This window comes from Apis cerana, linkage group LG8, assembly GCF_029169275.1.
Source record: "Apis cerana isolate GH-2021 linkage group LG8, AcerK_1.0, whole genome shotgun sequence".
Taxonomy (NCBI): domain Eukaryota; kingdom Metazoa; phylum Arthropoda; class Insecta; order Hymenoptera; family Apidae; genus Apis; species Apis cerana.
This window is the reverse complement of record NC_083859.1, coordinates 11,388,243-11,532,421: the sequence shown is the minus strand read 5'-3', so window position 1 is coordinate 11,532,421 and position 144,179 is coordinate 11,388,243. Positions and strand designations below refer to the sequence as shown.

Below are 144,179 nucleotides of genomic sequence, written 5' to 3'. Positions count from 1 at the left end.
GCTATATCAATTGATACGCGTTATCTCTTTCAAACATTATTCTTTGAAAATTTATTTGTCAACGATTCAATTCTCAAGTGCACGCGCAATGCTGCCTCTATCTATATCTTGTTTGAATTTCTTCGAGTGTACACGGAATTCCGTGTAATTGGAATAATATTAATTTCAATAACATAAGTAATGTAAATATCCTATTCTATCCATTTAATTAATTATTATTCATCCATTTTTATTCGTAAAATTGATAATTTGATCAAGCCAAGTCGGAACGCCAAGTTTACCAAATACCGGTCGATATTATGTAATTTCGCTTCTCACGTGCCGCGTGTATCTCTATAATCCACGAAAGATCGATGGCATTTTCACCCGATGTCCGGGATTTTTATTAAAATCAAGCGTTCCGTAACCCGCCATTCCTCCGCGTTAAATTTTTAATGGGTCGTGGAATGATAGATGCCCCTCCTCGACACCGTCCTACTGCCGTCCAAATATCCATAATTTTATTTATTAATACGATATCTCACGGAGCATCTTCTTGTCCTCTTATTCCCGATTTCCATTGCGAACGTTTTTCAGTCTTTCTGTCTCGAGCAAACGTGTTCCTTTTCCATTTCAACGATTCAACAGTTTCACGAAATAGTTTTTTACATCCTACGACATAAATAGTTAATATGAAAGGAAAATATAATAAATCGGTGAGAGAGAGAGAGAGAGAGAGAGAGAGAGAGAGAGAGAGAGAGAGAGAGAGAGATTCGATCAAGTTTCTCGATTAATCAAATCCGTTTAACTGCACGCTGTTGCGCGCAACACTTCCAACACGCCGTGGGCCCCGCATCCATTAGCAGGCGGTGAAAGAAATGCATATTCATGAAAATAATAAATAACAGGTGAGAGAGATTTATACGTTGAATTAGGGGCCGTGCCATGGTTGGACTTCAAGGACTCGCATAGAATTAAGTAGAGTGTAGTACAGCGCCGCGTAAATGATTAAACCGATTACACCTGGAATGCAGAGAATTTCGGTGGATCGGGGAACAGGTTTAATTAGACCGTCAATGAATGAGCTTACTGATTGGAAAACGGTCGTATCGCGCGATTTGTACGTTCGCCAGAGAATGATGTACTTCAGCTCAAGGAGTGGCTCCTATCGATTCGGTTAAACTTGTAAAGTTCGTTCTAATTGATGTTAATTCGTTTCCTGATTATCGACTCGATCGTATTATCGATGAACGGAATCGTATTGTGGCGCCCCTGTCTTTGCGCTATATAATTTTAAGGCTACTTCAATTCCACAGTTGCGCATACCATGGATTTATCTTACGAGAGAGAGGTTAAGTTTCGTTCGATTCTTTATTTCGATGTTCTCGAAGTCTCATCTCATTCTCGATTCTCTCTGTAATAAAGCAAAAGTATTTTTATTTAGTAAGAGACTTTAGGATAGATTTGGATTAGTTTAGAAGAAAGTTAAAAAAAAATAATAATAATATCGTTAAAAGGAACAGTTGAAGTAATAATAATGTAGTTTTGTGTTGTAGTAAATACCGCTTATTAAACGATGCATCATCGTTTAATAAATTTCGAATAAATGGGGACAATACTGCTACTTCACCGTTCGTGTTACCTGTCATCCTGTTGTTTCGCGTAATTTTCAGACAGTTTATGCACATTATATTTCACTGGGTCATACAAGCTACGTGTTTTATTGTTAATTGTTCTCGTTATCTTTTGTCTCTAATCTGCGTTATCTTTTCAATTAAATCGTACGAATTTCGAATTTAATTAAATAATTTTATTTTACAATAAAGACGTTTCCATTTCATTCCCTCGCTTTATGATTTTCGATAATATTAATAGGTTCGTTCTTGAAAACAGTGAGCACGTGCATTTGTTTATCAAATTGTGAAACGGCGAAGAATATTTTGAAGAATAAAAACGCGGACCGGCCAACAGCCAGATAATGATATTGTTTGCTTTAAATCGTTCTCGAATATACGTATAACATCGGTGACTAATAACGAAACATTTCCGAATAATGATCTCGTTTGATCAAAAGGGATCCCTTTTACGTGCAAGATTAATTATAAGTTTAAAATAAAAATCTTTCGTAATCTCTGCATAATTGATCTTTTTTTCTTCCGTTCCATTGTCCGAATCCATCTTTTATCCATATTTAAAAACGAATAGCTTTTTATACAAATCTTAATCCTTCGTCGTTAAATTTATTCAAAACGGATATTATAAAAGGATTATTCGAGAGGATAGGAAATGTCCACGCAGCGCTATGATTCGCGGATGAACGCAACGAAGTATTGGGGTATTCTTTCGAACGAATATGCGCGACGTTAAACGCGACGAAACACTGGCGATGATAACTGAAGGGGATAGAAGGGTGAGGCTGAAAACCGGCCAATAATTATTACACGACTCTACGAAGCGGTTATTGTCCCAAATTGGGGGTCGCTTTGCGGATAATGGGTGTGCTCGAGAGGTCATGTGAGCCTGACGTTCCAGCATGTCAACAGCAACTATGCATCATCGGATGTCTGGCGCACGTAAACGCCTGCTCCCTTCCTACCTTGTTTCTCTATCCATCCTTTTCTCTCCGATTCTCTCTCGCCAATGGTTATGCTTTGCCTCGCGTCATCTATTTCTCTTTCCAGCTTCCCATCGCATAATTCGATCATCATAAATCGAATCCTCGATTCGTTCGATCCCTACGATAAAATTCTCGAAAATCGTTCGAGAGTGAAAGTTACTCTTGGAGTAAAATGGTGGTCTCGATGCATTTCCAATATTTGCGAGGAAATCACGTTTGGAATGCAAAAGTTTCGAATCTACGATAAAATAAATAAAAAAGTTTGGAAGAAGTTTCGTACCTAGATTTTTGAAACGAACAATTTCTGGTGAAGAATGGAAGAACTTGAATTTGAACGAAACACGTCATTTGCCAGAGGTACAATGTCAATGTAATCTGTTCATTCGTTCCATATTGAACTCGTTCGTATCCTTACGGAAGTGGCGACATAGACTTAGAGAGGGTCGGGTATGTGTGTAACGTTCCAACACATGTAGAGAGGGCGCGCGGCAAGTGCAGGATCGAGCTAGCTGCATATCTCCAGCCTAGGAATTGGAGTGGATGGCGAACGTGGGTACAATAGTTCGCATTGTATTGGATCTCTCCGAGTGATAGGCACCCTCCCCGCCCTCTATCCGTTCCTGTCTGTCTCTCTTTCTCCCGATTCCCTGCTGCCTCCTTCCTACGCTTCGTTGCCTACCGTCGTATCTCATTTTACGAAGGCCTCGAGCGCGCGTTATTATGCGCGTTATGCCGCTGCCTCACCATTCTATATCGCCATTGCGGCCAACTGCATCGCATCTGCCCGTTTTCTGCTCTTCCGCTTCTATCGCAACGCCATCTCACCTACCGACCAATCGATCTTTCCACCTTTCGATTACCTATTCCCTATATACCAAACTTCAACCAATTATACTCATTGTATATTTTCTTCTACCATCGAAACGGTCGACAAATTTGAAATGATCGCGTTTCGAGGATTACTTACTTCACGGCGATGGAGACGCGTTGTTTCTATACTTCGGTCTAGATAAAATGGAAAAAAATTAGCGAATAAACAAAGAGATACGAAATTAATAGAGTATAAGTCATTACTTTGATTATAATAAAATAAATCTTTATAATTGAAAAAAAAGAGGAGAAGAATAGATTTGTTATCTATCAGGATTAAGTGTGCTAAAAATAGGTTAGAATCTCGTCTCGAGTGAGAAGTTTTGAATCGAGAATAGAATTTTGAACGAGATAGATTCTAATTCTACGTAAGTATTTTGAATAAACAGCAATTTCACGTTTAATCGAACCTTGATCAAGAATATCCGAATATTCTATGAGAACTTTAATCAAAAGTTGTTTTGTTCTTTTTACAATGCAGCGAGATCACCCGCGGGCGATAAGTTCCAACCTTTCTTCCGTGGATGGTAGATCGATGAATGGTAGACACATATATCGCACATGATTCATGATTTATGATTCAATTTCTTCTTTTTACAATAAGACTATCATAAAGTACGATAATGAAACGATATAGATATTTAATTTTTACTTTGCCTCTTCGAATATGTATTCGTTGGATCCAAGAAGATATTTTTTTTTTTTAGTAAATTTCTTCTAATTAGATTCTACATTTTTTTTTTATAAATACTCAATAAATTTTATTATTGTATCGTCAAAATTCAAACGTGTTTTGCACACCAACGAGTTCTTACTCTTTTAAAGATATAGAAACTGACGATTGTCACCGAGACCTTTCTTGCATCCAATAGTACAATTTAGTAAATTTTAGCAAATTTCAGGAATCGAAAATTCAATTCGAAAAATTTATACGTGTACCTTATTCGAACATTTTTTTTTGTCTGCTTTTACTTGCTTTTTAGCCTGAAACTTCTTTAACAATGGTGGCGGTATGTTGGATCTCTAGGCGAAAAAAAAAACGTTTCAGAATGTGAGAACTTTTATCACGGTTCTTTGATCGTATATTAAATCTAATATTTCATTAATTACTTTTTAATCTAACTAAAGAAGAGTTAGCGGAGAGAAGACGGAGGAAAGTTTGTCAATATTTTCTTAATTCTGTCACGAAACTTTACATCAAAGATGTTTATCGTTTGTTGCATAATAAATTCATCCAACTATGTATTTGGCTAAAAATTTCCTCCAACGATGCAACAATTCGAAGGAACAACAACAAATTATTTTCCGTCGAGGAAAAAAAAATGAAAATTCCTATATTTTTCACAATTCTAATAAAATTCGTTTTACCTACGCACAATAGTAATAGAGTATTTTCTATTTACAGTCCCACATGGATCATCGCTTGGGAATTAGAAAGGCTGACATAACGGGACGAAGTAAAATTCTATCGGCGGAAAGTATCGTGAAAAATGAAATTATCCGGAAACCATGCTGGCTGGCAAGTGGAAAGGGAGTTAAGCGGCCTTCGTCCGGCAAATAATTGATGCACGTCAATTAGATTTGTCAGGGTGATCGTCACAATGAAATTAACAGGAACGCCAGGCATAGACGTACACCGCACGTACACCACGTTACATATATATATATATATATATATCCAACAGTAGCGGAGCAGTAGACTTGTTTCACCTACAAGGTGTATTGCAAATCGGCTGACATTGGATTCGATACGATTATCAGGCAAGTTGTTGAACCGCTTTAAATCCAATCAGATACTTATTCCCATGATTTCTGCGACGAAATTAATTTCAGTTTTGTTTCACAGGGACGGGTTTCACGTCGTCTTTCGCATTATTCGTTACGTTTTAAGAAATTTTTCTCGACTCGTTACGGAAGGATATCGCGAATGATAATTTTTTAATGGATGAAGCAAATGTTTGGAAATTTCAATATCGTCTTTAGTCGATAAGCGAAGACTTATGGGACACACTGTGTAGACGATACACCACGTAGTCGTGTAGCAGTCTCATGGCAGAGTAGGTGGTGTGAAATTTAAATTTTTCCAATACCGGATACCGCTAATTCCGTTGATCCAGTAAAACTGCTAGAAATTCCTATCGCGCTTTCTCGTTAACGAAGATAACGCGATCGTTCTGACTATTCCGCTAAAAGAACGGCCAATTATCGGCCTACTTATCGACGATATCCTTTCCTCCTTTTTACACCCTAATCTCCTTCCTTCGCCCACAGAGGACAAAATTTCAAGATTTTGTTCTCTGTGTCGTGCAAAGAGAAGAAGAGAATCGAAAGTTTCTCGTTTGAATCGATATTATGCGCTCACGAATTCTTCCACTATTTTATTCGATCGCTGAACGAATACCTCGCTTATCCGAAAAAGCACCAGCCCTTGGGAATCCAGCTCAAATTCTCTCGACAATTCTTTTTATTAGAAAAGGAGTTTTATTCGACGTGATCATGCGTACAGAATATATAATACAATTCACAATTTGGATAACACGATATTAATCAACTGCCTGCGGAGAACTTTGCCGGATGGAGTCTTGGGTAAAGTTTCGACGAATTTAACACCGCCTCTCAGCCATTTCTGCGGCGATAAATTTCCTAAAAGCAAAATTGTCGTTCTCGTTAATAGCGAATTTCACACTTTGCTTGAACCATTCAAGCCGTGGACGCAACACTCACTTTTCACGAAATCCACAATTTCTTCAGCCGTCACGTTCTGGCCCGGTTGCCTCACCACCACGGCCATCGGCAACTCTCCGCTCACCTCGTCGGGTTTACCCAACACAGCCACGTCCTTGACACTCGAATGCGTTAGCAACAATGCCTCGATCTCGCTTGGCGCCACTTGGAAACCTTTGTACTTGATGATTTCCTTTATTCGCCCCGTGACGTACAATCCTCCATCCTCGGTGAAATATCCCAGATCGCCCGTGTGGAGCCAATTCCGCTCGTCGATCGTTTCCGCGGTGCTTTTCGGATTCTTGTAGTATCCCAACATTATCTGATCCCCAGCGAAGCAAATTTCCCCCACTTTCCCCGCCCCAAGCGTCTCCCCCGTCTCCATGCTCACCACCTTGCACTTGAAACCGGGCAACGGGGGGCCGATCGAGGCGTCTTTGCACGATCTCTCGCTCAGATTCGATACCACTGTCAATTCCGTCATGCCGTAACCGTTCCGTATATTTTTCACTTTCGTGCGCCGTTTCAGTTCGTTCGCGATCTGAAAACGAACGTTGATTGAGAGATTTGAGAGATTCGATACAATCGATTGGTTGAATCGATTTTGCATCGAGATATATCGAGATATTTGAAAGGTAAGAAACTTACGTCGAGTGGAAGCGGCAACGCTCCGCACAATATTTCTTTCACGCTACTGAAGTCGAAATTTGACAACATTGGATGTTTCAGGATAGCTACCAGGATAGGTGGGACGAGTGGCAAATGTGTGATCTTGTACTTTTGAATGGAGTTCAGTAACTTGTCCGTATTGTAATCTCGCATTAAACACATGATCGTATCGAAGCATATGCAATTGCACATCATCCCGAAAGCGTAGCCGTGAAACAGTGGCAAGAAAATTATCATTCGATCTCCTTGTTGAAGGTTCAAGAAGTTCGGCTTGCTTTAATGAGAGGAAACGAATAAATTGTAATAAGATGAGATAGATTTAAGTAAAAAAGGGAAGTATATTTACTTTTACTTTGGCAACGAATAAAATACGTATAATGTACAGTTATACATATATTATATATGTTGTAATATTTTTTTAGGGGATATTGAAAACGTGGCAATGCAATTTACCTTATACTCTGAATGAAGGTTAATAAATTTCGATGAGAGATCATCACTCCTTTTGGAAAACCCGTTGTGCCGCTAGAACAAAGGATGACTGCCATTCTCTTGCTGTCCACTTGCACCGGTGTGAACATACGAGGACACACGAGGATATTTCCATATTTTTCCAAAAACACGTTCAACGTTACCACATTTCCATCGAGAGCTTCGTCGTCCAATTCTATTAATTTTATATCCCAGCTTAAAGTAGACGCGACTTTTACCAAAAGCTTTTCGGTGCGTCGAGATACGAATATCACTCGTGGCTGATAAATTTCCAACATGTGGCTGAATTCTCCTACGTTGAAAATTTTCCGTTAAACTCGAATATTTTCCATCATTTTACAAAGCGTAATTTCGAAAATTATTTAAACTTATTTATCGTACAATTAGATATATTAATAGATTGTGGATGGTTTTGCGCAAAATACAATTTTTCTAAACGAGATTAAAGAAATGGAGAGTATTATATTCTTCATAGATTTTTGTACGTTCAAATTTGTCTTTAATAAATACGCAAACATCCGCAGTCTAATTATTAACTCTTTGCAAACGAGTTTAACTTTCAATTCGGGTTATAAATTCAAGATCAAAGTATTTTTAAAATAATGGATAAAAATACGTATCGCTTCAAATTGTATTACTGGAAACTGAAATGTCGTATAAATTAAAAACCTGATTTGATTGATCGTAACTTTTGTCTGCGAAGGGTTAATATTTGAAATACATCCAATCCAAAAAGAATGATTGGATGGAAAATTATCGAACTAAAACGATCGACTTTACTTTCAGTGTATGCTGGATTTAAAGGTGCGAACGTAATTCCGTTGAAAAATGTGCCACACATCGCTATCATCAGATTTGGATGATTTTCGCTTGTAAGACAAACTCTGTCTTCCATGTTAATTCCATAATTTCGCAAAGCAATGCTTAATCTTATACTCTTGTCGAGAATCTCTTTACGCGTGAAACGTGTATCAGTCTCGATATCTATCTAAAATGTCAAGATTAAATATTACGCAAGTCAAATACATTTCATATATATATATATTTCCATAATGTACTACTTGTCCTTCGATTGAATCGCGATTTAATATCTCGTAATGATTCAATCTGCTATCTCAAAAAAACTTACTTGTACGATGTCATTGGGATTGTTATGTAAATTGTTGAACAAATATTGCCCTAGAGAAATATTTGGAATTTCTGGCATTGGCTCGCCATAAAGTATATTATTTTTTATATTCATTTTTGTTTCAGATTATATCTGCAACAATAAAATTCATCCTGGAGATTAATAAATTTCTTACTTTCTGGAGATACGGTAAATATAAATTAGAGAAAGAAGAAGCAATTTTATCTAAAGTGTTAACGTCTTCATAATTGATCTTGTCTTCTTTTAGCTGATTTTGCACGTGGAGTGCTGATTAAGATTTTTCTAACACTAGCATGAAGGAGTCCTCCAAATTGAAAAAATAAAACAGAATTGAAGAATGAAATCCGCAGGAATAAATTTATAAGTTTCTAAGTGAAGTATTGTGATTAGATTCCAATTATTTTAACCGTATGGAATATTTTTTCTAATCTAAATGTTTTCAGATATTTCTACGAGACTATTTTCAACTATGTTATTTGTGTGTTCGCTTGGGTGTTTTTCTTCAAACCTGCAAAAGATCAAGAATAGGGCCCGAGGGAATGGAGTTACCCCTTGAGAGATAATCAACCTTGAATCACTTCTCTCCAATGCTCTCCCGGGTGCTGTGTGTTCTGGAGAGGAAATGACCATCGGTGAATGATGGGTTAGGCCCCTGAATCACCGAGGATAATCATATCAGGACCCACGACCTTTAGACAATGACCTTATAATGACATATTGCCGATCTATAAATTATATCTATAAATTAGAGAACCTTCCAACTTTCTAACTGTTTAAAGACAAATTTCCAAGAGCCCTGTCTGCCTGTCAGCCAGACCACAAAGCCATCCATCGTTGGGCTTAACATTATGGAAACTTGATTTGAATCAAAACGGTAGAAAAATTGGAACCTTTCCTGGAGATTTCTGGAGATTTGTTATTTAAATTTCGATGGAAACTTAAACAGTAGATGGACATTGATACAGTTTTTGTTCTCCTTCAACAAAGGAGGACAAACTTTCTATCAGATTTGAAAGAAAGGATCTTTTACTTCAAATTGGAGTTCATTGAATCATCCTTCGTGTCGATTATAAATAAGTTGACATTTTTGTTTGATACATAATCTGAAAAATCTTTTTTAGATTGCAAACTTACAAATCGACTTACAAATTTATACTCTCTTCTGCTATTATATACGAATAACATACGAATTTACAATTTACAATTTATTGTAAATTATTTTTAAATTCGTTCCAACTTATTCCTCGAATATTACGAATTAATGGTGATTTTTTTTTTCAGGTTCGATAGGAAGACTTCGAGAGAAAGACTTTGGTAATACATCTATCACTTTCATACAAGTTCGATTATCGATCTGAAAGATTACCACGATCGTTTTCATTGGCGAAGACAGAGAACTTTAGGAGGACGGTTGATTGGTTCAGTGGTGGTATTAGCTTGAACTTCCACGACTGATCGTGCGATAGGACCCAATGTGTATTCAACCGTAGGAAGATACGTGGATTTTGAATTCGAGGGATGGCATTCGCTGAAATAGATCGTTCGAGGCGGGATCTCGATAGTTTCACCTGTTAAACGTAATTCGTTCCTCGTCCTTCGATAAGATTCAATAAGATTCCGATCCTCTTCGATTCGTCCATTTAATTTCACTATTATAAGAACACTTGTACTTTAACTTTTAATCTTTGCACGATTCGTTGCACGATTTTACGCGTAATTTATCTTTCGCTCTGATGAAAAGAATATTTATATCGATCAGACGAGTCAATTATCGCGAATAGAAAAAAAAACGAGAAATTTTTCCTTTCGAAAGTTACTCTTTTTTTGTTTTAATTAAGAAGAATAAAAGTACGGGTGCTTATAATATTAAATTATCGTGGGACGGATGAAAAATCGGATAAATCGGAGGAAAAGCTCGATATCAGGACGGAAACGTCTCATTGACAAATTGTTTTCCTTCGGTATCGACTGGTTTCGGTGGCCTGCAGGGAGCAGAAGAGCGGAAGACGGAAAAATATTTTTGTTTGCACATAGTAGAAATGAAACGATACGATTTTATTTTGACACAAACCGGAGAACCAATTCTCTCCGCTATCAATAATAATCTTTTTCGATCGCAAACATTCGACTGCATGACAGGGAGAGGGATGGAAATGCGCGGAGAAGACGATCGAATCGAATTAATTTCTTTCCTTTTTTGTTCTTTTATTATTTTTTTTCTTTTGAAACGTGAATTATAAACGCGTTATTTCACGCTTGTTAAACGCGTTAATATTTTTTTGCTGCCTATACTCGGATATCGTCCCTCGCATTTCTCTCTCTCTCTCTCCGAGAAATCCCATTGGAAATCCTTCAAATATTCGAGGATGGTAAAATGGTGAAACGCGAAGTAGGAATCCGTTCTTGGAAGTCGGAATGCCGAGAAATCGCTGTTCAGGCTCAGTCGACGTAGATGTGAAATTGGATCGAAGATCTGCGCTCGATGTATAGGAAACGCGGTTCCACCGAACGTTCGTACCCATATGACCGTGTAAATTGTTCACGAAAACTTCTTATCGTCCGATTCGATAAAGATAAACACCCGACTCTCTACACTATATACATTTAAATATGAAAGGGCAAGCTTCGAATTAGTTCTTAAGAGAGATTACGCATTCGCTGTATCGAGTGTTTTACAATCTCTTTCTTCGAATATCGTAACAAATTTTAACTTTTATCCAAAGAAATCGATCGATTTCACTTTTCATCTTCGCATCGAATTGGACGATCGAACGACGTCTCACGACGTCTCGAGTATCGCGGTGGGCAGAGGGAGAGGTGGGAAACTGGGGTGACTAGGAGTCGGAGAGGTTAGTTTGATCGGGTGGCAGGGGAAGATGGGTATGAGAGCGCGTGCCACTCTGATTGTAGCGACCATACTGGGACGCATACCTACGATTCTTGGTTTCGTGCGGCGTGCCTAGACACCCCGAGAATACTTATCGCTCGGACCGAGCCGAGCTAACCGCTATCATTTAAAAGAGAGTTTACGATTCGACCGACTTTCCGTGCTATTTAATTCTCGATTAAAAGTGTCTCGAATTTCATTTCTTCTTCAAATATATTCACTAGTCTTTCGAATTTGTCGATTGATTTACGAGGATATTTGGTTCTTTTTTCTTTTTTCCGGTAGGAGAGTGAAAATAAAGCGAACATTTTTAAAAAGTAATTTTTACGACCTTTTGAAACAAAAAGAAAAATTTATAAAAGAAAATGTTGATCGTGTTATTAAGAAAGGGATATTTAATCTCGCGGTATTTAAAATTTAGACGAATCGAGAGGATCGTGAGGCGTGTTACCATCTGAAAAAATGTATCGATCGAGCAAAGAGTTCGTTTATTACGCTTGTTTCTTTTTTCTTTTTTTTTTTTTATTTTTTCGACGAGATTCACGGCGAGTGTAAAATGGAATATACGAAATATATGAATATATATTTCGTCTCTGGTATAATTTGGTACGCGAGTAAAAGGCTCGGTTCAAATAACATTAACCTCTCCGACTCTCGGTGCGTGGAGATGCGGGCACAAAGAAATATTTTACACGCGTACATTACAGCGGGGGGGAAAAAAATTGAATTTCACTTTTAAAAAATTCACCTCGAGACTTCTATTCGATCCTAGGTTTTAAAAATCTCAGCCAGGCCGCGGCGCGCATTCATTTACGCGACAAAGAGCTTTTACAACACGTTTCGAGGCGAGTTTAAAGGTTGGAAAAGATCCGGTTCGAAAAAGCTTTCTTCCCTTCTTTATCTAAATCGCTTTTAATCGACTGTTTAGCCCACTGCGCTTGTATTTTTCACTTCGATCAAAGGGAATATACGGCAAACTTTCGTCTCGAAAAAAATATTTACGAACGGTGTCGAATACGCGCGTGAAAAATCTCGCAGAGCCTTGAACCATCCAATCTAAAATTCGTGTAGACTCGCTTGCACGCGCCACCATTTCGAGTATTAATCCCTTTATATTCTTCCATACGATTAAATACTGAGAATTTTCAAGAGGGGGAAATTATGATTCGTAATTGTATCTTGTATATGGATTCGTTCTCCACTCGACGAGGGTCAAATTAAGAGTCTCGAATATTTCGAATCCGCTTCGAATTTTCGAATCGATCGATCGCTACTCGATTCGAGCCGTGGAAAATAAAAAGAGTGAGAAAAACGTTGATCCGTTGAAAAAAATATTTAAAAATTTCGAACAAAGTAATAAATAAATTATCTATTAAAATACTTATGAACAACATTTATTCAGCTATCATACTCGATCCGTTTCTCGTATAATTTCAACCAATTTAGTGCATCGCAAAATTATTTTCGATTATTATTATGTTCTGAACGATAAATTATTAAAGTAACATTTATTATTCGCAACTTGGACTGTTAATATTTTCCTGCTCGTCACAGGCGCGGAACCGTGAGATTTCTCCTCGAGAGGGGGAGGAGGATGAAAAATCAGCGGCGACATTGAGACGCGTGGAGGAGCAATCGGCCCCGATTGTTCCATCTTCCGCTCTCCGTATTAACGTAAGGCCGCGACTTAACGGAATTAACGAGACGAGGTGTCTGGGTGGGGGAAGGGTTGGAAACGCAGCGTCGGGATTTTGATAACATGTGACTTTATCTGGAATTGCCGAGCGCGCAGGTAGCCTGTTTACTTAAGATAATAGCGAAGCGGAGTGGCGGAGAGGAGGCGGGAGTCGGCGGTGGGAGGAACGAGGAAAGAACGCGTCGACGAGTGGAATAGTAGACGGCGGAGGGAGAGAGGGGGTAAGAAGGGAAGGTTGTGCTTTGCCGCACAAGCGGAAGCGGCTAAGGACGGTGTAAAAGCGGAAGAAGAGGGAAAATGGAGGAAGAAGAGGGAGGGAAGGTGAGATTCTCCGGGCTACAAGAACTTCATTTTCCAACCCATTACGCCCCGCCACCCTTTACCCTCTTCGATTAATTTATATCGAAATTTTAAACGACATTCATCGTCCCCAACCCGAACGATAAATAACGCTACTAGATTTTTCTACTACTTTCGTCTTTTCTTCGCTTGCTTCTTCCCCCTCCCTCTCTCTCTCTCTCTCTTTCTCTCCGTGTCCCGTGTATTGGAGAAAAAAGCTCTGGAACGAAGGATCTGGCTATAGAATATATTTTGAAATAATAGAAAGGAAGCAAATTATAATAAATAAATAACGATAGAAATATGTTACGATGTAAGATAGGTTAAAATTAATTCATAAATGTCAGTTGGCTAGATTCCTCACTAGGTGGCGTGCGTTCGATCGTATCTGTGTATATCATGGGCGATCATAAACATTTATTTTAATATGATTTTGCAAAATTTTGCGAATCGAATGTGACAATAAAAAAAAAAGCAGAAAGTTTCTATTTTTCATATTTGTTCATTACATCGTGAGAATTTCTAATACGAAGTAGTTACTTATATTCAAGTTTATAAAAAAAAAAAATTTTAATTTATACAACGGTTTAAATTAAAATCGATATTTCGTGACGTTATATCCGTTAAATGCTTCTTAAAAAATTTATAGAATATTTTCTCAATTATTGAAACGTGATCGATCGAAATTATCGATTAGTTCTCTATCTATCTACACAAATATTTCGTTTAATTTGTAAATGTTCAAAAAGAGGATTTAAAAATTTTAATGTATTTGTTATGCATTACATTGAAACAATTATTTTTTATACATTTTTGAAATTTAATTAATATACATTAATTATTACAGCGGCACAACAACGATCCCTTTTATAATAATTGCCACGATATTCCACGGAATAGATCCTTTTACATTCTCTTTTACGCGAGGAAAGAAAGTTTCGTTTCTTTCTTCGCGCAAATTTTCACGATCCACTATATTTCGATAAAGGTCATTGAAAAGTTACACGCGATATCATGCTTTTGATATTTCTCACGCTATTTTTATTATAGATAAAATAATAAAAAAAAAATATTTTTCTCGTAACTTTATCGATAATTTCAGTGAGTTTAAAACGATCGGTCGAAATTTGTCTCTGTCGAAATCCGTGATAACTTCGATAGCTCCGTGTGTAAATAAAGAAAATATATAAAACTTGTTTCAAATGTTGGAATCGATCCTCTTTTAAAAATAATCGTACTTTGTCGTAATAATTTTAGATTTTTCAATTAATCATCGTATAATCTACAACGTGATATTGCATATCGCGTCGAATGTAAACTTCGGATTTTAGCCGAGATCTTGTTGTATTACCAACGATGGATAACGATATATTATTTTCGATTCTTATTCATTTTTTCGCAAGTATACGCACTATTTCTTAAAAAGTTAGTATCACGACAATAACAAGTCTTAATTTGAAAGTTTTTCTTTTTTCTTTCTTTTTTTCTCGACCGAGGTCGCTACTAGTCCTTTTATCTTTCGAAAATTCTTCGCAATCGCGAAACTTCCCGAGTCACTCAAAAAGAATTAAATATATCGTATAGTTCTTTCTTATCTACTTGCAATTATTATTTAAAATCGAGAATTCTCAAATTGAAATTCTTCTGCATGAAAGATTCTTCTTCCAGCAGTATAAATAACGAGGAATGTTAAGCCGAATACTTCGATAAAAGTAAAACTATTGTCGCTATTATTCTTATTCATTTTTTCGTACCACGTATACGCATTATTTACAATTATCAGTTAATATCGTGACAATAACAAGTTTAATTTTTATTTAAAAAAAATTATATAATGTTTATGCTCGTCTACATCGAACAGAAAAAAACTCGTACGTTTGTCGAATACGTTACGGATAAAAATAAATATGATTAGAAGATAAATACAAGTGCAATGGTAAATATTGAAGAAATTTTGAAATTTTGAAACAAGATAATGATGTTGAATGTAAAGCACATAAAGAAAAATATATTTATTTATAGTTCAACAATAATAAGCGTTTAATTTTTGAAAAAAAATTATATTAAAAAAATTAATTAAAAAAAAAATTATATAATGGCTATGCTCATCTACGTCGAACAGAAAAAAACTTGTACATTTATCGAATATGTTACGGATAAATATAAATATGATTAGAAGATAAATACAAGTGCAATGGTAAATATTGAAGAAATTTTGAAATTTTGAAACAAGATAATGATGCTGAACGTTAAGCACATAATATTTATATATATTTGTTTATAGTTTATAATATCACAACAATAATAAGCGTTTAATTTTTATTAAAAAAAAAATTATATAATGGCTATGCTCATCTATATCGAACGGAAAAAAACTCGAATGCGTTACGGGTAGAAATAAATATGATCAGAAGATAAATAGAAATACAATAGTAGATATTGAAAAAATTTAAAAATTTTTAAACAAGATAATAATGCTGAACGTAAAACATATAAAGAAAAATACACTTGTTTATAGTCATAAATCTTCGCTTAATATCTTAAGTCGATAAAAAAACAATCGGAAAAAAAAAACAAGAAAAATATTGAAATATATTAAAAAAATATACATTTAACGCGGTATTAAATATTAATAGAAATATTATATATAAGTTTGTATATAAGTTTAAAAAACTTAAAATTATTTTCATCAAGACATATTCGATTTTGTAATTATATCTAACGATAAATATAAATTTGCTTGAATATAATAATAATAATTAACGTACATACCAGCTATTAGGCGATTGATTATTATAAATTTTCCACAATTTAACACAGTCCAAATTTCTTCGATTTTGCGTTTCTTCTTTTTTTTTTTTTAATATTTTTTTAAATTTAGCACAGTCTTAAAATTGACGAATTCAAAGAAACTAAAAGCGTTCGATCCTCTTTCCTTGAATGTACTAAAAGAACTGAATAACCAATACTTTGTTATGTGATATATCGCGAAATTTATTGACAATAATTTTTTTTCTTTTTATTTGCAAACCTAAATATAGATATGAAATTTTAATGATAGAATGTAAAATTTAAAACATTTGCATTTACAACAAATTAGTTAAAAAATATATAATTATATTCACAAGGTCACGAATATTGCGATTCCGAAATAAACAAAGCGTACTTTTCCGTTAAATTTAAAAGTATTGTATTTACATATTTAACTTATAAATTGTAAATTTCTCGTTAATTGAAACAATTCTCGATTTACTTTTATCCTCTTTGTAATGTACTTACATTTATAAATTGCAGATGAACGTTAAAGAAATTTCTTTTTTTTTCGTTAATTCGATCTTAGTCTTCGAATCTTCGAATCGAAATCAAAATATCAAGTGCGTAATAAACGTGCATTTCTCTTTTAAAGATCACCGTTACACCATATATTTTCGTGTGTATATGATAATAAACTAGCGAGTAAAATCTTCTTTTCCTCCTCTTTTTCTTTCTCTTCCTCCTCTTCCTCCTCTTCCTCCTCTTCCTCCTCTTCCCCCTCTTCCTCTTCTCCCTTTCCCCCTCCCACTACCGCGCAAATAAGCGTGTATTACTGTTCACGTGTATTAACAACCGACGGTAGGCGAAATAAAATTTCACGGTGGTATACTCGCGTCCCAATTCCTCGAACGCAAATAGCCATTTATGAGGAAGTTTTCAGGAGTCCTGCAGCATTCTGGCTGTCGTCGTCGTCGTTTGGCGGTAAATGCCAGGGCTGTATGTACATTCGGTGCCCGGAGGGCCTGCTTTGTTACAACCCGCAAACCTCTGATACCATGGCATACTTCATCCTGGACCGCGGAGTATTTCAAATACTCTTGGCACGAGGTAGTTGCACACCGGTCCGGGTGTGCAGCAAGATCGCATTCCCAGTTCCGGTCGAGCTTACCTTCCTGACAGCCGACGACGACGACGACGACGACGACGACGAGTTTGAAAACGTTCGAGGCGCTCAACGTGACGACGACAACGACGCAGCTCCCCCTTCCTTCCCCGCAGTTTTGCTTCCAAGGATACCCATCACTTTTCCTTTTTTTTTTTTTTTTTCCTTTTTTTTTTTTTTTTTTTTTTTTTAATAGGCGATCCACTACACGTCCGTCAAACGAGATACCGAACCAAGCAAAGGTATTTCTAATTTATCGCACGAAGATAAACCTTTGCTTCGCTCCTCCTGAAATATCGATCGATACGTATCGAAAACCGATCGTGCGAGGCTCGTTGCATTCCTTTGTATCGATTTTTTCAAGCATTTAATCAAAATTTATATATATATATATAGTGTTACGTTTTATTTTCGCGTGATTTTTTTTTTTTGGAAAATACTCGATTAACGCTCATTCAAAGTTTGTTTAATCGAATTTATCATGCGTGGAGAATATCTTTGTATTCGATTAGCAACATTAAAATTAATTTGCGAGGACTATAACCGATAACCTCGAAGCTGCAAAGTTTTTGGCCTCGACTCTGTTTCGCTTCCAGTCTATTTAACCAGCTTCTCATTGCTTATCTTACGATTATCGTTCTTTATATACCTGATACGAATCGAATAGATCCTGCGAATTTAAATGGCATATTTTAACACGTTAAAAATCGGAAATATTTCGCAACTAATAATTCGATAATTTGTTACTAAATAATGAAAGATAAAAGTCGAGCAATTTTTTAAAAAGCATGATTTTTGAAAAAATAATGCAATTACTTTGAAAAAAAAGAAAGAAAAATTATCGCATGAAATTAGAATTTTTTCAAACATATTATAATATAATCAGTTTCTTTTCTCGTTTTTTTTTTCTGATGCAATATTTATCTACTAAGATATTAAAAAATATTTATTTTTTTAATTCTTTATGTAAATTTTATTAATGAGTATGCAAATATGCATATGTGCATACTCGTTATTATTCAATAACAAATAAAAAATGTTATCTTTATATAAAACCTTATATAAGATTATTTTGATGTGATTTTCATTAGTCATCTTAATCTTTAAAAGATACGCTATCTCGTAAATTTCATTTAACAAAGGTCAAAGAGATTATCGTACGTGTTCAATAAGATAACTATGTTTATTAAAATGATCAAATTAATTCAAAGATATTACATTTTTTTTTTCTTCTTCAAACCAACTTGATCGTGATAATTAACAAATTAATTCGTATTATACCGGTGATTAAACGGTTAACCGTGTTTTAATTATTCGATCGATTTAATCGCATTTCAATAACTAAACGGACCGAAGGTAGGATTATTTAATTCATTATGGAAACACGTCGCGTTGCGATAGTAAAACCGGATAAATTACATTTCGGTGTCTCTCCGAAGCGCGGTTACATCGTTCGAACAAATCTTCGTCGAGAAACCGACTCCCCTCCCTTCTTCCCTAACGTGTACCACCGCTAGTTTCATCTTAAACTACGTCACCATTTTACCGAGTAACTGTTATTACAACGGATTCGTTAACATCTACGGGGCACGTAACGGAAGAAGCTCCTCTTCTAGATCTAGGGATACCATATTACACGGAGCTTCCACGCCCCCACTGCGATGCTTAAATATCTCGTTTCTCGCGTTCAGTGTTTTCACCTTAACGGCGATCAAGATATCGAGTCACTATTCAGTCGGATCCGCGAGAAAAGAAGGCCGAAAAGAAGCATCGAAAGTGAAGTGCGAGATAAAACGATAAAGAGATTCGAACAGAACGTTGGAACATCGATTATTTATATCAATTCTCAAGCGAGAAGGTTTATCCGAGAATTTAACCGCAACAAGAAGAGATACTGACTATTGAACGATCAATTAGCTATCAAGTTTGATCCGGCACTCTCGAAACTCATTCCGAACTCTCATTTACAAGAACTTAGATAATTCGTCTCTTCAAAGATAATGCTATAAGGCATACTCGAAGCCACCGTTATTTACACGATACTTTTAAAGCAGCAAGGTAAAATATTTTTCGTTTTTATTATTAAAAAACGGTTGCTTAGCAGAGCGAAGAACGATACTTACGAGGTATTATCGAATGTAAAATTTGGATTCACTCGACTCGAATTATTTTTATACACCAAAATTGATTCCTAACCTCTACCGAATAGACAAACGTAAAAATGGCGTTAAGCTTTCGATTGGTGCGCGAAAAATATGCGTAGTGGAACGCTCGTGGTGTGTATACACACGTACGTATATTATCCGAACGGAGAAGCGATTCTTTCGGCTGGGAGAGGGGGTCGCAGTTGTACTGTAAATCTTGAAGTTGGTCGTCGGCGCTAATTCGAAGTTTGGCGCAGTTGGTGCAGAGCTGTGCTCTATGGCTTCGCCAACCTACACACAGCGCGCGCCTTTCTGCACACAGAGGCGAAGGTGGGGAGAGAATCGCGCGTACCCATGGAAGACTGGTGGATCTGAGGGGAGAGGTGGGTGTGTTTGAACGGAGAGTTGGAGATCGTACGCGTTTCCCTTCGGCTGCGAATAATTGGGCAGAATGATGGCGAAGAAGGGGAAGCAGTTAAACTCCCCGGTTATGTCGAGTTTCTAAACCCGCGATCACAAAGCAGCTTCTTCCGAAATTTATCGATTCTTATCTCGTTTCTTACCAGATATATCCAAATTTACACGCTGCTATCTTGCGTATATTCGTGCTCGAGTATCAATTTACGAATTACATTTTTTATTAATCTTTATTAATCTCAAATTATTTTCTTCCGAAAATAATCGTAAAATGAAAAATACGATGGTTGATGTTAATGATAAGTTCGGCGAAGAAGGAAGAGAAGAATGAATGTAATTTAATAATCTCCATTTCTAAACGTTATCTCGCGCTCCGTTACGAGAAGATTTACCACACTATTAACTGAAAAGACCGATCACCATTTTCCCTCGCATCGGCTATTTTTACCGGAATTCGTATATATATATATGTACATATATATCTGATGGCACAAGTTGAACATATGCGGCTCGATATATTCGTTTAGGCAATATGATTCTGTCGATAACGCGCTCCTCCTGTAATTCCAATTTCCAACCTTCCCACGTGGATATATAATTATATAAGAATAACGTAGTAACGAGTGGATATCGAGAAATATTTAATTGGACAGGACAATTTATCAAAAACTTCGTCTCTTTCATTTACAGCCAACAAACGAAGATATAGGAAGATGGAAAAGTAGAAGGCGTCGTAAATAAAGCAAAGATAAGCGAGGAAAAGGAAAAATCGGTGCAAGTGGATTTCGATTAACTACACGGATCGACCTTGAGCTAATCGAACGTACAACGATACATCGTTGCGAGTTGTCCGAGCCAGGGATCCAGGGGAGAGAAATGTGATGCGTGGAAGAAAGCGAGAAGGAAAATGAGGAGGGAAAGAGAAAAAAAAAAAAGAAAAAACTTTCTTGCAAGACACTCTGTAGATGGCCGGGGTTAACAGCGGGACGGGAAAGGAGGGATAATTGAATACAACTTGATCGAGCCGCGCGTTTCCACCCCATTAAATCGGGCTTAAGTTCGTAAAAGAGGGAGAGCGAGAGAGAGAGAGAAGTTAGGAGGCGGAATGGAGCGCGAGAGAAGTAAGGAAGGAAGGAAGGAAGGAAGGAAGGAAGGAAGAAAGGAGGAGAGAAAAGGGGGAAAGGCGAGAGAATGTTTACTGCTACCCCAGCTGGGGGCCAATCGGTATAGAGACCCTTATATACCCTCCCACCCAACTTCGCTCTTAACCCCTTCTCCAGTCTTCCAGAAGGTTGTACAGTCGTACAATGGAAACGCGTCGGCAATAGCTAAGCCGATGTCGTTATACAGCCGGATTATTCCTCGGCCCGGTAAAGCTCCGTTATGGCGATAATCAAATTAACTCGCTTCGAATTTTAAACGCACTGCCTATCCCCTCTCCGCGCGCTCACTGCCAATTTGGCGCAGCTGGCCTCACCGTCGGATTACTCGGTCACCCACTTACCGATACCGCCCTTTGTCTTTCAACCTCGATCGCACCGCCACCATAAATTCGGCCCCTGTCAAAATATATTTAAGGGGAGAAAAAGATTTATTCTCGGTGTTTTTCGAAAAATTGAGGTTGAGAACCACTGTTCCGGATTATCTCTCGAGTTTCCAAGTTTGTTTTAAATATGAAACGGAACGATTATTTAAATTCGCCTAACTAAATTTATTTTGGGTAAGAAGAATTCTCGTTTTTCGAAAAATTGAATATACGGCAGGTTGAGAACCATTGTTCTAAATCATCTTCCAAGTTTCTTGGTTCGTTTAAGTACGAAAGGAAGAACGGTTGAAAATGGTTGAATTCAATTTTCTTAACCTCGATACTTTTTCGTTATTTTTAAATCGTAAAATTCATTTCGCGATTTTTTTCGTCGCGGAATAATCGGTACTCGAATCTTCGAGCCAAGTCCGATGCGAAGTATAAGATAGGTTGAGAACCATCGCTTTAGATTATCTTCCAACAGTTTCTCAGTTTGTTTAAGTACGAAACGAAGAGCTTGGTGGTTAGAAATGCAAGTTCATACCACCGTTGATCTTGATCGAGTCTAAGCCACGCCAGGTTCTTGGTTATTTAACGGAATTTCCGCCCGATAAAAATATCAAATTTCTCGGGAATCGTTTTCGCAATTTCGGTCATCGAAATTAAATGGCATATTAGATATAAACGTATCATACTCGTTACTCTTACAGGCACATAGATGAACCAAAATGAAACACGAAATACCCAGTAATTGGTTGTAACTGCTAATTCAATTAGACTTCATCCAAACCGTGTATTAGTCGGCACGACCGTGTTTAATTTCAACTTCGCGCAGTTGACTTTCTAAATTAATAACAAGGATTACTTAACGAACTGCATACCGTACTTATATTGTTTGAAGTTACGTAATATATCGTAGTTTATGATACTTGCGGCCAGCGGTTTACCACTTTTGCGGTTTTACCTTCGTACAAATTGTAATTCGATTTACGATGCGATACCGTATGTCAATGAAATATTTGACCAATTACTAAGACGAAATACACGAAATGCGCGTAACAATTTATTCGTCCGATTACTGTTTTATTCAAATTCCTCGAGTTCGAAAGTGAAACTGCTTTTTACTAGATGTAACGACTTCTTCGCGCGACATTTCCTTTCGATCGCCTGATTTGATTATTTGTATTATTTTCCGTCGCGTATTTGAAATTTATTTTTCAAACGTGATTTTCGCACGATTTTAATCAATAATAATTATTCTATTACAAATTATTCGCGTATCTCTTTTAAAAGATAAATCCGATTTCACTTTACTCCATACCAGATATTTGCAATTTAATTCTCAAATATTCGTTCATAAGTTGATCGATCCCCTTCAACCGAATTATATTCGCGAACAAGTTGTTGGCCTCGTGTCGTTCGGCACGGTATAATGCGCACGAAAGTGCGAGCAACGGCTCGCGTTTGGAGCCATTGTTCCCAACAACTAAAATTCCCTAGCATGCATAGCATTACAAAATGATCGGATAGCCGGTGAAAAAGTAATTGGGTCGCGATGAGTGTCCGCATCTCGAGATAGTCGTCATATTCGAAAGAGATTCCTCCCCGTAATCCGGCTGGAATCGAGTGTAATGACTTTTCTTCGACGAGAAAAGGGTGGATGGAGGACGCCGCGTGCAAAATCGATGCATTCGCTAGACACGATCCTTCCGCCAAATGCATCGCGAAAACGTATTTGCCAAAGAGATTCCAACCACTCGCGACGATCACGCCCACTGCTCGATCAGATCGCATCAATTCTGACTCGTTATCTTTTCTCCTATTTATTTTTTCTGTGATTTCGAATTATATTTTTCAAAGTAAAGAAAACTGTGCTCATATCTCTTGGATCGAGTCGCTGCTCGAGGCAAGTGATTTTAAGGTTAAGTGGATACGCGTGCGTACGTACTTCGAAAGAAATTGCACAATGATACGAATTTCTATGATTCTCGGAATGCTTTCGAGAGTGATTGTGAACACGAATGGTTTAAGGATAAGGAAATTATATTTTTCAAAATAAAAAAAACTATCGCCGTATCTTTTGAATCAAGTTGCTGCTCAAAGTGGATAATTTTAAGGTTATGTGGATACGCGTATGTATACATTTTGCACGGTGATATGAACTCGTTCTATTTCTATTAGACACGATTCGTGGAGTGTTTTCGAAAGTGATTGTGGACACGAGTGGTTTAAGGATACGAAAAATATTCCGTCAAAAAGGATTCGATCCTTTTTCGCGCCATCTTTCCTTTCTATTCGTTTCAAGATCAGGATACAGCTTATTCGAACGGGGCACAGTTTAGATAATCCCTAATTGAAATACGCTCGATACCATAAGCTGCATATTAACGTAACAGCGTAACGATATTGTTAGATTACGTAATACATTATTGATACGTAACCATAATAACGCATATTCCAGTTCTCTCTAATGAGAGCCACGTCGATTTGCGTAAAAATAACATTCATCTAATTCTCTTAACGTATCCCGTGTATTTTATACGTTAATTATATTTTATACGTTTCTTTTTCCCGTATCTATTTAACCGATGGAATTTTTACATTTTCGAACATGAAATTTAGCATGTTCATCCACGCGTAGATGTGCATCCACGCGTGATTTAATCGAAACGATGATCCATTTTGATCGATCCGTCCGTATCTCTTAAATAGCCGCGTTCCATCTGCAGCTAACATTACCAAACGCGTAACATCCGGTACAACTGAAATATAGAACGTTAATGCGGTTATTAGATAAGCATGTACGAATTCAAGTATCGATTTAATCATTATTCGCCCGGTATTTGGAGGGAAAGAAAAAATTTAAGCGTGATATAAAGAAGAAAAATTTTTTTTTTTCTAGATGGAGTAAACAATACATTGAAATTCTGAACGTTTCATAGCGACAAAATCGAGCATTCTACGTATAAAATTGGTGACTCTTTTTCCAGAAATCGGTGAGAAACGCATGCGAGAGAATCTACGATTTCACGGAGATTCTATTTCGCAAGGTAGCAGCGATCCGTATCACCAAACAAGTTCTTTCAATTCCGACGATCCGCTCTTGTCTCCTCTCCCTCTCTCTCTCTCATCGTCGTCTACTATGCTTTCTTCGATTTATCCTCGAATAAGGCGTTTGTCCTCTGACTTTGCATTCATTTCACAAATCACAAATTTGGAAATCTTTCAAGGTATATATATATATATACACTCGCAGATAGTTTTGCCAAACTCTTCTTTTCCACTCTCGAATCTCGACTCTACAGTTGAACAATTTTAAAAGAATCTTTATTTCTTTATCGCTCGATCACTCGAATTATCGTGGATAAATAGAAAAACATTAACCAAAAAATGCTCTTGCACTAACTGATGCGAGTTATCCGGACATTGCTTTCGTTGATCTCCACTCCAGCCAACCGAGATGGAAGCTATATCCAGAAGGAAATCGAGCTAAGGATTCGAGTGTGTATATATATATATATATATATATATATATATATGTATATATAAGCTCGAAGGAGTGGATTAGAAGAGGTTTGGAAGCTTTGGCGGATCGGTCGGACTCGTGTTTAAGTAGCCCAGGTTGCGGGATAGTCCGACTTCTTGGTCGAGATTAGCTTAGTTACAGATAACTAAGTCGAGATTTGGAGCGAGGCGAGGATACAGATGGGAAGAAAGTAAGCGGAGAGATGAAGAAAACGGCGGGGATACAAAGGAGAAGGCAGATGGGGCGATAGAAAGGAGAGGAGGTTTACTACCTCTAACACGGAGAATTAAACGGAGATGTACGAATAAGCGAAACACGCAAATCGTCGGTGAGAAGTTTGATCGTATCTTCGAGGCCTCGACATCACCGTCCGGATATTTCTGAAGCGGATAGAAGGATATTGCGATTCTCGTGGGGTGGAAACAGCCGCTGGCTGAGCAATCCTTTGCGCGGACCAATGTCTCGCGATATTACCCCCTCCATGAGAGAAAGAGAGAGAGAGAGAGAAGAGATCTCTATTCTCCCTTCCAAAGTTAATTGTCTTGCCAATGTAGGATTAGCTGTCCGAAGAGCACGACTTACCGGCCCACCGACCGTTCTCTTCCAATCCTCTCTTTTTCGTTATCTTCCTTACCAATCGTCATTTTCGACTGTCTCTTTCTCTCTCGCTCCCTCTTTGTTTATTCTTTCTCGCGATCGTTTACAGAGTTCACCTTGAAGCATCATTTTTTGCCATGTCTCTCTGTTTCTGTTTGTTTTCTTTCCGTTTTATTTATTCTTTCTCGCTTACAGAGTTCGTTATTTTTCGACGTCTCTCCCTTATTCTTCGTTTATTCCTTTTTCTCTGTTTCATTTACCTCGTCGATGCTTTTCTCGCGATCGTTCATTCTCTTGACTAATGTTAAAATTGTTATTTTGTTTTATCTTTTATCTTTGTTATTTTATTTAATTTCGTTGATGCTTTTCTTGTTTTTATTTTTTCCACAGTCATTTTTCACCTTTCGATAACTTTGTTTCCTTTTTTTTTTATTTCCTTTTCTCTATTTTATTTATTTTCTCGTGATCGCTTCGAATCGTCATATTCGTCTTTCTCTCTTCCTTCCTTTTTTCGTGTTATTTTCTTACCTTGTGGTTCTCTTTCCCTCTCCTACCTACGCACAATTTCGATTTCGCTCTTTGTGGACCAAGTAGATTCGGTTACGATACCACGACGACCACCACGTCGGGATCACAGTTTCGCTACTATGTTGCCTGTGATGAATGGTATACCGAGCTCCTTGAGCAGACTCTACACGTACCGACTACGAACAATGGGACACAACTATATCAATGACAATCGGGTTACAAATTTCACCGAATATCGTAAACTGGTAAATTTCTAATTAGAGGGTAATTTTGGCCGATCGTTTATATACGTACACGTTCTAATAAGGAATTAGAATTAATTTCACTATTTCCCTCCCTTCCTTATTTATTGGATACGTATATTCTTGCGAACGAGTCGGAAAAGTCGTGCGAACCAACAACTTTCGACAACTTTTTCGATCGAAAGTTGGAAAGGAACGAAACATCCGCGTCTCAAATAACTATCCTTTGGAAGAGCCCGAGAACAAGAAGGAAAGACGATTGAGGAATGTTGAATATCGAAACGAAACGGTGCAATTCGATAAATCCTCTTACCATCCGAGCGCATAACTTTCTCTCTTTAAATGTTAATAAATGCGATTCGAAGCTCGTAAAACGAATAATCAAAATTATCTAGTCGAATGGTATTTCGCATTTACATTACGAGTAAAATTTCCGAATTCGAATCGATTTGGAAAATAATACGTTCGATCTTGAAATTTCTGGCTTTATGAGCCACATCAACGCACTCCAGATTAATCTTTCCGCGGTTGGGAGAGAGGGGCAATTAATCACATCGAAACAAGCTGCGTCTAATCAATCGGAAATAACCGATCGACTGGAGAGAATCATAAAAACTATGTATTGGTCATCTCGGGGAACGATATCGGGGGAGGAGGGGGGGAATAAGGATCGGGTTATCCCTGTTGCAATCTCGAGCACGTTGTTTCGCGAACCGATTCTAGTTAAAGCCAGATTGAAGGGAAGGGGGGGAAGGGTAAGAGAGGGAGTATAGTAGGCCGTGTAGTGACGTTGAAAGATGGTGGTGCTCCTTCTCTCTGCCCGCTACTTCTACCGTGATATAGCACCATCCAAATGCGCTGATAGATCCAATTTACACAACGCCTTTAACACACCGCGAATTTTCTCGCCAAGGGTTTCGAATATTTAATTTTCAACTTTTCGATCAAAATTCTGAACGTTTTCTTCCGTCTGAAAAATTGAACGAGAACTTAAAAAAAAGAATCATTTTTTCCAAAATTCATTTATTAACCATCTTTTTACCGCAGTACTTCGCACGTTTATAGCGATAAACGAATTCGAAGTGAATGGCGCATGCGCGCTGCAATCGACTACCGCTTATAAGATCCTAGCGATTAATCCGCGTGGAGCAATTAGCAGCGTAGAGGATCGGGCCATAGGCCTCGATTTCAGTCTCTGGAGAGCTGGAACCGAACACCTCGTCGAGATGGACGTGGCTGCGGCTCTCGTGTGAGCCCAGCTGACCCTCCACGATTAATGGTAAACTTAATTATTGCTTCTTCTCCTCTCGCGCCAGCCTCGACAACGTTGTTGCGCTTTCCTTTCGCGTTGCGCGTATGGACAAATACCGATCGAGGGAGTATTATCGATCGATAAATTGAAATATAATTTCAATCGTTTCGAATTTCAGCTCTTCCCTTTCGTATCCTTTCCAAATAATAATATTACGACGAAAATTATATTTGTATCCAAATTTTCTATACGAAGTAATTATATATATATATAAAAAAAGGAAAGCGATGAGATGTAAACTGATATTGTAAGATTCTTATTCAATTCTGTTTAATTCCTTCTAATTTCCTTATTTCTCCTCGTATTCGAAGAAGGAAGAGAAAAGTGACGAAAAACTGGGAATGGAAGTGGCGGTGGACAGCTGGTCGGATGAGAGAAGAGAGCGCGTGGGATGTACTTGACGTATCGGTCGAGTGATCGGATATCGATTAGTCCGTGCGCACGGCTAGTCCACAACACCCTCCACGAGTCGTAACTTGCACTCGAATGCTATTCCACTAATTACCAAGGCGACAGGGAGCACTGCGGTTGGCACTTCTGACGGTGGATCTTGACGGTTGTACGCATATGGGCCGGGGTGAACCGAGGCAGAGATTATCGGCTAGGCGTATATGCGGTTAATCACTGACCGATCGTTAAGGTACATTATCCTCCTTATATTACGGCATTATCGTTACAATCTTCCCGAATTTCCGCCTAATTTTATACTCGGCTTCAACCGCCGATTTATATATATATATTATATATATATATATATGTATACGTAATAACCTCAATCGTTTGTCCTTTATATAGTTGGCGGATCGTTATTATGGATTATGTGAATTATTATCACTTTGTAACTAGGTCTTGCGCTAGCTTAAGAGGTTATGCCACCTTGATAGCGTCCAAACTCCGGGCTACCTTAATAGAATTATTAATCCGCTTGGAATTAATATTTTATCCATCTATTGATGAGATATGGAATATCGAATAATTTCAAAAAAAAAAAAATCATCAATTTCGCGTATTCGCTTTAGATAAAAATGATTTTACGATTTTAAAATTATTATCTTCGTTTATTTTTGAATTTATCATCAAAGCATGTAAACGTTTGACACAATTTGCACAATTTTTTACAAACCGTTTCATCTCGCAAATGCAAGGTATTTAACAGGATTTCCTCTTCTTTTCATTTTATTCGTTTATTTATTTATTTATTTTTTTTTTTTTTTTTTTGCTGCGAAAAAGTCAAATGTAATAAACGTGGTAATAATTTGACTCGAACTTATCAAAGATATTAGGTTAAAACGTTCTCTATTCGTTGGCGACTTAATGAATCAGTTTCATAACGTTTGGGCTACTTTAACTTTCCGCTTCCACCCTTAATTGAGCTTTGTAAGTTTATTAGCCCCTTAATTCTAGTTTCGCTATTCCTGTGTAAGATTGTAATTAACCTACCGTGTTTTAGTTTCTTCTTGTTTTAGGATATTGGCCGGTCCTAATTAACTTTGAGAAACTTTCTTTCTTTCTTTCTTTTTCGACCCTACTAGTCCCTTTATTTTTCGAAAATTCTTCACAATTGCGAAACTTTTCGAATTAATCGAAGAATCAAATATATATCACTACGCCACTTCTTTCTGGTTGAAATTCTTCCTGGTTTACTTACAAGCATTTTTTAAAACCGTGCATTTTCAAATTGAAATTCTTCTGCACGAAATGGAGCGCTATTAAATTATTATTAAAGAAGGAATGTTAAGTCGATAAAGGTTACTACTATCGTTAATTAAAATGTCTAGCTTTGTTTCGAGAACGGTTAAACTTATCGAGAGAATTCAACGAAACTCGGATCTTGTTCAGCACTGCCACTGCTGAGTACTATATCACTGTTGGCTCATCGGTGAACAATCGAATTTGGCTTCCAGAATGGCTCGACACGTGATACGCGTTAAATTCACTGCGTTGATACACGACTTCCGTGCTACGGTCAACGCAAGATTTTCGCCTTGTAACACGATGCAAGAATTATGAGAATTACAACGATACTTCATCCAAACGTTTTCTCTGTTTTTAAAGAATACTCGTTCGAATTTGTTTTCTAATTCGTGATATTTTAATTTCGAAGGAAGAAAACATCGGGGATATTTCGATTAAATAACAATATATTTACAACAATAACGATAATTGAGTTTGAAATAACGATTTCTTAGAGATACTTTTATAGAAATAAGAGGATAAACGAAAAAGGGAGGATGAAGATAAAGAAATAAAGAACGAGAAATTCTTGAAACTATCGCGCCTACTAATATTGTGTGGTAGTGGATGGTGGATTGTTGAATGCATGTTCATTGGTGGAAAGAAGTCACGCGAAAGAAATACGGGATCGGATTGGTTAATTTGGAAGGAAACGCCTATTTCACACGTATTTTTCTTTCTACCATGGTATTTGTCACACATACCGATTCAAATGATGATCTATATCTAAATGTATCCAATGCATCAACGTAGGCATAGAATCCTACGTTAGAGAATTTTAACTTATCGATATAGCATAATTTTTTTATTTCTCATTAATATGCTTAGAATAATTATAATTTGTAACGATAATTTAATTTTTTTTTTATGAATGTAATTTCGTATTAAGATAAGTAGTTAAGATGATAATTGTATATATACGAATAAATTAGATATATTAATATTGTACCAAAATAATAACTTCATGAATGAAAATAATTTTTATAATTTTGAACATTTAAATTATAACTCTTCGATATGTAGCATGTCAGAATTATCAAGAAAGCATTTGAAGTGGAGATAAGGAGTGCGAAAAATTTCTTTTGTCCTTGAAACTTCTTTCTAGCAATAAACTATACACGTGCCGAAAATACTCTTTCGACTGATATATATATATATATATATATAGAACTGTTTGTAACTATCTTTTTTTTTTACGAATAGATTGTTTAATGCTTGTTTGGTCTCTTAAAATGTCACGATAGATGATCGTGTCAAAGTACGATGCGTTACAAAATATTATCTATTATCGTTTAAAAAAATTATCGTAAAGAATTATCGTATCCGGTAGTCAGATGTGTTTACACGAGCATTAATTAGATTCTATTTTAACCGAGGTTCGTAACCTCAAAAAATTCTTTTCTAATTCAATTGAGAGGATCACATGCCTGAGTTGCGACATTAGAAGAAAATTCTTTGAATTAGAACGATGTTGGTTGCCAATGAATCAGTCATGTTTCCAATATGTCATCTTTGCGATCAAGCTCCGCTCTAACGAGATTGAATCAAAAATATACAATTATATATCGATTAAACTCTTTTCAAAAACGATAATTTCGGATAACATCATTTTTTTTTTTTCGCTTAATGAAGATCAGCGATTGATAATAATAGAAAAAAGTTTCTATAACAGAAACACGATTACCAAGAAATATTCTTCTATGGTTGACTAATAATGATTTTTATTTATCGATATGCACGTGCATATATATAAACAAATATTTAACAGTAAATGCGTTTGGATCGATTGAAACTATAGGGAAGGTAAATAGACGGACTCTAACTATCGGAAGGGACATAAAACTTTTACAAGAACTCGAGAACAAACGTTCGGTTAACGCGGTGCAAATTCTAAGCGTAAAGTTTAGTTTTTATTAGCGAAGGCAGGGAAGGGGAAGAGAAGCGCGACAAAGTTTCACTGTTTTTCCGATAGTTAAAATTTCCAGAAATTGTTGCGCAAGTTAAATGTTCGGGAAGTCGGAAGAGTTGGCTCGCCCCTCATTAAAATCTGATACTTCGTTATGTCAATAAAACTACAACCATTGACCCACGTTAAACGATTAAATAATTTACATTTTAATATCCACCTGCGATAACTTTTAACCTCCTATGATTCGATCCCACCGAGATTCGTTATTATTATCGTTTAATTACACAACCTGAAACTCTCTTTGTTCCTATTTTTTTTTTTTCGAGTGATATAACGGCGGAGTAAGACTTTAATCAAGTTTTAGAGAAGAATTTTTCTCCTTTTCAAGCGATATATATCGAGCCTAGTGCAATAGAACTCTGTATTTTTTATTATTAACTGAATTTTATCAAGATTCTTTGGAAAAAGAAATCTATCTAAACATCCGACAAGAGAATTCTTCTTTCGCGCCTCGTTTGTAAAGTTTCGAACGCGTTGAAAAATAAAAGTAATTATTTTACGAGCAAGAGGGGGGAGAGGGATATCGATTTTTCGAAGGAGCCAAGGTAAGCGTAAAATCTTAAATCATTCTGTCGACGATGCTGGTATGTATAATGGTATTTGGGTCACTGGCACGTACCACCGATTTTCCGCCAAGCGATTTCTAATAGCAATTCGCGAATAACTCGGAATTTATATATCGCTCAAAGGCTGAGAAATCTTTAATTAGAGTGAGAGAGTAGTTTGCTCGAATAGTTTTGTACCAACGTTATTTGCATACGTTACATTTTAATACGCAGAGTTAGGAATCGAGATTCTGGTGGAGAAAGAGAACGAAAAGGCGATTATACTCGGTCATCAAATTCCCATATATACCGTTGTAGCTAAATTCTTATATAAACCATCGGAATCTACTTTATCGACACTCTACTTATGAGACGAGTACGCCAATCCTTCCGATCGTCCAACTTGGTTCGTGAATCAAAGCCAATATTGAAAGATAGCCACTTGTTTGAGTTAATCCTATCCATATTGATAAATACTTGAAACTGCGCGAGGTGTTTGGAAAGATTTCACTATATTTGACTTTATATCGTATTTTCGTCTATCGAGCGTTAAAAAGATCGAAAATAAACGTTGGTCAACATATCTAATACTTCAAGGATTATTTCTTACGATTTATAAATCTTATCTTCAACGTGTTCTTTCGTGATATATTTTATGTTCATATATTCATTCGTTTTTTTATCAGGCGACTCGATCTTTTTCAATCGCAAAAATAATATTCACCGAATATTTTAGCCTCATCACACCACGCGGGAAACCGCGCATAATAAATAATTCTATTATTCTCAAATAAGACGCAATTACTTTCAAAAATGAAAATAAACGTTTTACTCTCACTAATCAGATTCGACGAACAATACGAAATATAGTAAATATTTAATAATTATAATGCACCGAATCGAAGAAAAATTATAGAAGATATTCATAAAAATACAAATACAATGATTCATCTATGATTTTAAATGAAATATTCATAATTCCAAATATTGTGAAATTGCATTGTCCGAGGTAGATTTTTTTTAAATAAATAATTACACAGATTTCAATTTGCATAATTAAAATACATACTAGCTTACTAAAATTCGTTTGAAATAATCAATCATATATAAAAAAATATTTTTTATACATTTACTTTCATTGAGGGGCTCCGCTAGGCAAGCGACATTATAATACGGTACTGCCAGCTCGCTCGCCTATCTAATACAACTTAAAATATTTATAATTCGTTAATCCTTACAGGATACATATGAATTTTTTTCATCGTCTAGAATCCATCCTCCAAGGATATCCCACACATCTCTATTAACACTCCGTGTATACGCTGCGGAGAATTTTTGACGAGGAAATGGAAGGAAGACAGGTGGTTCCGTGCTCGCGGAAGGGGGAAGGGCACAGTTTCCTGTTTCAACGAGTTGTTTGACCGTTCGATAACGAAAACTAAACACGGCGAACGAGAAAGAAAGAGAGAGAAAGGGAGAGAGAGAGGCGATGTAACGCGAGAAAAGAAAACGTTGGGCGACACGACTCGTCGGAACAGGAGCGGCTGTGTTTGCACAGTTAAGTGACACTAATTGAAAGTTCAATGCCGGCATATTGGTTATAGGCATAGAACACACAATGGCGGGCAAACACGAGCAGGTAATTCAATCTCGGTCCGATCTAATTCGTCCAACACGGACCGTATCCTGCCTCCTGCCGTCTTCTCACCTTTCTCCATCGTTAACCAACATCGAAATAATTCCCCTCTCTTAATTTCTGCTTCTCGTCGCTTCTCATTTATTATTCTCGAAATTAATAATAGACGAAATTAAGATAAAAGACACTAACACTAGATTTAACTCGAAATGACGTAAAATTGTCAAGTTATTAAGTTAATTTTGGTAGATTAATATTCTTTTTTTGCAGATTATTGTTATACTTTCATAGAGCTTATATATATATATTTTTTTTTCTCACGAATGATGACAATTTGCATTTTTACGCTTATTCGCACCATTCGAGGCGCGTGATTACTTATTTTCAGAGGTATCAAGGGAGAATAGTTAATTAAGATGCCCCATTTCCGTCGAATTATTTTCAAGAAACAATTGCGGGCAAATATTCTAGGCAATAATCTTAATTTCCATCCGCGTGTAACAGGCTCCCGCATTCTGCTTACATTTATGACAACAAGCATACTCGGGAATTTTCTTGTTTCCACCACCGCGCTGTGATTCAACCTCCTCTTTGTGCACCCATTCTCTCTTACCATGCACGTTTGATTAACATCTTCCTTAATATCCACTCTTAATATTTTTATACCTACGATTCAAATCCGATCTTTATTATTAGTATTTCTCGCATAATGCGATTAATTTTGAATAAAACGAAAAAAAAAAAAAGAACAAATGTGAAAGAGAATAATTTAAAAAATTAATGTTTTTCTCAAAGATTGTGTTCTCGTACTTAACAAAATTAAATTTTATTCGCGGAAGCCTATATAATTATTAAAACCAAATTATTAACACCTGATACAGGGTACACGATACCACCCGTTATTTACTCTATAAAATTTATCCATTTCGCGGATAAACATTTTATCGCAGTTACCCAATATACTAATTGGTATTCACCTGGTGAATGATCGTATTTGTTCGCACATTGAATTTAGTTTAATGCATCGAATCGTTATACCGATATTTACATATTTCCACGCGCCGATTTAATCTTCCGCTGAAGATAATGTCTTAAAAAGATCGAGACTTTCTCACTCTTTGATCTCTTTTCCACTATCCGCTTTGTAAGCGGCTCTAAAAGGGAATAAATATTCTTCGATATCCCTTCGTTGTTCATCGAAGACAAGATCGTCACGATATAATTTCCTAAAAGTCTTTTTCTTCCATATTATATAGCTATGTATTACAAAAACGTAACGAAAACAAATTTTGTATAGACGGAACAGTGACTCAAAAAAAAAAAAAAAAAAAAAAAAAAAATGGCTCGACAATTTCACCCCTAAATGGGACGGTTCGTTACAAAAACGACACACGTGTATACGTATATAGATTGGCGCACGAACCAAGGTTTTAGCCCGGTCCAGTAATTTTCTGGTCGGCTTAATCGTACCTAGAACCATTCTGGTCACTCGCACATGCGTGTATACACACACGCGTATATATATACATATATATATATATATATATATATTCCGTGTAACGTTTGGAAAGAGAGTTCGGTCAGTCTGGCGCGACAAAGGCGAAAAGATATCCGATCGAGAACAGAAGCGAGAAGGAGAGCAAAAGAAGCTTTGAAAAAAGCAGAGTCGAAACGAAGTAAGGTGCGAAGGAGAAAAAAGATCGTAGCGAGCGAAACAACGAATATAGGGAAGAAGAGATGAAGAAAAGGACGAAGAGAGAGAGAAAAAGAGAGAGAGAGAGACACACATAGAGCAATATAAGCTGTTAGCTCGCAGCTGTTTGCGCAAACATTATCCACAACCTCTACGTTTCGTCCCTTTGATAGTGGTAGGACTGCAAACAGTAGCTGGATATCACGTGGCACGAAGATCTCTGTCCTTTTCCTTTCCTCGCCTTAACTTTCGCATTCAGGATCGAAGCATCTTTTAATTATTTATTTCAAATATATTTCGTTGTTATCTTTTTTTCTTCTTTTTCAATTTTATATATATATATCTCTCTCTCTCTCGTTCGTCGTAAGATCGTAAAACTCTCCGCCATCCGCCACTCTTTTTCTGGATAACTGGAAAGTTTCAAAGCGTGTTTGTATCCTTGTGCGCGGCGATCCCAGTTTCGTAGTTCCTTCTCTCCCCAATGTGAATAAATTTCGCATTGATTAGCATAGCTCGGTAATAGTTTTCCCTCTCTCTCTTGCCCGAGAATAACTTTCCAACCGGGGCGCGAAGCTGTTTACTTTAGAAACATTTTCCCTTTAGAAGAAAATAAAAAGATGTAATAACCTCTATCTATTCGAAACAATTTTCTACACCTGATTTAGGAATTTATATTTAAATTTATCGATCCTTATCGAACGTCTTTTAATTTCATTTAAAAATATGAGAATTTTTAGAATAAAAGCATGACACTGTTGCTTAAGAAAATAGAAGAAACGGGGATGAGAATGGAAAGTGAAGTTCGAGATTGCTCGGTATAATTTGGTGGACTCGGTTTCGAAAATTTGTTTCGCAGGGAAGATGGAGAAAATTCATTCCTGGGAAAAGTTGGATAGTTCGATTCCCGGGAGTGGATTCGCGAGTCAGTGGAAATCAATCGAAACTTCCTTTGGTCTTGGAGAGAGAGAAAGAGAGAGAGAGTAGTATCGTGTCCCGCAGCTTGCCAAAATGCCGTTACTCGCGGCTCGTTCAACGCTGTCTCGTTTTATTTGCAATTTCTGTCCATTCGGTGAAACGCGGCCGATCGATCCACGAAACAGTCCTAGCCGCCATTTTCCGAATTCCTGGTTCCACGACACCTCCAGGGAAATTTCTGTATTCTTCATTTCGTCGCGGAACAACCACCATTTCGCGCCTTTTCCTCTCGTTTTTCCATTATTCTTCCATTTCGTTTCATCAGAAATAACAATCTTTTCTTTTCTCTCCTTCTTCTTTTTAAAGTTACAGATCAAGAATTTCGATCGTTTTCTTTTCTATACTATAGGAATAAGTTACTCTTGAGAAATTATTTTCGTATTACTTTCATATTATTCTCTCCGTTGAAAGACAATTCGATCTCTTCTTTGATGTAAGAGATTAAGAGTAAGATTCTTTATCATACGTGCACACATGTTCGTTGTCTTTATTTTTTATAACACGGAAGCTCATAGAATCTAAATAAGTTTCAACGTCCCTCTCTTGCTTACAAAACGTAATTGCTTTTGAAACGAAGCATTCTTCGCATTATTTTGTTTCATTGTAACCACTTATTTCACTAGTTTCTTCCACGAAATCTACTTATTTATCAACTAATTTACTTTCCTCCCATCTATCTTTCCAGTTTCGATTTTAAACTTATCCTTCGACCAAACTTTCGCGAGCAAACTACCATGTTCAAGCCACCATGTTCCATGCGAGTACTGTTCACTGCTTAAAAGAATCTCGCGGGATACTACAGGGGCAAGAGGGGGCTAGGACCGCCTATCCCCACTTCAAGCGCTTTGTTGACAATCCTGACATCATACGCTACATAACAGTGGAAGAGCTATAATTTAAAATTATTTTCGTTTATTTTCCTTATGAAGTTTCACTAGGATAATCATTTAAGAAAACTTGAAATATTTTCGAAACTATTAATTATTTCGATGTAATATTAATACGTTTATAGTATGTCTAACTCGTTCATATTTCATACATACAATTATTATCTTACTTAATACGAAATTATATATATAAATTAAACTATTGTTTCAAATCGTGATTAGCCTATATATATTATGAGAAATAAAAATTTATTGCTTCTCTTTGTCGAATCGAATTAGTACGTGTGACAAATACGACAAACAAAAATATATGTGAAAATAGGCGGTTCCTTCCACATTAACCAATCAGACCCGCATTTCTTCTTTCCAGCAGTGAATAGTACTTATGTACTATTCAGTACAGGGAAAAAAGAGGAAGCTGCTTCTTGAATAAAATCCTTTGCGCGTTTATTTTTTAAAGAAAAATATCCCTATATTTTTTTATCCCATTGGGCATTATTAGCATAAATTATGCTCGTGATACGTGTTTATATCATCTACCATTAATTATGAACATAATACCATCTTGAAAAAAATGGCCGCCACGATTATTTCTCTCCGTTAAAACCAAACCGAATATACGAATATATTTAAATCTAAACTTCGTCCTGAATAATTCAACAAATCTTATCCTCCTTTCCAATTATTCGAATATAAATCTTGTGAAAGGAGAGAGAGAGAAAGAAAGAGATGGCAGATCGAGAGAATTTTGTATTTTCGAAATAACACGTGAATATCGTGGAAAAGGGAGACGGATAGAAAGGCGCGCATAGGGCCATCGTTTCTTCCTCGATACGTTTCTTTTCAGTAGTTTCTTTGCAGTTCTTTTCCCCGATACCGACTACAGTTCTACACACTCGGTCGCATACTCGTTCAGCGTAGCGTAAACAAGTCAATGCAGATGCACACGCGCATCCTGCTTCTCTGGATCCTGGCCTGGCCTCACGTCACGACTCCGATAAACACCTATCGATTTCATTCTTATACCTCTTTTATTTATCTCGTCCACCTTCTATTTCTATTTCCGCAACGATGTCGACCCGACGCATCCTCGTCCAAAGATTTCGCAAAAAACTTGCTGGCTACTTGCTTAATCATCAGCTGGAATTTAATCTTCCTCAATGAATCAATTTTATCATTATCGAGTTTAATTATCGAGACAATTTCACTCAAGTATGCTCTCGTAATTTTTCACATCCAGTCTGGAAAATTAAATCTTAAATTTAAATTAGTCTCGTCGTTTCGGGAGGAAAAATAAGGAGAAATAAAAAATAAGGAATATCGAGTTGTACGTTTGAAAAATATTCTATCTCTCGTTCTCGTGACGCGGAATCGCTAATCGTGGTGTAGATGACACGCTGGCTTTAACATACGCTCGTCATTCTCGAAACAAAAGTTGGAAATCCGTGGGAGGAGTTGGTACGTTAGACCGCAGGATACCCTCGGGGGGTCAGACAATGTTCCGACAGTGGTATTAAACTTGTCGAATATTGATGTCTCTTCGCAACTGTGTCAGTTCGCTAAGTCTCGCTGCGCTTTGGCAACACAGCATCAACTTGTCGCGCAAAAGGATACTTGCTCGCACGTTTTACCAACCGAAAAATAATCGCGAAACCTATATTCCGGATGCTTTTCGTATATTTGTTTCGCGCGGTAGAATAGAGATGGGGCAACAGAGAAGGTGAACGTGGAAAGGTGAGCGTTAAATATTTTTATTTGCGAACAATTAGATTACGTTGGAATAATAAACGTGGATTATTAATTAAAAATAAAATATCGTGATAAAGTAAGGTTATGATCAGATTAGATTAGATCAAGTATAATAACAAATATTAATTACACGAATGTCTCTACAAGAATTCGACAAAAAATTTATAATTAAGTTAATTAATAACTTTAATATCGATTGACATAAAATTACGATGATAATGCGAATAATCGAAAGTCCGCGTAATAATATTCCAAATTAAAAATGTATTACTACTATCCTCAAAATCGCTTAGATTAGATTAGATTAGATAATGTCGGATAAGAATCGCATTGAATGAAATCGATTACGATTAGATTAGGTTAATAATCTGAATATTAATTAACACACGACAAAAGTATGTTATCCGATATATTATTCGATAACAAAGATCGAACAAACGATATTCTATAACAAGAATCGTATTCGACGAAATCGGTCATAGTTAGGTTAGGTTAAATAACCTCGACTTTATCGATTAGCATGAAATTACGATAATTGTGAATGACGAGGTAAGTAAAGAAAGTTGTAAAAATCGCAATCGAAAATCCGCGTAATAATACTCCATGGAAAATTGTATTACTATCGCGGTCGAAATCCGTTATCTCGAGAAGAAGGAAATGGAGAAGGAAGATCGAAAGAGGGATTTTAAAAATGATTGGCGGGCCACGTTATTTTGGAAAAAATAATAGCTCGGCTGGGATCTAATGTCTTTGTTGGCTGGGAATGGAATCGTTCCCTTTGTTTCTCTCTCCTTCCCCCTCCCCTCGGTGATTGTCGGCCAATAGCGTGGGTCGGCCCGATACCAACAAAAGAGTCCGAGTATCGGGCGCCGCTGATGGAGCGGCCCGCTAAGAAATCTGATTGTAAAGGACGGCCGAGCTAACGCTTCCATTTTTCCCTTCCCCCCCGTCCCGCAAAAATCTATTTCTCGCTTTTTATTATTTTCTTATTCCGCCGGAGTGGCGCTCCGTCTCGGTCACGAGGCTGTTTCGTTCTCGCCTCTTCAAAGAAATATCACGACTATTTCAATTCTCGCTGATATTGCCGGCCGATAGACGACCGGGAGCTTGCCCCAGGCCGGCTGCAACCATCCTTTATTTCGTGCACGGAACTACGTACCCGTTCGTAACGTTTCCTCCATCCCTTCCCCTTCCTTGTATCGTATCCTTCCAACTCGGATGCGTAGATATATTTTTTCATTTTCTTTCTTTTCCGCGATATTTTTTCGCATCTTGGCCGCAAAGATCGATCGGATTATTTTTCCAACCTATTCGTTTTCCGTGGTGATCGATCGACAACATCGTTTGACCATTAACAGTCGATGTCGAGGAGATCGTTGGACCAACCGATTATTTATTTCGATAATTTCACCGCGGTGGAAATATAATAGAAATTCGTTTTCGAAAAATTTTTTCTCCATTCGATCCATTTTTATTCGTTGATAAATCAAACGCGTGGAATCCCCCCCCCCTTTTTCTCGTCCGTTGTAAAAGCGGTATTAAAATTTAATACGTGTTGAGTGAGCTCAAAATATAAAAAATGTAAATAATAATATTTCAATATGTATCGAACAGTTTAACGGGTTAAAATTTTATTATTAAAAAATACGAGCTGCGCTCAACCAAGTGTTCGAATATAAATTATACACGCGCATTTATTTTCATAGTACATGCTCTCCTTCCCTCTTCACCCTTCCCTTTTAACAACTTTCACGCACATATATATATAATTGTACAAATTTTATCCACCCCCCTCGATACAAATACGAAAGTTCCAGCCAAATATTATCCTCAATCGCGGTATAATACGCGCGAGGGAATAATCGAAGAGCTTGGAATACCATCGTTCGCTCGTTCGACCCTCTTACCTGCCCCTCTTATAAAAATTCTTAATCTAAAACCAATTCCGAAGAAGAGTGTAGCCGGTAAACCCTATGGTTTTTATAGGAACACGCTCACCTTATGTAACGGGGAATTGGCAGAAGGTATTTCCTAATATCGAACCAGCGGCCCTTGAAAAAGAATGTTGAAGTGACATCGCAAAGAGGGAAACGCCGAGGATGAAGGAAGGAGCGAGAGCAAAGATGGAGGAGTGGGGAAGAGAGAGAGAGAGAGGGTGTCACGTTTAATCCTTCTTACTTTTCGCGGTGGAAACCTGCCAAAACAAAAGATTTTTAAATTCCTTCGATGAAGAAAGTGAGCAATGGCTATAAGCGGATTATATAAACGGGGACAAAAATTCACGGGAGAAGAATTTATTTCGTTGGTATCGAAATTTCAATTATTCCAACGTTGACGGGGTTATTTATAGTTGTGGTTATCGAGGAATTTAAAAAGAGAAAATCGAGTCGATAATTTTATTCGTTGATAATTAATTACGATTGTTTTCGATTCGCCTCGCAGCATGTGAAACCGCGTAAAAGGAAAATTACCTCGAGGATGATATTTAATTCGACTCAAACCCAACACTCGGCAAGCTTCGCAAACTAATTTCCTTCTTTTTTTCTTCTTTTTTCTTTCAAGTCATTGAGATGCAAGGAACTGGTTTAATTATTTTTCCGTTGCTTATACTTTATAAGAATATAATTAAAAAAAAATTAATCCTTCTAATAAGATTAAAAATCGCAAATCGCGATTTAGAGTTGATTGAAATATAATTTTAGAACCCTTTTTTCTCTAAAGATTTTTCCCTTCAATTTTCGACTCACTTCTCGACTCAAAACGAAAAATCTAACAGAAGGAATCGATCTTTAAATATCTTCGATTATTAAGCAGAGCAACGTCGTTAAATTAATACGAAGCCAATTCCATCGAGCGGTTATGATTTTGATCTGAAACGTCAACAATTTTGAATCGGCGGAAAAATTCGATCTGTGATTCTTCGCATACGGTCGAATTAAATGCTTCGACGCAAACTTCTTTTGCAGAGACGACTTCCATAGGGATTCTTTTTAAGGATTCAATAAGCAAAATTGCATTCGGGAACGAAATAGAGAAAAGGAAGCCTCGTTTTTCGGCTGTAAATATTCGAAAATATTAGGACGGAACGTCCTTGGGGCGCGATAAACCTCTCCAAGTAAACAGGTTAGAAAACAACGTGCCGGTGTTTATAGTTAATTCGCGCAACATGCGAAGAAAAGAAGTTTCTTCCACGACATATTAAAAACGTACGTGGCGAAAACTCGTCGGATCGAGTAAAAAGGATCGATATCCGCGTTACCGATCCCGTTGAAGGAAATAACTTACAAACGTAGTAAAACGAATTAATTGGCGCTCGGATAAACGATTTTTCGAATAATCGGTCATTCGAATCAACCGAAATTCACGTGATCGACGTTCTTTTTCCAACATCATGGAAAAATCTGGACGAAAAAAAATTGGACATTGTCTATGATTGTTCGTCGAAAAATCTACACGCGTATCCAGAGAAATCTGCAGATTCCAAATATTGATAAAAAAAAAAAAAAACCTATGGAAAGATACAATCTAGAAAAAAAATATGGCCTGAAAAAAAATCCACGAAAATTATAAATGTCCATCGAAAAAATTCGCGAATATGTATATATACGAATATGGACGAAACAAACATTTACGGAGAGTATTAATTTTTTTTTTAGAACAGCCGTATCGGAGATAGTCGTTGTGTATTTATCTCGTTCTTTAAACTCGAATCGAAATTAACGTTTAATTAATCTGAAAAGTAACTCGTTTAACAGAACTCGATACCGCGTAATCGCCTTAACGTATTATTTTCCATCCTCTTTACGCGTATATAACAAATAAACCGTCGCTTTAATATTTTTATCTCGATACGTTTTTCATTTTCACGACGTTACGAATACTGCGTTTCCCCTGCACAGCTGTTCAAAGAGGCGAATGCTTTTTGATTTTAAACGTCGCACCTTCGAATCGCTTCGAAACACCGATCAATTTTATTTCCTCCAATTTTTGCTTTTCGATCGATCGATCGATCGACCATGTTTGTTTCACTTTTTCAAAATTGTTAACACGGTCGAAGGTTGTTTCGATTCCAATCGGAACAAAGATAAATGTGTAGATGCGTATTTATCGAGTTATAAAAAATTGAAAATTCGAATTCGATAAACTTGCGAATAAGAACTTAGGAGAAGAAAAGGAAATTTCTTAAATTGTAAAATTTTCTTCGAAAATAAATGCAACGCACATTTAAACATAAAATTATTTTATAAAACGCGCGTTAAATGTATACATGTGTATAAAATAGAACGAACGTATTATACGGAAAAAGAAACGCAGAGAATAAAAAAGAGGACATCGTAGTGGCGTTTGACTTTACGGTAAAATCACAATAATGGAAAAGTAATTACAACGTGACACGGCATTTCACGGTTCAACTAGTTAAACGCTATATACAACGCAAAAGGCCGATACGTTTTACCGGATCAAATTTGTAGTTTACGATATTAAGCAGCTTGTTTTCAACGGCATCGATCGATGAAAAAAAAGATCTATCGTATTTCTGAATCGAATGTATATTTAAATACGCGTACTCATCGGACGGAAATAGTTAATAAACCTTTTCATACGGGTAATTACAATTCTGGAAATAGCGCGAGTAAAATACAGAAGTGTATTATTCCAATTTTTTTCCTCGCATTTATTTATATCCTAGATTTTTCTATATCTTCCTATACGCGTATGAAAAATGTATAGGATTTAAACGTCTCGCTCTCCCATAGCAAGTGAAGTGAGAAATATACGAATTTATAGAATAGAAAGCAGCCAGTTTCCACTCGTTGTCCTATTTTTCTTTATTCTCTACACCAAACGTAGTACATATATTCTTTCATATATTTACACTTATGATTATATTCGTATCCAGCATCCGTACATACTTTTCAATAAATACATATATTACTTTTAAATAAATATCAAATATATATATAATTTAAAAGCAAATTATATTTATAAAGCGTTAAAAATCCGTCGTAAAGAAAACATTAAGTATTTATATATAATTTCCACACGCGACAATGAAACAAATCCTAGAGCGCTACAATTTGCGAGTAAATAACACGGATCGAAATTCATCGGAGGACGATTGTTTGAAAATAAAGCGAGAGAGGAGTAGTATACAACATGGTATATATAGGTGGTAGACGTAAATCCAGCTCACGGAGGAAACAGGTGCCTGTGAGGAGGAGGAGGAGGAGGAGGAGGAGCAGGAAGAGGAGGAGGAGAAGAGAGCGTGATGCGCATAGAATTTGGTAGCGCGAAGGCGTGCGCGGGCCGATTAGAGGATCCTGCGCGGCTTTCGAAAGCGTAGGGACCGAACGAAGCGAGTCAGCGAGTCAGTCAGTCAGCCAGCCAGCCAGCCAGCCAGCCATCCCGTCAACCAGCCACCTCTACGGCTATCGCGTAAGAGTCGTGTGAGTGGGGCTTTTCGAAAAGGCTGTACACACACGCACGTACACACGCGCGCACATTAGCGGTGCAGGAGTGGGTTGGCATTTTCGGTGGTGGGGGGATACACCGTGGACGGCTCGAGACAGAAACAGAGAGAGAGAGAGAGAGAGAATTAGACAAGAAGGAAGATAGGTCGAACGGAGAACAAACGAAGAGAAGGAGAAGAAGAGAGAGAGACAGAGACAGAGAGAGAGAGAGAGAGAGAGGTGGAAGGGCAGAGAAAGAGCGGAGGGATGAAGACCGTGAGAGCGTGAGAGGGTAGCGATTGTGCTACAGTCGCACCGCGACACCCCCACGAGTGAAACCGCGCGCGTGCCGATCTGCAGCCCCCTTGCCTCTTACGAAAACGGGCCGCGACAGTGCTATGCTTTTAAGCCTACTGCCAAGGATTTCCTCGCACGCCGCCACTGTTTTCACCGCTTCTCGTACGCGACCTCGTCCCATCCGATCGTTCCATCCACGTATCGTCGGATCAACTTTTCAATCGGGTAAGTGAACAAACGTCACTTCGATCATTGTCCTTCCCCTTCCGTATGAAACGTGTCTCCACACTTTTCTTGCTTCTCTCCTCCCCTTCGTTCCTCTCTTTCTCCTTCCATGTGCGACGAGAATTCGACGAATGCGACGCAACGTAAATATTGGCAAGTGCGCGTCAGTCAAGATGAAATTTTTTTCCGCGTTGTGTGTTTCTCATGGATCGTTTTCGAGATACCGTTTTATGTACTCGGTATATAGGATCGTTTCATTTTTTTTTTTTAACCACGCCGCTCGTTAAGTGTTATTGTTCATTACGCGACAACGACAAATTTACGATACAAACTAAATCAAACAGTGAACAGCGGTGATACTGTGAATTGTTCGATAAAACGATTACAACGAACGAATCATTTCAAGTGGTGAAACGTTCCGAAATTATACCATTATACCACGCGTAATTAACGTCCAACGGTCCTTGTAAACATGGATTCTTTGACTTCACTGAAGATCGTTGGATCGATTTGTCCCATTTGTTCCAAACGAATCAAAGGGATCAAACGTTGAACGATTAAGAGTGTGATATCAAATGATTAATACCGAGAATTAAGATCCGTTAATTTAAATTTTAATCCGTTTCGTATATCGTTTATCTCTATGTAAATAATTTGTCATTTCGTTTACTCTCATACATTGTAATATCGAAATATATGCAGAATATAATTGATGTTCGATTTTACGAGTTTTGTTCGCTACAGTTTCACAAATGATATTCTTGTCGACTGATTCGTTGTCGAGAGTGATGCGAGTGGAAATAGCGAGAAGAAATAGAGAATAAGAAGAACAAGGAGAAATTGCTTTAAAAGAGCAAAGGTGTTCCGAGCGAAGCTCGTACGCACGAATAGCATAGAGTTCTTTTGTTCGTGGCGCCCTTTGCCAATTCATTCAGTAGCGACGTAGCCGCTATGCTCGTTCCGAGCACCTGTGGACGCCGTCCCTCTTCGTCGACTCTTCTTTGGAGAACTGCCAATGACTTCCGGCTCACTCGTAGAACCTGTTGATGATCCTCGTTGCTTTTACGTTTTATGCCGCTCTATTCGATTAATTTTCTACCGTATCTCGTGCCAATCTTCCTTCCCCTCTTTCTTTCTTCGCTTAATCCGCTTTATTAGAATCGTCTTTCCTAAAATTTCCGTCTTATCTCTCGAGAGTTTTGAATATCTTTCTCGTGATAATTGCAAGAAAAAAAAAGCGAGAGGGGAGTGAACTATTATGAAAAAAAATTCGAACGATCGAAATAATTGTGATACAAGGAATGGAACTCGCGTTATACTTAATTAGAAGAGAAAAGTTGGACGCAAGTGGAATCCGTTGCAATTAGAGAGGTATTGCTGTCGCCTTCGTGTAATTTCGCGAAGAAATTGAAAAGATTTTCCGATTAACCGTTTCAACGAAGATAGAAAAGTCGAAGAGAAACGAAAATAGGTGGATTGGTTGTCAGTTCTAATCTGTCCGTGGGAGGCAGGGACAATAAGATTTCAATTTCCTCGGTCCCTTATGTACCGTTCTTTATATTCCTCGCGAAATCCAACTATTTCTTTTAATCTAATCCATATCCTCGATTGTATCTACGAAAGGAGAAAAAGAAACGTTAATAAGTTCATTTTCCCTAGATATACCGTTTCCTTCCTTTCAATTTTTCCTCTTTTCTTTTTCATCGACCGTTTCTTTGATTCTTTTTTACACACGAATTTCTTTTGCGAAATTCGATGGAAAAATTTTACGAGTTATCCTCTTCTTTGCTTCTATTTTCTATCTTTGCTTCGCTTCGTTTCGTTTTGTTTCGTTTATTTATTTTGATTTTTTCCACGATGACTTTTTCGAAGTAAAATTTTTACAATTTCATCCCATAAATTTTAATCCATCCGTACGAACAAGGAAAGCGCATCGTTCGCGATATTTTGACGAAACGGTGGCCAGTTGCCTCGAACGGCATTTAGCAGTTGCTTTCATCGAGGACGAATGCCGGGCGGACGACATAATATCCTTAATTATTTCTCTTATCCCGCTTATCTCAAGATTCATCGGAGCGTACATTTTTCCGAGGGACGTTTCATTTGCCTTTCTCCGCGCACTCGAGTCCGTGGCTCGAATTAATGCACCGCATTTTCGTTCTATCCGGCGATTCTTCGCGAGTGTTCCAAAAGCGACCTTGATGTAACGTCCGCCGCGCCACCCGTGTCCGTAGCGCCAAGTTATGCACGTCCACGAGGCGTAGGTTAAACATCGTTCGAGCAAATAACAAAAACAAACTGTTCTCTCGCCCGATTCTTCCTTCGTTTCGTTCACCAGTGCTTCTCAACCTGCAATGAAACGAAGAAATACGGAATGGAGAGTTAACGAGCGGCTATCGTTTCGAAATAACGATCAATTTCACGGGAAAGAAGGAAAGATGTTAGTCGGAGGAGAGATATCAACGTTTTGTCGGTGACACTCGTCGGACCGAGCTATTTTTCCGTTTTATCCTCCAGACCGTGGATGCATTCTTGTGGAGATTTGCTGATGGGCTCCGTCCATCGTCACGACCATTAACCATCCTGACGCAATTTTCGCCAAACGATGGAAAAACTTTTCGCTTTCGAGAACGCTGGCCGAAAGTGACGCTGCGTATAATACGTATCCGTGATGTTCGTGCTCTTCGTCCTTTTTCCTTTCTTTCTTGCGATCGAATGGATAAATCGCAGAAAAAAAAAAAGGGAAAATTAATCGAAATAAAATTAAAGCGATGAAACGCGTGGGAATCTAAATAAGATGTATCTGCGTCGTGATGATCCTTTCGAAAGTAGATTCCGAATCGAAGAATGTTCTTTTATCGCTCAAAGTACACACGAATTACCGATGGATCCTTCCGTTCGTCCTCTCAACGATTCTCAACTACCTTTGTAAAAAGCGTTTAATCGGAAAAATGTTCATTTAGAACTGGACCCAATTAGTTCGGATTTCAAACCGTTTCTACGCTGTTACACACATTTTCAGGAAACGCTTTCGATTCGTTCTCTTTCAATTCGAATCTTTGCTTATCTATCGTATTATTTACATTAGTTATTAAACGTTAATTCAATTTATCATGTCGAGAAGCGAATGGAATTTTAGAAAGCGTTTCCGATTTTTACTTGGAAAATTATATTATTGAAATTATTTAAAAATTTATATCGCCGAAATGAAAAACGGAAGAACGTTTAACAAGCGGGAAATGGCAATTATTTGAATAACTATTCGAGGTTCGAAACATCTGTGTACATAAAGTGAAGAAAGGGAATTTACAATTGAATCGAGCTCTCGATGCAGTGTGTTAAGAAGAATATACAATACTCGAGCAAAGAATACTGGTCTTGATCCTCTTATACCGCTAAAGAAGAAACATTTCCGTTAGAAATGGGAATATCCACGGTGCTTACGATTTAAGTGGCATGCCAACACAGATATATTCGCGTGAATCATTTCGAAACCATCTCTATCTCATTTTTCTATCCACTTTTAGCTTCTCTTCAATTTCAATTCTCCATAATAATTTTTCGGATAAATTATATCGTCTCGTTCGTTCCTCGCTTCGCTATATTCCATTTCCAAAATCTGTAAATTTTAATATTAACAAGGAAAATAATTATCAAATTCTTAGACCAAAGATTCGTACCATTTTCGAATCCATTCGATCTCGAGGAACATCGAATAATCGTTCTTCGTCGCGAGATGTGACTCGATTTAATTAAACGTTAATTCCAAACATTAATTTTGTGAGGAATAACAAAAAAAAAAAGAAAGAAAGAAAGAGAAAAAAAATATAGCTTCTTTCTATGCATGACTGTACGAGCGTTTTTTCCTCTCGTTTTCAAACTTCTCTCATTTTACTGATGATTTGCTGGAGAGCAAATCTCTCTGGTAATAACAAACTTGCCGTTCGCTCTTCTTTTTTTCATTATTCTTTCCCCTTTTCACGTAATATTATTCTTCGCGCCGACCATTTTTTTTTTTTTTATGTATCTATACAATTTATTCTTTTAATAACGCATATGAAATTATCTTGATTTGATTATTTATCTAGAATGGAAAATAAAAAAAGATTAAGCCACGATCGGGTATTTTTTTTCTTTTTTCCGTCAACTATATTTACTTGGGCGAATCGAATATCGCTAAGAGTATCGGAGGATGAATTTTGGTGCACGGTAAATGGAGAAAGCGAGGGCGAGCGTAACCTATGCAACATGAAACTTGGCTAGCATAAGCCTAACATGTTTGCGAGGTCAAGTGGGCTTTGGTCGAGTAATCGACAAGTGGAATCCCTTTAGTCCCCACATCGCATTTTACCGCTAAAATATCAACACGAAAAAGCTTTACACCGACGCCCCAGTACACTGATATTGTTTCGCTTCGATTCGCTTGGAAAAGTTACCGCCGACTTTGTCCACAATATAAAAATTATTATCAATTTTCTTCTCCTCATCCGATTAGTTAGGAAAATTTTTTCTCAAATGATATTGTTATTATATCGTTATTATTGTTGAAATTACGTAGAAAGTTTCTTTTTTTTTTTTTTTTTGAAAAGAATTTACACTGTGCACAGAATTTACATTGTATGAAAAAATGATGACGTTGTTTTTTTTCAGATATATTCGATATAAAATATTTATTCGATGGAAATTGTAAAATGATCGCGTGGTTACGTATTTTTATATATATTTTTTCACGTATTGAAAATTCACGCGCTTTTATATATATATATATTTTTTTTTATCGATACGCATTTTTTTGAATATTGCCCGTTCATCGAGCGAGAAATAAAAATTAGCTTAGGCCGAAATGCCTACCTATTAATTAGAAGTTTTCCAATCGGTAGAAAGGGGATGACGTAATGGGTGGGATATGGATTTTTCTCTAGCGATGGATTCGATTTAATCTTGAATGTACGAGTTGAAATTTATTTCGATCGAACTTTCAACCAATCCTGCCTATTTTTCTACGTATTAATGTAAAACGTTTTGCACGCTATATTTCACACTTAATAAAGCTGCGAGAGAAAAAGTAAAATTAATACGGCGTTAAAGTAGAAAATTGAAACGAAAATTTTAACTTTGCATCGACATGATCTTTTAATATTAATCGAAGGCTCGTGCTTTTGATAAAGATAAAGATCTTTTAATTTCAATCGCGGAGAGTCACGTGACAAAGGTTTGACTGTTGCCATGGAAACCGTGACACGTGTCTAATGGTATAAAGATCGGTCGAAGCGCGCGTTTTCATTCAGTCAGACACGCGTTACGGAAGAGTTTGTTTCGTGTCGATATAAAAAAAAAAGTGTTCGATAATATTAATACTTTCACCTTTTTTTATCATTATCAATATTTCTAATATCGTATTCTTTAAAATTTAATCCATTGTTGTTATTCTTTTATCTTTGTTATTCTTTTAACGAGAGAAAAAAAAATCGTAAATTCCAATCGTTTTGCAAAAACCACGATTTTCTTGAAAAAAGCAAAAAACTTTTTTCTCGTTTTTTTGTTTTTGGTTTTCTAATTTCTATCTTAAATTAATTATATTATAAATATTTATGGGCCGAAAAAAAGCATTAAATCGAGACGGTTTATTGTTTTTGTTCGAATTCATCGCTATTTTCGGAGAAAGAATATCCCGTCCTCGGGTGAGAGTAGAAAAGGGGTTATGAAAGAGACGAGAGGAAGAGGCACTCCTTTTGGAGACCACCGCTGGATGATTGCCAATGAATGCTTAAACGTAAGGTACCTGTTGATAATCGCGTGATACAATGTCTGGTGCGCCTTACTCCATTTTAGACTCGAGCTCGACTCTTCTTTGTCACGTGATATTACGTCGCTATTTTATTCCACCTACCGTAACGCTTGTCACTTTAACGTTTCGCGTGGGATATAATTTTACGACATTATTGTACGACCGAATTTAAAATGAGTTCACGCGTGACGTTAAACTAAGATAATTTTTTGCAATCGTTATGTTAACGTGAATTTTGTTATCGAGAAATTTCATCAATAAACATATTTCTCCTTTTTTACGCAAATGCAAATGCATATTGTAATTGGAAAAAAAAGGTTAGAGAAATAGAAAATTATATTTTTATATCCTACATTAATTTTGCATAATACGTATTCTTTGCATATATTAATATATATACATATATATTTTTTTGTATTTGAAAGTATTCTTCGAGCACAATGAGTGATATCAATCATAAATTTTTCGAAATTCTTTTTACTCTCTCGATTCCTTTTCGTCATATATTTTACGATAACGAATAAATATTGCATGTCGCATATAATTTACATATCATGTATTACAATATATTATTACAGCTGCATAAAAACGTCTGCATTCATTATATATGATTTTAACCGTTATCCAATCAAATCTATTCTTCGATATTATCGAAATAGTGTGAAAATTTTCGCCTAATAAATTACAAGACGCTATTTTTAATTTTCTTTTCTAAATTAAAAAAACCGTTTATGCGTAGTAATAATTAATAAGTTATCGATAAATAACCAATTGTTAAATTGTTTCCTTTTTGGCAAAAAATACTGGACGATTCTTTCGTTAGTTATCTCGAAGGCAGTACTGCTGATCGCATCGCTGCGATGAGTGATATATCGACCAATGATATCGACGCAAGAGCAATATCGACCTATGATGTCACACCGAAGATTACAGATTACTCATAGTTGCAATCAGAATATGTGTGTGTGCGCGCGCGCGCGTATGTGCATATTATATATAGAGAATATATACTATATGGAACGATTTAATATTGGAGATAAAAATTATATGAAAATAAAAAAGAATAAATATTATTATTCTTGAAAAATTTCAAATTATTCGTTGAAAATTGTAATGTATAATATATACGTAATAACGAACAAAAGTGGAGTTTTCTTAATAAAAATATAGCAGAATGAATTGAAAAGAAGAAATTCTGAACGTTTAACCAAAATCTACGATTACCGGAGAAATTTTTACTCGTAGTATTTTCCGCTGACGTGAAATGCATTGAAATATAGCGAAAAAGGTTAAAAGTCTTGCAGTAGAAAAAAAAAACTACTGAAACTTTAAAAAAAAAAAAAAAAAAAGCAAAGCCATTGCTGCTATACCAGCAAAAATTTATGTTTCTGATCCGATGTAAAATTTCACTTAACAATGAAAAATCTAGTTTTCACAATGAGAATCGAGTTTTTAATATCTCTCTAAATTAAATGCGTCGATATTTAATTTTGATAATATTGATAAAAGGATGCGATAAGCGTCTGCAATAAAATCTTCGATAAATCGAATTTTAATGTTGATCCACTTTAAACATTCACTTTCAATGATAAACTATTAAAATAAAAAAAAACAGTTTCCATTTCCGTTTCAATATTATCTTTGATATCGCGTATAAAGAGGAAAATAACGTGGAAATATCAATTGAAGTTAGAAAAAAAGAAAAAAAAAAATTTCAAATACATTTATCTATTTGTCGTCATAAATTACGAAGTAGCATAAAGTTTCGATTTCTTTTCTAGTTTTTCAAAATCTAATTTTCTCTAATGCAAGATAAAGCGAAATTTTAATTATACGAAATGTTCATCTCTCGAATCTTTTCAGAGATTTTTCATTGGAAAAAAAAAATTGTGAATATTTTACGCTATATGTTAAAATTGAAATTTTTAGGTTAGGCGAATGTTCTTGCAAGATGGAGTCAGGTTGAATGCGTTCGAGCTAGACGATGGAACAATTCCATTTAAACGCGTAATTGATCGCAAACGGTTGGCCAACCGTTGTCTCGATTCGAGCTATTTACGTGATACTCGGTTGGCCAATTATTTTGTATCATATGTTGGCATTCAAGTGTGCGCTTTGCAAAAACAATTATGCGACGCCGCGATTGGCAGACGTTCGTTTCCATGTATACGCAACGAGACCCATTAAACGACCATTTGCCACGCAAATAATAGCTGATGCGCCGATGCACTCGTTGTACTCTTTTTTTCCTTTTCCCTCTTTCTCTGCGCGTGGTGGGAGAGCACCATCTCGTTTCTCTGCCCAACGCAACGCCGCCGTCGAATTTCAGATTGCGCTTTAATATCGGCGCCCGCTTAATCCGCGATGACGGTTTTTCTGGGATTTCGTCGCTTTATTACAAAAAAGCTTCGCCTCGGTGGACGGCAGATGTCACGTGTGCTTTTTTTGTTGGCCACCCTGTGTGAACCGCTTCCATCTCTATGCCGCCGCTGCGCCGTGTCGTAACTCGTTCGTTCGCTTCCAATTCACTTTTAAAATGTGTTCTCGTGGACAATTCTGCGTGTACCATTGAACAGTGAAAATGACCGTTTCGTCCATTCTTCTTAATTCTTCTTTGCTTTTCTTTTCGCGATTAAATCGATTTTTCTTCCGTTCCATAGTTTTGCGTTCATTCACCGTGATTCTATTCACAAGTTGGAAACTTTGCATCGGAAAAAACGAAGTAAGAGAAAGTACGTTCTTTTTTTTTTTTTTTTTCTATTCATCATTTTTCACTTACTTTTTACTTACGCGTGATAATTGTTGTTAATTAATCACGGTGTGTAATAGTTAGATTAGGTTAGGTTAGATTAATACAATATTATTATACACAAATTATAACGATTTATAAACGAATATAAAATAAAAGATGGAAAATATTACTGGCAGAAAATATATTGGAATATTTACTCCAATTTGATTTATAATATGGATTGCAAGAACGAATAAAAAGTGCTGAATGCGCATTCGTTCCCGTTCTTCTTTTCATTAATCCATGAAACCATAAAGGTAACAATAGGAAATACATTTTTTTTTTATCGATTTTCAAATCAAATTCGAATTTGTTAAGAATTGTATTATTAACTTTAACGAAAAATCTAACTTATAAATTTGTTAACGGTAATAAGATTTTAAATTCGATAGAGAGAGAAAAATTTTATTTCGCCATGAAAATGTTCGCCGAGTAACATTTAGTTGGAAATTCAATATCAACTCCTTGATATTTAGATTGATGGAATTGTTGATTAAATAAGAGTAGTCCGATTTTCGTAACTAAGGCAGATGCTCGAAACACTATCCTGACATTGATCTAATAATGTAGTCCAGTAATTAACGAGATAACCTCATTTTGTATTGTTTCTTCGTCGAAGAAGATTCACGTTTCGAGACGTTAAATCTGATCAACGTCGACAGAAATTCTCCATCGCGTCATCGATTAGATAATTATTTCTTTCTAATTATTATTTTACACACGATAAAAATTAAATTTCTCTTTGAATATTTTTCAATTCATTTTTATTGTCAAATTCCAACGTATCGAACCAGAAAAAAGGTAATAATTTTGACGTATCATAATTCAACGTTGTGTACAATTTTTCATTATTGTTTCGATAATTTGATATTACCATTTGAAATATTGAATGTTGAATCTAAATGATATTTTATTTTTCAAAAAAAAAAAAAAAAAAAACAGGATTAACACACTATTTGTTTCAATCAACAGAAATATACATATATAAATTTGCAATGTTACGTTTTAAACAATTTTTATGTGAAATTATCAAAATTTATTTATAATACCGAAACATTTTATTTTACATTTTATGCGTCCTTCCAATCTGTTTCTCGATGTTTTTACGATATTTTATATTTCGCGTTCATATAAACACGAATGATTTTCGGAGAATTTTTATTTTCGTATTTTATATTTTCTAATTCCGTACATCTTCGCTATTAAATTCAAAAATTTGAGTGCACGTAATTTCGAAAATCTATTTACGCCGATTCTTATCTGCAATTCAGTTTTAAAGCAGTCGAAAAAATATTTTTCGAAAAGAAACATCGGATCGATGCATTTTTTTTTTTAAGAATAAAAAAATTTCTTATTAATGATTTATTACGTATGAACATATCGCGAATTTTTTTATTCGCAAGTATAACCGAGTTTATTAATATTAATTTTAACAAGTTAGGATTTAAATAGTTAAAATTTATTTCATTTTCCATAAATTCCAAATCATATTCTCCTTTTCATTTGTTTAATCTTTTAAAATCTCGGATTAAAAATAATTTCACTTTAATATTTCATTTTCCAACTCTAATCGTTAATCCCCGAATTCCAAGAGCAAAGAAGCTATTGATTCGATCTTTTCAAAGTTATCAGAGATACATACCACCGCGTATTTTCTCGTTTTGAGTTTTGTATTCTTATCGCAAGTTGCACGGAATCTGGGGAAAATCGAACGGAATAAAATCGAAGGTAAATGTAAAGTTCAGCAATTCCGTATAACGGAATAGAATCGTGGAATAAGAACAAAATCGATCTTCGTACGGTACAATAGCGTATATATCCGGCGACAAATTGTACATATTGAAACGAATTTCGAAGCTCGCCGACCGATACTTCCTATTCTCTCTGCGTAAAAGGGTAAAATTCGAAAAATCTGTTAAAATAAATTTTTCGATTCGAAACCGATCTCAAATGATTTTTTGGAAGATTTGTATCAGAATTTAAAAATTAATTTGAAAAAATATAATTTCGAAGATAAACAAATTCTTTAAATGAAATTTATTCTAAGCGAGCGAAGAGAGAATTCGGTTTGATGAACGGAACGAATGACGACACGTTTTAAAAATTAACTAGTGTTCGATTAAATTGAATTACGACTCGAACGAGGGAAGCAGAAATATCTTAACCGTGGTTTTTTTAATAATTCGAAAGGAGAGAGAGAGAGTAAGGGGTATTTTTGTTCTTACTTCACAATTTCTTTCGTTTAACACGACGCGAAATCGGTGAACGTTACATCTGTTCCCAACAGTTCTTCCATCCCATTCGACTTTCCCTCGACTCGCAGTTTTCATCGTCCCCTCTCCTCGTTCGTCCCATCCCTTCCCCCTCTCCTTCGGCCACTCGGTCGCCAGAGTGGGGGAAAGAGTGGAAGAATACGGCGTGAGAGCACGCGGAGCATTTCAATAAACGACAGGAAGAATAGCAGCCGGTACATTCCTTCGTTGGATCGTCCAGAATGGCGAGCACAACCCGGTCACGCACTGTGAAACTTACTTACGGTTTTCTATCCACTCCCATCCTATTATTTCCAGTTTAAACGTTGCCAACCTTGCAGAAGATTCGAAGAACGAACGCGTAAAAGGGTCCAAGGAGTGAATAGTGTAATTTATCGTTGTTTTTGGCCAATAAATACTGGAAAGAATAAACGAGAGGAAACTGTAAGGAAAATTCGTAAACGTTCGTTTAAACGCTTTAATAGCATTTTTAGCGTATTTGTTTCTGAATTTTCTGAAACGAAATTTTTCACGTTATTATTTCCACCTTTCGTTATAACCATTTAAGGTTATCATATATATACAGTTTCTGCGAGTTAAAGAAGATTTTATTCGACGTTAACGACCCACAAATAACTTTGATTGGTCGGGGAACCGTCTATTCGCGACTAGCAATTAGCACAATCCAAGTTCGACTACTTCTTAAGTATTAAGTAGCTTATTAAGTAGATTTCTGTAAAGAGAACTTTTCAAAGAACTAATTCGTCGCAAAACTTATTATTATCGATCGATGTGCTTGAGTTTAAAAAAAAAAAAGACTCGACTTTATTCATTAAATTTTTAGATTTAAAATTTTTGAAATTTTTTTTTTTTTTTCATCTTTTCACTCAAATTCGACGAAACATTTTAATTAAATATATAAAAAAAGAGGAAAAAAAAGTTGTGAGTGTATTCGAAATATTTTAATCAATATCCCACGTCGAGGAAGAAGAATTCGAAACTTTTACCGAGCTATTCGCCAGGATGACAAGGACTTTGCAACCGAGGACGAATCGCCGAATAATCTCGAACGGAATATGAAACTAAAATAAAATTAAATTCGAAGCGACGATTTTCCAGATTGTCAGATTCAAATTTCTGGTCCATAGAAAGCAACTCGCCTTTCTTCTTTCCTTCACCATCCAAGTGTATACAATCAAAGAGTAAACAAAGAGGAAAGGAAGTAAGTGGACGGGAGGAGGGGGTGAGTGAAATTTAATTAATTGGTTTTCGATAGGAAGAGGAGGAGCTCTCGATGGCCCGTGTCGCGTAGAACGAATTTTCGCACCATGATCGTTGCACGGAAAATTTGCAACAACAGCTGCGCGACTATTACATCGTCTTTAATGGAGTGGAAAGAAAGGAAAAGGGAAAATGTTTGAAAATCGGCCAGATATTCGGGACAACTGGAATTTCCGTGTGATAATCGGTGATGCATTAAAAATCATCGAAGAAACGAATCGTCGTATCGAGCCTTTGCTAATGTTTACCAACATTATCGGAAAGATCGCGGAAAAAATCTTTTTACGGACGCTTTTAAAATCGAATATTCTTCGCGAAACAATCGAGAAGGAAATGATTCTTTCGATAAAAGCGATCGAGGGACAGTGTCAACGATACCGTTATAAAAAGTTGTTTTAAGGATTTTTCTTCGCGTTCGAATCCAGCGATGATTTATATAATACGCGTACATGTACATTCGATAACAATGCGAAGATTATAACGATTTCGCAACACGCTCGCTTGTCGATTGTTCTTTTGCACAATTTAATAAAAACGAAGAATATCGATTTCGATATGAATGTATGGTTCACCAGATATTATCGTTAAAAAATTATTATTCTAAATATCGAAGTCGAACGATTTTATGAAGATTATCATAATGGAAATACATTTTTTATCAATATATAGAACTTTTATTTTCAAAAATCATTAATTTAGGATATTTTTTGATAAATTTCTAAAATTTATTATATCAAAAATTTATTGTTCATTTTCCTTCAAATTAATGACTGTCGAATAATAATAATCCTTGTCTAAACTAAACGATTTTAAATATTGCACAAATGTGAACTAATACTATTACCAACTGTTATAGCACTATACAATCGTTTATGAGCTTTGAGTGAACGAATGGTTTGTTTTAATTATTTACGACTAATCGAGGACTGTATTACTCAATTCTATTTAATCTATATTTTAGTTCTATTCTAATCTAGAAGATTGTCGCGGCTCTTGGTTTTTCCTCCAATCATTATTTTACCGTGAAAATGCAAACTAAGAGAGGATTAGAGAAACCAAGTCGCGGTGTTTCGAAGGACAATAAGACTCTTGACTCCACAGTAGTCCGTCGCAAGACACTGGGCGCGCAAGTGATTCGTGAAGTCAGGCCATTGCTATTGTATATCTTGTTTAAATTGAAGAAAGGAATTATACTCGTAAATTATTGTTAAATTATTGAAAATAAGATTCAAACTGTTTGATCGTTTCACAAATTTTATCCTTAAAGTTTTTTTTTTATAGAGAATATGAAATTATCGTATTAATCCATGCAGAATTGGTAACATCAGAATTCTGTGTCCTTTCTTAATCATTACAGATGATAATAGCGGTGATGAAAATCGAGATGATAATATAGAACCATCCTATATATATATGTATATATATACAAAGGAGGAGGATAACTATCTTTGGATTATCAAATTTCGGCTAACATGGAATCGAGATTATTCGAAGGACACAATGAATCGAATTAAGATTCATTCAAGTTGCCGTTATCTCGAAATTATTTAAATCGATAAATTTATTAGGATTTTAATTTTAAAACGAACGAAAATTTTTAACGAAATTAATGGAAATTTCGCAAAACGAAGAAATGAAATATAATTTTCGAATGGAAACTCGCGGGTATATATAATACGATATATTAATAATATTTGGTACAATTTACCAATACGACGACGGTTCGATTTGTGGCAACAGCTTAGGAACAATATGTTCGCTATTCTCTATCGTTGGAGTTACGGTGGTTATCGGGTTTCATACTACGTGTCAATCACACTCCTGTCAAGAAACAATATCGCAGCACCGATAAGAGTGATTTCATTCATCATCGTAGAAAAACACCGGATTAATATCTTTTTTTCGTATTTGTCGCGAGGAATCGAGCTATCGTGCAAAAATCGCGTTGTATCTACTGTTCAACGCTGGAAAGAAGTCTCGTGGGACGGCACAAGGGCAAAAGGAATCCTTCGCTATCCCCACTTCAGACGCTTTGTTGACAATCCTGACACCACGCTATATAGAAGTTATAATTTGAAATTACATTTATACATTAAAAAACTATCGTTATAAATCATAATTAGTACCACATATATTATAAGAAATAAAAAATTTTTATGTTATATCGATATGTTAGAATTCTTTAAGTTCTACGTAATGTATCAAGATTTAAATACAGATGTGGTTTTTGGAAATATGTGATAAATATTATTCGAAATAAAAATGCGTGTGAAAATAGGTGTTTCCTTCCAAATTAACCAATTAGACTAGCATTCCTTCCAAGATTTCTTTTCAACGATATATATAGTACCTATTCTATTGTTTACTTTTTTTTTTATATATCGACGTGATGCAATAAATAAATGTGTAAAGATGCGTAAAATGGAGAAAAGTAGAAAAAGAATTAACGACGATTAAAACATTATCGAAACTAAATTTACTCTTGACCGACTGATCTCGGTCGATAAAGCAACAGTTTATCCTCTACAAGTTTCTACACTTTTCACAAACAGCGAATCGAGGTAAGATTCTAGTTTCAAAAGAATCTTAGGTTAGCTTTTGAGGCAGAACAATAGGCGAAATTACGAAATAATAATTCGTAAGCGATAGGGGAAACAATAGGTGGTGAAAAGCTTTGGCGATGTGAGAACGAGGGAGAGAAAAAGAGGTCGGGGAGGGAGGGTGAAGCGTTATAAATTGTTCCATATGCACTGCATTAGAATATAACGCGGCGGCTCAACCGCGCACCGGACGTACCATGTATTTATTGCGATAGGTTTTCGGGGGCAAAATGCTGCGCCGCCAAATTTATTGTCCCGCGTGCAAAAACCACTTCCTCCCCTCTCTTCTTCTCTCGATCGTTTCCCACTTTTCCCAATCATCCCAATAACCCAAGCAGCCTGTACTTTCTTTTTTTTTTCTTTTTTCCGTAACAAAGTTTTCTCAACAACAACAAGTTTAACTTCGGTCGGTAAGTTTCCGAATTCTTCGAGAAAGATCGTCGAGGAATACGTTACTCGAAACCTGTGAACTCGTATGAGAGATTTATTTCTTTGAATTCTTTTAAATGATACATGTAAGCTTCCTCGAAACTTTTACGAGATTATCTTTATCGGGAAAGGAGCTAATAGCTTTTCTTTCGATTCCATCGATCTTAATAATATTTCCTCTGATACCCACGAAAGAGGTAAATAAACGAGATCGAATATATCGATCGAGCATGTATTTTCGCTCAATATCTATTCGCGTTAATAGGTAGATACGTTAAACAAAGGGAAACAGTTTCTTCCAATTTCCATCGAGTTAAGTCGCGTACTAATCGTCTTTTTTTTTTTTTTTTCGAGAACGATTATACCTGATGGATACGATCGAGCACGCTTCACGGCGCCGTGCCCCTTTTCCATAGAAAATGGAACGAATTTTCTCCTCGATGCTTTTAACGGGCAAAATGCTTTCAGGACGCTCCGTTTTATACGTACATTCTCTCTTTTCTTCGTCTTCTTTTTCCACACACCAACGTTTCACGGATTCGGATATTCCACGCAAGGATACCTGTTATTCCACCACGGTTATTTCAAATATTTTCGTTTACATTAACATTTAAACATGTTCGACAAGAAACGATAACTTGTTCAAATTTTTATCGAGTAAGATCTACTTCGAAAAATCCTGCAATTGGAAATATAAAAAGATGGCGAAATATCGCGTGGTTTCGATATTTTTTCGGCTTGCTTCTTAAAAATAAATCGAGTTTCGAACCCTTACTTTGGATATCGGATCGATGGCATTCTTTACAAACGCACGAGAACATTTTCCATAGGAGGCGGAACAACGCGGTTTCTTCTCGATGCTTTTAGTGGCTGAAAATGCTTTCAGGATACTCGATATATACGTAATACGTCTTTTCGCGTGCACGCGCGGCTTTTTCTCCTTTTCGTATTCCTCTTTTCTCGAACAATGGCAGTTGGTTTTCATAATTTTCCGAAATTATCGCGTAAAAAATTACGCTTCGAATACGATACGAGTTTTCAGATGGAAATATTATGAATAATTTATCATGATGTACTTTAGACGCTTAATTAATAATCTTGATATTATAAATTACATAATTATAAAAAAATTTAATTTGAATATTTAAAATCGTAAAAATTATTTTCATTTATGAAGTTACATTAGGATAATTGTCTAAAACTGAAAGCTCAAATATTTTCAACTATTAATTATTTCGATATAATATTAATATATATGTAATATTTATAGTATGTTTAGCTATTCGTATACATATAATTATTATCTTCACCATTTATTTTAATACGAAATTATATTTATAAATTAAACTAGTCACAAATCATAATTAGCCTACATATATTATAAGATATAAAAAATTTTTATATTATATCCATACGTTAGAATATTCTGGATTCTATGTCTTTGCATGGAAGATATAGATCGTCGTTGAATGAGTATATGTGACAAATACCATGATAGAAACAAAGTAGGCGTTTCCTTTCAAATTAACCAATCCAGATCCAGCATTTCTTCCGCGAGACTTCTTTCCACCAGTGAACGATATTGCTCACAAGACATTGGGGCAAGAAGTGTCCTTCGCTTGTCCCCACTTCAAACGCTTGTTGACAATTCTGACACCACACACTATATAATGCGAAAGAGCTATAATTTGAATTTATTTTCATTTACGAAGTTAGAATAACTTTCGCGAAACTTCTTTTCAGCAATGAAAAGAAGTTTACATACATTCAAGTCGCATGACAAAGAAGATACTAATTGAAAGTCGACGATTTTATTAGAACAGTTTCCTTCCATTACCAAAAATTTCAAATTCACTCGTATGCACACGAAAAAGTAATCACTTATATTCCACATGCGCGTAAATTCAACGTGTATTCGTAATAGATTTTGAACCAAAGTATCGAAAAATATATTATTTTTTTCTTTCAATCCGAGTTGACAGAAGAAGCATTCGAAACGGGCAAAATGGAGGGGGTTATGCGCGTGTGAAATCGATATACCGATAATATTCGAGGCAGAGCCGTATGCCCGGTCCCGAAATTCAAATTCTCTGGTCGTCTGTGGCGCGGCCGATTATCGGTGGCGACGAACCTGACGAATATATATATATATATATCGATATATATATATCGGGTGATTAACGAGCATGCCGATAGATGCACGCTCGGCCAGCCCTCTCGCGCCCTTCTCCGCCCGTCCATAGTCGACGGATAATTTATTAAGATTCAAAAGGCGAAACGTTGCGGGCTCGATGCCAAGCCACTGTTGCTCCCGAATTCTATGGGTAATCCAAGTTCACCGATGGATTCCTGGATAATTATGTTGGACGTTTCGTTGATGCACCCGATGGCCCTTCGACCGATACTCTCGAGTGTCGTTTTATGGAAATTTAAGTCTCGAACGTATTTTTAACGAAATAAAAATTTCGTTCTTATGGTTAATGTTTAACGGATTATCAAAATGAAATGAAATGTTTTATATATATATATGTAGAGTTAATTCGTTGAAAAAGTTTGTTTTCTCCTATCTTTTTTTACAAGTCGATCCTTAAAATTTTCGACACGATGCACGATAAATTTCGAGGAAAATGAAGAATTACGCGATTGCCCGTTGTAATTTTAAATTAATCTCGATGGAAGATGGAGAAGCGATTGCAGAGTGGGGTATTTGGGGTATAGGCTCGTTGTGAGGACGAAAAAAAAGTTCTCGACTTAATTGGGGTGCGTGATATCCCCCATAGTTCTATGGAAAATTAAGACGAGCGTCTTTATAATTACATCTCGACTGGCGAGAGGGAAAAAATTTCTCGAATTAAACGGTCTAAGAAGAGTCCAATTTGTCGCTACGTTTAACAATTATCGAGTACGAACAATATTTTAACCTTAATGAAAGACTTTAATTGTTCGAGAAAATGTAAAGAGTTTAATTAAAATTGATTCTGAAAAATATTTGAATATTTCTAAAATATTCTGAATAAATGAATGAATAAATATTTAAAGCAGATTTTCTAGATTCGATGCGAGTTATATATAATCGAGAAGAATAAAAAAAGAAAAAAATTGCATTCCAAATTTTTTCACATGCGATTTAATTTTTCTAATCATTTTCTACGAGGAGAAATCATGATAATCAACTACTCTCTTACTCGTTAATTTAATCGTCACGCTTGGTATCGATTTCGGATACCATTTTTAAGGGAAATATATAATACAAATAACGCACGCATTATATGCATATTCACGTGCGATCTCGCCGATGCGCAAAACGTATGCGCAGTACGCGAATCCATATTTATCGCGAGATGTCGCTCCCCTCCATCTAAGAGGCACGCAAAGTGCGAGCGGAGAGCGTAAAAATCGGGTATCGGGGGATCGAATAAGAACGTTCGACTATTTCGATACACAAAACGGGGGACAAAAATGGCCCCGAGAGGTGTTCTCGATCCGTGATTCGCGTCCTGTTCGAGCAGTTTCAAGACACTTGCCGGCTTAATCGTCGGGTCGAGCGTTCAAGGGCGCTCGAGTGACGGGAGTGTAGTAGGTGGTACACTCTCCCTCGTGCTCGAAACAATAGATTTCGTTTCGAGGACTACTTTTGTATCGCGAAAGGGGGAAGAAGGCGAGCCGGCGAAAGGGGGGAAACGCGCATCTGTTTCTCTCCTTCAATTTTCTTCAAATGGCGAATCGTTGAGGTATTTCGTTATTTTCGATGGAAACAAATTTGGAAAAATTATCGTTTAAAGCGAATTTTTAAAGCAAATTAACGTTTCTTCAGTTCGTGTGAAAATTTATGTAAACCGGATAAATTGAAAATTCAGGATAATCCGTCTTTTATAATCGGATTCATGGCGAAACTAAAATTTCACTACAACTTTAAATAAATATAATGAAAGCTAGATATAGAATTTCTAGGTTAAATCTTGGTTAAATTGCGCGTACATCTACGCGGTAATTCATTGATAATTTGATATTCGATACGCGTAGAATGCGCCCGTATCGCTTTCGAGCGAAACATCCGCATATTGATGTCAAATTGCAACTGACATGTCCCGTTGTAATGGATCGCGGAAAACGAAGCGCGCAGCATCGAGACCTACACTTGTTATTCCGCATCGTCGTCTAAATTTATCCACGTTTTCCCCTCTCCCCTCGATCGAAGGGAATCAAGGCAACTCGTCTTTCTCTTCGAAGAAGGAACGCGTATCGTACCGTATATATCGAAATAAAAGGCAAGAAAAGAGCGTCGAGTGGTTTTCCAACGTTACGGAGAAAGCTAGGCGAAATCTCTTTCGACCCTTTTTACCTCTTTCCGAGGTAAGCTAATCCCATCAGAAGTTTTCGGTATGTTTATAATCCACTAATCGCTCGCCTTTCACCGCCACAATTTAAAACTTTCCTCACCGCCGTTTATCCTCAGCCCGCTCTCATTTGCCTCTGCCTCTTCAATCTATCTCGTCCTTCACCCTAACCCAAGACTTCATTTTGCGGCTCATAGATCGCCAAATTTCACAGAGTTCGCGCTCTCATCTCCCTCCCTTTTTTTCCTTTTCCAATAATCTTCCTTTCTTTTTCTCCTTTACGAAAACGAACAGAGAGAGAGAGAGAGAGAATCGTTTTGCCACGAAAAGGTCAATCCAATAATGCGCCATATGTTTTCGCGCGGAAACTTTGATTTTTCGATCAAGTTAGGTTAGGATAGGTGATGGAATGTTCGAAGATACGATATCCTATGGGGGAAAAAATTTCATTGAAGAGGTTCGATTCTCTTATTCCGTTACTTTTGCGTCGATTTCACGAAACGATCAGTGATATTAAATTACCTATGGGATAAATGTAAACGAGGAAGAATGGCTGCGTGCAAAGGGGATATTTGCCGAGGAGCTCATACACCTGAAATGGAAGTTTACTCACCTGCAATAACGAGCCATCCCCCGAGGCTACTATAGGTACACGTGGAATTGATTGAAAGTAAAGATAGTTTTAGTCGCTGTATAAAGAGGTTCGAAAGGATGTTATTAACCATTGGAAAACACGTTCCAATCTATAATTTCCTCGACCTTTACTTTTCCAATCGTGAATTTCATTATGGTTAATTCCTTGTTTTCGTACGATCGCGAATATGGATGAAAGAAAGACGAGAGAAAATTTAGGAAATATCGTTTAAAACGGTAAAGAAATCATCCCTGATTCCGCTTTCCTGTCTTACACGATCCGCTAATTCGATAAAAGATATACGAGACGGGAGAAAATCAATTTAGGCGGCAATGCAACTTGAAAATTATCTTGCTCGAGAGAGAGAGAGAGAGAGCACAAATGGCTGCCAAAGTGAAACTATATTAAATGAAACGAACGTGTTCCGAAGAGCGTATGTTTACGTTGCATTTTGCGTTTGAAACGAGTCTTTCACAAAAAATTGATTTTACGAATATTTCAATTAATGCAGAAAGTTGGTAATTTTTTAATATATATTTTTTTATATTATATTATTTTAGAGAAGAAATTCAAATCGTTTATAATTATATTTCGTGCAAAATACGTGAAAAACGAGAAGAGGGGGGCAGGGTAATTAAATTACTCGATAAAACATAAGTTAAAAAATGTGTTTTTTAATTTTAACTTTTCTCACTTTGTTCTCCGCAAAAAAAGTCACAAAAGTTAAAAGAAAAAAGTTAAAATTAAAAATAAGAAATATTTAGTACGACGCGTATAGTTAGGAATATTGGCAGAATAAATCGAACTTTATTAAATTTGTACAAAAAAAAAATCGGTCAGAAGGAAAAACATGGAAAAATTTATTTTCGTTTACAATCGATTAATAACTTTATATAAAGTTACGTTTCAAGTTACTCTCGAATACTTTTTCGTGGTGGCTGTAATTGTTACGCACTCTCGACGCGGATAGAAAATCGAATTTTCAAACAATTTTGTTGCATCACGCTCGAACGTGTTGCTATAGAATTTCTATATACACCGTGGCGCGCGCGTTTGTTATCACATTTGTTTCGCATATCAAATCGACGTTACGCTTTCAATTTTATCAGTCCGTTATTATCGAAAATACGCTTCCCTTCTTTTTCTCTCTCTTTCCATTCATATTTCACCACTCATTCTTCTTCGCGATTTCGAATACTTGTAATTTTGTCGATTTCAAAAATGACTATATATCGGTTACGATTTTGAAATGGAATCGTCGTATCGATATTCCTATATTTTATACAAATTTCAATGTATTAGAGTCGCTTCGTTATATTTTGCGAGTAACGCATTCGCATGTAAAAGAAAAATTCCTCTGCAATGTTGTTATCCGAGAGTTAATTGAACACGAAAGCCCATCGTTTCGTTTTTTTTAACCGAACAATTTAACGATGTACCGATACATTCGTTCTATATTCGTTCCATCGATTCTCAACCTTTGTTAGAATTCAAATAACTTGCGATTTTCTTATTATTGACAATATCTCGAAACAAATATAAAAATCGTGGATTGAATCGTTGCTTTATTGCAAAGAATTACACCTTCGTTATGTTTGCTCGTTGCTTTTCGGGAAAAATATCAACTTTAGAGAATTTCTCGAGTTGAATAAAGTATGTGAATAAAAGTATCGATATTCGTATAAGTTTGCTTGTACGAATATCCGTTGGAAAGAAAGGAAGAAAGAGAGGCAAAGTCCTTCTAATTTTTCGTCGAGGAGCGTGTTCACTGCTAAAAAAAGTCTCGCGGACTGGCTCAAGGGCAAAAGGAACTTCTTCGCTACGACCGTTTGTTTTCATTTCAGATGCTTTGTTGACAAACCTGACACCACGCGTAGAATAGAAGAACTATATTGAAAAAGCTGAATATTTAAAATCGTAAAAATTATTTTCATTTTGTGAAGTTTGTTAGGATAATCATCCAAGACTGGAAACTGAAATATTTCCGAAATTATTAATTATACTTATCTTAACAATTTATCTGAATATAAAATTACATATGTAAATTAAACTATCGTTATAAATCATAATTAGCTTATGAAAAATAAAAAAAATTTTATATCATATCGATACATTAGAATATTGTGAATTCTGTGGCTATGCTAATGTATCAAGATTTAAATACTGATTGTCGTTATATTGCTCCTCTCTGTTACAATCTGATTACTATATGTGACCATATTGGAAACAAAAATACGTGTGAAAATAGGCAGTTTCTCCCACATTGACCAATCAAACCCGCATTCCTTCCATGAGATTTCTTTCCAGTAGTAAATAATACGCGGCTATTGCAACGCGCGCATAGAAAGCCGAAACGTTTCGTTTTAAAAGCGTACGCACAGCTTACACGCCAGTATAAATAGGGAACTAAACTGATACGGAAATTGAGATCCGCAAACTATGCAACCACGACTGAGGCATTGATTGCACCGTACTAGCGCGTTCCGCTTCGCTGCTAACGTTTCAATGAATAAAGTTAACCAATAAAGCATCGAATCGTACAACATCGTTCGCAAGATTGAAGGTATTCGGCCCCTCGCGCACGATTCGTTGCGTTTCGTTAAAATTAATGCCACGAATCGCTTTTATACTTGCATCGTTGCAATTGCACACGCCAAAACCTTCTATCTAGAATTTGAAATTTCATTACGGATCCTTTTTCCTTCTTTCTTTTTTTCAACGCCTTCTCCGTTCTACGCTTTAATCTTTTCGTAAAGCGATTAAACAGCATCACCGGAATTCAATAATATTCGATTCGTCTCGGTCGATAAAAGATGATCGGGTTAAAGAGAACTTGGTCGAAACGATCTTTCTTAAAAACTCGCTGTTTATCTTTGCGATTAAGAGTGAGCATGATTGTGTAAACTTATATGTATGATATATACATATATGGAGATATATATATTCCTCCTGGGAAGAAAATCATATGTAAAACGTTCTTTGAAAGGGAGCGTGTGAAGAGAACATGGGGGAAAAACGTAGTGAATCGAAGTACATTCAAACGTGCACGTCCTAGGCGTTTTTTTATAATGGAATTCCTGGCATCTCTGCACCCGGTTATCAGGTTCACTCGCTACTGAAAGTTTAACGAGGTATGTTGGAATCTGTGTAGCGTTTTTGTCGCACTTTTGTAACATGAATTTTTCCTCTGTTCCAATGAAATTTTCAACGTTAAAGACAAACGAATAAAACCGAAAGAAAATTTAATTCGACCACGTGCTTCTAATTTTATCGATCGAGTCCTCGTATTCCGATCGAAATTACACTTTCATTTTTTTTTTTCTTTCTTTAAATAATTACTCACTAACAAACTTCTTTCAATTCAATGGATAGATTCTCGCGAGATATTGCGTATTTCGGTCATGTATAAAATAGCAATGAAATAACAGGATTAATTTCGACTGGTGTAAAAAAAGGAAAAATTTATTCGAGTGCAACTTTGTATCGAGAAAAATTGAGTCGAATGTTCACTTCGTTTAATAGATTTTCTTACAAACTTGTTGCTTCTACTTGCGCTACTACTTGTATTCAAACGTTTTTGTACTTTTTTTTCCTACTCTTCTCTTTCACCTCTATTACATTATTAGCGAGAATTCGCGAAGGGTGTAGAAATTATTTACAAATATAGAAAAGAGAATGAAATAAAAAATCTTACGATGGAAAACGATGGAAAGCGAAGGTAATATTTTACGATTTTATTCCTCCTACAAATTTCCAACGTTTCGAAGGAAATCGAGATACGAAGTGATAAACGAAAGCTAAACGATAAAACGTTTTATCGTAGATACACTCGAATATATATTTTTGAAAGTTAATAAACGGTTAAACGATTTAAGTGGAATTTTCAACATTCCGTTTGCACATCCTTCTTCGCCTCGCGAAAAATGAAATGGTAGTAGCAACTTCCTATCTTGATGATGGTACTCCTATTGTATTTTAATCACGCATTTTATCGCGCGCGATAAATTCTTTCGTTTTTAATACACGGAAATTTCATCGGTTATCGTTCATTCGAGTATACCGATTCAAAATCGATTCAGATGAATGAAAAAAAGAAAAAAATAAATAAAGAAATATGAAAAATTCGAAGATTAAACGAAATAAACAACTTATTGCCAAAAAAAGAATTCTATCGAATAATATCTACACGTATAGAGAAATAATAACCCTTTAAATATTCGTATTCGTAATTCTCGACACATTTTTTGGTCAGGATATTTTTTGGAGAAAAAAAACAGCAACAACGTGTATTTAATCAAATTTCAATTTTCGTTCCCCCTCGTATTCGAATTTTTAACGATTTTTTTTTCGAGGTAAAAAAAACAGAAACGTATCGATCAGATTCGTTTCTAATCGTATCGCGCGGCGTTTTTTCTTTATAAAACTCGAAATAAAGTCCACGCGTAGGGGAAAACAGGAATATAGCGGAGTGTGTGTGGAGGGGGAGTACAGAAAAAGAAGGCAAGTGAATGGAGCGGGAGAACGTTTCAGAGCTTATTCAGAGCAGAAGTGAAATCCTTCGAGTTTCGGGAAAGCGTTGAAGATGTCAAGCACGTAGCTCGGTTCCTGATCATTGCCTCAAGCTTACCGTGGAAGATATATGGGAATACCGAGGTATACGTTTCACGATCCGCTCAAATCTGGGACAGTGGTTACGATTTTCTTTTTTCCTTTCTTGCCCAATCATCGATACAAATTCAATATCTTTGTTAAAAAAGAAATAAGACAAAAGATGTGTAAATTAATTTAGAAAAAATTAGCTTTCGAAAGTTTGAATTAAATTTTTACTTGGGTAAAAAATAAATATAAGAATTCTCATATTTCTTTTAATTTTTCCGCAATTAATTATAAAAAGCATATAATTTTTAAAGGAGCAGACTCTCTTAAAATTTTTTGTTTCAATAATCCCGTTATTTTCCTCCCCCGAGCCTTGATTAAGCAATAGAAGTTTTCACGTTCGAAACTTTTTCACCCGTTTAGCTGCATATTTTAAAATAGGGAGTTCGGTAATTAAGTTGGCAAGGGACTTGGCTCGATTGACTGGCAACTATCTCGGTTAAAGTTACTCGACCGCTAAAACAGTATTTCATTCGTTTTTCCCTAGATGGGTGGGTGAACAAGAATTAACGAGAAAATATTACGTTCGAGGTTCATTATTTTTTACGCGCAATCGAAAATCTGTAAATTTCTTTAAAAATCCTTCCCCTTAAAAATTCATTAGTGTTCTGATTTTTCACAAATTCTATTTAAAAAAAAATTCTTGGAATCTGCATTATTTTTAACAAATCGATATCATCGTTTGTTTATGATCAAGCGTAAAACGATGATCATTGAAATTGCCCATCCTTCGTTAAGTATCTTAACAGAAATTTTCCAGACAAGAGAAATTTATTATTAATTATTAGTTATCAATTATTGAATTACGTGGTATCATTCCGAGCAATGGAAATATCGACGTAACCGAAGCGAAGGGTATAACGGAGATCGTCCGATCAGATAGATCGCAACGATTCGATTGACCGATCAACTGGAGCGGTTACCGAGGCGGGAATCAGGTATCGGAGATGAAGAGTGAGAGAGAGAGAGAGAGAGTAGTGGTGGTGGTGGTGGTGGTGATGGCGGTGGTGGTAGTGGTGGTGGACGCTCGAGGGGGTAACAGGTCGGATGTCCGGCAGTCCGTCACCGACTATCCCCCAGTATCTCCGGCGTGGTCCACCACGTAGTACACTCTCTCTCCACTCTGTGTACCCATATCGCCGCCACCTACATAACAAGTCCTGAATATGCATATATTCGACTAACCCCCGACATTCTTGTGTACACGCGTGCACAACCGTTATCCCCCGATCTCTCTCTTCTCTTCCTTCCACGAGCACATATAATATATATATATATACACACACACATATATATGGCTGGAATATGCCCCCTCGATTCGATCCAGTCCCCTCTTTCTCTCTCTCTTTCTCTCGTGATTCTCCGACTACTTGATTTTCCGCTTTCCTTTGTCATCGTCATCCTTCTCGTTTCCACTCGGTCATCCATACCAACCATTCACGCCAGTTCACTATCTGACAACGCAAGAATTTATCACCGTCATGTCCATTCCCCCCTCTGTATTCGAATTTTCGCACAACACCAAATTTCGAAATTCCAATTATTCGAAAGAGCGATGCTACTTGCTTCTTTTCGAGTCGCGCAGGCAACGAACAAACCTGTTGATTCGTTTCAAAATATCTAGAAAAGATAGATCGAGAAATACGTTGGATAGAGTATCGTGGGACGATTGAAAATGAGCGTTTAGCTGACCGCGTTTCTCGGCTCGCTAGAGTAGCAGTTCGCATAACAGAGGCTGCGTCTTTGTACCGAGGATTCCTTTGATGGGAATAGCTTTGCCATCTTTTTAAGTTTCCTAGTTTCCCTACTATGCTGCCCTCTGCGTCTACCATCGGTAATATCGCTGTTTCTCCCCTCCTACTATTCACGTAGCTACCGTTCTCTTTCCTTCCTTCTTTCTTTCTCTCTTTCCCCCCTCCCCATTTATTCTACCGCGTTCGCCCATTCGCCGCCGTTTGACACGATGATCGCGAACCATTTGAAAGTTAGCGGAGAAAAGGGAGAAGCCCCGTTCCACAGAGAGGGGTCAGACTCGATATAAAAAGGCTGCAACTTTAATGGACCGTCGAGCCATCTCCGATGCGGACTACTGCTATTACTCCTGTTGCCTCTCTCTCCGTTTGCGCCATAGTTCGTTTCTTATGCGTTTTAAATCGCATTAACCGTTCTTTTTTTTCTTTTTTTTTTTTTTTCTATCAATTATTTTCTCCGGAAAAAGTCTATCTATTTTAAATCCAAACAATGTCGAAAAAAAACGTTTCTTTTTTGTATTCTTTTTATAATTTTTGTTGAAGCGTTCAATTAACGAAAACTAGATTTTACGAAATTCGCTGACCAACCGGGGTGTATTAATCCATGGTGTATCAGGCCCTCCCCGGCGCAATTAATTAACTGTCAAAATAGTAGGCGTCGCTTTAATCCACGCTCGATATGGCTAATTACACGTAATGCAACCGAATATGGATCGTTTCGTGAAAATTGCCATTTTATTACCGACATTTACCACTTTCTCGTACTTTATAACAGACAGGTTGATTTATTATATTATAAATTTCCGAGCAACGCGATAGTTAGAGGGGAAATTGAAGTTTGAAGTTTTTTTTTTCCTTTCTCTTGTAAAACTTGGGGAAAAAATGACACCGATTTTCTTTTCTACGGGCAAACAAACGTTATGGTTAATTCGGTTCTCGTAGTCGCCACCTCGATATCAATTTCCATATTATAACCTCGACACGTGTGCTACACGTTGTGTACTTCGTGTCCTACCAGATGCCGATATAACCTGTCAACGATAAGCTACGCGTATGCGATATCCGACATTTTTGCCGCCGTTCTAAATTCCGCTAATTTTCTTTCGCAACGAAATTCGTGTAATAAATAAACAAATGGATAAATTTTATCTCAAATATTTAGATATTCAACTACTATAACTATCGAATACACATTGAGAATCTCGATCGCTATGCAATTCCTCTTGCTTTTTAATGAGAAGGATATCGATGATTTATTTGTTCAGATGAATAATAATTATAAATTCCATGTAAATATAATTCTGCTGTCGTTTCGATCTCATCAATGATTAATCGTATTCATAAAATGATATTTTGGCCTACGTTGATATATATATATAATTATAAGCGTTATAAGTAAATATAACTCTGTTATCGTTTCACTGTGATTCGTAAACGAATATAGACGAATATTTTGATCCAACATCACGACGTAATGAATAATAATTACAAATAAATAATTTTGCTATCATTACGCCCATCGATGATCAATACGCAAACGTTGATAAAAGTGTGATCGACGATATTTGGATACTTCGATCTACGTTGAGAAGTTAGCCTAATTGATCTTACGTTTAGTTGCGATTCGAGTCGAGAAATCCAAGTTATAGAAATTAACGTTGAATCTACGTAATTACGTTTTGTCTAATACTCGGACATTAATAATAATAATTATCGAATCGTTTTTGCAAACTTATCGATTATCGATCATCGCACAGGAATCGACTCGTTCCAATTAATTTGCACGATCGGTCGCAACGCTTTCGGCTACGTAAAGCGTCTGTCTACGATACATCATAATACGTCAAGCATGTTTGGGGATACGTTGATTCAGTGACTATGAAAACAGCTACGCGCGATTGACCCGTGTAATACGATTAATTCGTATGACGATTTGGGATCGTATGAAAATTCAAACGCATGTCGTCAACGAGATTTAATCGACCAAATCCGGAATATTGGAATCGGATTCGAGTTCTAAACTGTATTTTGCCGTTAATCGCTATAGAAATCCTATCGCGCGTGTGTATATTTCCTCCACATTTTTTCAAAAAAAAAAAAAAAAGAAATTCGCGCCGTTATTATAATTTTATAATTTTATATTTCTCGTCTTCACTTTTGCACACATCTCGTATCCCGTTAGAGAACTGTCGAGTTTATATTTATGTAAAGATACGACTCACATCTTTATATGTTTACGCGTGAATTGCTTTCCTTTCCCCCTTTTTGAACCGTCGTAGCGAACTCGGTATAGTAGAACAAAAGCATCGACACGATTCACATTTATAAAACATAACTTATTTCTATTTCCTTTATTTTAAATATATTCTCTGCCATACATTTCTTATTTTAATTGAATCATTTTACAACCTATCCCCTAATAAGAACAATTTGCCGATTACGTAGAGAGAGAGAGAGAGAGAGAAGAGGTGCGTGCGTGTGTGTGTGTGTGTGTGTGTGTGTGTGTGTGTGTGTGTGTGTGTGTGTGTGTGTGTGTGTGTGCGTGCGTGCGTGCGTGCGTGCGTGCGTGCGTGCGTGCGTGTGTGTGTGTGTGTGTGTGTGTGTGTGTGTGTGTGTGTGTGTGAGTGAGAGAGAGAGAGAGAGAGAGAGAGAGAGAGAGACGGAACGAGAATTAGGTACGCATAGTTTTCTCGAACGAGGAAATTATCGAGGAAAATTCGAGAAAGTCGCGAGCGAAGAAAACGTATATATACGTGCACGCGCTTCAAATACGATGAACTTAATGGACGAATAGCGAAACAGTGTTTCATGGGTTTACCGTGAAAGCATTTTCGAAAGCCCCATTACGAGAGCCCTATCCTCTGAAAAGCGCCATTAATGGCCCATGCTATATCTTCTCGTTTCATTTAGACCCTTTACCTTTGTCCTTCTTCGACTTCGTTGTCATCGTTTACATTCCAAAATTGCGAATAACGAATCTTTCTTCGAGAGAGAGAGAGAGAGTTTTGGGCTGCGTTAAAAAATTCGCCCCATATATATTTTCGCAACTCGATTTTTATCGAATCGATACGAGTTATCCCGTAGATTTCCGCCAAACTTTCGGAAACTGGAAAAGTAACTGGATAGAATTGGAATTATAGGAAATTATTTCCTCGAGCGAGGAATATAGTTTCGGAAGAAAACAGTTCCGTAGGTTCGCAGTATGACCGTTCCATTGATCGCAGTTTCTCGAAAAGTGCCATTAGTGGGTTAGAAAGTAGCGCGGCCGCTGTCTCGAAAGAGGTTGCGCCAAGGCCATTGCGATTCTGAAAACTTGGACGATTGCAATAACAATTGGGGAAAGCTACGGTATTACCTCCCCCTCCAAAGTAGCGGCAACGGCTTTGCGCGAAGCGGAAAATCTTCGAGCGAGATCGACAAAGTAAATTCGCGCTTCGTATCGATGAAGGAGCAGCAGTTCCATTTGTTATTTCTTATTTCTTTCGAAATTCTCGTAACGAATAAGTAATTTGTGATTTATCCGTTTTATTGGTTAGATAGGATCCAAGGAAAGTTGATGGTGGAAAAATTTTCAGGAAATTTAGAAAGGAAAGGGGGAGGAATGTAATATCTCTGTGAAGGAATGCAATATCGTCCATTTCTTGGGTGCAACCGATACACCGTTTCGCGGTCTATGCGTGATACGCGCGAGCGAAACCTATGAATACAATGTTGCCAAATGTTTCGTAATGACGTGCCCATCTGTGAAACTGCTTTTGAATGAATAACGATATGTAACGAGGCATTGCGAAACGGGCATTCATTCTCTTTATCCACTTTTATCTCAATCGTATAAAATAGGAATATTATCGAATGCGGTAATTATGTAATAAGTATGTGAAATTTTAACAAAATTAGAATATTTTTTTACCGCTAAATCGAAACGATCCCTTTTAAGGATTTTACGATTCATTTCTCGAATGAATTTAATATCGAATTTAAGAAAAAATTAAAAAATGAAATTTTATGATAAATTTACTTGAAATATTTGACCCTTTGCTTGATAATTACTTATTATTAATTTGATTATTTATAATCCTTTCAATTATTATTTTAAAAACATTTTGATTAATGCAATCACGAATCTTATTTACTTTTAAATTATTATTAATTATATAATTAAATATATAATTAAATTACATATGTAATGAATTTAAAATTATTTCAAAATTAAATTATCAATCAAATATTATTTTCATTATAATCAAATATTATTGTTAACATTATGATTCAAAATTTTTATTTATTTAATTTATAAAAATTCTTTACAATTTTTAAAACATTTAGTTCTTTCAAATTCTCCAATTTTTTTAAAATAAATTTCACAGTAATTATTGAATTAATTAGATCATTCTCTTCGAATGAACGAGCAAAGTTTTGAATAATTTGGCAACTGTTGACAGTCGTTTGACTTTATTTCCGAGCGAATGTCATATAACTAGCCCGTATCTATCTGATCCGAGTTGTTATACTTTGAACTTGTTGTTGCCTCGAACTCTCGTGTTCCCAATCTCGAACTTCGCTTTCGCCAAGAGTCCCATTCTCCTTTTATCTGTGTGGAAGATGCGCGAAATTCTTATAAAGAGTTTCTTCGTTCTTTGTTCTAATTAATGAAATATCATCATTTTTATTCCCTAATAACTCGTTTCTTTTCGATAAAAAAATATTCGAAGAAACAGAATATTTTTTATTTTTTTGTATAATTTAAATTCGTAAAGACTAAATTTAGAAAAATGCATAGTAATTAACGATTAACATCAACTTGTTCGAAATCCAGATCGTAAGTTAAATTTGATACCTTCTGTTTACTATTGGAAAGAAGTCTCGCAGGACACGACTCAAGGGCAAGAGAGGTACTTCGCTAGCACCGTCTATCCCCACTTCAAGATGTTTTGTTGACAATTGATACCTGATACTTTACATAGTAGTAGAAAAATTATAATTTGATTATTTAAAATCGTAAAAATTATTTTCATTTATGAAGTTATATTAGGATAATCAGACTTTAGAAGGAATTGAAATATTTTCGAAACTATTATTTCAATATAATATTAATATATCTATAATATATCTAGCTTATTTGTGTAATTATTATCTTAATTATTCGAAATAAATTACTTTTATAAATTATCATTACAAATCGTAATTAGCCTACGCATTATGAGAAATAAAAAAATTTTTATATCATATCGATACGTTAGAATTCTCTGGATTTTATGGCTACGCTAATGCATGAAGGTTTAGATAGTGTCTTTTTGGATCAGTATATGTAATAAATACCATGGTAGAAACAATACGTGTGAAAATAGGCGTTTCCTTCCTTACAAATTGACCAATCAGATCCGCGTTCCTTCCTTCTTTCCACCAATGAACAGTACCTTCGACTCAAATTTACCCATAATCGGATAACAAAATGTGAACGTTATTATTCCAGTGCAAATATTACGCTACTATTTCGATATGATACTACAAAAAGATTGGATCATTTTTCGTCCTCTGGAATCGATTCCTTGAAAGATCGTCGAATACGATTATCTTTTAGCTCGATTTTTGTCTAAAAAGCGGAGCTTCTATGATGGTTAGATGAAGCACGAGTTTTTTAAATATGGCTTTCAAGAGCATCTATTATCCATTGCTCTTTCGAGTCATTAACGTTTCGAATGATTTGGATAGTTGGTCGACTAATCTCTTTCCTAGGATTTCAAACATAAATCCGGCTTAGTTTCGTAAACAACCATTTTCACATTCGTATATTCCGAACGTTCGTTACATTTCTTTTTTTTTTTTTTGCAAGAATCACTATTTAATTCATTTGTACGGATTTTAGTTCTTTTTAATCGCGAAATATAAAAATATTCGAAGAAACGTATATCTTAGACGAGTTCCGTCGAGCGAGCAGATTCTTCTTCAATCGAGTGGTATGAAAATTCGATTCATTGATGAAACATGCAAATTCGTTACGTGTTATCGCATATGCATACACGGGAGAAAATTTTCAAGAGCTTAACCAAACAATGGATCGCGTTACAGATTATGGATTCAGGATTTCATTCGTTCCTTGTACCAACCATCTTCATCGATCTACGCTATTTTTATTTACCACCTGCAATTAGTGCAATTAATATCCCGTCCAACGTTCCATTCCTTGTTATCCTTACCGTAAGTGTTAAAAATATTCACAAATATTCCCAATAATTTTTCACGATCGCCGGAATAGATTTAGATCGGATTCGAATTCGATAATGAAGCGATAAGACATCGTGCGGTGATGCGGTGGTTTGCTTTTCACTCTCACAACTGGCGCGACGATCTCTCGAGCGCTAGGAACTATACAGTCACCGTGTTGAGAGCGTAATTATGGATAGTGGTGGAGGGGGAACGTCGAGGATTGGACCGTAACTTATGCGTCCTATCGGACCAATTCCACGCACGTGTTCTTAAAACGTTGCATCTATTACGAGATTGTTCAATTTTAACTGTTTGTTTTTGTGTTTTGATGTTATTATTATTATTGTTATTATTATTATTCGCAATAGCGTTAAAAAAACAGGAATTGATCCTTTCTATTTTCTGATCGAATACTTTTTTTCCCCTTTCTTTTCCTCGATACATTCTTGATACGTATCGAAAACAGATCGATCCGAACGAAGAGGTTAAGAATTATTTTTCGAATAGAGCGGAGTCGTGTAAAAATCTACAAGTTTTAACGTACGTGCGATAAATGAAAAACGATGAAAAGGGGTTTTGGGATTCGTTCCTACCATTATGCATATTCATTTATGACATATTGCACGTGAAACGTTTTACACGCACGCTAGTCCATTTAATACCTCGCAAAGTTTCCGCTCGTTTATCTTTTTAGCCGACCACTTAATTTCCATCGAGTTCGTTAAATTCATTTCCACCCAAAATCCTTGATGTTCTTGGTCACTCTTCGAGGTACGAGCACGGTTACGCGTGCGCTGATATATTCACCCTCGCTCTCTTTCCACTGAACTTCGTTTGAATATATTCTAGATTCATTCTGGCACGAGTGGATGGTCTAGAGATTTATAGGGGAAGGTTGCACCATTGACAAAATCCGCTGGTAATACCCGTGCCGCTCCATAGATACCGGTTACATAAAAATCCCTGGGCGTAGAGAATTTTTCTGGATTTAGATTAATGACGCCCGATATTTCGATATATCCTAATAGCGTTTCCTTACGCGACTACAATTTCTGCATCCACGTTTCATACCTGAAATTATTTCGAATCTTTTCTCTTTTTTTTTCGATCTCGAGTTGAATAACTGGTCACGCTGGGAAACGAGAAAATTGAATTTTTATTAAAAATAAAATTTGCGAAAGGGATGATGTATCGTTTTTAATTATTGATATTTCGATTAATATATTATAAGAATATCAAGTACAATTAGTTGCGCTCGTTCCAATCTTAGATGTATCGTACGTAAAGTGAATAAATCCAAATAGTTTAATTTACGATTTTTCATTATTTTAGTTTATTCGAAAGTTTTTTTTAATGGTAAAATATTCGTCGTTAATATTTTCAGAATATTGTAATGCGTAAATGAAAGCTACTGTTTGCAACAGATATAGTAAAGGAGGACAGAAAATATTATATCGATTAAAAAAATTACGTACAACAATCGAGTTTACGCTCGTGAAATTAATTATTACTTTCAATGATTGGCTCTGATAAACTTATTTGGTTTGACAATTAATTACCTAATGGATCACAGTAGCGTAGAAATATTAGTTCAAAATCAATAATTTCCACCGTATTTGACCAATATTTGATCAGGCAACATGACATGATTAACTAGAATTATAACTCCCGATGAGAGGTTCGATTACTCCTATTCAATACTATTCGTGTTAAATGAACAGAAAGTTATCGCATATAGATAACGAATTAAATAATTGTAGTGAAAATTTATATTTTTAAAAAGGCAAATTTGCACATTGTAAAATTAAAAAAAAAAGGAAAAAAAAACAATAGATTTTTGCAATCGTTCGATCTCGAGTGAAACTTTCGATATTATACATTTTCCATGTAAAAAGAAACTGAAAATTGTGTCATCGAAACTCACTCGGAAAATAGACGAAACCATACCGTTGAAATCCTTTTTTTGTTTTATCCCGATATCTCGATCGGTTGTATAATATAAACGTTCGAAGTATCCGTAATGGACGATCTAGTAACCTACATATTTCCCCTAGAAATGCGTACGTTCAAGTACACTGAAAGAAATTACTACATGCGTTCGCATTGACGAGCCTCCCTTGCCTGAATCTCGTGGCAAGTCGGTGAGACGCGAGCGAGCGTTCCGAGTCAACGGCATAAAGATAGTAAACGATTAAAAATTACTCTCTTCTTTACACGACGATATCTCCGGAACCGGAAATCATATCGGGATAAATCAAAAAGCGTTTTAATAAGTAAGATTCCGCGCTTCCAACGATCTTTCATTTATCTACAGGAAATCGTTATTTTCCGAGTTATAGAGATTCAAACTTTTTTTAATTTTAATACGGTTTAATCCAAGTTTTAAAGGCGAATTGCGCGATAGATGGAAATGTTTATTCCTACGAAAAATATATAACGCTTTATAACGATCTTTTCAATGGTATCTCGAAAATCGTTCGCGGAGAAGGATTTACTCCTCGTGTTCATATTCTCGTCGATTTTTAATTTTCTGTAATTTCCTAAAAAAATTTATTTTGGCTCGAAGAATTAACCTTTAAATTTGTATCGATGTGCCGTAATTTAGAATGAAGTCAGAGTTAATTATCGAGTTTATAATATATAATGCCAGCATGCTTAATGATTTTGCTCTTGTAGATGACGATCTTCGCGGCTGTTTCGCTTACGTTTAATATTCTGCATTCGACTCTTCGCGTTGTTCAGCTTTAAATTATTTATATTTGATACAATAAAATAAACAAAGTTAAATACACGCGTTTATTTTACATCGTATACAACGTGTATAATTTATTAAAATATTGTATGTTGAAATTTCAGGAAGTGGAAGAACAGCTCTTTGATGTACGAATCCCTAAAGTAAGTGAGCCATTATTATAACTTAAAAATTAATTAAAAATTTCTAACATTTTAATATTCTTAACCAGAATATCTTTCCTTAAGATTTTCCAAGAAGAATTCCAATGCACTTTTGCACCTTCAATTTTATTTTATGATCATGTTTTTTTCATTGAATATATCCAAAGATTAATCGTTAAATTAAAACGGGCGTTAAGTCCCAGAGGCCAGTGATAAAATAAAAGGGTGATATATGGATGGTAATTTCGGTATGCATCAAGTTAATTTGTGAAAATAATCGATTAAAATGCAATGTCCAGAGGCATGAATACAAAACCATGTGGCGTGTTGCGGTCAGGTCGTATTCTATTCCATGCATTTGATTTCGAGTGCATGTGGTCTACGGTACAACTCAGAATATTTATAATATGTATGTGTAATGAAATGTCTCATCTAGTTTACATATATGCGAATTTACTAACTTACAAGTTGCGAATGCTCGTTCTAATTCACGGCAAGCATACACTAAATGATAAACTAAATGATATAAATAGAGAACGCGGAAAATTGCAAAAATTGCGACGAGATACAACTTTATCCATTAGCCGTGTTATCGATCTAAAATATAAATAATTCTAACGAATTTCATTATTGTATTTCATTATAGGAAATTTCACAACATTTTGACGACGATGAATAAAATAAACTTTATTTGTGATTTATACAATGTACGATCAAAAAATCAAAATTACTTTTAAAGTCTTTTTTTTAGAGAGAGAGAGAGAGAGAGAACGTTTGGATAAAGTGGTCACTATTGTTTTCGTGACATCTATAAAAACGTTTCGAAAAAATCGTTCTTTTCGAAAACACGAATTTTTACCATCTTTATTAAAACTCTGGACAAGCGCGCGAAGCTCAAAAGCGACGAAAAAAATTGTTGGCCCATCGATAAATTCCTAACCTAAATCAATTTTCGTCGCGTATAATGGTAACCGGAAAAAAAATTTTCGTCATCGATAACTGTTATAACCTGATTTCAACCAGCTATGTGTATGATGGTTACCAAAAAAAAAAAAAAAAAAAAACGAAAATAATTTTCATCATCGATTACCAGTTAGTCTTAACCTGGAACAATTTCAATCATGTATAACGTTGATCGAAAAAAAAAATAAAAAAAAAAAGATGAAAAAAATGTTTCTCGTCGTATTAATATAAATTTTCATCACCGATATTGATTATTTATAAACAAAACGATTCGTACGAAATATTTGATAATATTAAATATTTATGACCATATTCGAACGTTACCGAATGGGTAAAATGTATTATTTTATTGATTTCTATAAACTCGATTCCAACTGGAAAGCCATTGGATCCGAAGGATCTTCGGGAGGCAACCCAAAATTCCTGAAAGCGTTCCACGTCTTTCTCATACGGAAATTCCTTTGGGATTACCAAATATCTCGAGAAACAAAGTGTATTATTTTGTTCCGTGGAACGTTCGAAATATTTGCGATAAACATTGTTGCCAAATTATTGAGAATCGATAATTCGAAAGGTTATTATATAATTAAAAATTCACAAATTACAATTACATCTTATAATAGCAACGGTTAATGCTATTTATTTTAAGATAACAATCACGCATGCGCGAGTAAGGAGAAAGTGGTTTCACATCGCGAATAATTAAAACGTAAATAGCTCGGCGGGTAAATGCATCGATCGTTCGTTAAAACGCGTAGTATGGGAGATATTGGCGCACAATGGTTAGTTGTTTAATATCACGATATAAAGTTGATCGTAGCTTTGGGCGTTCGTCCAACTGCAAAACTATCGTGGATGCCTAAAGGCGTTCGAGGATTCGATGAGGATATACGTCGAATATCCCTCCGGACAATGGTCTTCCAGGAAGGCATTGATCGACTCTTCTATTCGCATAGTTGGCGAATAATCGCCGCGCTTGGCGCGACGCGATAATTATTTCGAATCTAAAAGTTCCTCGCGCCCTGTAAATTCTCCGAAAATCGAGTCGATGCTTTACGAAAAAGAAGGAAACTTTTTCCTCCTTTCTCCCATCCTTTCACTTAATGTGGTTCCAAAACGGGGAATCTTGTTGATGGAAAGCTACGAACGTACTTACTTTTTATAAGCAAGCATTTTTGTTTCGTCTCGTGAAATTTTTTCCGTTTTAAACCGTTTAAATTTTAAATTATTATATTTCGTTGTTCGCAGTTCATTGTTTTATACACAGGAAAATAGAACGAACGGTATTATTATAATCGAATGTTGAAAAGTTCAAAAAGTATCAAAATTATTCGGGTGAAACGATAATAATTCATTGATGGATAAAGTAGAACAATATGGATTGTTGCTATATGATGATGATCGTAGCATTCTTTAAGCCGATAACAATACACGCGGCGTAGTCATGAGATGTCAATTGCGCAAATTTAGCTTATTGTTAGTTTATTTGCATGTATTACTTTGCAATTGAAAATTTATTCGACGTTACGATGAACGTTGCCAACTGCATTTGCGTTTTATGTTTTGGCGAGAAAAAATTTCAATATTAAAAAAAAAAATAAAAAATGAAAAACGATAAACTCTCACTCTATTTTATTTACATCCAAATAAAATCTTTGCTTTTTAATGAATAAAAAATGATTCAAATCCTATATATATAATATAATATAATATAAAACTTTTATGATTTATACATACGATAATGAATACTTTTTCATTCATGATTTATCAAACACACAAAGTAATTCAGTTTTCTCGGACATTCCGTAAAAATATAAAAATGCAAATACGATAAATTTGATATAGTTGTAATTTCTATACCTGGACGTATATACTTCAAATCAAATATTCCATTGTTCCGTATTATTTCATAAAAGTACACCATATTACGTTAAATAGCGCCATATTGTTGAAACATCGTCGTAAAATGTTTGAAGGTACATAACGATAGATATATATGCCGATTATAAAACGTTTCACACAAAGCACTTGACCCGTCTAAAAACCACCGAGTGTCGTATGCAATTTGAATGAAAATGCGGTAAATGGTGATGGTTGTTTATCAGTGGCTAATGACGCATCGTTTAGTTTAGACCGATGAAAACTGGCCTTTACTCATTTTCGGCATGCCACCACCTGCCTGTATGTATGTACTCACGCTTGCCTATACACCTCGTTTCTATTTGTCCTCGCTAGACACGAATTTTCGGTGTCGTTACACTCTTGCGGTCGATCGAAACGCTTTCGAATTACCATTTGTGTACAATTTCCACGATTCGAACACACCATTAGTTAATTTCGTTAATACGAAACTATATCGCTACTTTTCCAACACGTGTCTCGCAAATGGGTGCTAAATATTAACGGATCGCGTAAAATCGATGATCGGAAGTTGTGTGCATTTGACGACACTCGGATTGGCGGCATCGTTTCCGCTCGAGAACTATCGAAGATCGATCGTATCGACAGATTCCTACTATCCTAAACCTCGTTCCTCCTTATATCGCGTTTCGAAGATGGCGCGCATCACTCGTTCTCGTGAGTTGAACAGAAGAGATGCCGGAATCAGTTTCTGCCGCTAGATTGTCTTCTTTCGTTTCCATTCGACTTGGATGAATGTTACCAAGCTTCAGGAATCTCGACTATGTCGCCTATCCCGTATTCCAGCGGCTCGATCTCGATTGTAAATTCGTAAACGCAATACGACTTAACCTATAACGATCGTTTCACGTTCATTTTTTCTCCTTATCTTTAAAATTCGACGAATTGAAATGATTAAAAGTAATTCGGTTGTGTTTCGTATATGTGTTTCGATCATTATGTGTGTGACATCGAATAATGCTATATGTGTACATATATAAGTAAATAAATACTTTCGATACGAAATTGCAAATTTATGATATTAGGATTGATATAGACGAATTTTGTCGCATGGTAACGCCCATTTACATTGGCTATTATCGATAGCCATTACTCGTTCGTCTAAATATCACAAAACTCGCGGATATTATGCAAAAGATTGGCCGAAAATTATCAATTTTCGCTCGTGCGAGCCCGCACCATTTCTACCTAGCTTTCTCTGTGCTTTTAAGTATAATTCGATGTATGCACTGGTAAAACGCGCGTGAAACGTATATACGATAAAACGAGCATCGCGTTTGAAACGAATGTGGACAGTAGTAAAACAAATTTGATCAGTGTAATTTATTAAAAAATATTAAATTTAATCATTTATTTAAAAAATTTAAAAGTGCAATATTAAACGATAAAACGTTTTAATTTTACATTATTTTATTTCACGTAAAATCTTTCACACGATATAGAAACAATTCTTAAAATATATTATAACAAAAAATTATTGAAAATAGAATTCGCTGTTTCAATATTTTTTTGCATCACATATACCTAAGTATACGTATCACGACATACATTAAAAACTATATGTGTGAAGCATAAACGGTACATTTTCTGTTTTAACGATAAAAAAAAGAAAAAAGTAAACGCTTGCAGAATGTTCGTGAAACCTTAAAAATATAGGCCAGACAGTGAGATACCAGGCCAGATGCCATCCTGTTTTTATATCAACATTTTCGATGACAAAACGTTATTTCTCTTAGCTTTTTATTTTTTAACTTGTTCTATATCTTCAAATACTTAAATGCATCACAATATACATTCACATCAACAACGTTCGTTACGTGATACCTATATTTTCACGCGTATATTTCGATACGTGTCAATTTTTCTTCTTTCATTTATATCTTTTCTTTTTTTTTTTCACCATTCCCTCTAGAGAAAGAACGAAAAAGAATCAAGAAACATGGGAAACTATGGAAAAGGAGATGGAGGTGTAGCTAAGCAAGGCAGGCAACCAGGGAAATGCTGATCCGCATTCCCGAAACGCCCGGTATTCCAGCGGTATTGCACGAAATTGCTACACTCTGTCCGCGTCATTCCGCGGCTGGCTATTGTAGGAGCACGGTTATTCTCCAGTTTCCATCTGCATACCTTTAACTCGCTTCTTCCTCCGATCTTTTCCTTCTTAGCTGGCTCGCGATTCATTTTCGTTACGTTCTTAAATATATTTCTTTAAGCATTTCGGTTAATTATATAATCTTTTTCCATCGTCTCACGATGGATATAAGAATAGTGTAAATAAAATCGCACTCAATGAATTGTTCGACCTTTTCTCTGCTTACGATATTAATTCGAAATTAGAAGAATATTATTAAAATACAATGTATAATAGAAAGATTGGTTTCTATCTATATATATTCAATAAAATTAAAATTATTTGTACGAAAGGACTTTAATTTTTAAATTATTTATAAATAATTAATAAATATAGAATAGATTATTTTAGCATAAAAGTGCATTAAATTTAGGATTTAATAATATTAATATATAGATTAATAAATAATAATTTGAATTTTAATTAATTTATTAATTTTAATAGTATTAATTAGAGTTGTTTTTAACTTTGTTGGAACGAAAAATTTTAGGTTATATTCAGGATCGAAAAGGTCCAAATAAAATTTTTATACTTGGTTTTCAACCTTTTAGAGATTAAAATTATTATCTAAAGAATGATTTTTTTTTAACTATTCTAATCTTTATATGAAACGTCATGCTACGCGAGAGTTGTTTAAGTTAATGTTATATTTTCTTCATCGTTAAAAGAAGATGGACTGTTCTTGAAAGAAAAATTTTGAATCGACATCGAACAATAAGTTTTTGTTCTCTAAAACGTCTCGCTTTACACGCTCGAATCTGGAACGTAAATTTTAAACGATTGACCGATTTTACCATCTCGATACGTTATAGCGTTTCGTCTCTTTCACGAAATGGTCCCTCGAATTTTGATACGTATTGTACGTTTCTCTTTGGACGTTAGTCTCCCCATTGAGACCTATACCATCACTTGGTTAATCTTGTAGTTGTCAACATGGAGTTTGGGAATGCATCGATCGAATTTCAAATAAATATCAAAGATAGATTCGTAATATTATTCGCATGTAATTCGAGATGTTATATATTTAGTTCTCTGAAACGTAAAGAAGAAAACTGTGTTACAAGTTATTATAATATCGATTTTACGTGACTGAAATAATACCGCATGGCGCAACATTCAAAGATTTTTTATAAGAAAATCTGTTTGATTGATTAGAAATATTGTAACATTATTGATTCTACGTCAATTTATTCTCGTGTCAATTGAATTTTACAGTTTTCTCGTATGTACCAATTTAATATCTACCTGAAAAATTATGGAAAAAATTCTAGAGACTCGTTTCAAAATCATATTGCTAACAATTATATCGCAATAATTGAGCACGAGTTAATTATCGCATGTAATTTATTTACACGATCAATTAAATGTAAAGATTGATACACAGCTCGCCTTTCCGTATTCAAATCCAATACACATTTTGGTTTAGTATAACGTATATCACGCGAAAGCTTCGCTACCTTTGCAGCGCAAGTCTCCATCCAATACTAGCGAAATGATGGGATCAGGGAAATCCCGGACCGGAATAACGGAAATTTGATTTCTCTAGTCAGCAATATCAAATATGACTGTTTATTAGATTAACATATGTGCACGGGTAGCAGTTGTTAATCTTAAAATTTATTGCGTTTCCAAGAAACGGTGAACGACGATGCAAAAGAAAATTCAGGAATTTACCTGCCATTTTTATGTTTATTGCAAAATTGCAATACGGAAAATTAAGTAATAAAATATTAAAATATTAACGAAATTAGTTAGAATTTATATATTGTATATTCACCGTTGCTTTGAATAATTATATTAAATGGGTACAGTTTGAGGATAAATTTTCGCGAGAATTGTCGCGATACCTCAAATTACGAAATGAGCGTTATAACTTGGAAGCTTTGAAAAAAAAGAAAAAAAAATGTCTTCTTTCTTCTCTTCACACTTTTAAAGTGTTATCCGAAAAAAATTCCATAAAATAGCGCGAGTGAAACACGGAAGTTGTTATCTATGGACCAACATATCCGGCGTAAATGGAACGCAGACATACGTAAAACTACAACTTTAAAGTTAAAAGCTAGGTTTCGTTCTAACCTCGTTTAATATCAATTTGTTGTCAAACGCTAAGAAACAAGATTAATAAATACGTTTTATCGTCGCTGTTTAATCAATAACATTTGTGTAAATAAAATATTCTGTTTTGCGAAATGATGTATACAATATTTAGTGGTTTCGTAATTATTACGCGACACATTAAAAGTAAACGCGAACGACGAAAGTTTATGTATTCTAAAAGCTTCGTTTCATTTTGTAAAGGTATCTCCTGTATTATCCGAAAAGAGGAATCCAATGATATAAATATTTTTTTCGAATTTAAAAATTTGAAATTAGGTTAGGTTTAGTTTCGATTCATTTTGTGCAAGATGGCAGATCTTGTAATAGTTTCTTTATATATTCAGCATGAAAAGGAGAATTCAATAATATATACATACAAAAATTTGTATCCTAAAAGCTTCATTTCATTTTATAACGTGGTATCTTGTGTATTTTTCGATACGAAAAAGGGAATCCAATGAAAAATGTTTTTTCTCGAAACTTTGAGGTTAGGTTAGGTTCAATTTCGTTTCATTTTGTGCAAGTGATAAATCTTGTAATAGTGTCTTTATATTCAATAAATGTTCAATTTATACAAAAATTTATTTTGTATTTCGTGTACTATTCGATACGAAAAAGGGAATCCAATGACACAAATGTTTTTTCTCGAAACTTTGAGATTAGATTAGGTTAAGTTCAATTTCGTTTCATTTTGTGCAAATGATAAATCTTGTAATAATGTCTTTATATATTCAATTTATACAAAAATTTATATTATAAAAATTTATTTTGTAACGAAATATCTTGTGTATTTTTCGGTACGAAAAAAGGAATCCAATGAAAAATGTTTTTTCTCGAAACTTTGAGGTTAGGTTAGGTTCAATTTCGTTTCATTTTGTGCAAGTGATAAATCTTGTAATAGTGTCTTTATATTCAATAAATGTTCAATTTATACAAAAATTTATTTTGTATTTCGTGTACTATTCGATACGAAAAAGGGAATCCAATGACACAAATGTTTTTTCTCGAAACTTTGAGATTAGATTAGGTTAAGTTCAATTTCGTTTCATTTTGTGCAAATGATAAATCTTGTAATAATGTCTTTATATATTCAATTTATATAAAAATTTATATTATAAAAATTTATTTTGTAACGAAATATCTTGTGTATTTTTCGGTACGAAAAAAGGAATCCAATGACACAAATGTTTTTTCTCGAAACTTTGAGATTAGATTAGGTTAAGTTCAATTTCGTTTCATTTTGTGCAAATGATAAATCTTGTAATAATGTCTTTATATATTCAATATATGTTCAATTTATACAAAAATTTATATTATAAAAATTTATTTTGTAACGAAATATCTTGTGTATTTTTCGGTACGAAAAAAGGAATCCAATGACACAAATGTTTTTTCGTTTAGTTTCGTTTCATTTTCTGCAAGATGATAGATATTGTAATGGAATAGTGTTATATATTCAATATGAAAAGGTGAATTCAACGATATATATACATGTAAATATTTTTGTACAGAAACTTTTGATTTAGGTTAAGCTTGGGTTAAGTGAATGGAAAGGATATTCGAAGTTGAAAGACAGATTATGCTCGCTTAAATCACTGAAATCATACCGATAACTTCGTTAATTGTGAAATTGGTGCAAATATTCGGACAATTGAGATCCGTTGAAAAGATGCTATACAAAAATTTGCTAGAAATGCACACATGTATAAGAACAATGACGCAATGGGATGGATCCCTTTGAGCAACTATACTGCAAACTACACCTTACGTAAACCTATGAAACGTAATGAAGAAAATTTCTTATTCTAACGCAGTTTCTGCTGTTCTATCGATGCTCTAACCAATGATCCCTCGTTCGTCTTGCGTATAACGAAATCTCCTAACCTCAATAGCATCTCGTACAGTAAGTTGAACAATTTTTAATGCTTCGATAGCATTCCTGTCGAATTGCCAACTTTCGAAACCATGTAACATAAGTTGTAAGAGAAGGCATATAGGGAATGAGATGAGAAGTTTAAAATTAGAATTGTATGGAGATGGTAATTGCGTGCATCAACGAGGAACACTGCTCGTAGGAAAACTTTTAATTTGGTCATTGAATTAAATGAGAATGGCACGTTTATGCGTATATGTCCCGTGTATATACGTACACGCGCACACGTGTAGCTCGCCTCTCCAAATAAACAGCCCTCTATGATATTGGACGAGAAATTAAACTTTTGATCGTTCAGCCGTTCCTTGGAATGGGTTTTAAACTCGAAAAAAAAAAGGAGGGGGAAAAAACCGGTGTTTTCGTCGAAAAAGGAAAACGGTTGGCAACGGATGGTGGAGTGGGGGAGTGGCAGGAGTGGGGGAGTGGGAGGAGTGGGGAGGGGCCTCGCACGAAAACACTTTAAAAGTACGTATTCTATGGAAAAAAGGCAATTGCGCATATAAACGAAACACAGTTTCTCTTGGGAAACTTTTAATTTGGCCGTTCAATTGAACGCGAATCTCGAATCTTCGCCTCTTATATTTACACGTGTATACACGTGTATCCGCCGCGTTTGTATCGGCGTTGGCGCGGCGATCGGTATAAATTTTCTGAAACGATTGCAGATATTGCTGACCAAAGGAGCAGAATTTCCAATAAAGCAATCCGGAAGGAGTGTACGCGTTCTTTCTGTCAATGTTGGAAGAAACGGAAAATATTCAACCGGAATGCCAACAAATAATACGTACGTTTTACAAATACCGGTTCGGCGGGGTATATTTGAAAAGTTTGATTTTCACTCTCAACCGACCCATCCTCGTCTTTTTATCATCTCTTCAAACGTATCTTCCTCTCTTGAGGATTATTCCAATTTTTCTTTTTTTTTTTCAGCCTTTTTTAACGACATTCATATTTTTCAGATCTTTCTCTTAAACTCTCGGCTTACGCGAGGTGAGGAAAATTAAGAAGGAAAATTAAGATTCACGTCGATTCAAGAAATTTAATTTTCGAATAAATTTCGAAAAAAATATTTAACCCCATGTATTTTTGTTAATATTCTCCGCATTGTAGAATATTTACAGGGGAAAAAATACACACAGATGTATTCTATTATATTGCCAATATACAGGTAACTTAAATATTTACGCAAACAAACAACGGCCTCATATACCGTTGTTTAATTAAAAGATTTATACGTATGTATTGGGTATGTACATAAAAAAAAAAAAAGAAAAAATTGAAAATTTTATTTTCACAACTGAAATCTACGATTGTTATTGCATTTAATATTTATTTTTTAGCTTCGAGCTATCAATCTCTCGAACCCCATCCCACCCCATCCGTGGTTATAATATCCGAACGCGAGGAGAGCGAGAGAGAGGGAAAAATAGAGAAGATTTTTGCCACGAACTAAGAAACAAGAAAAATAAAAATCGGGGAAAAAGAATCGGAAAGGAATACCTACCATGGTCTGAGGAACATATTGTCAACGATCCTATGTGTTCGAACCTACCTTATCCTACAACGAAGCCTATTCGCCAGTTTATTATTATTTGTTCGCGAGACGTGGGCTTTCTTTCTGTGTCCCTTGGTACATAGAATTCTCTTCGGTATCGGATAATCCTTGGAAAAAAGGTATAGACACGTGTTCACGTGTAGGAACGGTATGGCGCGAGCAACCAGTGAAATTGGAATATACGTGTACATTCTTCCTTTTCTTTATCTAGACGATTCTCGACCCTCTCATTTCCATCCGCGAAAAAAGTGACGCGAGATAACACGATCTGCACGCGAAAATCGCTCGTGAAAAATTTATAACGCGGACCGTTCCACATTCCTTTTTCCCGAATCGTTCGAAGGAAAAAAAAATACATGTACGTATACGTGTGTATTAACTGGACGAAAACGTAGGAAAACGCGTCCATTTGCATCGATGTGTTACAAAGGTGTTGCAACATTAAGCGTGAAAATCAATCGAGCTATAATAGTGGTTGTGGATCGGTTATTGACAATCAATGTATCGGTATAAACGGGCGTGTAACACTTAAATTCACTCGACCGCGGTATAATTGACTCGGCGAATATCAACTCATATGTCAACAACTTCAAAGGGAATTATTTGAATCGATCGAATGTTATCCGACGTGTAACCGCATTCACTGGAACAAGTTGATTAATCGTGGAATACTACCGGGGAACACACTCAAACGGGGTGCACACCTATTTACGTGATGTTCCATAATTGAATTGGAGTAATACCGAAAATCAAGATAAATTGTGCGATTATGCCATTGCACTCCGGTCGGGAAACATACTCGAAAACGAAACATAAAAATTTGTGTTTTCGACCGCGTTCGTCGCTACGATGTACGAAACGTCTTCCATCTGCCGGCGATTGTTGTAACAAAACGTCTCAAAGAAAGCGTAATAGTATACCAGCTTTTCGAAAGCTATTCCATAAATATATCATTTACGAGTGATAAATGGAGAATCGAGTAAAAGAAGTTTCGCCCGCGTATGAAGATAGGCGGATGGATAAATAAAGATAAGGAGGGAAGAAGATAAAAAGAAGGGGGAGATAGAATAGGAAAAAGAAAGAAAAGTTGGATTCCGTGATCCAACGGGCGGGATGAGCGAATCTCTCGAACCCTAATCTTGGGTTTCCCTTCGTACGAGAAATGTCTCGATGCTTCTGATGGTCTTGTTAGACGGTGGATTGACTTCCTCAAACTAGCTGCCCAACTTTCCACGAGATACAGAGACTTTTGAGCCAACTTCCGTGGCCCTGTATATAGGTACGCATTTACCATCGATTGGTAATGAAGCTTGGCTCTCCTTTCATCGATGAAAAACAATCTAATATCCGTCAAGGATAATTAAACTTCTCAAAAAAAAAAAAATTATCAATTTCATCCGAGATATTATAAATTTTAAAATAACATTTTAATGAAACGTAAAGTTTCGTTTTCTTCTCTGCGAGTTTTCTTCTTTTTGGCGAATCCAAACTGGATTTTTTAAACGATTTTCAACTTTCCATCGAAAACAATTTGTCCGAATAATCGTGTTACGTAAAATTCCTTACGTAAAAACAATTGGAACGTAATTCTCCAACTCCTATATTAGATTCGCAGGAGAAGTTAAATTCATCGGATGAACGAACGTTTACGTCTTTTTTTTTCTCCTCTCCCTCCCTCCCCCTCCCTCTTCCCAGGTGAAATAACTCCGTTTCTAATTGTAGGACAAAGAGCGGCATTCCCAAGTCCAACGAGTCCAATAATCCGAGTGAGCAAAGACGAGCTATGACGAGGAATTTCATCCAATTATTATATCCGTGGCTGAGTAATAAAGTGGGCGAGGGAGGGGAGGAGGGGAGGAGGGGGCAAAGTTTTCGTTAAGCCAGGGCTAAAAATGGAACGAAATCCAGCGGCAATCGGGCGGAGACGTTTCGAAGGAGATGCGGTTTCCCCTCCACTCTCCTCCCCTCCCCTCGCCTCCTCTCCCCCTCCCCTCCTCGGTTGGCCCGGCGTCATCCTGGAAACCGGTTTTCCGGAGCAACGGAACTTCTTCTCAGTCAGGAATTACTATCGTGAATTTCATGGCAGGATGTTCGTTAGCAGGATTTCTTTTCCCCTTCACCGACCAGTCGGCCACTCGACTCGAGTGCATTCTTATTCATCCGTTTTTCAGTTATTGTCGGAATCCTCCTCCGGTCTCTACCTCACTCTCTCCCTCTCTCTCTTTTTCGAGCGCGATTCATCATTTCGTTTCAGAATTCATCGTCCTTCGAAGAGGAGGCGAGCTTCCGGTGCGATTGAATGGAAGAAATTATATCCTCGAAAATCTCCTTCATTTTATCGAATCTTAAGAAACGCTTCGTTATTCCTGATCGTTTCCTCCCTATTTTTCCAAACTACGCAAACTTTTCGCGATACGTTGCGTAGTGAACTTTGTACAGTAAAGAGCATAAAGAGTGTTACTCGATATTTTAAACATATCGTATTACAACTTTAAATTTTCAACTGTATTCGAGGTTTAATTTCAATTTGGCGAAGAAAAAATTTTTATTGCAAGTTTTGAGGAATTATCGTAAAGAGGGAAAACTCTAATCTTCGAATGTATATATTTAATTTTTTTTTCCATTCTTTTCAAAATAAATTGACATTGACGCGTTGCGTAATTTCATCGATCCTATTTCTTCACTTCGATTCCAATTAATTAAAAAGTTTATTTGAAAAAAAAATACTAGTAATTTATAGATAAATTTACAAGCACGGAATTCTCTTATAAGATCCAAATTTATCGCGCGTTTGTTTGCATCAAAAGCTCGGAGGCAAGATCTATACGTATTATTACAAGAGTGCGACGATTTCGAACGTTCTGTCGCACTCCGTTCTAATTTCGAGTTATATTTCATTCGCATAACTGGGAGACCTTTCCAGAATCCATACGGAACGTGTCGTTTGGACTCCAGCTGGTCCCCAATCAACGTCGTCTCGCTTATCAAACTTCCAGCTCGCAACACGCGGACTGAACGACCAGGTTTGAGATGCCAGTCTCGAATTTGCATTTCGACTCACCGGTGCTCCCACGACAATAAGAGTGCAACTATGATTTCGTGCCATGAAATTCCATCATAACCTCTTTCTAAATCTCGTTTGGTTAACATGCATCGTGCGAGTTTTCTTCCTTCTTTTAATGTGTAAAGAAAGTAATGTAATTTAATGTGTAAAGATATATTTTTCGTGACTTACAAATTTTTAAATGAAAATCTTTCGTTAAATTTGGCTTCGGTTTCTACGAGCTATTATAAATAGTGCTATATACGAAAAAGGAGAATCCAATAATATAAATGTTTCTGGAAATGGAAGGTTTTCTAGTTTAATTTAATTTAGTTTAATTTAGTTAGGTTAGGTTTAGCTTCATTTCATTCTGCGCAATATCTTATAATACAAGATATCTTTACGTACTCAATGCGAAAAGGTTATGTAGAAGAAAGTCAATAGTGTGTATGTTTCGTGCGGAAAGTTTGAGGTTATATTACCATAGCGATAATTTTATTTATTGTGAAACCAGTGCAGATAAATAAAAATTTAGAAATGTAAAATAAAAATATAACGATACAATGTGATCAAGAAAATTTGTTTTTCTGCAGTTCTACTATTTCTGCACTAGCATTTTCATTTTTGCATATTGATGCTGTCGACGAACAATTTAAAAAGAATCGTTCATATAACCTCGTGTTAATTTTTTTTTTTAATTAAAACAAAAGAAAAGAAAAAATGCTGTACGACACGTAAGTTACTTAACTTTCTCTTAAAAATTCTTCTTCTTTGGTGTTATTAATTTCATCTTAACAAAATTTCTTAAAATTAATTACAGGGAATGAGGCTAATCCTCTAGCACTCGGTCTCTTCGCAATTCGTAATCCCTGATCGTGAAATCCCTTTTCAAGGATAATTACATTCTATCATAGTCAAAACGAGATCTCATTCCCCGCGAAAGTTCTGAAAACTCGTCAAGACAATAATGATTATCTATGTAGTCAATTAGGGAAGTGTCAGCTCCCGATTCCTTGGCAATCTTGATAAGGTTAATTAGAAATCAAAATGAAATTCTTTATTGTTCGATCTAACCTTTTACCCGATTCTAAATTCACAAATGTCCAGATTAATCGTGAATTCTAACTATGAAGCGATAAAAAATAGTTGAAATTGAACTATTCTAAAGAAACCAAAAAATTATCACATTTTTCATTATCAGAGAACAGAATACATAGATAACAGAATTGTATTCAAATGAACATGTTTAAAAACATAATAATAATCGCAAATGTAATACCAAGATTATACGAATAAATATTATTCAAGGATTTTTAATAAATAAATATTTAAAGTAATTTTTAACTAGTTACTTTTTCAACAGATTGATGCTCAACTCTGATTCGATTTTAGAAGAAAAAGTATATTGTTCGGACATAACCTATAACATCGTATCTACGTAACCAACAATCGCACGGAATAAAATAATGGCGGATCCTCTCGTAATTGGCGAACGAAATACACGATATCATGTATCCGGATACTTTGATATATATATATATCATACATATAATATATATACTCGATGCTTACATACGTAGAGATTCTGTGTGGAGCGTGGCGAGAAGAGACGGAGGCGGGAAGGGTAGGGTAAAAATTGACGAAGTCTAGGAGGCAAGGGCCAGAAAATGCCCCGAGCTGTGCCTAATGAGCTTCCTGCAGCATCGAGTCGTCGCCTCTACGGGCTGCCATTCAGGATCTGTGACAGCACGGTGATTCAGAATTCGAGCGAACGAGATCCGAGGTAGGGACGAGATTCGCCAAGTCGGTGACAATCGGCAGCTAGCGTGGCTATTGTTTCAACGAACCGAGCCTCTCTCTACCCTACGAGAGAAACAGGGAGAAAGAGAGAAAGAGAGAGAGACTTTGAAAACGTTTTAATAACCCGCTCTTCCCTTGGTGGATGCCTTTCTGTTTTTTCCTTCGCCTCGTTCGTTTCTTCCTTTAACCCGGGAGAGAAGAGCCGACTCGCGCGCTCTGAGTAAGACTGGTAAACTCTGTTGGTAATTATGCGTGTTCGAATCGCGAGAACGATGTTTAAACTTTTCTTTCGTGTATCGCTTCGTGTGATGATGATGATGCGAGAAAGACTCATCTTTATCCGTTCTTAGATAAATAATATCGAATCAAATATTTGAAATTTATTTTTCCCCTTCCCCAGGTATTAACGATCCTGATAAATAATTCTCGATCAAATATTTGAGATAATGTCGAGGAGTGACTTTTATTATTGCAAGCGATTTTTCACGATTACCGAATAAGTTGCGGCTCTTTTTCTCGTTTTTACACAATTGAAAGAGTGCGTTTGAATAGGATTCCTCTCTCCCCTTTCCCCTTCCCCCGATATTAACACTCTTGGTAAATAATTCTCGATCAAATATTTGAGACTCGTCAAAAATTCGAAGAAGAGAACTTTATTAACTTTATTAAGCCTTTCGTTTTTTCTTTTTTTTTTTTTTGTGGTTTTGATTCTTAAAATTGAAAAATGTATTTTAATAGGACGAAGTAAATATGATATTTTATTTCTAGAGATGAAATCCGAAACAGGCGCAAGATTCAGTAAAAATATTATCCAGTAAATATTTTTTCAATTTCCGCCAGGATGGACCGTAAGTCGCTGATTCGATTCGATTCGATTTTCCAATTTTTTTTCGAATTTATCTTCCGTATATTTTCAATTCGACGCGATTTTTTTTTCATACGGATTATGAAAATCTCTTATCACGATAATATTATTGTAATCAATTATTATAATCTCCGTTTTCCTTTTTAGAATTTAAATCCGGATGGTTTCATAGTTTTTCATAAACGAGAAATTAAAATTCTTGTTGCGAAACCGCATGAAGAGCATGAAGAGACAAGAGGCGAAACTTTAATGAAATAATATCTACACCTTTATGGTCTATGGGTAAAGTGAAAAACACAAAAGAATTAAATCATCGTTTAATTTCCATTAAAAATAAATATCCTAATAACGAATCGATAAAATGGTAAATAATCTTCTAAATTAAATGCGTAACGTATATTTACAAACATTTAATATTTACTTGTACATCATATAAAGTAATCTTTGGAATATAATACATAGAAAATATTAATAATTTATATTAATTTATTTCCATACGTTTAATAATTCACGTATCCTACAAGCCTGGTAGCGAAATTAAATTACAATCTCGTACTAATATTATTTGTTAAAACGTTGATGATACATTAATCGAAAAGATAGATGCGTGTCCGCTCATTACAGTGTACGATGAGCACATAATTGCACACCTATATCTCTCTAACGTACAATTCATGTGTCCATAATTCCGTTCGAAATCATAAATTACACGGCAATTGATTTGCGCACACAATTTTGTGGAATCATCTCGAAATAATGGGTTCAGTCATAAATATCGGTATAGAAATTTCCCGATGGAATTAGCTGTTGGTACGACACATCCCCTAGGGAATTTCTCTCGAGAATCATTGTTCCGAATCAAAACGATGCGGTTTCGAAAGAAAAGAAAAAAACTTTTCTCGCGTACGTTTAACCACAAAGACGCGATTAATTAAAAACAACGGTTAATTACGGTTGATTCAATTTTCCACAATATTATTATCCCTCCTTTCCTTTAGTGCGTTCATTACCGACGTTTCTTATTTTACGATAAAACTGCACCATCTCGTATATTCGTTCATTCGACTAACCTCAAATTCTTTCGTTTCTTTGACGTTTCTCACTCGACTATTCCATCTCTTCTCCTTCTTTATTCAGTTTCGTTCTCGATTCGCGCCTCCTCCTCCGTTTACTATCGATGTATGATGGGGAGATGTGCATTACCGCGCTCGCATCGTCTCTGAATTCCTATCTGCTTAACGGGAGAATCCGCTTTACGTTCGACAGTTGGACAGAGAAGTGGTATTGCCTACTGATAAATCAGGAAAGGAGGGGAGTAGGGAAGAGAAAGAGAATCTGTATGAACTTTTACTTTTTCATCGAATGGTATTAAATTCCTGAGCTTAATGTTCATTTATATCCGAAATCAATTTTTCAATTATACGTATAATCGGCCAATAGTATCCTTCCGATCTTTAATTCATAATTTATCAAAGATCCGCCATTTTCACGTATTGCTCGAAATCCGATTCTTCATCTATTATTATTATTTTTATAGCGATGATAACAACGTGTTTCAACATTTTAAAAGGGATGTTTGATTAATAGCCAAAAGATTAAATCTTGTGATTCTCGTGTCGCGAAATAAATCAAAAGTTGTAATATAAATCATTGATTTGTAATAATAGACATTATTGGTTAATTATAATTAAAAATACAGAGATATCGATTTGTTATTTCATTTTAGACTAATATTAGTTTGATTTAAATTCCCTTTTGAAGAAAAATTTAATGAAAAAAGTTCATAAACGCGTGAGATAAAGTGACTTGATAGATCAGTAACGTCACATAAAGAAAGATAGATTGCGCTGGCTGTTCAGTATACTCTAGAGCGAGACTCTAATCGTCTCGAATATTTCCGTAATTGCAAATGTTGATACAAAAGAGGTTTCCGTAATAATTTTTGGAAAATAAATGAAGATAGAGAATTTAGAGAATTTAAAGTGAAAAAAAGTATAATGCGAATATTCTGAATAATTATACTGGCAGATAATTATTTCGCAGTAAATCTTGTTAGTATTTAATACACACGTTATAACCTAGAAACTATGCATGAGAGAATTATATGTTATAATATTGTTTTATATATAACTTTCAAAATTATTGCTTTTTGAAACAAACTAATATTATTTCGTGTAATAGAAGTGTATTTTAACAAAGTGTACTTTATCGACAGTTATTTTACTTTATTACTAGAATACTTTATTCAATAATACGATTAAAATATGGAGTAACGATCGAAGCAATTAAAAGAAAAAGAGATCTCGAAATCCAGAATGCTTTTTTTTTCTCTGTTCTTTTCACGTAATAACGATATTCGTTTAATTTGCACGATATAATGACAAAGAACATAACATTCAACCATTCTGTTTATCGTTAACTTCCTTCCAGTAGTTGCAAACAAATATGCGACACGACCGTGAACATCGATCCAAGTTTGGATGAAACTACTAGAAGAGCATCGTGTTTCGTTGGAATTTCAGACATGATGTACATAGTAAATGTGCTAGCTCGAATAACGGAATAACAATACCATAACAATAGAGAACTTACTCTCCCCAGTCAGAATTTCTAGTTAAATAGTGTACAGGTGTGGCCATTATACATGTACGTATATCTGTATCGTATTTTTAATAATATCGAAATAATATTGTGGAAAAACTTGAATATTTAATTTTTTATTTAATTAAATAGGATTATATTTTTAATTTAATTTTTTATTTAATTTAATAGGATTTAATTTAATTTTATTAATTTAAACTTATTTAATTTAATAGGATTATAGCTTTATCTTTTTTTTTTTTTTAAGTAGAAAAAGAATACTGAAATTTAATCATTGTTGCGAAATATTTTTCTAAAGCTAATCACGAATTTCTAGTAATCTGTTTTGCTTTAAGAGAAAGATCGTTCGAAATTCTATTTCTTAACTAATTTTAATCGCAGTTAACATTAAAAAATACGTCTGCCTGCTCTAATTTTATGCACAAACAATGCAAGACTGCGGTACAAATAGCCCGCAGACTGCGTAATTTTATACAATTTCAAATAGCCGTGACGAAACAATGTTCCAGAGGAAAAAAAGAATTTTAGGAATTGAGGAAGAGGAGGAGTACTTTTCAACACTTTTACACGTATATTTATTCTCTTTTTCTTTCGTCACATTTATATTTCGAAATATTAACTCAACTTTCGATCTTCTCTTTCCCTCAAACTCGCTTAATTATCAAATTTTTGCAACGATGAATCACATCTAATCCTTCACTAGATCATATTTACAACAGCATAATTGGTGCATTAATTTTTGCAATAAAATATAAATTTAGAAGTCAATTCGTATATAACATTGTGCGCGTAATACGATTTTAAATATTCGATTCAAAAAAAGAAAAAAAAGAAAAAAATCTTTTAAAAATTGATATTGGTAAATATTGCATCTTCCTAGTTTTAGGATACATTTCACAGAATACAGGTTGCAAGAGCACTTATCCGACGCGAATACAAGCATTGACAGAAATATCGGGACGCACTATGAAAATAGATACGTGTTTTATCGAACGATGCGGGAAAATCAAGGAGAAGAAGCGATGACGCTTCGAGACAATAGATGGAAACGCAAGATTGCTGAAAACGGTAGGAACAAAGAATAAGACATTGGAGAGAAAAAAAAAAAGGAGGGAAGCAAGTGGAAAAATGAAGGGACGGAACAAAGAATATACGCGGAAGAAAAGAAATCGGGAAATGTCTAAAGACAAGCATGACTTTAGGTAGAGAAAAAAGGAATGAGGTGGAAGTATAAGTTCAATGAAGAGAAAAAGCAAAGGAAAAAAAATCGAGTGTTTCTGAGATTATCCGTGAAAAGAGGAAAGAGAATGAAAAGAATTAAAAATTGGTGTCGCACCGTCTTATGCGTTGCACGATTATGGAAGAAAGCGATAATTGGAAAAAAATGTTTTTTCGTATTTTTTAAATAATTTTTGCAATTATTTGATCTTACTTCGACGCTAAATAAAGTATATTATTGTTAAAGTAAACAATAAAATACTCAGCTTTAGATGTAACTTAGTAAATATAAATAAGAAGAGCAGTAACAGCAATGTAAAATATCATTTAAAAATTAATCAATTTTCTAATATTTGAAATTTTTATCCATATTTTTTTATAAAAGATAATAAAATGTTTGTTAGCTTTAAATATAACAAATATAAATAAGAAGAGCAAATATAAATAACTGCATTATAAAGTATCAAAAATTAATTAATTTTTTAATATTTGAAATTTTTGTCCATATTTTTTTTGTGAAAAATGTTTAAAATTCGATTTTTCGTTTTAGATGATTCGTCCATAAACACGTTTCATTTATATCTGGTGTTTATACGAGTGTACACGAGTATTAAACATGTTTTTCTTTAAAATGATTTTTCCATACTTAAAAAAGTTATCGAAAAACATTCAGTATTGCAAAAAAATGACACTTCTTATTATAAAAATAGTATTTCACATTTTACGTGCCACTTTCTCAGTTATATTCTCCTGACACAAAATAAAAATTTTGGACAAAATTTTCTACCCCTATAAAAATTTACAATACGTTACGAACGTTTCTGTATTTGGCGTTATCTGTCCGATTCGAAATGTCACAATCTATGATCATGTGCTTGTTAATTCGCGCGTCACTTCAATCATATTAATTGATTTTCCGATTGAACAATTGGCCCATCAATACAGTCTTTTGACAATTAATGCAAATAACTGTAACAGCATTGCGCATTCCGTGTCGCCAAATATCAAAAGTGACATCGTTACAAACGCACCGATTATTATCAAAAATAATAAGAGATTAGAGAATTATTCTAAAATCAATAGAAGTCGCAAAGTTGTAGTTGCTTTTGGAAACTGGATGATCGATAATTGTAATGTAAGACAAAGTCAATGTTACACTTGGAAACTTCTCCTCTATTGAACAGCACTGGCGCACCATTTGAATCCCAGGATCACGTTGTTGCGGCACGAAATATTCGTTGAACGATCTCCCGACCTGACTTGAGTTGTAAATTAATGCAATCGAGTCTCTTTGAAATAAAACTTGTGAGAGAACTAAGGAGAGAGCTTGTTCCAAGAGATATGTGTGTTCGTTCTTAAAGAGAGATATTTGTTTCACAGAATGGATGTCAACGAAAACTTCTTTGACGCTTGAACATGGATACTGGAACGTGTTAAATTAAAAGAGAGGAGTTGGACAGAGACCAAGAAATTGGACTGCGCAAAACCCTAAGTATCTAACTAGGACGAGTGCAAGCAGTGGAAATATCTAAATTAGCCTTAGAGAAAGAAAGAAGATTCTTGGAAACCTTATACCTCGCTGGTGCGCTGCGAACACACGCGTAAAAAAAGATCGTTAAAAAAGAAAGGACGGACGACTTAACTGACGAGCGAGTGCGCAGAATCGAACGAGTGTTTACGAATGTTTGAAAGGAGAATCGGCATTGGTCAGTGGCGAGTGAATTTTGCGGCAGATATATTTATGTGGACGTATTGCGTGTGTAATAGGTCGTAGGGATATAGAGTGGGACGTAACTCAGCATCAGGGGTGACCGGCGAAGCCGAAGCCAAAGCCGGAGCCAGCTTCGCTTACCGTTCCTGTATTTCAGTAATCCCGGCCAACACCGACCCACCGGATACCTCTCCACCTCTATAGATATCCCATACAGAACCGCGCCGCAGCCGTTCCACTTGCCAGTTACTTTGAGGTTGAACAACCCTACCTACCTCCCTCTTCGGCTTCGCATCGTTCTCCTGTCCGCTCGGATGCGATACCATCTTAATCGTGCTAATTCGCGCCCACCCATCACCGGCTGACATTCGCTGTACCGTGAGCTGTAGTCGGTAAACGGAGCTTCCGAGGCTTATGTTCCTGCCGTTCTGTCACATTTAATAAAGAGAGTTAATAAGGAATCTATCGATTCCTATCTCAACGTCAGAGATCGTCGTTTTTTTTTTAGTAACAATCTTTTTTTTTTAATAAAGAAATTATTCGTCGTTGTCTGTCTTGTTAATTATTTCACTATCTGACGTTTTAATGAAGAATTATACGCGAATATATCGTATTTTATTTTTCGTGTTCTTCTTCCTTTTTTTTTTTTAATGTTATTGTCTCCTGGTTAAGTTTATTGAAAAAAATTAAAAGAACGTATAAGTGTTGATGAGTATAACAAAAATATCTCGTTTATGATCCAAAATTGCGATTCTGATTCGTCATTGTATCGCAAAGTATTAAATATATCGTGCAAAATGATATTTGTACATCAATTGAAATAATAGAATAGTGACAAGAATAGTGACGATGTAATCAAGTTCGAATAATTGACGCTATAATAAGTTTATCGAGATTATGGCGAAACACAAACGTTTTCCCTTATTGGCAAACCACATGAAATGAAAATATATCCCATGTGTAGTTAATGAATTTTGCAATAAATGAATTTAATTTTTGTTTAATTCATTTGTTACATATTAATGTGACCGATATACGATAGTGTTGGATAATATTTAATATCGATTAACGATCCAATTTTAATTAAATCAACGTATAATCGTAATTGACGATTAAAACAGATATTTAAACGCTAATAGGATTTAATTACGATGTATGTAAAAATTCTTCACGTAAAATTAAAATTTAGGAACGTAACATCTTTCTCTTTATCTTCAAATCTAAATTTATTAATCGATCTTTGAATCATTGAATTTATTTACTTCACATAAAATATTAATTAAAAACTTCGGTTTGACGAATTGAACCGACGGCCTTAATAAATATTAGAAATTAAATATCGACAAATATTTTTTTTAACATTTTAATCTTCGTATCGTGTTAATATAATTGATGTAAAATTTGCAATAAAATTTCAAATTATATTTATACCGTAATCAAATAAATTGAAATGAAAAAAAAAATGAAATATTCTTTATCACATTATCACATTGAACTTAAAACATCGAAACGTGCCAATACGATTCGATGAAAGGAAAAGGATTAAAAAAAAGTCTCTAAAACTACTCTTCTATTCATAGCCGGTAGTATCGATGTCAACGGTGTTTCAAACTTCTCACTCAATTAACTCGATCTTGTTTAACTTTTAATATCCCGAAAGGAAAGAAATCGGATCGCTTTAAAAGAAATATTTCAGCGAGTTCGCCATCCCATTACGGCATACAATCGGGTCAGTGTCTCGCGGCGTTTGCAAGAGGCTGCTACTTCCAGAAGTCCATTTACAAGTCTGACCCCGAAGCGTCGAAGTAGGAAGGCAGGAAAAACGAGAGAAGGAAACGAATCCACCTTCCACCCGATGAATCATCTCGAGGAAAAGATTACAGCTTGGGTGTGGGATGATTTCCCGGGCAGAAGGAAAGGCCACTTGTTATGCGGGTAGCACGGCCGGTATGACATTCCTCGCATAATTATTACACTACCGATTTTAGAAGGAACTTTCTTATCTATCCCTGACCGGAATATTGAATTACGAGCACCGGCACGCTCCATGGATCTTTCCATTTCCAAATTGTTATTGTCTGAAAAGTAAAGCGAAACTCGAAGTATATAAATTCGAAGATTGGTAATATCGGTAAAAAAAAAGTTGAGTACCGCGAACTAGTGTTAGGATAGATTCGAGAGATGGCGCCTCTCATCGGTATTTTTAGTTCTGGAAAATAAGAAAAGTAACGATGAGACGGTCCAAGCACCGGTGTTTGTTTTTCGGCTGGGATAAATGAAAATTAATGTTCGAATATAATTGGAATAAGACGAAAGTGTGTAAAAGAAGTATCTGTCGAGTACACGAGATGGACTAACTAGTCGAGACAGGACTGATGCTTCGAACCGTGAACAAGCGGGATATAGGTTCCGTCTCCATCCGTCTATAAGCGAATGTATCGAGCACGGTCGGATGAATACGGGTCGTTTGATAAATTTTATGGAACTAAAGAAAAACACAAATACTTTTGCTCAACTACTCCATAGGTGCATTTACCGGGTCCCTATCGTTCGACGTCGATACTTGTTTCTGACAGGTAGCCCGCAGTTATTCAGTCAGCCGATACAAGAACAGGTTATTCGAACGTGCACGTTCCCTCTACTCCCTCTCCCCCCTCCCTCTCGATATACCACTAACGTGTACAACGCAAGCTTATGTAACTTTGATATAGTTAAAAGGGGATGAAGTTGCAACCGGATCTACGTACGTACACGCTTCGTATTTCCTTGATCCGTTCTGATAATATTTCAGAAGGAATAGATTAATGTTTTTCGTCGCAAATGTTTCTCGTTGTCGCATCTATCTTTTTGTTTTAAACTATTCCATATTCTATGGAATATGGTTCTCCATCTTTCCACAAATCGCGGATCGAAAATAAAATTTATTCGTATTTATTCGTTCAGAAATTTTGAACGATTTTTACACGATGTTTCATACGAGGTGTATTCATCTATTCTATTTATCATTCAATTAAATCGGACATATCATTTTTTCGTCGAATAAAATTTTGAACGTGCATATACTATTTCCGAGATTATATTTAATCGCAAATATAATTCCCTTACGTTTTTGATAATTAATTTTATCATTCCAAATTGTACAAGAATTATTAATTCTTACAGATCCGAAAAATAGATTTCTATATTTTGTCAAAGGCAGGAAAGCACGAGTTGATTATAATAAAGGAATAAATTGATTGCGAGAATTAATCGATATCGAAAATATTCATTTAAACGTGACAAATGTTACGATGTGTGCGATTTATCGTCGAGGAGAATCGAATGGCGGAACAAATAGGTTGCCGGAAGTTGGAAAGTTCTGGAAAGCAGTTCGATCACCTTCAATTGTTGGGGAGAAAGGGAGATAGAGGATACCAAAAGCAGACGCATTCCAAGAACGGAAGAACTGTATAATGTTTCTTTGCTCCATTTAGAGGAATTCCTGGGATGTTGGAGGGACCGATGGTATTTGACTCGCAAAACATCTCTTTGTTCTTCGAGGATACCTTTCCCTGACTGATACGAGACGCGCGAAAAGGCACACGATAGAGTGCCGCTTTTGTATTCGCGGTGCACTTCCGTAACGCGTTTCCTCTATCAACACGGTCTACCACGTGACCTCGATCGAACGGACCTCTGCCGACGAGAATACTTGGCAAAAAGCGACGTATTCACTCTTTGCCAGCATTATTAAACCATTAGGATTTAACATTAAACGTTGAGTGGCGCAATTGTTAACCGTGTTTCAATTGTTATTAAATAAGTGAGCGTATTGAATGGGAGAATAAATTATATTAAATCATATACACGAGTGTAAATTTGAAAGGATTATTTTTTATTTAGATTATGCCCAAGTTTTTTTATTTCTTTATTTCTCGCACCGAGAGGAAACACTGGATTCAGACTCTTTGTTTGTTTCAATTCAAAAATAAAAGAATAATGAACTCGATGCTCAAGTTTCTTTATTTATCTTGAATCAAGAACGAATGTGCACTGGATAATGAAGTGGAAAAATAAAAAATATAAAAATTTATTTTTGAAATTATGATACGATGCGATATGTACAGTATATCTATAATTAATTTCAGAAATTAAATAAATGAGAATAATTTTTCGAAAAAGAATTTTGTAACGTGATTGTAAATGTTTAAAAAATTGTGCGTCGCGTTAGAGCGACACCTCGTGTTAATGCAGTCATACATTGGGATTAACTGATGGTACGAGAGAAAAAAATATACTCCACATAAAATACAAAATGAAAGAAGAGAAGACAAAAGACCGATAGAGAAAAATCCGTATTTCCATCGAAACATTTTTATTTCATCAGATACATATTTTCCAAAATATTATATTATCCTTGGCCATATCCAATAAATCCAAATTAACACGTCGCGAAATATATCTATAATATAAAAATTATAACGAAACAATGTATAAAACGTGATATATTTCGATATTTTTCCATCTTCTTTTTTAAATTCCTTCTTTGCACAAGATAAAAAAAATTTAAGAAATCAACACAGGAATTTTGTTCTCGTGGAATAACTTCAGTATTCACGAAGAACACTGTATTAAAAAAAGTAAGAAAATCGTAATTCATTGATTAAATATACGATAAAAGATAAAAGAAATTATAAAGGGAAATCACGAAAGATCGTTTGCAGAAGAAGATACTCTTCAACTTTTTCTTTTTTTTTCTTTGTAAAACGATTGATGGTAATTATTTTTCGTAGATAGCGAGACGTAGATATCGAGCTTCAATGCGAAAGACGAAGAAACTTACTCGTCATTGTTCATCGTGGTGTAAAGCCGCGTGCCACAACACGAGGACGAAACTTAATTCTTGTCATCGTTCGGGAGCGACATTTCTGTTGGTGACATCCTAAGGGTAGTGTCGAGCAACGTTGTTCAGGCATTCTTTAACAGGTTTTGAATCTTTCTCGGAAACTTTTCAGTTAGCTCTGTCGGAAAAGGACTCTCCCGAAGTTCGTCAAGCTGGAACGAGGGCATTACCGGTAATAATTTGAGTTAGTAGCAGTGAAATCTTGTTACTTTGCTTTTCCACCACTGTGAATCCTGAGAAGAAACTACGATACGGTATGTCCGTAGCTCTCCTCCAACTTTCCTACGTTCAACTTTGAATATAATTAAAAAAAGAAAAAAAGGAAAGAAAAAAAACGCAAAACTGTTCGTTGGGAAAGAAATTGTTATTCGAGATTAGCTTCGTTTAAAGTCGCGCGTTTATCTCTCTATGTATAAATTTTAACGGTTTAACGGTTAAGGAAACTTTGTTTCGAGAATAGCGATGAAACAAACGCGTGAACTACTGAAATATAAACGTTCTGTCTTTACAATCCTCTTACGAAAATAAAGATTTTAATAGAAACGTATAGATCGTCTTACACGTGTACAGACCGTGTAAATTTAATTCTCCGTGCGCAAACGTATTTCTCGGCATTTTTCGCGACCAACGTGAATCTTTCGTGTTTATTCTTTTTCTGTTCTCGAAAAAAAAGTCCACGAAAATGTAACCGTCTCGTTAAGATTTATCGATAAGGATTTTCAAGGAAATTCTTTTAAACGGATTTGAAACCTGAATCTTCGAGTTTCGGGCATAAACGAGGCAGATTAACTACGTTTAACCTTTATTCATAATCGAGAGATATTCAAATGCTTTGTGCTTTAAACTTTCCGAAGCCGGATTCTCTATATACGTATTTAACGCGCAATGAACGCGTATAAATTGTGTAAATCGAGCTTAAACGATTAAACGATAAAATATATACGTATCTTTGCCGCGGTAACACGATCGGAGGAACGATTACAGTTTTCTCCGGCATGCTCGCGGCATCGGTGCCTCCTTATCGCCATTGCGTTTAATGCATAAAGCGTAAAGTTGGTATCTCATGCATACATTCATAGATGGCGGTGGAGACGGAGCCGAAAGTCATAACTTACCGCGCGCACCATCCTTCGTCTCCTTCCTCTCCCCCCTCTCGGAGCCAAGTATCGAAATAGAAGCCGCGAAATCACCGAACGGTGACTGAGGCACGTATGACGGGCAACCGTAGCTTTTGATACGCCGTTGAAGCGAGCACGAACCGCTCAAAATTCCATTTCCCCGAGAGAATTCATTCGCTCCCTTGGCTTCATTGAAAAATAGCCCACTTACCACGCTTCGCGGCCTCTTGTTACCATAAATCAATCGCGTCTTTCCGCTCTCTTTCTCTCTCTCTCTCTCTCTTCCATTTCCACTTTACGATTTTTCTTTCTTCCTTTTCCTTTTCTTCTTCTTCTTCTTGCTCTTTTATCCGCTTTTATGCGACCAACTACTATTTCGATCCGGTTTCGTACAGGGAGTTATCAACGTTGCTTTCGATTATCTCGAGGTGTAACGCACACGCTATTGGAAAGTTGATGAAAAAGTGATTTTCTTCGAGTTTTTTCAATTTTAAGTAAGGAGGATAGAGGAACGAAAGCCTATAATCCGAAGCCCAATCGTATGAGTCGAAGGGCTCGAATAAAAAGTTTTTATTACTTTTACGTAGTCGTAAAGTTTCGTCGAGTTTATGGAGAAAAAAAATTCATTTTCCAAAATCGGAAAAAATCGATCAAATTTATTACTCTTCCGAATTACGAAAAAAACTGTCAAAATAACCATCGATTCTCCTTTTCGACGCCTCCTTTCCACAAAAAAAAATGAATCAAGGATATAATGGACTGATTCGAATTAATCATTGAAAATTAGGGGTACAATAGACCGATTAAGATTTGGCATTGAATAATGGGTCAGCCCTCGAGAGCATTCAAAAGTAACATTGGTCGACGATCCATTATGGTTATTCGATTATTCGCTTTATTCCTTAAAGAGATTCGATCGGGTTGCTTGTACACGAAGCTGCAACTTTCCGAAAATTTTTTTCTCCTTTTTAACGCGTCGCACGATGCGTTAATTAAATTTAAAATTTTTTCATCCAAAAAATGGTGGATTCTCCGTTTCTGATTTCAGATCGTCGAGTAACGTGCCAAACTGTCGTCGCAAAAGTGATTGATTCTCATGGCAGCACGGAAACTTGCAGCCCTCTTCACCGCAATTCTGCATCTTTGCTTATGTGAGTGAGTTTTATCCTTTGAAATAATCCACTATTATTATTTTTTTTTTCTCTTATATTCAAGTAGCAATGCATTCGAACGAGGCATGTTGTCATCCCTTTGTCCTATTTTATATACATATTTTCTATACTTATCTTCAAATAGATAAAATATTTTTTTTTTTGCTGAGTATAGCTTAGAATCTGACGATAACTTAGGCAACTTAGGTAAAATTTCAAGAAATATTCGGTTAATTGAAAATAAGAATCTTTCCCCTCAAGGATATATTATCATTGGATTAAACTATAAAGCGAGACGATCTATCTCATCATCGTTTTATTTATATAAAAATCATGGAATGGAAGTAGGTAATTTTATGAAAAAACTGGGAGGGGGAGGGAGGGGGGGGAATCTTTTAGACGAGGATATACCACGTTGCGGTAGAATGGCGTCGCAACAACCCTACAAGGGCAATACATCGTCGTAGTCGCACGTGGGGGAGTTTGTAAAATCCACTTAAATCCGGCGTGATTTAGTTGGGCACGCGGCCTCTGAGCTGAATAGCGACGTAGCCTTTTCCAGTAAGTAACAGAACCTCGGGCTTTTTAGACTGATAGGAACGGTTAAAAAGCCATTCACAGCACCGAACCACCGCTACTTACTTATACCACCACCACACTGATAAATCCCGCGACACCTATGTTCGGCTATGACCCTCGTTGTCCTCGTAAAACTTATTTTTCTATATCGCGAGAAACTGCATTTTAAGGATTTATCCGGTAAGCTTTTAACGGAATGTAATTACGCGAGACACTGTGGCGCCCTCCTTTGTTCAAAATGGAGGAGATGCGTTCAAGATCGCAAGATCGACGAGAGATAATTCTTAGCGAAATGCGAATGTCTCGGCCGAGCAAGCATTTTATATTACCGTGGAAGTTATTACACGTTCAGGAGGAGTTTGTGGTAAAATAAGCGATTGCTTGATATTACAGTTTTTTCACTAATATTCGCCGGGTACATCGTAATGTGAAAATATTACGAGAAAAGGTTATCAGCGTAATTACGTTAAAAAGTTTAAATGAATTTTTTTTCAGGTCAAATAACTCCAGAACCATTGCCAGAATTTTTAGCTCCTTTGGAGAATCACACGGTGATCCAGGGCCGTGACATCTTCTTCACTTGTGTCGTGAATAATCTACATTCGTACAAGGTAGTTTGCGCTTGCTTCTTCGATGAAAGAGAAAAAAAATCAAATGTGATCGCCTTGTTAATAAAGTGCTTTCGGTATCGGTGTCATATGCGACTCGAAAAAAATTTTCCTCCGAACATAATCGAAAATACGAATGCGTTAAATGATTCACACTGTATATAAAAGAGAAATTTATCGCATTATTATTATCCATTAAGAAAAAAACAATAAAAATTTTTTACCATAGTTTGTTATACGTCTTTGTTAGGTGGCTTGGATGAAGTCAGATTCTCGAGCAATTTTGGCAATACATACACATTTAATAGCACATAATCCAAGACTCTCGGTTACGCATAATGGACATAACACGTGGAAATTGCACGTATCGAACGTTCAAAAAAATGATTCCGGTGCTTACATGTGCCAAATCAACACGGAACCTATGCGAAGTCAGGTGAGTGAAATTTAAAAAAATTATATACACGTATATAACATAGATGATATTGAAAACAATATTTGCCATTTTTGTGTTGCGGCTCTCTTGTGAGATTCACTTGATTAATCTTTCCTCTCATATTTTTATATAAAGAATATAAAAATATTTCTACGTTTGTTAATTAATTAATTAATTAACGAAAATGAAAATGCAATAATTCCTTTGAGAATCGTCACAGAGAAATTTGTTATAGTAGTAATAATAATTTTAACTTGAAAATTTGAATTATTCTATTTCTAGAACGGATACGTGGAAGTGGTGATACCACCGGATATAATAGACGATAAATCTGCCGAAGGTATGGTAACTCACGAAGGTGGTGAAATAAAGTTAAAATGCGTTGCAACCGGTTCACCGGAACCTACCGTCACGTGGAAACGAGAAGATGGACGGAATATCATTCTCCGAGAAGATGGACAAAAGCAATGTAAGATGTTTAGACTCGATTATTATATTTTTAATAATATCGTTATAAATTATTAACAAAATATTTACGAATAGCAGTGTAAAAGTTCATGATATTGTAATGCGCCATCACTATATTATTTTGCATATATAAATAGATATATTTCATTTTTTAATTTTATCTTTCAGCGTTAAAATCTTACGAAGGTGAAACTTTAGAATTAACTGGAGTTCTTCGACAAGAAATGGGCACGTATCTTTGCATAGCAAGCAACAATGTACCTCCAACAGTCAGCAAACGTTACTCTGTACAAGTTCATTGTACGTATATTTATCAGAATTAGAATTATTGTATAAATTTTAATTAGAAAATCACGAGTAAAAGCAATAAATAGGGAACAAGATTTTTAACAATTTATAAATCGTTCTAATTATTTATTTAACATTATTATACTTAGACAAATAATATAGCCGTTCATTACAGATCAGAAAAATAGTAGACTTACAATTCAGAGAGTAGTATAAGTCTGTTATAGTTAGACAAGTAGTACAAAATTATCGCGATCAGACTAGTAATATAGATACGTTATGATCAGACGTCGTCGAGTATCACGTATCCTATTTTATAATACGATACAATATAGAGCTGTTTTTATTACAGTTTCGCCTGTTATAAAAGTAACAAATCAATTAGTAGCAGCCCCAGTCAACAGCGATGTTGTTCTTCAATGCCACGTTGAAGCTTCCCCACAAGCATTGAATACTTGGCATCAAAATACAGGTAGATAAATGATATACGAGTGTAAGTTACTACTCGATGCTCACTTACTATTTCACTGGTAATAAGAAGGCAAGACCGGTTACGAAATCCCGAATAGAATTTGTATTGAGCTCGCGAATTCTATAGGGTTAACTATTGATCCGAAAGGGAACTTTAACCCGATTTCATTAGACAGCGACTAACTCTTAAGGAACATGACGCGAAGTAATACCGCTATTTTGTCCAATTGGGCTTCTAGAATCGATTATGTATAATATGTAACAATAGGAACAAGCAAAAATGAACGAGATTGCATTGAAAATTGCATGCAAGAAATGTATTTAACTATTTCAATAGAATCGTTATTATGAAAAATATTATAATATTCTTATTTTCGTGCAGGTGAAAAACTACTGCCCAGTGAAAAATATACAATGTCGGAATATGCATTGAACGAGTATTCTTGGCAAATGAACCTTACCGTTAACTCTTTAGAGAAAAAAGATTTTGGAGAGTACGTTTGCTCATCTGTAAATGCTCTTGGAAAAGCTGATGGTATTGTTCGTTTGCAAGGTAAGTATCGCTTTAAGAATTCCAATGATGTTTTCTTGCATTTATTTACCAATATTGCAAGTGTTTCTTCGTATATTCCTATTTAATATTTGATTTGATTTAATCGAATTTAAATTAAAATTCCAATAACATTAACTTCGTGATCGTTTATTCGTAAAATTATATAAGTTTAAATCGAAAAATTACGTTCATATAATATTGCATAGGTATAAAATGAAAATCGTTTTTAAAAAATTGTTTGATACGCAACTATTTCAAATGATATGAATTTAAATATAATATACGATTAACAATAACTTTTCGGTGTAAGATATCGTATAACATGGGTAATTAATTCTTCTTTCAATTTAGAATTACACCTTGTTGCAAAAACAACTCCTGGCCCTTTCATAAAAATGACCGATCTGAAACCTCGGAAGAAACTTATATCGAAAGGGAAAAAAAAGAGTAGTAATAACAACGGCCGGAGGATGCATATAGGAGGTTTCGAAGATTTTGATTCCCATGGACACGATGAAGATCTTGGTACTACGCAAATTATGGCTGGTAGTACGCTTCAAGAAGGCCATAGAACAGAAAGGCCATTGGTATCGCCATCGCTACCTCCACCGTGGTTAAATATTAACACTGCCAATTCGAGGCATTGTTTGGAACAGATCACGCTATTTTTATTAATCTTAAGTATGATATTTATACTTTAAAATATACGTTATTGAGAGAAAAAAAAATATAACAACGAAATTAATATTGATAAAGAATTAAAACGATTCGGGAATAATTATATTTGATTAATTTTTATATAACTACGAAGAATTTTTTTATATTAAAATAAGAAATTGTGTCGTTACTTTTTACGACTGTGATAAAGACGAACAATTTAATAATTTATATTTATTTATATATATTTATTTATTTGTGATTATTGGAGACAAATTTAGAATTCGTTTATACAATTTGAGAATCTCTTATAGTTATCGTTATAATTTTGTTATTTTTATTATAAATCCTTAATAATTCTTTTTCGCAAATCATTATTTTAAAAACGATAATAATAGTAATACAAAGAGCAAAGTTTAATATATCTCGATAAGTTAAACTTGTAAGCTTTAAAATGTTCCCGATCGTTTAAGAAAAGTCATTGATTAAATGATAGTAATTAATTGCTTTATAAAAGTAATTAGTCACCAACGTTTACAATAAAATTAAAGTTTAGAAAGGACAGTCAATGAAGATTTAATTCTTATGGAGACAAAAAAAAATATAGGTCTTCCCTTCATTCGACGAAACAAAGATGAATATATATATATATATATATACATATTTATATATACATTTAGATTTAATGAGATATGCGGCGCGACCAACATGACAAGGTTTCTCTTAACGATGTAAATATTTACATGAATAGTCTATGAATTTAAATTGACACACTAAGTATTAGATTCCAATTACGACGAAAAACATTACATAAATTTTAGATAAATTGTAATTTAAGAAAGTCTTCATATCAAATTTTGTCGATCTAATATGGATTTTAAACATTTAAAATATATATAAAATAATCAAATAGAAATATATAATTATATTTATGTTCTTTAAATCTTTTATATATTTTTTTTTATCTTTTTATGAAAAATCAACTCTTCTCTGATCACACATAATTTTATTTCGTATATATGATAAACTTCTACTTTATATCTTATTAATATTTTATTTATACTTATTTATATTACTTTATTACGTATACATTTTATTCTGCATATCATATATGGAAGCTAAATATAAAAATTGCAATTAAAATCTCGACTCTATATGAAGACTTTTTAAAAATATTCTTACTGCATAATAAATTTTTATATTTTCATTACATAAAAACGTGAAACATATATAGTCTATTATAGTCATTTATAATGATTTATGTAACGTATAAATTTCATTACGATAAAATACAATACAGAACACTCATTTGGATTATTTTATTAAATAAAAAATTATAATGGTTTCGCGACGCGACTAGTACATATCTCAAATTTTATGTCTAATTAAAGAGATGCAAAAATAGTTGTTAGAAAATTATATCATAATTTTTAATTTCGATATATATTTTCTATTTAAAAAAATTCTAACTTTTAATCAAAATTAAAAATCAAATCAATTTAATATTCGCAAGAATGATTTTTTTAATGATTTTCGAGCGATAAACATTAATATTATAAATCAATATTTATATTTTTACATTTTAATGTATTTAAATCTCTAATTGATATTACTTTTGCATCTCTTATGCTTTTATCTGCATTTCAATTTACATAAATCTTGTGCTTTACATATTATTACTGAAATGCAAATACAAATTTAATATATCTTGGTAAATAATAATAATAAGAATAAAAATAATAATAAGAAAAAGAATAAAAATAATAATAATAATAATAAATTATTAAGTTAGATATTACTATATTTTGTACAGTCAAAAGAATTGGTATTAAAATTTTACTTGTGTATATAATTTGATCTCATCAGTAATATTTTTTATATATTTTCATCAATAATATTGTTAAGATAAATGTTTCTAAATATTTTAGAAATATTGTAAATGTACACTATGCAACTAATTTTATAAAAAAAACTATATAAAAACTATATATACTTTATTTTTAAAACAAATTTATCAAAAATTATTTTTGTACATTAAAAAGAATATGTTTAATTTATAATATGAAAACAGTACATTTAAATATAAAACATTTTTTAAACATATTTTTTAATAGAAAAATAAAATGATTAAAGATCTTGAATTTTTTTCTTCTTTCTTTTTCTTTTCTTTTAACAAAAAATCAGAGATATTATGTTAAATTTGTTTAATATCTTACTTTAGTATGCTAATTTCATAAAACATAATAAAAATCAATAATAAAAGGATTTGTAACTTAGTTGCATAATGTACAATATATGAATTCTGAATTATAATATCTCTTCTGATCAAAATATATATCACAAATCTGCATCTTCCATACATTTTGTATAGTATTTTCTTACAAAATATTCTTCACTTAACAGCAAAACAAAACTCTTTCTATTGAAATTATAATAATATATCTATTACAGTATATTTTTAAATTTTTATATTTTGATTACAATATACATATGTATCACTTTATATATATTTCATATTCATAAGTATATGATTTAAAGTAAATATTACAATTGATATAATATTAATATCAGTATATTTAAAAAAAATTTTTTTGTTATTATATTAAGTTATAATGTATTAAGTTTGCAATTATTAAATAGCATAATTATAATTATTTATGTATTCAGTTTTCTTTTTACTTTATGAAATAAAATGAGATATTAAAATATATTATAATCATAAGAAAGAGTTAAGTGTTATATTTAAAACTAACTTTTATATGTTGTACATAATTAATTACAAATTCATTTTAGTCATTTAATAAAAGAATCATTTAGTTAAAAAAATTATGATATACTAATATATGAAATAAAATACACGACAATAAATATGATATAATGAAACTAAGCCTTAAGAACCTTCTGAGAACATAATATATATTCATAAATAATAATATATTATACTTTAAAAAATACCATATATAAATATTATTATAATCTTTAATTTTTATATATATGATAATTTTTCATAATTTAATATACAATCATTTAATTGTGTAGTACTTGCTTTTTAAATCTAGTAAAATATGATATTAATATAAATATAATTTATAATATAGTTTATAAGTTCAAAAATAAATTACAACAAAATAAAAAAATTTAATAATTTATTTAATCTATTTAATAATAATTTACAGATAATTTATATCAATAATGTAAATCAAATATTCATTATTCTCATTTATATAAAAACTAAATTCTCTGAGGGTTTTAAAGGATAAGATAAATTATTTATTAAAGGATAAAATAAATTAGTATATTTCCTATATAAATATGTATATGAACAGCAAGGAAATATGCATAAAATATCCTTTTATTATAATGTTATCCTATAAATATGATGAATTTATTGGCGGTAAATATAATATACATGTACACGGTAATATATAAATCATATAGGACCATGTTTTGTGTATGTATATATAGTTATAAAAACACATATAACAATATGTAACATGACATGTAAATAAGATAGAAACAAATATGGCATTGTTGATGAAACTTTAAACTAGAAAAAAAATTATTAGCATATGAATATAATATATGATATAATAAATATTAAACGAGACCTCGTTTTATATAAAATATCATTAAATGGTCTCAAAATGTAACATATTAAAATAAAAAGAATGTTTAGTCATTTGTTAGATATGTATTCTATACATAACATATACAGGAGTCTCTCGTTACGCCATTCAAAAAGAGTGCCACCAAATAATACCGTATATATAATTTGGCGATCACTCTTCAAGAAACCGATGTCGAGACAATTGTTGTATTTATATATGTGAAACAAAAAAATTTAATATATAATATATGATATATAATAATATAAATCGACAGATTATCTTTAGATAATATAGTAAGAGAAATACCCTGTAATGTTACAAATAAGTTGATGTGCTCATTCATTACATTTCTCACAACGAAAATTTAAAATTGCCTTTAATAATTAAGTTTTAAAATCTAGTTGATCTTGTTTTATTACACTAATTTTTTTTATAAAATTAATAATTTAATCAATTAATTTTTAAAATTTAAGTTTTTGACATTTTTAATCATTTTTGATCAATTAAAATCGTTATATGAATTATAACAATCAATATCAATATTTTAAATTGTAAAGATAGAAAATCAATATTAATATCGATTTATCAATATTGTAAATTAAAAAGAAGTTGAGTATGCAAAAAATCTTTGTCTTTTTTTTTTTTAATTCATTCATATATATTTTGATAAAAATTTTGATTATTTATAATTATTGACTGAAAATTATTTAATCATTTTGTAAATCTCATCATGTAAATCTGTAATAAATTAGCATAAATATTTATTTTATATATAAATACATATTTCATATCTTTATATTATGTATCAATTCATAAGAAAAAACAAACTGTTGTGTTTAAATATTTAATTTTAATTCTAATTTATATCAATTATACATAATTAATATTTTGTTAAAATATACTAGTGTAACAATTAAATATTTTACAAATATTTAAATATAAATTATGTTTTATTAAAAATTATAAGATGAGCTTTAATAATTTTAAATATTCCATAAAAATGCAATTAAATGTAAAAATTATATTTAATCTATAAACATATAAAATTAAAAATAATTATTGTATGACTATGACTATGACTACTCTCATGTAACAGGAGGCAGATATAAATACAGAGACAAACAGATTACAATTTTACCATATTATTATTAAATTCATAATTGAATACAATTTGTAAAGAGACTTTGTTCTCTCTCTTTCATTATCTTTTTGTGTATCTTATAATTTTAGTTTAGTTGGGTAACTTCTATTGTATATAAAATGTAATCAACAGTCTGAGATTATGAAATTATACGCAGCAATAATAGTAATATAACTACTAACTTGTGTCATTAATCAATAAATGATTATTTATCTTTTATAAATTAAAAATATAAAAATAACTTGCCTTTATCAGAATGTAACAATAAAGATAATTAACATACAAGATAATAATTAACATACAATTTAAAGATATGAGAATCAACAGGACAAATTGCGATAAAAAACGAGCATCGTGTACAACGTACACTGTATGATAATATTAAATTCAGACAATAAAATGTTATTATCGATGTTATTGTATGAGTTATGAATTTTTATGAAACCTTCTTTCCTAAATTTCTATCTTATATCTAAAATAATTCATTATTTTGTACTTGATTTATTTATTTTCCAATTATAAATAAATATTTTCAAATATTAATCATATTTTATTTAATATTATATAAAAAATAAATACTTTATTTTGAACTTATTAAATGAATTCGTTTAACAGTTTTTATACGTTCTAAATTATTTTGTTTTTCTATTTCAAGAACATGTCTTAATTTATCAATATGATTCGAATAATCAATTTCATTTATAATAGAACTTAAATCCAATTTATCAATATTTGGTATTACTTTATGAGCATTATTCAACATGTGCTTAAATATTCCAACTTGTTTTGGTGTTAATATAGATATTGCAGTACCAGATTTACCTGCACGTCCTGTCCTTCCTGCTCTATGAATATAACCATTTATATGTTTAGGAAGATCATATGATACAACCAATTGTACATCTGGAATATCTACTCCTCTTGCTAATGCATCTGAACATATAAGTCTAAAAATATAATTTAAACATAAGAAAATTTTACAAAAATATTAAAATTCAATTTTTAATATAATAATTAATAAAACATACATTTGAATTTTCCCATTTATAAATTTATTAAGTATTTTTTCGCGTTCTTTTGACACAAGTTGGGCAGAAAGTTCTCCAATTATTATATTTTTTTCAGATAAAAGCGACTGAAGTAGGATTGTTAATCTATGAGTAGTTTCTCCAGAGTTTGTAAATATTAATGTTTTAGGTGTTACATCATTATTGATTATTATATGATATAAAGCTGCTGGTTTATATTCTGTTGCACATTCTATTGCTTGTTCTTTTAATTCTTTAGGACTTGTATAACGACCTATGAAATTGCCTATTTCTTTATCTAAATTTATATCATCATCTTTATCTGTTACCAAAACAGATGTAAATAATATTGGTTGGAAAAGTCCAAGACGATTTAATTTTTCAGGATCTTGTGATAATGTTGCACTGAATAATAATTTTTGTGCTGGAACTTCGCTATTTAAAAATTAAAAAATTATTAATTTAATATTAAATAATACATATATATATATATATTTGATTACTTTAAAAATTGTAATCACAAACCAAGAATGTAAGTTAAAAAGTGTTAATCGCGGCCTTCGATAATGAGGATCAGGAAGATATTCTAACCAATCTGCAGCTTTATCTGCTTCATCAATAATAAGAAATTGAAGATCATTCAAGGAAAATCCTGGTGTTTTTAATATATGATCTATTAACCGTCCAGGTGTAGCAATTATTATGTCTACAATAGATATGTATTCCCCTCTAGTAGCTAAATTAGAAATTATAAAAAATTTTATAAATTTTTATAATTAATCCATATTTTATAAATAATAGAAATAGTATAATTTTGATATATGAGTATTTTTAACATACTTTCTTTCAGAATATTTTTTTGCTCTTCATGAAATATTGATGCACCAGAAAGTAAACCAACTTTTAAATTTGTATGTGATGTATACGTAACAAAAACTTTATAAACTTGTGTAGCTAATTCTTGAACTGGTACAACAACTAAGCAACGTACTTTTGGAACTAATCGAGATTGTAATATTTGAATAATTGGTAGAACATATGCCAAAGTCTTACCTAAAAATTAAAAATATATCAAAATCCTTAAATATATAATTTTGTTAATTAAAATTTAAATCAATAAAATTATAATATTATTATTTCATTATGTCTATAAATAATATATATTCATACCACTGCCTGTAGGAGCAGATACACATGTATCCCTTAACCACCATTTCTGTTGTCTATCTTCATTACATTTTAATAGCCAAGATATCATACTAGCTTGAACTGGAAATAATTTATTGATACCATTAGTTCTCAAAACTTCAATAAGTTTAAGATCTAAAATTGAATGCAATTCTTCTAAACTTGGACCACTATCTAAATCAACAGATATGATTTTTGGATTAGTTAACCATTCTGGTAATATTCTCTTAACTTCATAGCTTTTATGTCTAGTTTTTTCACCCAAAACTATAAAATTTGTTTGTTGTTCAGATATTTCTTCTTGTATTTCATTTATTGATTTATTAGATATTTTACTACTATCTTGATCATATGTATTTTCAGCATACAGTGTCTTATCATTTTTTTCATAATTTTCTTCGTTATGAATATTTTTTCTCTTTTTTTTCTTTTTTTTATGATCTTGATCTAAATTTTCTCTTTTTTGTTCATTATCATTTATTATAGAATTTTCATTCAATTTAATATTTTCTATGTAAGCTTCATTAAAATTTTTTGTTTTTTTCTTTTTCTTTTTATGATTCAATTCCTGTGGATTTTGAGAATTATTCTTTTTTATTTCATTATTATTTTTAGCAGCTCTCTCTTGTTTACGTTCTTCTATTCTTTTCAATAACTCACTTAATTGATTCTTTTCATTCTCCGTTTCCTTTTTTTCGCCCTCATATCTATTAAAAAATAATATTTATTTAATAACTACATACATATAGATAATAATAATACTTTGTTTATAGGAAGTATTTATATAAAATTATAAAAATAATATATTAAAACATAATGTAGTTGATTAATTTATTATATTTTATTATTTAATATTTAAAATTACTAATATATTTTGTTATTTTTATTAATTTACCTATTTATTACAAATAAACTCATTTAGCTTATGACCATTCACGTGTTATAAAAGTTTTATAGGTTATATAGATAATAAATAGATTAATCTATATATAATAAGTAGATAATTTATCTGAAAAAAAATTTTTAAATTTAAATTTTATTAAAGTTTATTATATATAATATACTAATATTTAACAACAATTTTATTATGAAATATATCTACATATTTATATAAAAAATAAATTATATATTTATTAACAATAAAAAATAACAAATAAATTTGAAACAATTTATTTATTTATATAAATATATATAATTAATAAAACTTATATAAATAATATAATATATTATAATAGGCCAATATAATAATATAATAATATAATAATATAATAATATAATAATATAATAATAGTATATAATATAATATAATAATATAATAATAGTATATAATATAATATAATAATATAATAATAGTATATAATATTCTATCATATAATAGAATATTCTATTTTTCAAATCAGTTCAATTTCATTTTTCTAAATTTATTTTAAATTTCAAAATTTTTGTTTACAATTTTATAAAATATTGAAAATATAAATATAAATATATTTCACATAAATAATTCATATAATTCATATAAATAATGATAAAACTTCAAGATTAATATTATATTTCTATATAAATTATAAATATAAAATTAAGTTTATTAAATTATTAATTGAGATCGTAGTTTTGTATATATATCAAATTAAACATTTACATGGAACACAGAATAAACCTTAAAACAAAATCTTAATAAAGTGAGTGAAGAAGAGTGAATAAGGAAAAAGATAGAAATAAAGTAAAAATTTGATTGAAATTAACATTAACTCTAAAATGTTGCAAATGAAAATACATAAAAAAAGAATAGAAAATCGAAAAAGAAAGATAGAAATAGAATAAGAATATGAATTAATGATATCTCTCGAATATTAAAAATATCTCTTCATAAGCAAGATAAAATAGAATAAAAATTGAGAATTAGCATTTTAAGCATTTTAGAAAAATAATTTTTTGAAAAAATGTTTTTATTATTCAAAAGATGGCGTCAATAATGAATTCTTATTCTATTCTTTATTTTTTCTTTATTTTTTTGTTCTTTTTTTATATGTTTAATTTACGATACTCTAAAGATGGCGCTGATTTTAAAATTTTATTTTTTCTCTATTATTCTTCCATTATTCTTGTTTACATTATTATATATTATTGGATTAATTACTCGGATTGATGTTCGATTTTATATATATTTAAATACATGTAATACATAATAAATATATAATACATGTAAGAATTTAATAGGGATTTCTAATTTAATAATTAATAATAATATTAATCGATATATCGATAGTATTACTATATATACGAAATCGATATACAATTGATTAGTCATAAGTTTTATATGCACGCTTATTAATATTTTCTTATAGATATATTGATTCATGAAAATTATGAATGATTCGTATGATTCATAAGCTAGTTTTAAGTTAGTTTAAATTTATATTACAGATTAATTATTCGCAAAATAATTAAAAAATTAATCTCTTAAGTTTGAAAATATTAGATTTAAAAATATAAATTATTTTCATATACAAACATATTTAATATTTTTCTCATATTTATTTATTGAAAATAATCGATTAAGAAATTTATTATTTCGTAGAATTGATTAAATATAACATATTTAAATATATTTAAATGAATCAATGAAATATGAAAATGTAAAAATTCAGTATAAAATTTATTTAAAAAATAGAAAATGAACGAATAATTTCACATTTAAATTACATATATAATATGTATATTAATAAAAAGAAGGACTAAAAATTATTATGCTCCACTTTTATTTTTATTTATTAAGTGTAACTTGTAAGAACTTCGGTTCGTCACTCTTCAAAGAACTTTGCATTTATATATATATAATATCATGCAATCATTTGGCCTTGTTTCTTGAAAATCTTGGGAGCTAATTCTAATTATCTTTCTTCGTTACATTATGACATTTTTTACGCGATACGTCATCGAATCTTTGTTATATCTCCCACCAAGAGATTCTTGTCCTACTTCTCTCGAAATATTGTAACTAGAATCTTAGTATATTTAGTGTACCCGGCGTACGTTCATGTAATCACATCAAAATGCTTATATTTATTTGATTTTCAAAATCAGCATAGTGATATCAAATTTAGGTTTTAATAATATTTTAATGTTTTAAGTAATAACAAGAGATTTATATTTACTCAATATTTACAAAATAAAGATACAGTTAAATAGTAATTGCCATATAAAGTTGACATTGTAAAAAAAGACATGTAGTAAAAGAAGTTCTATTATACAATTTCATAAAGTAAGATGAAAAATTTTATATTATTTTCATATTTGATATTGAAAATTTATAATATTATTAAATTATAAATACATATATATAAAACATATATATGAAAACATATATGAAAATGATATTAACAAAATATATATATTTTTTTTATTTTTATAATATAAATTTACAGTAAATATATGGGACAAATTATCAAAACGTCATAAAATTGTGTACATATTTACTAATATTACTATTATATTTACTAATTAATATTAAATTTGTTTCGTATAATTTTTTGTTGTTTGTAAATCTACAAATTATTATTTATAATACTTACATTAAATCATTATATGAATTATCCATATATTAAGTCATCGTTAAATCTTATTTTCTTGTTAGCAGTACGTTCTCCATTACTCCCACCATTCCTTCAGAGAATATCCACAGCGGAGCACCAATCTGTCTCAGTTGGTGACGACAACCGAACGGTATTGTTACACAGAGAAGCCGAATAAAGTTTGCAACTGCTAAAAAAGAAGGTAAGAGCCACACCCCGAATACTTATTTCTAGATACCGATCAATACGAAATTTAAAATAATAGTATCTTCACATTCTTTTTCATGCGTGTAATTGAAATAAGATTAATTGCAAATTCCAAAGATATTTATACCGAACCAATGACATCATCGTTCATCTCATAATTTTGATGATAAAAATATGTATTTCCGATTACAAATAATTATAAAAATATATTTTTTTTTATATTTTAAAACATCAATTTTATGTAGAAAAATAAAAAAGAATTAATTTAACGTTAATAATTATATTAATACGAATGCAAATAACTTATGTTATTATCTTTTTCCTTAAAGTATTAGCATTGTAATATTTATACCATAAAATGATGATGATGAATATAATACGAACATATGATAAAAATAATGATTAATAAATTTTAATTTCGATTTAATATCTGAATTTGTATTCTAGCGAATTCGAAATGTCGGCCAGTCAATATTATCATGTACAGGTAATTTAAATCTAACTTTTATAAACTTTTAAAAAGAGTGGATTATCTTCCAATAACCAAAATACAATCGATTTTATTTTTATTCACAGTGTACACCAACGGTTTATCCTGCTGATCCTTTTGATCCAGAACAAGATGCATCTCTCCTTCGAGCCGCCATGAAAGGTTTTGGCACCGATGAACAAACGATAATCGATGTTCTTGCCCATCGTGGTATCGTACAACGACTAGAAATAAGCGATAAATTTAAAACTATGTACGGGAAAGATCTGATTTCCGAATTGAAATCAGAACTCGGCGGTAATTTCGAAAAGGCTATTTTAGCATTGATGACACCATTACCAGAATTCTACGCTAAAGAACTTCACGAAGCGATTTCTGGAATGGGAACGGATGAAGGTGCTCTCATCGAAGTGCTAGCGTCCCTTAGCAATTATGGCATAAGAACCATATCCGCCGTCTATAAAGAACGTGAGTCTTCTCTCAGTCCAACGATTTTTAATAATATTGCGCGATCTTTGTAATTATTATAGTTTGGAAAATTTATTATTATATTTTATTCTTATGTTTGCAAACGCATTATTCAATTCGATATATTATTTCTTTTTTTTTTACAATTGAACGCTTATATTACTTACTTGAATAATTTAAATTCATTTAAATAAAATCGTGATTGGCATCATTTCCAATTTGATTAAAATAATTTCACAGTCATAAAATAAACATTATGACAATTGTATTTCTTATACTCTGATTCATTGTGTAACCGAGATATCATTCATCTTGGGAATAACGTCAATGATTTACTCGTGAAACAATTCCGCGAAGAAATTAGTGGGGATAGTACTGCGTCAACTAAACGATGTGAGAATATCAATCAAGAAATAATGTATATCAAACTTCAATACGATTTGATTATTATAATTCATACTCGCTTTATAATATCTCATAAACGAATGAATATAAAGTTATGCATAGATATATTCTTTTAATTAACGATTTTTTTTCAATTATATTTTTGAATTGGCACAAAATTTATAATGATATATTCTTGCAGTATACGATACAGATTTGGAAGAAGATCTGAAGAGTGATACTTCTGGACATTTTAAGAGATTGTTAGTTTCACTTTCATGCGTAAGTAAATTTTAATTTTTTTATATATTTTAATACGCACTCCCCCTCCCTCCTCCCGCCTTTTCTCTCATACAATATTTTCGATAATAGTATTTATAAATTTAAAATGAACAAAACATTAATCTTCTTATTTCATTGATATTGTTTTTCTTTTGGAAATTTTTCGTTTAATCTGGAGATGATGGAAAACTGAAAAAAAAATATTCACGTTAAATATATAAGAATTAAATTTTAATTTGCATTAAACATTTGTTAAAAAGTATTTAATATAATATATTATTACAATATTGTTATATAGTAATGGATTAAATAAATTATAAAGTAATAAACAAATGAATTTATTATTGAATTAAAAACTTTTTCTTATTTATAATTATTGTTCTTGTTGAAAATAAAATCTATATCTAATCGATATTTTTAATCGATTATTTTTAAATTGTTCTATATAGGCCAATAGAGATGAGAATCCTGATGTTGATGGAGAAGCTGCAATTCAGGATGCTGAAAGATTACTTGCTGCAGGAGAGGAACAATGGGGAACAGACGAAAGTACTTTTAATGCTATTCTCATTACTAAAAGTTATCCTCAATTACGAAAAATTTTCGAAGAATATGAGCGTCTTGCTGGTCACAGTTTAGAAGATGCTATTAAGAGAGAATTTTCAGGATCTCTCGAAGACGGTTATCTTGCAGTTGGTAAGATCAATGTTGCATGATAATAGATTATATATTTGATTATTTAATTCGTTGTATTTATTTATACTTGCAAATGATTACATAAGCAATTAATTTTATGTCTTTTCTCTAGATTGTCTTTTAGCAAATTCAAATATTCTCAAATATTGTTTAAAAAATATTTAAAAATTATACTTTTTGCATTTGTTTACTTTTAGTAAAATGTGCACGAGACAAAACTGCATATTTCGCGGAAAGATTATACAAAGCGATGCGTGGATTGGGCACAGATGATTCAACATTGATACGTATAGTTGTAGCTCGATCAGAAATAGATTTGGGAGATATTAAAGATGCTTATCAAAAAATCTATGGACAGTCGCTCGCAGGTGACATCGATGTAAGTTAAACTTTTGATAATAATTTGTATTAAATACTAGTAAAAATGTTTCTGTAATTTTTATCTTTATTGTCTGTCAAATTAAAAATGAAATGTGTATTCAATGTGTCATTTAAAGGTTATTCATTATTTTAAGTAATTTTTCAACGATTGTAATTGAAAAAAATTGTATTAACATTGTGAAAATCAGCGATTTTTTTACAGAAACATTTATACATTTAAATTTAATTTAATCAAAGCAATGATGCACAATATATAAGCACATACGTGTCTTAATTTTTTGTAAAGCACAAGTACCTTTAACAAGCTAGCTCGCTATATCTTGGCTGCCCATAATTTTCCCTAAATTTCAGGATGACTGTTCAGGAGACTACAAGAGACTATTGCTTACTCTACTTGGATGAAAACATTTAATTGAACAACTTCTTTTGTTTTTAAATCATATATTAATACCAGGAATTTTCCTTCATTACATTCCGCGAAGCTATTATACATATATATGTTTTAACTTGAATATTTATTTTAAATTACATCTAAATTATATCAATAATTAGCAGGGATTACGGTATTATGTTAATTTTTTTGGTTGGACTTGTTTAATTATTTTATCGTGTATGAATTTGCTTATAAAATTATTTCGTTTGCATCGAAATAAACTGCTCTAATCTCTGTGAGACTTATTAAATGAAAATAAATGAATAATATGTTCCTTTCTTATTATTAAAAAAAAAGATTACATTGAAGTTCATTAATTTATAAGACAATTTATATGCCTATCTAACTAATTTTACTAATTAAAAATAGCTTTTACATAATATGCATGCATATGTGTATTATTCTAAATCTGTATATAAATATATTATTATTTTGCACTCGTTTATTAACATTGCTTTTAATTTTTCCCACATTCTGTTTGCATTTACAGAGTGACTGCAGTGAAGATTTTAAGCGGCTTCTGATCGCGCTTTTGAATTAAAGAAAGTTATGGAAAGGAATACATGTTTACATTAATTTTATTTATAAGAAATATGATATGGGCATCTCTAACATAGATGTTAATAACATTCGTTTAATATAATTATTGTAATATATAATATATACTATATATTTCGTTTGCAATAAATTTGCATTTCTTTTATTTCTTTTTATTTATCGTGAAGTGTGAACGAGAAAACCAGTATCTTTATTTTCCAGAATGATTGCAACGCTGAGTGGAAAAGACTTCTGATCGCAATGTTGAATTAGAAATAAAAATTTATTTAATTAAAATCTTGAAACTTATTCAAATAAAAGTTGTGATAAATAAAATGACTTTTAATCCAAAATATATATGTTTATTTTTATTTATTTTCCAACATCAAATGAAAAATTATTTTTTGTTATTTAACTATATAAACATTAGAATATTTTAAGAAGAGAAAAATCAAAATGACTTAAAAATGTATTATCGATGTAATAATTTATTAAAAGAATTACAAATATAAATATAATATTTTTAAAAAATGTTATATTACTACTTGTATAATAATATTTTATTTTTATTTATTTGAATATTCTTATCATTACAAAATATTAAAATAAAATAAAACTATCGATATTAAAATAAAAATTTCGATTGGATTGCCAATTCCATTACCATTAGCGTTAGTAGAATGCTATTACTAAGACAACATGGCTGTGCAGTAATGTCATGGCGAGGGAAAATAAAATTGGATGATTGTGAATAAAAATAATGTAGTAAATTTGTGACATCATAACATGATTCGTGACATCATGAAAAAAACTGCAGGAGGACATCAAATATAAGATAAGATAAGATGTATTGATTCATATTACACGAATGACGTTGTTGAATGTTGAATAACGTAATATATATTTCTTCAAAAATTTGTTTGGTAATGGGCAAGGTTATTTTATTCTGATGATGCAAATAGAACACCCGTTATTTTCCCCACTTCCATTTCTAAGTTCCACTACCATATTACTATTTTCTCCCACTCTTCCAATGATCAGACTTTTCATGGCAACCTTACCAACGCTGACACACAATTACAATCAGATTTTTTTTGGCAACTGGCAACTTTGGTTTCGCGTGCTTTCGCATTATTTGTAGAGATTAGAGACTTTTTCTAGAATTTAAAGATTTAGTGAAGCTTTTATAATTTTATATTGTTTTATTTTATTTAAAATTCTAATATGAAGAAGGAATCAGGTAAAATAAATATTTAATATTTTTATGTCAATATAATTTTAAAAAAATATTCATTTTTTGAAAAATATAAGTATTTCTATTTATTATAAATATCTTCATTAATTTGTTTTTTAAATATTTATTAAAAATTTTTAGAATACTTTGTTATATAAGAAATTAACTAATAATGAATATTTCATATCTTTTAGGCATTGATAATAATGGTACAGCTACTCCTGGTCCCAGTAAAATTAATATAAACTGTGATATAAAAAATATATCAAGTAAGATATTTATTTAATACCAAATTACTTTAAATTGAAAAAAGTATATAAGTATTTCTTAAATTATGAAAAAAAATATCTTGTTTCTTTAATCTTTTGAAAATACATTATTAAATTTTATTAATAATAAATATTATATAAATAGGTATTGATAACAACATGATTCCTTCTCCGAGGAAAAAATTTAGAAAGAATACATTTCGTGATGCATGGCTTCAGGACCCTGATTTTGCATTGTGGTTACAAAAATGTGAAGATCCATATAAAGCCAGATGTACAGTTTGCAAAAAAACTCTCATAACTGGGAAAAGTACTCTGCAAAAACACAATCGAACACAACTTCATAAAAGAAATATGAAAGGAAAAAAAAATGAAGAAGAAGGTGTAGTGAAAAAATCATCAAGCTTCATTTCTGAAAGCATAAAGGAAGCAGAACTGAGATTTTGTTTGGATATTGTAGAGCATTGTAAAAGCTTTAACTCATTTGATCATATTGTTCGAATGATCCAAACAGCATTACCTGATTCTAACATAATAAAAAATGTGTCCTTTAAAAGAACTAAAATCTCATCCATAATAAAAAATGTAATTAATAAATCTGTAATTTCAGAAACTACTAAAATATTACAAAATAAATTACTTTCAGTTTTAATAGATGAAAGCATAGATATTTCAGAAACCAAAAATTTATGTATTTTAAGTAGATACATACATGAAGGAAAAATTCAAACATATTTATTAGATTTGGTTTATATCAAGGATACCACATCAGAACATTTATATGAATGTTTCCTACAATCTTTAGAAAAACATAATCTATCTTTAAAGAATATAGTTGTTGTTCCAATAGATAATACAAATATTATGTTAGGAAAATATAATTCATTAGTTTCTTGCTTATTAAAAGATAAGGAAATTGATGTCTTCCCATGTATTTGCCATTCTATGCACTTAATTGCATGTCGTGCATGTGAATGCTTACCAACACATGTTGAAGAATTTGTATATTCAATATATTCATATTTTTCTAAAAATCCAAAAAGACGGAATATTTTAGAAAGTACTCAAAATTTGATAAAAATTGCACGACAAAAAATAATTCAACCATCTGCAAACCGATGGTTAGCATTGTTAGAATGTATAAAAAATATTTTAACTCAATGGACAGTGTTATTTTCGATATTTGCAGAAGCAAATATTGAAAAAAAATCTGCTATTGCAAAAAAAATATTTCATAATTTTAAGTGTCCATATACAAAAGCATACTTACAATTTTTAAATTATATCTTACGTTTAATTACTGACTTCAATATGCTTTTTCAAAGTTCGGAAATCCTCATTCATTGTTTGCTACCGGAATGTTTTAGATTTTTGAGATGTTTAGGTGGCCATTTTATTAAACCTAATTATATGGAAACTCCAAATTTACACGAAATTAATATTTATGATGAAAATAACATACGTCCTTTAGAAGAAATTATCATTGGCGAAGAAGCTTTAATAACATTAAAAGAAGCTAAAAAAAATAATACAAAAGATAATAATAGAAAAATCTTAGAATTTTATGTAAATATTAAAAAATTTTACCAATGTGCTTTTGAAAATACTGTAAAAAAAATATCTTTTGGTGATCAAATTTTAAATTCTTTAGAATTTTTAAACCCAAATATTGCTTTAAATATGAAAAATCACAAAAATCAATTAAATTTAATATTAGACAAATTTAAATCTAAATTCAATACATATGATGTAAAAGATGAATGGCATTTGCTACCTTTCTATTTTTCACAAGAAGAAAAAGAAAAATTATTACAATTAAATATATCCGAATTTTGGGATGAAGTAGGAAAAATATATAAATTTCAAAATATCGCAAAAGTAGCAAATTTATGTTTATCATTGCCTCATTCAAATATAGATATGGAAAGATGTTTCTCTATCATAGCAGAAATTAAAACAAAAGATAGAAACAGATTAAAACCTGAAATGATTAGTGCATTAACTAGAATTAAATTAGACTTGGAAAATAAAAATACAAATTGCATGAATTATGAAATTACTGATGAAATGTTACAATTATTTAATTCTAATATGTATAAAAGAGAATATGTTTCAAAAGAATCGGTTGAAATTCGATTATCAGATAAAACAGATGATAGTGCTAGTGAGCATAGTGATAATTAATATAAATTTAATAATTAAATATAAATTATATTTATGTACATATGTATATATCATTTCATATGTATATATGTACTTAGTTCTTTATATATATATCATATTGTAAATAAATACCTTCTCCATTTTTTACTATTTCGTGTTTCCTTTTATATTTAATCAATATTATATATATGTATATATATTTGAGTTATTTTATTGCGAAAAAGAAAATTTAAACTATATTTTTAAAATATCTGACATTAATATCACTAAAAATTAATACCATTAATTTTCGTATAATGTATTTTGTATATATATGCCATTTTTTTACAGAAAAATTTTTACACAAAAATTATAAAATGTAATGATTAGAAGGAGGTGATGATTATTGTCTATAAGAATAGACAATAATAAAGAGAAAATAGATGACAATGGGAAACTTGAAGATTGACAACGTAAAAATGCGATAGAATATTTTCATATTAGGATACAAAGATATATATATGTAATATGTATATATATATATATATATCAAAAACAAGAAAAACCAAATATTTAAGTATCTGACATGATTTATTTCACATATACAACTATTAATACAGATGTGTCATGTTGGTGATACTTTATTTATATCTAAGCAATTGTGTAATCATGTCCCGCTTATACGATGCAATGTTCTAAATGTGAAATATAGGAAAAGAAAAACTTGTAACTAGCATTGAGACAAAAGACAGATTGTACGTAGCTGATTATGCGGTTAATTCGTAAATGGTATGCGAGGCGATTTACGACAATATATGTTTTAATTATTTTTCTACTTATCAATAAGCAAGCGAAATTTAAAACATACATAGATCACATGAAATAACCAAATCCAAATGTACGTTTTATAGCATCCCAATAATACCTTTCCCAATTTTCTTTTGTAGATTCTTCCTCACTGTGAATAAACAATCAATTTTTACATAAAAATTATTGTTAATTAAAATGTTACGGAATATTGTCAATATTTTAACAATATAATAAATAAATTATATTTTCAATTTTTCTATTTAATTTAATTTAAAATGAAATTTATAAAATTTTTGAAATATCTATATAATTTAAATTTTTCATGTAAATTAAATTCATAAATAGTGAATAATATCCAGCATTTCTGTCTTACCTAACTGGTACTCCTACTTGTGTTAAATTAACTTCAGTATGATCGCTCTTTTCAGAGATATCAATAGTCACATCACTAAAATGTCCATCAGGCCATTGTTTGCAACGCCATCTTTGAACAATCTTTGTAGGCGTTATATCCACAAAATCACCATGTATATTACCACCAAATAATTCAAATTTTCCTGCCTTCTTTGGTTCGAGTTTGACCGGTCCCTTTGTAAATGCTTGAACCATCTGAAAAAAAATATTAGAATAAAAACTGTCATTACTAATTTTAACAAATTTCATTAAAACCTGTATACATTTATTAAATACCCAAATAAAATATAATTGAAAATTCTTTGTAGTATATTCACTTGCACTAACATGTAAATATAAAAAAAAAAAAATAAAATTACTAAATATAATAAAACCTAAAAAAAGATACTACAAAATAATATTGGACATTTTGAAAATAACAAATAATTACTTCAAATAACAAAAAATAAATTTATTTAAAACAAAGACAATTTCAAATAAATTTTAAAATTTTATTTGAAAAATTATTTTTAAATAATTTATTTATTAAATATTAATTATTTTAAATAATAATACAAAATAAAAGTAACAAATAATAAAGTTTTTCATATATTTAAATTTAAACATAAGGTGACTTTAGGAATTAGAAATTTCTCATAGAAATATTTTATCATAGAAAAAAATTTTTATATTTCTATGATAAAATTAAATAATTAAATATAATAAAATTTAAATATTTAAATAATATTATTTTTTTATATGATTAAAAATATTAACAAACAATTTTAATTATTTAAGATATTATATATATATTAAATTGCATATAATTAATAAGTAAACTGTGGATATTTATGCAAAATAAAATTTTTATCAATATATTTAAATAAATAGAGTTTAAATAAAAATTTCTTTTATTCATCAAATATTATGATGTATACTATATTTTGAAATGCTTTTTTGCATCATATATATCATGAGTGCATAATTGTATAAATTTTTCTGCACAAAATTTTTTTATAAATGCATAAATATTCGCAGTTTATTAACTGAATTTCATTTTAGTTATATCAAAAAAAATACTTTTTCATTATTTTGTTTCTATCCATTATATGTCATAGTTACCTATTATTTACGAATAATTTAATCTAATTATTTTTTTAATGTAAATTAAAAATTCACATATATGATTAGCACAATTCTTTCTTTCTATTCATTTACAACAGTTTATTATATGCCAAACGAAATTATCAACATAATTTAAAACCTATAAATTTTTTCCTATAGAAAATAATTTTACAAATGATAAAATTTGCCTAAAAAAATCTACCATTTTTTATAACATAAAGGATTGGATTAGGGATATCTATCAACAAATTAATAGGATAATTTTCAAGAGGAAATTATATTTTAAAAATGGAATAAATCAGTATTAATGTTAAAATGTAAAATCGTCCTTTCGAATACAAGAGATAAATAACAGTTTCTGGACATTCAACAAAGATAAATTTTAAATAATAAATGATTACAAATAACCTTGAAAAACTAACATGTTATGAATCAATGAAGTCAGAGTGGTTTGATTTTGAAATGTCAAATATACATACATCCAGACAAGATTTGGAAACATCAAAATATTATTTTTGAAACAATGTAAGATCTATTTAGGGTACGTTTTCGAATTTTGAATAGTTTGGAAAATAAATTTATATATATATATATATATGGAACACCCTGTATATATCCTAGATCTAAAAATAAATGACAGGCTAAATAGAACAATGTCTTCAAAAAAAAATTAATTATACAAAAGGAACTTTCAATTTGATAACATCTTCATATTTTAAAGTTAAAACTAGAAATGTATCATAAAAAGCTTCCATGAACGCTTTAATTTTCAGAAGTAAAAAGAAATGTAATTTTTAAAATGCAATTTCAAAAGTTTATCTTACATTATATTGTTTTATATAACATTTGATTATTTATTGAATATTTTATAACATATGATATTTTCTAAAGAACACCTTATATAATTGATTTACAAAAAGAATATTTTTTTTACTATTAATATTTATTTATCTTAATAGAAAAATGGCCAAAAAAAGACAAGTTTGTTATTTGGTAGTTCATCTTTTACTAATATTCCAATTTAGAATTTAAATTATTTTATCTATTTAAATCATCTTAATTTTATCATTCATTAAATTCAAAATATATTTGAATATTTTATAATTTATATCTCATAAATTATAGCAATACAAGCTAAAGATAAACAAATAAGCGTTCCTTCTGTGCACTAACCTTTTTACAAATTTGTCTTCAGTATTAGCACTCTGTACCTAAATTTCATAGTGATAGCTGAATTGTCTTGTCTCATCAGGAAACAAATAATTTTTTAGATCAGCCTATAAAATAAAACTTCATTTCAGCAGTCCAGAATTTCATTACTCCACCTATACCAGAATAAGCAAATATAAAACAATCATAAATCCTATCAACAAATACTGTATCAACAACTATATACTAATAAGTATTCTCCTATATAAAAAGAGATAAAATATTTAATTAAATATGATACATAAGGTGTCCCAATTAAAATGTTATAAGTGTATATATTTTTATTGAAACTATCAAAGATGACAATCTTTTGTGATTTATTTCTGTTCATTGTAATAGATGTAAAAATTTGCAGCACCTGGTGAGATAGAAGTATACAATGTTTCTACGAATTATAGATCAATCAAATAAATGATAGAGAATAATGAAAAGTATTATTTACTCAATAAAAATTTAATTTTGCTTAAATAAAATAACCTTATTTTAATCTAATTCAAAACCACCATATAATAATTATTCAGTTCAAACTAAATTTTAATACATAAAATTGTATTTCATTATTCACAATTATTAATTATAATCAAAAATTTTTATTTTATATAAAATATATAATAATAAAAATTTTTTACTTTTATATATAAATTTTTTATTAAACTTTATTATAGATTATGTAATTAGTAATTATGTTTACAAGCGCGATAATATTTATTAAATATTTTTATTAATATTATTAATATTCAATCCATAATAAAGCAACTAAAATGCAGAAATATTAAAATAAATGTATTTTCTTTATATTCATTAAACTTTTATTTCAGCACTGCATATTCCTATTAAATTAACTTTATATTATATTTAATTGTTTTATAATAAATTTCTAAGTTGCAAAAAAATATAAATAATAAAGTATTTATAAATTAAAAATAAGAAAAATTTTTAAAATGCTAAAAATTTAAAAAAAGAAAATAGATAAATAATATAAAACCAGAGTAACAATATTGAATAAAATATTAGAAATATATAAAAAAAATATTATAATAATTAGAAAATTAAAATATATAAAATTATAATTAAAAGTACATGTATGTATTTTTTAAAAATATAGAATTTTACAAGGAAAAATAATAGTTTTCTCATAAAAAAAAAATTAAAAGAAAAAAATAACACAATGAATAACATAATAATTAAATAATTATATTTTTATATTTTTATTGTTTTAGAATTTTCGATTTATTAATTTTTGATAATTTAATGAATTAATATTGTGTTTTAAAAAATTCATTAAGTATAAAATAAATTTGAAAATGAATAAAAATTCTACACACAATACGATTTTATATAGTTTTAAATGTCTTAAATATCATGAATAATTGCAATATTCTTACCTCCACTGACGTAAAAACGTTATAAAATTCTTCGGCCCTACATTGAAACTTCTGTTGTTGCTTAATTGTTGTTGTTGAAATTTTACATCCTAATTCTTTTTTATTATTCGATGAAACTACAGTAGAGTTCATTTGCATCTATAATAATTAATTATGTATTAGTTATATATAATTATATATGAATAAAACAATAAATTTAAAAATTTGAAAAATCTTTGAATCAAAAAAATCAAATTTAATATATGTTATATGTATAATATAAATCATATACTCACTTTTGCATTAAATCCAGAAGTGATATTTGAAATATTTTCCTTCACATTATCCTTTTTAGGTAAAATCATTCCAACTGTGAATTCTATAAAAAAATTATATTAGTATAAATTAAAATAAATTGTTAAAATTCTAAATTTTGTAAAAAAAAATTGTTAAATTATTATTATTAATAAATTTAATTTACCTTCTTTTAAAGAAACTATATATTGCTTCAATTTATCTCTAATAAATTCTTTTCCTTTTGTATGTAGAAAATGTTTTACTGCTTCTCCTTCATCTGTACTATCTTCCAAAGTAATTTCAATCTATAAACCAAGTAATTATAATTAAAAAAATTAATTAGATAAACTTAAAAAACATAAATGTATTAATAATTAATAATAATTATTAATAATAATATTAATAATATTTAATGATTATTAATAATATTTAATGAAAATTTTTAAATAAAAATATAATAATATATTGATATTCATTTAAGTTTTTTCTTTAAAAAAAAATTACATATAAAAAAATTATATATACTTTATGTTTTAATTAATATATATTGAATTAATAAATATGAATTAAATGATTATGAAATTAAAATTAAATATAATTATATTTTGTAACTATGTTTTTTAAAATACTTACATCTACTTCAGAAATTTCATTTTCCTCAGAGAGATTTGGAATGTTTATTTTACCCTCAATCTTCTTATCAGATACTTTATTGGATTTCCATTTCAAAACAATATTCCATTCATAGAAGAAAATTAATTTACCTTTCCGATTATTTGCCATTGCCTCACCTTCACATTTCTCTACTTCTGTTACTGTACAGGAAGCTAAAAATAATACAATTTTTTTTAGATTCATATTACATATTAATTTTAACACACATGCAAATAATTAATATATGCAGGAAGACATATTAAATTATACATATTATCAATTATATATTTCTTCAAAAATATATGAGTAAATGAATAACTTTTTGTCATAATTAATTTTATTATAATTATATGCAAATATATATTATAAATAATTATTAAAATAGACCAATCATATTAAACTTAGATCAATTTTATTTTTATAATATTTAATATGATTTGCTTTATTATACATTATGATTTTATTAACTATTAATTATATATTTTTATTATAATAATATATAAAAGAAAAAATGCAAACCTTCATCTCCTTCCATCTTTAAATTAGTAAATAATTCTTTTATTTTCTCTTGGGACCAGGTACAAGCATTTTTCTCTGTCCTTGAAGAATATTATTATATGAAAAATATTATATTAACTTTAACAAGTAAAATATAAATTTTTAAAAAATTTTAAAAAACTAAAATGTTTTACAAAAATAATTAATTTATTAAATTTACAACATAAAAAAATACAATTTCCCTTTGGACATAAAATTTATATGTATAAAATAAATATAAATTTATAAAATATCAATATTTAATTAACTCAATATATGTACGATATATATAAATCATATATATAATAATATAATAATTTTTTAATTAAAATTATGTCATATTTTGTCATACCAGTGCCAATTATTTACATTAGTAGCATCAGGTCGTTCTTCAACAATCCACCTTGGATCTCCTTCACCCCATTTAGCCATTTTTTTGAAATTGAGTTATTCCTAAAACATAAAAAAAAATCATTTAATAATAAATATGACAAAATATATTTTTAATATAATTTCATGAAAAAATATAAAAAATAAAATTTTATAATTTTATATAAGTATTAGATTAGATTTTAATAAAAACTTATGTATAATATATTAATATAATATATATATTATTTTTAATAAATTTAAAAATATTTTTAATATAAGTTGTATTGATAAATTACAATTAATGCTATTTTAAAAATTCTATTCAAACATTATATCAATTATAAATGAAATTAAGAAACATTATAAATAAGATTAAAATCCAATAGAATAAACTATTAAATATTAATAAGTAAATTAATTCAAAATTTTTTTTATTTTCAAAAAGAAATCATTTAATTTTTTATCACTTTGAAATAGTTAAAAAAAATAGTATAATATAAATTATATCAAAAATATAATTAAACGTAAGAGAAACGAAACCGGAAACACAGTTCATTTTCATTTGAATAAAAATAAGTTTAGACAAAGTATGAAATAAATTTATTTACAATTTATTGTTATTCCATAAACATTTTCAATTCAGACAAATATTTTGTATAGTCTAAATATAATATTATTTAGTTATATTTCACTTACCAAATTTTCGAAAACTATATCGGCTAGAAGAAGATCTTGTCAATCACTCTCTATTTATATACAATTCGATTTTATTATCAATTAAAACTTATTTAAGTACTTAATACATTGTTCTATAAAAAAAATTACTATTTTTTTGAAAGATGCGGAATTCGTTCAATGTAAAAATTCTTTTGAACAAATAAATAACGTGAAAACCGCAACCTTCCACATGAAACTCGAAATTACTAAGGAAACAAAGTTATAGTGGAGGGGATATAGAACCTTTCTAGAAATTTCATGAACGTATGATAATAAAATTATTTTAGATAGGAAACTAAATTTGAAAATATATTAGATAATAAAAATCTAAAGAATAAAGGATTATGTAATAGTCAAATGATACAAGATGATCTCAAGTTTACTATATAAAATTAAATATTATAAAATACATTTTATTAAAATGTTATTAAAAAAACAGAAAATATATTAAACTTTGATTGATAAAAAAATTGAAATTTTTTTTGAAGAAATATAAGTAATTAAAATATAAATAATTATAAATTACAATAATTATTATTTACTCATATCATAAAAAAAATAAATTTATTTTTAATCTCTATTCTTTATTTTATTTTATATAGGATTATATTATTTTATATAGAATAATAAAAAGAATTATATATATCAATACTATTAATTATAATATTTATAAATAGTAATTTGTTTTTGCATCAATCAAATACAGATTTTATTGAACAATTTAATGTCCAAACATAATAAATTTTAATGAATCTTTCCTTTTAAAATATATACATAATAAAATGAATAATAAATAAAATATCGCAATATTTGAAATTAAAATTTAAATGCAATATTAATGAATTAATTTTTATAAAGAAAAAAATATTAATTTAAAAATATATTATATATATTTAATTTTAATAATATAACATTTGAAAAAACATGTAGACACATTTCTCACTTACAGATTCTTTAATTATTTTGATATTAATAGAATATTTTAGTCAAAATATAAGTTTTTGGATTCTAAATATTTATAAATATTTTTTAAAATATCGATTTTTCATTACAGAAATATATACTGATATTAATATTTAACTTTTTTGTTATGTAAAAATCACATATTATTGTTGTAAGTACTTATAACACAAATTGTTTCACATTTAAAACATTAAAGATGCGTTTTCAATATCAAAAAATTATAATTTAATTTAAAATATTTTTTTCTAGTTTTCTAATTATTTATAATTAGAGTACTTTTTTATTTAATTAAAAACACAAATTATTTTACTATTATCTATAGGTAAAAAATATTATATATTTAAATAAATAAATAATTTAATTAATATTATATAATATTAATTTAATTAATATATATATTGTAACTTTTTATAGAAAAAGACAACGAATTGTATTTAACATTTTGTTTATAATATTATATTAATATTAATTAATATTATGTATTTTATATTTTATATTTTATATTATATATATTTTATTATAATTATATTTTGTTTATCTAAAACAACTATATTAAATTTATTTAAATTAATTGTAAATTATTGTGAAATTAATAATTATTGAAATAAAAAAGTTATTTAAGTCTAAATTAGAAAACTAAAATTTTGGTGATTTTTAAAATAATATGTTTAAAATAATATGTTTAAAAAGTCACCGGATGTAAATAAAAACATGTGATCAAAATCTGGAGAAATCATAATTAAATTCATATTCCTGATATATAAAATAAAAAACTATCTTTTATACATTAATTTATTTGAAAATTTTTGGACAGTTATATTTTTTACATGTATTTTTAAATTTGGATATGTAAAATTTAATTTTTTTAATTATATTATATCGAATTTTTCAATATACTTGGAAGATAAAAGCACTAACATGCATCAAATTTAAATAAAATTTGGTAAAAATCTATAAAAATACATAATCCATTATATAACTAGCAAAAATCTTTAAAAATTTCTAATTTTGCATTTGAAAAATTTTTGAAACATTCAATTCTAATAAATTTATTATTTTCGGATTCTATGTTATTTCGAATATCAAAATGTATAAAAATATTTAAAAAAAATTCAACTTAAAATTCAATTTAAGTTTTTAAAACTGAAGTTTAATGCAATAAAATTGAAAATAAAAATTCATAAAAACAATTGTAAAAAATAAAAATTAATATTATTTTATATATATATATATATATATATATGATAGTGATATAATTAATTTCAATTGGTATTATTGGTATTACCAATATTATGCTAGTAAATAACCAAAATTGCAATATCTATCCTGTGATATTTATTTTTCAGACATTTTCAATATTTTAAATAATTGAACGATATGTAGATGGCATTGTATATAACGGTTAGTTTGAAATGTTTAATTTTGAATTTTTATATAATAATATTTAAAGTTAAAAAAATTTATATTGAATTTACTTTAAATTAAGTCAACATATTTAATTTAATAAATGATAATTACATTATGACAAAGTTTGGTTAAGATATATAACAATATTCATTCCAAATTGGTGACAATTTTTAATCGATAGAGTACATACGTTTATTTATAAATATTTACATTTAATATTAATTATATTGATATTATATATAAAATGAATATTGTCTGTGTAATATGTAGTGATTTATTAATACCTTCTGATGATGTTTTTTATACACCATGTGGACATATTTTTCATTTTGCTTGTGTAACTCAATGGTTAGAAAGGTAAGAATCTAATAAATAAAATTTAATTCAAATTTTCATGAATGAATGAAGATTTTTATTTACAGATAATAATATTTATTCTCTATCTAAAAAAATATTCAATTATTATAAATTTATTAATTTTTTTTATGCAGATCCAAAACTTGTCCACATTGTAGAGAAAGGACTACACTCAATAAGATTCATAGAATATATTTTAATTTTGCCAATAATGATGCTATTAATGAAGATACATACTCTTTACAAGACAAAATTGACAAATTAAATTTTCAACTTATGTTAAAAGAGAAAGATATTAAGCATTATACAGAAAAGATTGAAACATTAGAAAAACAAAAAAAAGGATTAAAACAAGAAGTAGGAAAAACAGAGAAAGAAATAAAAGAGAAGACTAGCACTATTTATGCTCTTAAAGAACAAATTAAATATTTTAAAGAGCAAAATTTAGAAATTGAAAAAATAAAAAAAGAAATGGAGCAATTACAAAAAAATGTTGAAAATTATAAAAAGTATGTGCAAATATGTAGCATTTCATTGTATTTAAATATTATTTAATAAATATATTTTTTGTTTAAGTATAAAAATGTTAATTGAAGCTTCAATAGAAGACGTAGATGAGATGATATCAAGAACAAATGATCCTAGTACATTGATTACATATATATCTGTGATGAAAAGGTAATTGAATATGATTTATATTTTACATATTTTATATCTTATTATTATATTTTTCTCTATTACATTAAAAAAATATTTCCTTATTTTACATTTAGACAAATGACAATTAGTTTAAATAAAAGAAGAGAATTAAGAAGTAATCTAAGAAGTTTACAACAAGAACTTACTAAAGTCTCAATGGAACGAAATTCCTTATCTCAGGAATATAGCAAGAGAATGTATATAATTTTATTAATATTAAAAAATTAAATTGATTAAAGAATTGGATTTATTATTATATATTATTTATAGGAAACTCGAAGAAGATATAATGGTTTGTGAAACTGAAAAAATTTGTTTACAAAATAAGCTTGCAAAAATGGAAGAAGAAATATCTTTAATGAAAAAATCAATAAACTCTAATTCAAAAACAGAAGATATTTTAATTAATAATTTAAACAATGATATTAAACAAGATAAAATTGAAGATATAAATAAGACAAAAAGTAAAAAAGAAGATGTAAATTCAAAAGAGGAAAATCAATCTATTACAGTAAAAATAATTTATTGTAATATGTTACATATTCAAATTTTCTTTTATTATTCATATATATAATTTCTTTTCAGAAAATTGAAATAGATTCCCCATATCTTCCAGTAAAATCAAGAGGAGTATTTACTTTAAAGCAGCATACATTTCAGAAAAATAATATAATAAAATTAAATTCTTCAATTCTTACAAAAAAACCAAGAATTCAAGAAACATATACGAAAAATGTAAGAATATATATAATAATTTTAAAAATAGTATATATTTATAATATATGTATATATATTTTTTTTTTACTTATAAAGATTATCGATTTAGGAAAATATAGAAATTAATAATATTGTGTATAATGGTTTGGGAGGACATTCAAAAATTGAACAATTTCCTCATCCTTCTAAAAGCAAAACAAAGAAAATAATAGATACTGGAAATAAAGCTAAAAAATTAAAAATTGATTCAACTTATATTATTAATTAACAATAACATATTAATAATTTATAATATATATTTTGTAAATAGTATTTAAAAAAAATAAAAGAAGAGTTACATAGATTATAATATATTTCAAGTAAGTTGTTAAAAAATTATGAATTATAAAAATATATATAAAACATTATTACTATGTATTTTTTAAATGAAACATTTAATGTATAAACTTATATAATATTTTTATTACTAATGTAAATAAATTAAAAGAAATATATTTAAAATTTGAATTTGACTTATGAAATTTCAATAATCTAATAAACTCTTATAAATAGTACCTGCAGTCAATCAAAAAAAAATCTTAAATATAAAGCAAAAATTTATACATAAAATATAATTTATTAATTTATTTAGTAATATCATCTTTTGAATATGCAAGACATCTCTTCATAAACAAGATAAAATAAGAATTGACGATTAGCGTTATCTTTTGAATATTTTAAAAAGATAATTTTTTAAAGAGATTAAATACACAAAAAATGGCATTGATAATCAATTCTTATTCTCTCTATCTTATTCTTATGATTTGTTCTCCTTATTAACATATATATTTTATTTATAGCATTGATTTCACAATTTTCATCCTATTTTTATTTTTCTTACATTATTTATCTATATTTATAAATTTATGAGTTCGAAAAATAATATTAATCTTTATTATATTATTGTATTATATTATTCTAATAAAAAAAAAAGAAATAAAACTATTGATATTTTGTTAAAAAATATGTAGAAAGAATATATATTTTCTATAAATGAACT

The 144,179-nt window shown here is 32.4% G+C and overlaps 7 protein-coding genes and 3 long non-coding RNA genes across 33 annotated transcripts in view; 5 read left to right on the top strand and 5 right to left on the bottom strand.

The window, feature by feature from the left end:
- The window catches only part of LOC107999999 (calcium and integrin-binding protein 1-like), an 8,038-nt gene extending 5,046 nt beyond the window's left edge, over positions 1-2,992 (bottom strand). The window contains exons 1-3 of one of the 3 annotated variants that reach the window (XM_062078999.1): positions 2,576-2,992; positions 1,070-1,393; positions 905-1,002 (exon numbers count right to left, since the gene is read on the bottom strand). In XM_062078999.1, the coding sequence (XP_061934983.1) occupies positions 905-926 (22 nt within the window). In that variant the 5' untranslated portion in view covers positions 927-1,002; positions 1,070-1,393; positions 2,576-2,992. Of the gene's footprint in view, positions 1-904; positions 2,357-2,575 lie in introns of those variants that run through there. The other 2 variants (XM_062078998.1, XM_062079000.1) reach the window with 2 other exon arrangements.
- LOC114577812 (uncharacterized) overlaps positions 1-14,592 on the top strand; it is a 16,475-nt gene extending 1,883 nt beyond the window's left edge. The window contains exons 2-6 of one of the 3 annotated variants that reach the window (XR_009831032.1): positions 4,872-6,825; positions 6,920-7,696; positions 8,606-8,669; positions 8,749-8,873; positions 8,945-14,592. This is a non-coding gene — a long non-coding RNA (uncharacterized LOC114577812). Of the gene's footprint in view, positions 1-4,871; positions 6,826-6,919 lie in introns of all 3 variants that reach the window. The other 2 variants (XR_009831033.1, XR_009831034.1) reach the window with 2 other exon arrangements.
- LOC107999998 (uncharacterized) lies at positions 5,928-8,606 on the bottom strand. Its single transcript, XM_028667723.2, has 6 exons — positions 8,481-8,606; positions 8,132-8,339; positions 7,313-7,643; positions 6,839-7,133; positions 6,191-6,731; positions 5,928-6,109 (listed from the first exon to the last, which is right to left on the bottom strand). Exons 1-6 carry the CDS (start codon positions 8,592-8,594, stop codon positions 5,988-5,990), a joined length of 1,611 nt encoding a protein of 536 aa, XP_028523524.1. The 5' UTR covers positions 8,595-8,606; the 3' UTR covers positions 5,928-5,987.
- Positions 14,593-18,588: 3,996 nt separating the features above from the next.
- Positions 18,589-30,315, top strand: LOC114577813 (uncharacterized). The gene is made up of 2 exons (XR_003698160.2): positions 18,589-19,397; positions 20,591-30,315. It is a non-coding gene; the product is annotated as an uncharacterized LOC114577813 (long non-coding RNA).
- A 13,722-nt stretch (positions 30,316-44,037) lies between these two features.
- LOC107999967 (lachesin) lies at positions 44,038-118,625 on the top strand. 12 transcript variants are annotated; one of them, XM_062078979.1, is made up of 14 exons: positions 44,038-44,790; positions 80,373-80,411; positions 90,121-90,239; positions 90,415-94,787; positions 94,874-95,083; positions 95,417-95,836; positions 109,297-109,399; positions 110,474-110,589; positions 110,837-111,022; positions 111,305-111,491; positions 111,659-111,790; positions 112,131-112,250; positions 112,632-112,802; positions 113,154-118,625. In XM_062078979.1, exons 7-14 carry the CDS (start codon positions 109,345-109,347, stop codon positions 113,501-113,503), a joined length of 1,317 nt encoding a protein of 438 aa, XP_061934963.1. In that variant the 5' UTR covers positions 44,038-44,790; positions 80,373-80,411; positions 90,121-90,239; positions 90,415-94,787; positions 94,874-95,083; positions 95,417-95,836; positions 109,297-109,344; the 3' UTR covers positions 113,504-118,625. The 12 variants fall into 12 exon arrangements, with proteins under 12 accessions (XP_061934963.1, XP_061934968.1, XP_061934961.1 ...); XM_062078977.1 differs by lacking the exons at positions 90,121-90,239; positions 90,415-94,787; positions 94,874-95,083; positions 95,417-95,836 and having other exon boundaries at positions 44,039-44,790; XM_062078980.1 differs by lacking the exons at positions 44,038-44,790; positions 90,121-90,239; positions 90,415-94,787; positions 94,874-95,083; positions 95,417-95,836 and adding an exon at positions 49,639-50,563.
- On the bottom strand, positions 75,572-77,672 carry LOC108000045 (uncharacterized). 2 transcript variants are annotated; one of them, XR_009831026.1, is made up of 4 exons: positions 77,507-77,672; positions 76,629-77,451; positions 76,147-76,263; positions 75,572-75,900 (listed from the first exon to the last, which is right to left on the bottom strand). It is a non-coding gene; the product is annotated as an uncharacterized LOC108000045 (long non-coding RNA). The 2 variants fall into 2 exon arrangements; XR_001766448.3 differs by having other exon boundaries at positions 75,572-77,451.
- Positions 118,194-124,137, bottom strand: LOC108000019 (ATP-dependent RNA helicase DDX51). Of its 2 annotated transcripts, XM_017060142.3 has the most exons (7): positions 123,997-124,135; positions 121,320-121,433; positions 120,407-121,131; positions 120,077-120,289; positions 119,762-119,972; positions 119,237-119,671; positions 118,194-119,155 (listed from the first exon to the last, which is right to left on the bottom strand). In XM_017060142.3, exons 2-7 carry the CDS (start codon positions 121,340-121,342, stop codon positions 118,789-118,791), a joined length of 1,974 nt encoding a protein of 657 aa, XP_016915631.2. In that variant the 5' UTR covers positions 121,343-121,433; positions 123,997-124,135; the 3' UTR covers positions 118,194-118,788. The 2 variants fall into 2 exon arrangements, with proteins under 2 accessions (XP_016915631.2, XP_061934960.1); XM_062078976.1 differs by lacking the exon at positions 121,320-121,433 and having other exon boundaries at positions 123,997-124,137.
- LOC108000020 (annexin B9) lies at positions 124,062-129,588 on the top strand. Of its 4 annotated transcripts, XM_062078989.1 has the most exons (8): positions 124,062-124,198; positions 124,651-124,690; positions 124,780-125,161; positions 125,748-125,827; positions 126,277-126,523; positions 126,721-126,902; positions 129,303-129,377; positions 129,523-129,588. In XM_062078989.1, exons 2-7 carry the CDS (start codon positions 124,661-124,663, stop codon positions 129,351-129,353), a joined length of 972 nt encoding a protein of 323 aa, XP_061934973.1. In that variant the 5' UTR covers positions 124,062-124,198; positions 124,651-124,660; the 3' UTR covers positions 129,354-129,377; positions 129,523-129,588. The 4 variants fall into 4 exon arrangements, with proteins under 4 accessions (XP_061934973.1, XP_016915634.1, XP_016915633.1 ...); XM_017060145.3 differs by lacking the exons at positions 129,303-129,377; positions 129,523-129,588 and adding an exon at positions 128,097-128,227; XM_017060144.2 differs by lacking the exons at positions 129,303-129,377; positions 129,523-129,588 and adding an exon at positions 127,828-128,227.
- LOC107999938 (activator of 90 kDa heat shock protein ATPase homolog 1) lies at positions 125,654-139,241 on the bottom strand. 3 transcript variants are annotated; one of them, XM_062078988.1, is made up of 9 exons: positions 138,977-139,241; positions 138,261-138,361; positions 137,891-137,970; positions 137,351-137,544; positions 136,902-137,022; positions 136,717-136,799; positions 136,442-136,579; positions 132,703-132,938; positions 125,654-126,016 (listed from the first exon to the last, which is right to left on the bottom strand). In XM_062078988.1, exons 2-9 carry the CDS (start codon positions 138,338-138,340, stop codon positions 125,995-125,997), a joined length of 954 nt encoding a protein of 317 aa, XP_061934972.1. In that variant the 5' UTR covers positions 138,341-138,361; positions 138,977-139,241; the 3' UTR covers positions 125,654-125,994. The 3 variants fall into 3 exon arrangements, with proteins under 3 accessions (XP_061934972.1, XP_061934970.1, XP_061934971.1); XM_062078986.1 differs by lacking the exon at positions 125,654-126,016 and adding an exon at positions 127,096-129,692; XM_062078987.1 differs by lacking the exon at positions 125,654-126,016 and adding an exon at positions 132,092-132,477.
- A 2,054-nt stretch (positions 139,242-141,295) lies between these two features.
- On the top strand, positions 141,296-143,652 carry LOC107999940 (E3 ubiquitin-protein ligase TRAIP). 2 transcript variants are annotated; one of them, XM_028667718.2, is made up of 7 exons: positions 141,296-141,724; positions 141,859-142,233; positions 142,301-142,402; positions 142,498-142,620; positions 142,694-142,934; positions 143,009-143,158; positions 143,250-143,652. In XM_028667718.2, the coding sequence occupies exons 1-7, from the start codon at positions 141,612-141,614 to the stop codon at positions 143,406-143,408; spliced, it is 1,263 nt and encodes a 420-aa protein (XP_028523519.2). In that variant the 5' UTR covers positions 141,296-141,611; the 3' UTR covers positions 143,409-143,652. The 2 variants fall into 2 exon arrangements, with proteins under 2 accessions (XP_028523519.2, XP_061934959.1); XM_062078975.1 differs by having other exon boundaries at positions 141,310-141,724; positions 143,237-143,652.
- The last annotated feature ends 527 nt before the right edge of the window (positions 143,653-144,179 follow it).

Coding starts and splice junctions, on each gene's coding strand:
- LOC108000020 (XM_062078989.1), top strand. CDS start 124,661: ATGTCGGCCAGTCAATATTATCATGTACAG. Junction 124,691..124,779: donor GTCAATATTATCATGTACAG/GTAATTTAAATC, acceptor TTTTATTCACAG/TGTACACCAACGGTTTATCC. Junction 125,162..125,747: donor ATCCGCCGTCTATAAAGAAC/GTGAGTCTTCTC, acceptor ATATTCTTGCAG/TATACGATACAGATTTGGAA.
- LOC107999967 (XM_062078984.1), top strand. CDS start 109,345: ATGGCAGCACGGAAACTTGCAGCCCTCTTCACCGCAATTCTGCATCTT. Junction 112,251..112,631: donor TACTTGGCATCAAAATACAG/GTAGATAAATGA, acceptor ATTTTCGTGCAG/GTGAAAAACTACTGCCCAGT. Junction 112,803..113,153: donor TGGTATTGTTCGTTTGCAAG/GTAAGTATCGCT, acceptor CTTTCAATTTAG/AATTACACCTTGTTGCAAAA.
- LOC107999938 (XM_062078986.1), bottom strand. CDS start 138,340: ATGGCTAAATGGGGTGAAGGAGATCCAAGGTGGATTGTTGAAGAACGA. Junction 136,800..136,901: donor TATAGTTTCTTTAAAAGAAG/GTAAATTAAATT, acceptor ATTTTTTTATAG/AATTCACAGTTGGAATGATT. Junction 129,693..132,702: donor CAAGTAGGAGTACCAGTTAG/GTAAGACAGAAA, acceptor GTGTTTTTGCAG/AGTACTTTTCCCAGTTATGA.
- LOC108000019 (XM_062078976.1), bottom strand. CDS start 124,022: ATGGATAATTCATATAATGATTTAAT. Junction 119,672..119,761: donor CTTTTTAACTTACATTCTTG/GTTTGTGATTAC, acceptor ATTTTTAAATAG/CGAAGTTCCAGCACAAAAAT. Junction 119,156..119,236: donor ATAAATGGGAAAATTCAAAT/GTATGTTTTATT, acceptor TTATATTTTTAG/ACTTATATGTTCAGATGCAT.
- LOC107999998 (XM_028667723.2), bottom strand. CDS start 8,594: ATGAATATAAAAAATAATATACTTTATGGCGAGCCAATGCCAGAAATT. Junction 7,644..8,131: donor AAATCCAGCATACACTGAAA/GTAAAGTCGATC, acceptor TTTTCAACGTAG/GAGAATTCAGCCACATGTTG. Junction 6,732..6,838: donor CGTTGCCGCTTCCACTCGAC/GTAAGTTTCTTA, acceptor GTTCGTTTTCAG/ATCGCGAACGAACTGAAACG.
- LOC107999940 (XM_028667718.2), top strand. CDS start 141,612: ATGAATATTGTCTGTGTAATATGTAGTGATTTATTAATACCTTCTGAT. Junction 142,234..142,300: donor AATGTTGAAAATTATAAAAA/GTATGTGCAAAT, acceptor TTTTTGTTTAAG/TATAAAAATGTTAATTGAAG. Junction 142,403..142,497: donor TATATATCTGTGATGAAAAG/GTAATTGAATAT, acceptor TTTTACATTTAG/ACAAATGACAATTAGTTTAA.